At 40.7% G+C, this 144,179-nt stretch overlaps 1 protein-coding gene across 1 annotated transcript; it reads left to right on the plus strand.

Moving 5' to 3' along the window:
• The first annotated feature begins 9,217 nt into the window (after positions 1 to 9,217).
• On the plus strand, positions 9,218 to 83,608 carry STK31 (serine/threonine kinase 31). Its single transcript, XM_032235833.1, has 23 exons — positions 9,218 to 9,276; positions 9,356 to 9,408; positions 9,676 to 9,774; positions 12,755 to 12,829; positions 13,973 to 14,131; positions 16,013 to 16,338; positions 19,930 to 20,098; positions 20,949 to 21,064; positions 23,391 to 23,550; positions 34,043 to 34,165; positions 42,022 to 42,198; positions 43,266 to 43,382; positions 45,052 to 45,171; positions 45,465 to 45,596; positions 48,213 to 48,314; positions 49,678 to 49,758; positions 50,123 to 50,245; positions 67,515 to 67,640; positions 67,897 to 67,983; positions 75,204 to 75,353; positions 80,633 to 80,758; positions 81,237 to 81,305; positions 83,066 to 83,608. Exons 1-23 carry the CDS (start codon positions 9,249 to 9,251, stop codon positions 83,324 to 83,326), a joined length of 2,979 nt encoding a protein of 992 aa, XP_032091724.1. The 5' UTR covers positions 9,218 to 9,248; the 3' UTR covers positions 83,327 to 83,608.
• Positions 83,609 to 144,179: the final 60,571 nt, after the last annotated feature.

Here is a 144,179-nt window from a genome sequence, read left to right on the forward strand (position 1 = left end):
AATATAACAAACAATACCTTGAGCTGAATGAAAATCAGGATATAAATCTAATAAATCAATCTTTTTATAACATTGTCAATTGTAACACTGGCAACAATTCACTAACTCACAATTTTAATGTTAAATTTTAACTATTGCATCTTGTTTCCAATTTATGTATATTTTTGTTTTAATATTTTATTTGTAGAGTACACAGAGTCCAGTTGCATATTTGTATATTACCCAATGAGGATATAGGTGGTTTCTAAATTTGATAAATTAAATATTGTGGAAATTAAATAAATAGGCATGATCTTGGACAATGAGACTGAAGCAGGTTTGATGGGGATCTGCATTTCCCAGGCTCAAAAAATTATGTCAACAGATTCCAGCTGATTTTCATAGTGTTACAAAGCTTGCAACTGGGGCTGTCCCTATTTTCAGACAGTCGTAAAAGGGTGTTCTTGGGATTAGAAATTGTTTCAATGTGCCTATCATTACTACTAATTAAATATATGCAATATAAATTTAGGAAGCTTGCCTTTTAATCACAGCATTAGCTTATTTAACCTGTTAATATTAAGATTGGTGGACTTCAACTCCCAAGTGCTCCAGGGAAATGCTGCCTGAGGAATTCTGGGAGACGAAGTCCTCTCATTTTTGTTACCATGATTGAGAAAGATTGCTCTATGTTTTAGGAGTTGATAGACTCTCCAGGATTCATTGGGCTGAAGTTTTCCCCCAGATTCATGCCTCTACCTTAGATCATTTTCTTCAGTGTTTGTAGCTGAATCTGGGGCAGAATAACCAATTTCGTTGTATTTAAGTACAGTGACAATAAAGATTATATTTAGAATAGTTTAGGTTCCTTTAATTAAACTTTGGTTTGATTGAACTATACACACTTTATTTTTTAAGAATGAGAAGAATGAACTTCCCATGTACATAAAATCTCTGTAGCCTGTGCTCTACAACACGTAGGGGTTTTTCTCCTTGCAGATACTCTTTGTTAGATGTATGTCCCATTTTTTTCCCTAGAAGCTCAAGACCCTTTATAGAACTCTGATAGAATCTGCCTGTTCAATCTGATTTGGGCTCCTTAATATTTATTGGGATCCTGGGAATGCACTTTGTAGCTACACATGCTCTTGAAACAAGATTTGCATTGAGATCCAGATAGTCCTCATTTTGCTGTTTAAAGAAACTGGGAAGGCCTGGATTCTTCAGCTAGGCCTTTGCTAAAAGAGAACAAGGCTTGCTTATTTTTGATTTGATTCCATGTTCTTAATATTTATAATTTCCCCCTTTGTTTTCATTGATTTTATTGTAATGTTTTTGTTATAATTGTTATAAGCTGCCCAATCATTGGGAATCACAAGGCATACAAGTTAAATAAACAAATAATTAAAGTTTGATGGATAAATAAATTCCTCTTCTCATAAGTTGTGAGATAAAGTTGGCTTAAAATTATTGAATAAATATTTATGGCTGTATCTGAACAAAAAATTAGGTCTTTCTGCTTCTAAGCCAACATTTTAAGCAGAGATCCATTTGTACAGCATGCCAAGCATTTTACTTTAACCTTGCTTTGACTTTTGTGGAGTGGAACAAACCCAGCCTGCTTGCTTAGTTTATGACTCAGTGCTTTGCAGCTCAGAAAATCAGTTTATTCAGTATTCAGAATAAATTTATTATAGGAACATGGTCACCAAATCATAAAACTGCTAACTATTTTTTAGCTAAATGTGTTGTGTGTTCTGAAAGGGTGTTGGGCAATTACTATGGCTTAATGTCTTTGTCCTGGTTTGGATCTTGAGCAAGGGCTATTCTCCTGTGTGCTGCTCTGGGAATCCAATCATGGGTTAACTTAGCCCTCTAGCCTTGAGACTGAGTATGCAAATTTCAAAGTCACGCCTCCTCTGACTGGACTTCCGTTTCCCTTCAGTTCTCTTACTCAGTCCAAGCCTACGAGACCTATTTTCAATTCTCTCTTGACTAATTGATAATTTCTCAGGATTAATACTGGATTTCCTTGTTTTTTTCACTGTGGATTTCTTGCTGGTTGGAGGTAAAGCGGCAGTTTTCTGCCAGCCGATTCCTCCCTCACTACTTCCCTTGTAGGGATATCGGATTGCTGCAGCTGGAGCGTGGGGCGATCTTGCCGTTTGCAAACGGCTTCTCCGCCTGTCCTCCCTTTAAGTTCGGCGCGCAGGGAAGCTGAGTCTCTCAGCGCCGCCTTCCCACACCGGATAGCACCCGCCTGCGGGCGCGGTCAGGTCCGAAGCTGTGGCTTGTCGGAGCTGTTCCTCTCCTCCTCCCTGCCTCCCTCCCTTGTGCCCTCGCTGGAGCGGCTGCTGGAGGATTACATGGATCAGCTGTTTGGGATTTCTCCCTGCCGTTTCTTTTAAATTTCGCGCCTTTGATGCCGGTTGCCTTATTTGGAAGCAATTTCACGCATGCGTGATAATGTCTGGGGATGAGAAGGCAGATTTTGTTCGCGCGCTTGAGTCTGCGCACTGCTTCCGCCTCTCCCTTTTCCCTCACTCGAGGTTGCTGACTCAGGAAGGAGGTCGCTTCTCTCTTTGTCTCTGCTTCCACGTGGCGTTCTTGGCGAGTGCTTTACAATTGCATTCCTTTGTTTCGCTGATTGAGCTCTTTCAAATTCATACCATGGCTGATCAATAGGTAGTGCAAGGTACTGTCGGGCCAGTTTCTGAGCCTCGTTCCCCTGGCGAGGGGGGGGGGGCTAGCCCTGGGCCTAGCAGGGCTGCGACTAGGGCTTCCAGTAGCAGGCCTCGAGCCTCATCTACTGTTCGGGATAAGTCGCACAAGTGCAAAGACAAGGCCAAGGTTCCCCCCAAGGCATCTGGGGCTCCCATTTGTTCCCCTCTGGTTCTGATTCAGCAACCTGTTTCTCCGGTGCGGGTCGTTGAGCAGGGTTGGTCCCCTGATATTCAGCTTCCCCAGGCCCCTCTTCCTGAGGTAGGGGTTTTCGGGCCTCGATCCCCCCCCCAATTATTTCTGAGGCTAGTGGGGCTTCTCTTCGTTCGCCTCCACGCGCTGGGCCTTCTGCCACATTCACCCCCACAGCTGCAGGCCTCAGGCCTCTGGAGGGCCAGGATTTGGGCCTTCCTGCTGATTTTTACAGCATGATCTCAGAGGCTATTTCCAGAGGGGTGGATGCGGAATTAATGCGTAGATCCCAGGCCTACTCTGGCCTACTCAGGCCTGGCTCCTCAGGCAGTGCAAGGGGATTCTTCCATCCTGCAAATGGATCCTCCTTCCCCTTTACCCTCTGTGTTTAGTGCACAATCTCCTTTAGTGGAGGAAGGTGAAATCCCGGATAGGGATTTTTCTGGTGATGAGGGCCTACCTATGGATCAGCCTACTGCCCCTGGGCTCTTCAGGCACACTCTTTTCAAGTCTCTGCTGTATAAGGCCAAGACTACCGCCCACATGGGGGAGGCGGTTTCTGAAGAAAGTGCTGCTGTGGGCCTGGATGCCACCGAGCGGCTCTTTGCTGAGCAGGTGGCTTTGCAGGATTTTATCCCATCTCCCAAGCTTTTTCTTGATTTAATCCAGAGGCAGTGGGATGAGCCGACCGCAGTTAAGCCTCCTGGGTCTGGAGATAGGAAGCTATACACATCTTCCCCAGAGTTGGAGGCACTCCTCCAGTTTCCCACGGTGGATGCTCCCATTGCTGCTCTTGCTTCACCGGCGTTAATTCCTTCTGAAATTTCAGAAGGATTGAAGGCCGAGGACCGCAAGGCCGAATCGGTCATTCGTAAAACTCATCAGGCAGCAGCGTGGGCCTTGCGTTCCGCTACTGCAGCTTCCTTCTTTAATAGGACTTCCTTAGTTTGGCTGAGACAACTACAGGAAAGGCTGGACCCGGAGGAACTGCGCCTCCATCAGGATGTCACCAAGCTGATAGCGGCCCTAGAGTATTCTGCAGATGCCACCCTTAGCGCGGCAAAATTTGCATCCCGAGCCGTGGTTTCCAATGTGGCCTCTCGCCGCTTGCTCTGGCTCCGCCACTGGCAAGCTGATGTCAAATCTAAGTGGCGCCTAGCATCCACGCCCTTTAAGGGCGGGGCCTTGTTTGGTTCAGTGCTGGATCCCATTCTCATTGAGACTCGGGACAAACGCAAGGTGCTTCCCTCCACCAGCGCCCGTGTGATTAGAAGGCCACAGCCTTATAATAGGCGGCAGCCCTTTCGGTCTGGGGACTCGGGGTTTACTTCCGCCCCCTATGTCCCCAACTACACCAGGGGGTTCTCCCGGGCACAGGACTGTGGCCAGGACCAAGCTGGGGCCAGAGACAGGGGGCGCCAGCAGGGTCAGGCGCAGAGTAGACGGTCCTTCCGAGGAGCAGGCAACCGATCCTTTCGTAGATACCGCTGACTCGCAGGAGGTAGGGCCCATAGGAGGACGTCTCTTGGCCTTCGCCCACCAATGGGCGGAGCTCACATCAGACGCCTGGGCCCTTCAAGTGGTGAGCTTGGGTCTCACTCTAGAATTTCTATCCATCCCCCCGAGAAGGTTCATCAGGTGCCCTGTGCCCAGGTGCCCGTTGAAGCGGCGCCTTATGGACGCCGAGATATTCCATCTTCTCACCATCAGGGCCATAGAACAAGTACCCAAGGGGCAGGAAGGCCTAGGGTTTTATTCCATCTTGTTCCTGGTACCAAAGAACTCCAGGGGATGGAGGGCAATCCTAGATTTGAAACGGCTCAATCAGCATATCAAATACCCAAAATTCAAAATGCAGTCTCTAAAGAGCATATTGGCTTCCATCCGCCAAGACGACATGATGACTTCTATAGACATCAAAGAAGCGTACCTCCATGTGCCCATTCATCCGGCACATCGGAAGTTCCTGCGGTTTCACTTCAATGGCCGCCATTACCAATACCGGGCCTTGCCATTCGGCCTCTCCTCGGCCCCGCGCACGTTCACCAAACTTCTGGCAGTTTTGGCAGCCTCCCTTCGCTCAATTCCAATACGCATCAATTGTTATTTAGACGACGTGTTGGTGTTGTCGCCCTCTCGAGATCAGGCTCTCCGAGACCTACAGGTCACGATGGACTCATTGCGAAACCATGGGTTTGTCCTCAACCTGCCCAAGAGCCATCTGCGTCCAACCACGTCCCTCCTTCATCTGGGAACCACCATCAACTCGATGTCGTGCGAGGTTTTCCTGTCCCCGGAAAGGAGGCAGAGCATATACCTCCTGGCGCATCATGTGCTATCTCAACGGCGAGTACCACTGCTGTCGCTGTCCAAACTGCTAGGAAAGATGATCTCCTGCATCGGCGTGGTGCCCTGGGCCAGGTTCCATGCGCGCCCTCTCCAGTGGTTTCTGCTGCCCTTCCAGAGAGCGCATACCAGTCATTCCCACATCAAGGTGCAGCTTCCGGGCAAGGCCAGGCGGTCCCTGCGTTGGTGGATGTCGTCCAGGCTCCTCCGGGGATGTCTGTTCAAGGAGCCGGACCGCGTTCAAGTTACAACGGTTGCCAGTTTATTTGGATGGGGGGCCCATGCCCTGGACAGAGTGGCCCAAGGTCGCTGGTCAGATCAGGAGCTGACGAACAGCATAAACTGGCTGGAGTTGCGGGCCATCCGTCTAGCTCTCCTGGAGTTTCAGGACATTGTATCTCATTGCCATGTGTTAATTTTGACCGACAATGTGGCCTCCAAGGCCCACATCAACCGCCAAGGGGGAACACAGTCCAGAGCTCTGATGCTGGAAGCGAAAGGTTGTTCCATTGGGCGGAGCCCAGACTCTCATCGATTCGGGCGGAGCACATCTCGGGCGAAGCCAACACTCAGGCGGACTGGCTGAGCAGAGCGACTGTGGATCAGGGGGAGTGGCAGCTCCACCCCATTCTCTTCCAGGAACTCTCTCGCCGCTTCGGCCTACCCGAGGTGGATCTGTTTGCTCACCCGCACAACGCGCAACTTCCCCGGTTTTACTCCCGATACCAGACTCCGGGGGCGGAGGGAGTAGACGCTCTACGCAGTCGATGGCCGCCCGGCCTTCTTTATGCCTTTCCTCCTCTCCCAATCCTTCCGTCGGTCATTCAGAAGATCTTGGCGGAACAGGTGGAAGTACTGCTGGTCGCTCCGATGTGGCCCAGACGTCCCTGGTACGCGGACCTCGTCCATCTGTCCGTTTCGCGTCCTTGGAGGATTCCGGACGACCGGATTCAGCTCAACCAAGGGGCTCTCCTGCACCCGAGCCCCCAGCTGTTGCAGTTAGCCGTGTGGCACGTGAGCGGGCGATGCTAGCGGCCCTTCACTATTCAGATGAAGTCATTTCTACCATTCAAGCAGCCCGTCGCCCGTCGACTACCCGTATTTACGAGGCTACCTGGCAGGCCTTCTGTCGGTGGTGCCGGCGCACCGGGGTCGATCCCATCAAGGCCTCAGTGCCCCAAGTTCTGGATTTCTTGCAGTCCGGCCTCAACAAAGGGTTGGCGCCAAACACGCTTCGCCGTCAGGTCACAGCCTTGTCGACGGTGGTCGGGGGTGGCCAAGGCCGCTCCTTATCTCAGCACTCGCGGGTTCGAACCTTCCTTAAGGGTGCTTCCAACTTACGACCGCCGACGGTACACCGTTATCCCACGTGGGATTTGACCTTGGTTCTTAGGGCCCTAACAGCTGCTCCCTTTGAACCTCTCCATTCCATCAGCCTCCGATTATTGATGCTCAAGACAGCTTTTCTGGTGGCCATAACATCGGCCAGGAGGGTGTCAGAGCTAGCAGCCCTTTCTGTTCGTGCGGATCTTTGCATCTTCCACCCGAACAAGGTGGTGCTTCGTTTGGATCCGACCTTTCTTCCGAAGATAAACTCGTTGTTTCACAGGACTCAGGAACTTGTCCTGCCGGACTTTTGTCCTCACCCGTCTCATCCGCAGGAACGCCAGTGGCACCATCTGGATGTTCGCAGGGCTCTTCGTCGCTATGTGAAACGCACTGCGTCGTTCCGAAGATCAGAGGCTCTGTTCGTCTCCTTCCAGCCGTCTTCAATGGGTCAGAAGGTGTCCTCCCACACCATCGGCCGATGGTTGAAAGCTTGCATTGCATTGGCGTATGACACCCACTCCAGACCGGTTCCAAGGCGGATCACTCCTCATTCCACCAGGAGTGCAGCCACCACAGTGGCCTGGGCGACGCAAGCGTCTGTAGAAGAGATTTGCAGGGCGGCCACCTGGGCGTCGCCCTCACCTTTTATTCGCCACTACAAGATTGATGTCTTTGCCTCGGCTGAGGCGTCCTTTGGGCGGAGAGTGTTGCAAAGGGTCCTTCCGTCTGCGGAGGAGCCTGACCAGCCTAGCTCCCGCCCTGGGACTTAATTGCTTTGGCATATCCCATGATTGGATTCCCGGAGCAGCACACAGGAGAATGACCGTTGTCTTACCTGAACGGTCCTTCTATGGGTGCTGCGAAGGGAATCCAAACCCGCCCGCAGTTTCGGCTGGTCAGGGCTCCATTTTGATCGTGACTCTGTGACTTTCTTATCTCTGACTGGACTCGACTAGGTAGTACCGGATGGCCTGCGGCTTGATTGACAATTGACATAATGCTCCTTCGGTGGACTTCGTACGAGAACTGAAGGGAAACGGAAGTCCAGTCAGAGGAGGCGTGACTTTGAAATTTGCATACTCAGTCTCAAGGCTAGAGGGCTAAGTTAACCCATGATTGGATTCCCTTCGCAGCACCCATAGAAGGACCGTTCAGGTAAGACAACGGTCAATCCTATCATGTCCTGAGGGCCATGTCTTAATCCCATCACCCTGGAGCTGAAATGGGGGGCAGGGAGTGTAGGCCGCTGAGGGTGTTACTTGGAACCCTGACAAGGAGCTGCAGGGAGATGCTTTGTCTTTTAAAACATGTTTCTCCTTTTCTCATCCAGGGAAATAATACTCTGCCTTTTTAATATTTCCTAGAATATTTCATTCTAAGAGGGGTGGGTGCTAACTTTCTTTACTTCAGTATTAGATTTGATTAGGAGGAAAAGAAGTGAAATAACTTTGACAAGGTTATAGTGCTCTTGTATAAAATCTAAGGTGTGGCTGCATTTGAAATAATACTATTCTAAGTTTAGATTCTAGGTCAGAGGGTTCCAACCTTTTCTATACCCTGCACCTTTAGAATGCTTCTGATATATTCTCGAACCCTTTAAAATAAATAAATAATTATATACATATACACTATACTTTTGAAACTTCTGAACCCAAGTTTTCGCACCTCCTCCAATATTGTCTCTCTTACCTGGTTGGGAACCCCCTGTTCTAGGTGAATCTGGAAGGAGTCCTGTTGAGGAAACTTGTTCAGGAGAAACTAATAAGAGGCAGGGACATCTGCTGACAAAACAGTGGTGCTCTAATTACAAAAATAAACATTTTTAGTAAGGCAAAGCACTTTCAAAATTTAAAAAGCAAGTGATAGTTGCATCCATGTTGTCATAAGAGAAACCCTTTTGGTATTACTGCTGCATGCTAGAGAAATGGCTTATTACGCATCATATTAATTATGAATTATTTATTCAGGACTTTTTGAACAAGACAGAACAGGCTGAATTTGCCATTGCACAAATTCCTAAGCCATTATTTATAAAACCAAATAAATTGTTTCATACGACTTACTAAGCCTTAATTAAACTAACCTCATGATGTACAGCTAGTCCTTGACTTACAACTATTTTTTTACTGACTGTTTAAAGTTACAATAGCATTGAAAAAAGTAACTTGCAATTGGTCATCATATTTAGGACCATCATAACATCCCCACAATCACATGATCAAAATTCAGGCACTTGGCAACTGGCATGTATTTTCAATAGTTGCAAGTCCCAAGATCATGTGATTTTCATTTGACTTTCCCAGCTGGTTTTCAATAAGGAAAGAAAATGTGAAAAGCCAGATTTGCTTAACAACTGCATAATTGACTTAACAATCTTACAAAAAAGGACATAAATAAGGTGAGACTCATGTAACCTTTTTGCAGTGTGGTCCCAATTGTAATCATTAGTCGAGGACTACCCATATTACTATGATGTCTGAACCTTACCTACAGATTTGAGAAGGGACAACACATTTTGTCCTAAGAAAGTGGCAAGTAAATTATCCCCTAGTTTCCTTTTTTTTAAAAAAAAATTTCACTGAACAGGTATTTGTAATGATGAAACTGCTTAAGTTACTAATAATAAATAATAGGCTATTATTCTAACCAACAATTGTTTTCATATTTTAGGTTCTGTCAACATGGAGGAGAATTCAACATATAATAAAGGTACATATATTAAGTGGGTATAGGGTTGTTTAAACTACTCTTTTAATATAAAACTGATTCAAGTTTTTTCTTCTCACAGTTGAAATTGCAATCGGCTGTCATGTAGAAGATGCTGCAACTTTTTGGGCACAGGTAAGGTCAAAATTGTGGGGTGTTAAGAACAGCACTGTTGATTAAAGTGAGATTAAAATAATTCATGCCTGAGGGAGTTATTATTTATCTAAAATAGAAATTCTTGATGCTTAAATTTGATAAAATCAAGGGTTTTTAAAGATAAACTCTTAAAATTCTACATATAGAATGCTTTATGTTTGAATCACTTTAGGATTTGTCATTGATTATGTGGTGTAAAAATCTTGAATATGAATATTGATTTGGATTTCAATGTGTGTTGTTTAGAACATTAGTAAATCTCAGGAAATTTTGAAGATTAGTTCTGGTCTGGCTGAAATCTGTCCTCATGCTATCCCAGTTTTTGGCAATCCTGATTTTAATAAGGTAGGTTATACACATATGTTCTTATCAAAACATTTTGCAGGGATCACTTGAATTTGTATGCTTTAACATGCACTCCAAGGACTTCTATTTGAAGTAAATTGATGACCTTTTAAATAATATATTCTTGTCTTCCACCTCTGCTTTTAGTACATGCACAATAAATATTGAGTAGGTTTGCATTTCATTGTAAATGATGACATAGTATTACTTACGACCCAGCCCAGTTTGTTAAATGTGACTTGTTCTGCAAAACTTGGTGTAATACATTATGTGATCTAGCTTTTTATTTGCCTCAAAATATTGTATTCAGATGCCATTTTCATTTATATTTGTCTTGTACTTTGAGCAATTTATGATAGAAAAGTTGAATAAATATTTTGTTGAATCATTGTTGAATATGAAATCTTAATGATTGGCAAGCTTTAATCATTTTAATGCTTGTGGACAAAGAAAAGCGGCTTGCAAACAGTTGACAAATTATGAATGCATCACTATCAAAAAGAAAAATGTACTTCTGGGCTGCAGAAATATTACAACAATGTGTACAAGTAGACCTTATTACCGACTGCATCATATAGAAATTGTTTTAGGGCTGACTAAAATAATAAATAATTATGGTCGGTCATTGCATTTATGATCATCACATAATCATTGTTTGCCTGTTTTGCAAATGCCTTACAACAAGCAGTTAATAGAGAAGGCAGAAATTATCATGTGATTTTTTTTTGCTTAGCAACTATGATACTTCTCGTAACCATAAGACTGTTATGATCATCTGATATTTCTGCTTAGCGATTTAGCAACCAAATTGCTAATTCAGTTATATTCCTAAGTGAGGACTACCTATGCTAAAGATTGGTGACTTAGTTTAATAGTATCTTGAGTTTGGGCAATTTGCTTGACTACAAGTAGTCTTTGAGTTAAGAATGTAATGCAGCCTTCCCATTCCATCCATAAGTTGAGAATTTGTGGGGAGAATCTTGTACCTTGAATGAGATCATTCCCTGCTTTTCCCCACGCATTCGCTAATTTATTGCGTGAGCAAATTTGCAGCTTTTTAAGTGCAACATGAAATATCTTGGGATAGGAAAGTCTATGGGGTGGCCTAGTGATGGAATAGACCACCTACTTCAGACCAACCAAGACCTCCCCCGAACCACAAATACCTCATTCTTCCTCCCTTGGGTTCCTCACAATTGCTTCCCCTCCATCCTGCCACAATGGGTGACTTACCTTATGAAGATCTGTCTCTCCATCCTATTTCTTTGCCTGCTCCATTCTTTCTCATTGGCAAAGGGCTTGACGAGGCATTTTGCAGTGAGGAAGCAATGTCAGAAGGCTGCGCACGACCTTCTGGACCTCCTTATTTGCTGAAAATCAGCTTAACAAGGCTTCCGGCAGTGAGAAAACAGGCTAAGAAGCCTTCCAGACCTCCTTGCTTGCCATACTAGGCCTCTGGTGGCAACAAAGGGAGTCTGGAAGGCAGCCTGCTTTCTCGCTGCCTGAAGCATCATCAAGCTGATCTCTGGTGAGAATGGAGGTCTGGAAGGCTGTGTGCAGCCATTCTGGGCTGCTTTATTGTTATCAAAGCACTTGAGGATTGCGTCCCTGTAGACTTTGGCAGCCCTTTGCAAAATGCCTTTGCCAGTAGGAAAAGGGCTTCCGAAGGATGTGCCCCACTACCAAAGCCTACAGGATCGCAATCTCCCTGCAGGCTTTGGCAAGGAAACAGCAAATGGAGGGAAGGCCTGAAGGACCAAAACCTTTCCTCCATTTGCAAAGATCTAGGTCTCAGTTCGCAGAGAATAGAGGTCTACAGTGTGAGATTACATGAGATCGGTATCCCGAGATCTCATGCTACTGATCTTGCGGTGCGTTAGGCCTATGTTCTCTGCGAATGCAGGCAAAGAAACTGTGACAGAGAAGAGTCTTTGCAAGATGAGTCTCCACAGGTGAAGACCTGCCAGGGGGAATAGGAGGGGTTAATGTTGCAGAGCCTCTGCAGTCATTTGTAATAGTGAACAACTGCTGTGGTGCTGCAATATAATTTGGGGACTTGTTCATAAATGCTACAGGCCACTTATCACATAATGTCTATCGCTTGTAACCCGGGGATTATCTGTATTCTAAAATCATAAATAGAAGGATGGTATGGAAGCAACATCTCTTCGCTTGCTTATAGTGTGTTTGCTCTTAACTGTTTTATGGTTAAGCATGCTGTTAATAGATCCTGGATATTGGCTTAACAAAAGAATTAGTATTTTCTGTTGCTATGGATTATTGTGCATAAAACTCTTCACATAGAATTCTTTGTATGAAATTGAAAACAAATGTTTTTTAACTTTTCCAAAAGGAGAATTTTTACAGTGTTACCTTTAACTTCTATATTTTCCCCCTTATATTTATTTTTTTTCTCCAGAGTTATAATGGAGAAACATATATTTTCAACCCAGATTTTTCCCCTTGGAAATTCAGATTACTATAACTTTTATGAATATTTTGTGAAGGGGTATTAAGGTGAAATTTCATGAACCCAATAATCTGTGGGCATATTAAACTACTTATGAGAATATCAGAATAAGTTATTCTTAAAAAGTGATATAAAACTATGGAATATATCTTTGTTAAATTGCTGATATCTTTATTTCTGTGCTGTTTATCTTTATTGGGATGTCATGATGACTTTCTACACACACTCCATCTGTATTTTGCAATATGACTAAATAATTTCTCTAAGAACAAGAATTTGTTCTGTTTTGTAGTATTATACAAATACATCTTTTTCAGAATAAAAGGCTGCTTTAAAAAAATCTGAATTGGTAGCTATAAAAATAGAAAAAAGTAGGTTCATTGCATTTTTACAGGATTGTATTAAATGAATTATAATATTCTGGTCAAAATTATTCATACTGTAATGAAGTTAGAATCTAAAAATTATATGTAAAGTTACAAATTGATCTGCATTTGTTTTATTCCTCAGATATATGGAGCTTGCTTTTCTGAAGATAAATGCTGGTACAGATGTAAACTACTCAAAGTTATCAATGATGAAAAAGTAAAAATAATATTTTAATCGCTGCTCAGCTTGATTTTCTGAATGTAATTTTGGAAATACAGAAATGGGTTGACAAGAAAAATGATGTTTTGTAAGGTGCAGCAGGTTTATGTTTGTAGCCTAGTTAATAATCCTATGTACAGTCTTCAAATTGGTTTTGTCTTGTTCTGCTGCTGGATTTTAAAAACTGTCAAGTTAAATTTAATTATGGGGAATTCAATTGTTCTCCACTTCATTGTATAATTGGGAAGAATATTGACTTCTGATTTTAATATCTAAGTCTAAACAAAGAGACTTTCTACAGCTAAACTTGGATCAACTTTTTCTCCTATTTTGTTATATTTGCATACTTACAAATAAGTCCCACCAAGCTCTATGGACTTTACTTTTTACTAGTGTACATAACTGTATTGATGCCTTGAAAGTCTTAAGAGCTATAGAAACAGTTACTGAGACTTTCTATTCTGTTTCTTTCCCCAGAGCAAGGAGTAGATGTAGGAGATTTTCAAATAAAAGGCAGTTATGGTTAGTGGTCCAACAGTTCAAATAGTGTTCACAGCTCTGGTTCAGGGAAAGCCTCAGCCATTAACTTTCAGTAAGAGAAAGTTTATAGAAGTGTCCCTAGAGAACAAGATGTAATTACTTAGATTATGCTTTCTATTGTCTTTATACATTTTGTTCTCTTGGTTGTTTTTATCTGTAAACACATATTCGGTAATTAGATTTTATTTCTACTATCTCCTTTAGGTGCGTGTCTATTTTTATTATAAATTAAAGTGATACTTCTTTATCCAGATTTTTTGCTCTTTGAAAACTGATGTTGTTTATAATGCTAAGCTTCCCAATTTTTTACATAATGTCCCTATGAGGAAAATCGGGAAGGAAGAAGGCTTTCCTGCTTTGTTCAAAATAAGGAGCAAAATATAAGTGATCCTCAAATAAAATAAGGGTTAGAACATTTCAGTGACATGATATAAATAGAGTTTACTTTGTGTTCTTCAAGAATCCCAATCTGGAAAACCATTATAGCAAGCCCAGCAAGGAGGGAATGGGGTGGAGTGTCAAGTAGAAAAAATAGGCTTCACTACCTTACAGCTTCAAAAGTCAAATTAAAAAAAAATCTTTGTCATTTTGCTGTTACAGTGTCAAGTATTATATATTGACTATGGGAACTCTGAGGTCCTTAGAAGATCAGAGATAGTTGAGATCCCTGAAAACTTGCAGTTTCCTGGTGTGGCAAAAAAGTATACATTGTGGGGATTACAGCTATCAGCTAATATAGATTTAACTCAATTTGATCAGGTAAGCCAGATGTTTCATGTGATTATGTTTGTGCATGTAAATTTCAAATGTAAACTCCATGGTTGGTAGTCGTGGCAAGAGCGTGGATAAAAAATGCATATATTTAAAATTGCAAAGAAAAGTAACAGCATTAGTTGTTCTTCTCTTGATACCGTGTTTCCCCGAAAATACAACCTGTCCCAAAACTAATGCTTTGCCACAATTTTCACCTGGGTAAAAATATAAGCCCACCCCTGAAAATAAACCTCCTGGACAACCCCCCCTCCGGCCAGGCAGAGCACCGCTCACCAACCTAGCGATATCCCGAAAGCGCCAAGCCGTGGGAGCCGAGAGGGAGGGGAAGTCGCTCATGTTGCTTGCTGCTTTCGGGATACTGCTAAGTTGGGGAGTGGCGTTCTGCCTGGCCGGAGGGGGGAGTTGCCGTGCGGCTGCTCCCTTGCAAGCGCTCTGAAGAGATGGGAACAGCCTCAGGGGGAAGCAGCCATGAGGTCACTATGTTCACAAGCAGCTGCCTGGCAAATCCCCTCTCCAGTCCGATAGAGCGCCATTCACTGACCTAGGGGGTATCACTAAGGCGGCAAGCCACGCGATGCTCTACCCGCCCCCCAGCTCCCGCGGCTTGGCACATTTGGAATACCCCCTAGATCAGTGCATGGATCTCTGCCCGGCTGGAGGAGGGGGTTGTGCGAGCGCCTGTTCCGCCCCTAGCCTCACTAAGCTCTTGGGCAGCTCCCAGGGCACTGCCACTGGCTCCCGCTGCCCCCATGCTCCGAGCATAACTTCCAAACTCCAAAACTCGGGGCCGAATCTTTCAGCATCGGCCGCTCTAGGAGTGCACTCTATGGTTGGCCTTCCAGCAGCCGGCCCATCATAGAGAGCACTCCTAGAGCGGCCGATGCAGGAAGAGCCAGTTCGCAAACGAGCAGCTGCCCGGCAATCCCAAAACAATAAGCCGTCCTTGATAATAAGCCCAAGGCCATATTTCGTGGGGCAAAAGAAAATAAGAAGACCCTGTCGTATTTTTGGGGAAACACAGTAGCGTTTGTGTCATTTTAATTATATTGTGAGCTATTTATTCTTCATTTTTTTTTTACTGATTATGAAAAAAAAACTAGTTTTAGTATGGCATAAACATGCCTTCTATAACATCTTATTGACTTCATGAAGAGACACCTGAACAAGGAATTGAGCTTTTATTCTGTCCTCCCCCCCAAACTTTCCCATTTAATTTCATTTATAAGAAGGCAAAATGGTGAAAAGCAGTCTGTGTCATTCTCCCCCCCCCCCCCAAGGGTTGTATAAAAGTGGGTTTCGCTTTTAAATAGTTTCTGAATTGCTGGCCAGGGCATCATAAATGGAGTATGTCCTTGATTGTAAAGTAGTAGTCAATATCCTTGAAGATCCTCACATTATAAGAAACTGAGATTAAATGCTCAATTGAAAGGGATAGGAAAAAAAGGAGCAATCAGTTCTGATCAGAAGTCATGATTACTCCATTTTATATAACTTTCTAACTTATAGAATTATCAAGTATGTTCAAGGTGTCAAAGATGAACAGGCAAAGAGATACTATGAATATTTAGATTAACCAGCCAGCTAAAGGCATTCAATTTCCGTTTTAACAAGAACTGTCTAAAGCAATACTGGAATATATTTTCTAGTTTTTTTGTTAAATCAGATTGAGTGTGGCTCTGAATGATAGATATCAAGGTGATCAAAATACTGGAAGCAATTTGTGTATTTGTTTAATTGGTTTTTGACATAAAATGTAGCTTTTGATGAGAGAGAATGCAGCAGTGCACTTCATTAGTTCTGAAATTCTTTAATTATAGGATCATATTTCAACTTCTTGTATAATAACTTCTAATTTTTATTTTTCAGGGGCGGATATTTCTGAATAGTTTGATACTTGAAAAAGAAATTAAGATAACACATAAAACTCTGCATCGGGACGGTACCATTGTTGCCCATGCAGAATGTGGTTTACTGGATGTTGGTGAAGAAATGGCTAAGAAAGGCTTTGTTGAACTTCGCAGATCTCGCATAAAAAATAAATTCTTGGATGCAAAAACGGATTTCTTTTCGTATAAGAATGCCAAAACATCAACTCCAAGATGTGCAACTACTAGAATGACAGGAAGTTTTGGTGATACATTTCTGTGTGAAAGAAATGAGAATAATTCTATAGATCATATTTCGCTGATCCAGTAAGTTATAGTGGGAGATGGTTTTCTGTGATACAATTTGATTACTGTGAAAGGCAATGGTACATAATGATTTCTTAGGTTAAAGGTATGCTACCAGTGCCCATATATACAATATACTGCATCCAGTTTTCAATTTTTAATTTGCTACAATGGAAAAACTTATTCCTTACATATTTAATTAACATGAATGGGTAATTTATCTGAATTTTAAGTTTGATCCTCATTTCACTAAAGGTTGACTTATTTCTTGGTCCCTCCTACATTTTAGAGCATACTCTCCAGCAAAACACTGAAACATCAAGGGTGGCCCAGCCTTGGTTAATGTAGCCTGAATTTCTCTAGAAGGAAATAAGACTCATATGCAAAGCTAAACCTTAATTAGTTTCTGTCTATTGCTTGTTCACCTCTAGTCATCCTTTTCATTAATCTAGACTTAGCCAATGCTTGTAATTGTTCTTGCTTTTAGCCTCTTCTGTGCACTCTTTCTAGAGTGTCAATATCTTTTTTTATGTTGTTGCAGCCAAAACTAGATGGAATATTCCAAGTGGTCTTGTCAAGGCATTATAAAGTGATATTAAACACTTTACATAGTCTTGATTCTATCCCTCTGTTAATGCAGCCTAAAATTGCATTAGCCTTTTTTGACAGCTGCAGCACACTGCTGATTCATATTTAAGTGATTGTCTAATAGGACTCTTTCTCATAATTACTATTATTAGGCCCAAGTACCACCTATTTTATATCTGTGCATTTCTTACCATCAAAATTTCATTTTGTTAGATAGGGTCCAGTTTTCAAGTCTTAAAATCCTCATATCTTGAGCCTATCTTCTTGTGTATTGGCTAGTCCTGCAAATTTGATTAGTTCCCTTATATTTTCTAGTTTATAGAATCTTATTTATAGCAACATACTGGGCCTAAGACAGAGCCTTAGAATACTCCACTGTATATTTTTCTCCATGTAGATGCAGTTCCATTGATGATTACATGCTAAGTGTGGTGGGTGAGCCAGTTATGAATCCATCTGGTAGTGATGCTGTCTAACCCGCATTTTTCTATCTTATTTGGTAGTTGTGGTGTACTTTATCAAATCCTTACTGAAGTCCAAATGATTATATCCACGGAATTTTGCTACTCCACTAAGAAGATCTTATTGTCAAAGAATGCAATAAGATTTGTTTGGCATGATCTGTTTTTTAACAAACCCATGTTGGTTTCTGATTATGATTTTATTTGCTTCTAGGTATTTGTAGATTCATTGCTTGATTATCTTTTCCAAAATCTTCCCAGATATTCATGTTAAGCTAACAGATCTGTAGTTTCCTGGTTTTGTCAGGAATCATTTTGATCTTCCATAGGTGCACAATTTATCTCACAGTTGATGTCAGAATAGTTAAAGTTCTCTATTGCTATTATGTGCTTCCTATATATCTTAGTTAACTGATTAAGAAAAAGTTACATTTTCTCTTTGGTTGGGTAACCTGCAACATATACCTATAGCAATGTCATTCTTTTTATCTTTTATATTGATCCAAATGCATTCAAATGGTTTTCATCATTGTTCTGTATTTCTGTAGAAATAGTTATTTCTTGTATATAGCACAATTACACCTCCTCTTTTATTAGGTCTGTTCCTTTTAGATTTAAATCCCTCTACCTGTATACTCCATTCATAGGTTTCAGCCACCAATGTAATGGTAACAATATCATATCTACCCTCATGTACTTGGTTTTCTATCTCAAAGGTGCTTTTTCGAGAGGCAACGGGACTGTTGTTCTTGAGGAAAAATATGAAATTCCGCTTCAAAGGTATCTTGGATGAGCAAAATATCTTCTTTTTCCTCAAAGAAAACAGTACTGTTGCCTTAAAAAAAAACATCTATGAGACAACTATGACCTTGATGACTAAGAATATCCATACACTCTTGGATTTCTAGTTCACCCTGTTTATTCATACTTTGTGCATTGGTATACAAACATTCAAGTCCTTTTTGACTTTGATTTCTACAAAATCTGTTTTGTGTCTAAGCCCTCCTACATAGAGTTGTGGTGGCACAGTGGTTAGAATGCAAAACTAACATACTGCTCACTCCAGGAGTTAGATTCTGAGTGGCTAAAGATTGACTCAGCCTTCCACCCTTCCGAAGTTGATAAAATGAGGTCCCAGATTGTTGGGGGCAATATGCTGACTCTGTAAACCACTTAGAGATGGTGTTCTCATGTTTTATATTAATAACTTTAGTTGGCTGAAGTTTGTGCCTCTTATACAATAAAGAACTTGAAATTGTGCTCAGAAATTCATTATTTGATCATAAGTGGCAGTAGGTACCAGTGAAGGTTTTTGTTACTTAAAATTTGCCAGTGTGAAACCTGTGCTAGAAAAGTTGAGGTAATCTTTTCAGAGATCCCATTTTTCATTTTTACAACAGTAAACCAGAAATGTTGTCTAATATATAAAAAAGAGAAAGTTAGCCAATATAAAGCTGTAAACCTTTGCTTATAAAGCATAATGGCCAAAATCATGCATTGTTTAAAAACTACACCAAAACAGCATAATAGCTCAGCATGGAAAAAAGTGACTACTTTAAAATATTGCAGATGCTGCATTTGTTCCCCTGCTAACGCCAAAGTGTCTTTCAGCCCAAAGAACTTATTATTTTAGAATTGGAAGCACATGTTTGGATTCACAAGTATTTGTGCTATACAGTCACAATAAATACATATTCAAGAAGATTTGATTTGATTTGATTTGATTGCACTTCTATGCCGCCCTATTCCCAGAGGGACTCAGGGCGGCTCACAAACCAAAGTAAGGGGGGGGAATACAAATAGGAGGAAAGACAACGGACAAACAGATGGACGTCTTTAAGCATTGCACTGCTGCAACACAAGCTCCGTGTCTTTGTATGTATGTGCGATTTCATGAAAAATATACAAAAGAGCCAGAGCTTACAGCACTAGATGCTTTTTCGGGGCCCTGTAGACCCTTTGATTCTGACCCCATGTAAAGCAGCTAATATTGACTATGGGTTTGAACAAATAGTTTAAGCAAAAAGGAAGACAGTTATGTGTTTGTCTTGATTACAACTGGTCATAGTATCTAGGTGATCTTGAAAAAGTTAAGCAGAATCAGGTAATGGTAGTATTTGGCTGGTCAACTAACAGGTGATCCTAAGGTGGTAGGTCTTTTTACTTGAAAGGTTAAAAAAATCAAAATAACAAACCTTCCCATTGTCAATAAAACAATAAGGATGTGGCACATATTCTAGGAATTGAATTTGAAGCTTAATTACCATTCAAGTATTAATGTGTGATGTGAATTTTGGAACCCATTTGGAATAAGGCATATAATCTTTCTAGTTTAGCAGTGGAGTGGAAAATACTGGAAAAACATCATTACTTTCTTAGGAAGCAGAGCCATAAATGTTACTGTTTTACTCAGGTTTGTTACATCAATGATAAATTAATTAGCAGCTAGTAAAGATGTCCTTGGTAGGCTTTGGACACAGTCCTTTAAAACATACCACAAATTCTTTTGATGAATCTTCCTTGTATGTTCCAATAATAATAAAATGGTAATTTGTGATTTTAGAAGGATGTCGGATGTTACCCTGGAAAAACCAAGAGAAGATCAGAAGTTGATTGAGGAGATTGAGAAACTAAAAGAAGAAAATTGGACTTTCCAAAAAGAAAACACTATTCTTTTCCATCAGTGTGACAAACTGGAATCAACAGTAGAGCAATTGGCATCTGATCTGGAGGTAGGATAAATAGAATATTGCTACAACCGTAATTATGTAATTGTCAATCTTACAATAATGAAATGATATAGAAAATTCTTCCTTTGTTGAAAAAGTGAGGGTGGATGCTTAATTCTAGGTCAGCGTTTCTTAGACTTTGTCAATTTAAGAAATAGGGTCTTCAAGAAGTCCCATCCAATAAGAAACACTGATCTAGATGTTTTTTCTTTAACATGTTTAACTTTTGTCAGTAGATTCTGTGGGCCTGACCAAATGTAATGGATATAAAGGAAGGTGCCTGAGACAATAGTGGTCCAGCTAATATAAGCAATTCTTTACAGTCTTAATTTGTTAACCTGGTATCTTTTAGCTCAATAATAGTCTACAATCACTTGTAACCAAGCCCTTTTGGCTGTGATTGCTGAAAATTAGAGGCATTGTTCACTATTTGAGGCAGAAACCCACTAAAATATAAGCTATAATACAAGCTTATCATGGACTTAAAATCAAACTTTGAAATTCATCTTCTACGTTGAGAAAATGTTGGCTTGCCCAAATGCGTAACACGGCTTCATTCAATTTGCTTTAACATGCTTTGCCTTCCTTAGTAATAATAAATGTGATCCTTGACTGCTGAATCACATTTATTACTACTAAGGAAGGCAAAGCTCTGGTTATATTGGCTTTTCATCACCAGTTCCATTTAAAATATTTATTCTAGTACTGTTTTTCTTTGTGATTTTAAACTGCCTGAAACAAAAAATCTGTATACCTGTATGAAAGATATACTTAGTCCTGTTCAATTCTTCAGTGATAGCTTATAAGAAGCAGTATTGATGGGCTAATGCTTTCATTGGTATATGCAATGCAGAAAGAGAAGAAAGCTTCCAAGGAAAGCCATGATTGTATGGAAAATAAGCTGCTCACTTATGTAGGAACTACAATGAAAAAATTGGCTATCAGCTTTGAGAAATTGAAAAAAATGAGGTATGCATTTTTCTAGACTATCTGTAAAGGATAATTTTTAGTTGATGTAAGTAATAATAATCCTGGATATTTTTTCAAACATTGATTTACTCTTAGGATAACCTATGATTTATTTAACTATAGTTTATATGAAACAGACATAGCAACATAAGGTGGGGGTTATTGAGAGAAATAATTTGAGATATTGCAGTCAACAAAAAATAATTAAAAGTGAAAATTGCCAACATTTCATAAGTTTCAGAACTTCTACACTGCAAAAACGTATAGTCTACACAACTCAACCAGGGTAGAGCAATAGACCCAATTTACATAGACTTCTGTAAATCCTTTCATTCAGTGGTACATGACAAACTACTTCTAAAGCTATAATCTTATGGCATTTCCGGATCCCCTGAGATTGTCTACTGTTGACCTCACCTCATTCCTAAGAGGTCTATAACTGCCGTGCATAAGCGCACCAATGTGTCTACCGTCCCTGTCCTACTGTCCCCACTTATATCCATTTCCTGTATTAATAATCATGTTTATACTTATATCTGTTATCTTATATATGCTTGACAAAATAAATAAATACATAAAAATAAAGTTTTCTGCTATTTCAATTTCATGATTTTACTTTTTCCCAGCTGAAATCTCAAGCGATCTCATGGAAAATATTGACATCTTACGAGATTTAGTTGTTTTGCTTTTTTTTTTTTGTCCATTTGTTTCTAAAGCAGATTTATTTAATTTTGGAAAGCCAAGGGTGGCATCAGGAATCTTGTACTTGTTTCCAGAAGCATACAGGTGCATGCAGACACCCGTGAATCCATTTTTACTGCCACAGTTGTTGAATTCATATATAAGTAAAAGATTGCACTGTGTTTCAAGTTACATCGATCAGGGTGATACTAAAAATAGCTTACAGAAAATCCTTGACCTTTTAATTGAAATCCCAAAATGATGGCCGCTCATCCCTCTCCTGGTTATGTGATCATTGTCAACTCGTGAACAATCATGTTTTGGGCGCTTAGCCACTGGTCCACATTTATAGCCATTTGCACCATCCCGCAGTTATGTGACTGATTTACATTTTTTGTTAGGCAAACGGGTTTAATTCTAGTTTCTTGCAAAAAATATTCATTGTGGACAATGAGCTTGATTAACAACTTCGGCTTTTGCTTACTACAGCTGCATTCCCTTAATAACTGCAAAAAGGTTGTAAAATTGGGTTGGTTAAATGGATACCTTCAATTATGACCATAATGACATATGACAGAAATTTCAGGCTTCCATTACAGGACAACCTGTAGTGGCCCATTTAATTGAGTAGAATGCCAGCTTACTTTTCAGCAATGGTTTGAGACCTCAGTAGGAATTTGCAAAATTTGATAATTCAAGAACAGATTATCTCAAAGACCAGTGGACAGTTTAAACCTTGTTTTTTTTCAAAAAATAAATCCTCTGAATGGGAAGTTGTTTAAAGTGTCTTGGACACACAGCAGTTCCACAAAAGACTTTTCTGATTTTTCTTCAGAAAAACATGTTTTTTTTCTCACAGTCAAATAGCAGGGTTTACCTAACATACATAAAAATGTAATTGTATATAATATTTAAATCAATGTGTTAGATTATGTAAAGATTGATCATAGTACCATCCTCTATTACTTGCAACAAATGTAGAAAGTCAGTGTGCTACCATTTTGATTTCATTGTCTCCCCTCCCCTGATCCCCCTGGTTATTTGAAATTGAACAGCTGTGTAGAGAAAAGATAGTGTGTCAGGAGGCAGAGAAAGTGGAACAGGTTAGAAAGAGCAACAAAGTGAGAAAAACGAGTGGGAATAGAAGAGGCAAGTAGGGAGGAAATACAAAAAGGTATAAAAAGAATAAAGGTTAGCAGCTTCGCAGTTGGTGAGGAAAGAGGAAGGAGGCTGGGGTGAAGGAAAGAAATGAAGGGGAATATAGCAGCAGGCAACCTGATCGGGAGGTACAGGAAGGAAGAAATGAGGAACGAGAAAGGAACAAGAGTGTTCAAAGACTAAGCGTAGTCTGGGGCTAAACTTTATATTTTCCTGATAAATACTACTGATTTATCTTTTAAAGAATACAATTACCTAAGCCTATCGTTTTGTTATGTCTCTGATGATAGTATTCCTACATGAAAGGTTTCATCTGTTGTTCTTACGTATTCTTTTATTGTACATCAGATAGAATCAATTATACTTGGAATATTGGGATATATTTTATTGGGTAAAAATAGCTGTAAGAGACGCATAGAAATGGATCTTAATTATATAATGGATCTTAATTATATAGTATTATAAATGTTCATTTTTAAATATTCAGACAAAATCATGAGAGAGCTCATTTGGGAGAAGATCTTTTAGAAGCTGCAAATAAAGTTACCAACGAGCAACTTGTTGTTCCTTTGTCCATGGAAACGCTTGAAAAGATATGGGCAGATTATAATATTTCCCAGCAAGAAATACGCCTTTGCAAAGATGTGGTAGGTGACAAATCATACCATTTAAGCTCCTATGATATCTCTTAAATTTTGTTGAAGTAGCTGCTTAAGCTTGTTAGCAAATATCACCAAGGATTTAAAATGTGACTATATTTTGCTAATATATGATTTATCCATATTAATTAATGAATGAATTTGATTTTTATCATGCTTTATTACTTTATAAGTAACTCAAGATTTAACATCCTTAATATTCCTATTTTTCCACAATAACCCTGTGAGTTGAGTTGGGCTGAGAGAGTGTAATTGGCTCAAAGTCATCTAGCTGGCTTTCATGCCTAGGGCAGGACTACAATTCATAAGTCTCCTGGTTTCTGGTCCTTAACCATTAAACCAAATTGGCTCCATGTTAGAGCTGTCACAGATTATGGATTTTGTGAAGAGGAGAAAGGAACTTACAGGTCATTAGTAGCACATTTTTACAGCTTTTCTCTTCCCTCTACTGATCAGCAACAGGATAGTTAAATGGAGTACAATTTGAGAATTTGTTGGACTGTAATAACTCTGTGTGTGTGTGTGTGTGTGTGTGTGTGTGTGTCTGTGTGTGTGTCTGTGAGAGAAAGAGAGAGAGAATGAGAATGAATGTCTTAAAATTTTTACAGGTGTTAGTCCGGGGTCAGCAACCTTAAATACTGAAAGAATCCTTTGGACCCATTTTCCACAGAAAACAAAACACCAGGAGCCACAAAACCTAGGTGGGCGTGTCCAATTCAACATCACACATTCCCATCTAGTCACATGATCCCCCTTCACATTCTTATTCCTTCCATCCCCCCTCTGATTTTTCCTCCCTCCCTCCCTCCCTCCCTCTCACCCTCTCTCCCTGATTTCACCTCCTTCCTTTAATTCTGTATATTATTGTTTGTTATTGTTAGTATTTATTAAAGAATGCTGTGCAGCTTAGAAACTCTCAGCAAAAATAATAGCAGCTGTTGTTTGTGGCTAAAGCTATCCTAGGCTGTTATTTACACACACATTTTTATTCCACATTCTCTGAGTCCTTGGGAAAGGAATGACATCTTTTTCCCATCCCTGTCTTTAATAATCAGGACTTTGCAATGGCGCAAGATTTAAGCACACATTTTGCAGAGTGTCTCCTCCCCAACCTAGAAAAAAATATGATGTCAGGGTTCTGACAGATGCCCTAAATAAATCATGAGCCTTGAGCCAAGCTTCAAAGAAAATCCAGTTATTTATTAGGAGCTTCTTGTCAGCACTTCCCAAGTGAAGCCAACTCTGACTCTATTTCCCACCTCCTCCAAGGTATGTCATTAGTTACATTCTCCAAGGAAGCAATTTTCCGGGTTGTAGAAATCACTCTCCTCCAGCCACTGTAGGTAGCCCTGGAAGACAGCCTTGACAGAGCTATGGCTGTAATATACTTCTGATTTTGACTGATGTGCTGCCTCGCTGCAGCTGTAAGTTCGTGATCCTATCCCCCTTGCCTTTGGCAACTTGAAATCAGGTCAGGGATGCTTTGCAAGTTGACACGTGAACCAGGAAACCTAGGGTGGAGTCCCTTCTGGACTTGGGGGAGCGGAGAGAGAGAGAGAGAGAGAGAGAGTACCGGGGAGTACCAGTCTGAGAACTTGGTGCGGTATAGGCTGCTGCATTTTATGCCTGATGCCTCCAACCAAGGCCCTTCGCTTCCCCATGGAAAACGGTCTGAAGTGGGTGGGGAGACAAAGAGCCAGTCAATACAAAGGAGGGGGTTCTCTCTCTGCTCCCCCTCGTAGTCTTTTAGCTACTATTGTCCCACTATGTTTCCCCCTCTCCTTAAAAATTGAAGCTAGGGAAGAAAGCCAGAGGGGGAAATCTAAGGGGAAGAGGAGAAGAGACCCAGGCTGATACCTCTCTGAATAGCTTCCTACCCAGATTTCAACTGATTTCCTTTCCGATCCTCTGACAAACAGACCCCACGCCCATTTCTGGACTCTGGACTGCTGAGAAATTTCTCCCAATTATTGAGGGAAATTGGATTTTTATTCGGTCTTCCCCCAACCTACATCAAAAGGAAAGCCAGCCGGGCTTTTCCTCCTAGAAGCCCCCTATCTTTTCACCTACTGCCTCCCCCCCCCCCACTCAATCCTACTTCAGGACAGAGGAGCATGTGCTGGAAATGCGTGTTGATGCGATGTCGGCGTGCATCTTCTGATCCCCTAGCACACAACTCTTTGTGCTCATCCAGGCCCGACTTGCTAAGGGGAGAAACAACTCTGATGCCTCTGCTTCCCCCCGTCCCCCCAGCCCCAACCATCGTTGCCTGGGTTCCTCAAAGGCGCAGTGCATTTCAAAGGCAGCATCTTGCATCTTGAGGTGCCAAACAGTGTCTCGCTGCAAGAGCTGGACCAGGCATCTCCACCATCCAACTCACCAATGGGTGTGCTTCAGCTGGGCCAGCCACCCACCTCCTGCTGAACTTTTATATTTGGCACTTGGCCGGGTGAGGGGAGCGCTTCCTACGTCATTCCCTTCTTTCTCTTGGCTCTGTTGAAGAAGGACAGCTCTTTCATCTCTGCCGTGATAGGGAGTTGCAGCATAGGGATGAAAGAACCATATGCGGCTCCAGAGCCACAGATTGCCGACATCCGCACTAGAATAATCTTTCTAGATGTAGGTATTATAACTTTAAACTTCTAGATGTAGCTACTGGTAGTAGAAATTTAAATTCCTAAATGTAGCCACTAGGAATTTAAACTCAGTTTCTAGTAATTACATACAGGAAGATTGTTATATTGGGTAGACCCAATGGCAGGAAATTTTTCATTTGAATGAAAATTGAATTCAAGATTTCTGTGTCATTTTTATCATTCATATTATTGGTTTTGTTAATTTTATATGATTGTTATGCTTATTACATGTCCACTACTTACAAATTATTCTGTTAATTATTAAACTTGTCAAGAGCGAGTAAATTCATCTTCCCTGCAACTAAATGTGTGAGAGTGGATGTTCTATCTCTCTCTGTCTCTCCCTCCCCCGTACTCTCACAAGCTCAGCATCTGGATTGAAAAGCTACGTAAATTCCTACCATATAGAAACTACCATATATATAAACAAGGTAGATATAAACAAAGGTATATAAACAAATTAATGTGAATATTTTCTTCATTGGTTATATATTAGCAGATAAACAAAGAAGACATACTGCTCAAGAACTGTTTTTTGTGTTTGCTCTTCTGTGCGCTGCTTGAAGAGTCCAAGCATGGGTTAACACAGCCTATCTGCTCTAGGACTGAGTAGATTTTTCTTTGGTTATTCCTCCTTTGCCTCCTTGAGGTTAGTTTAAAAACTCAGTCCGCCCGTTAGGACTAGTTTTGGGGAGCCCTTAAGTCCTTTGACAGATAGATTGGACTCTCCAGGTAAATCATTTCAGAATTCGGATTTTTCTTTTAATTTTTCCTTAGTGTAGAGATAAGTAAACTGTTATGAGGATTCTTTCCTTTTTCGGATTGCTGAGGTGATTGTCAGGTTCTGACCTGCTGCTGGCCGCATGCAGTGGTCAGGGTCGCAGAGACCGCTTGTCAGGCGGGTGCTGGCGGGTGTGGGGACGGCAGAGCTGTTTCTGCATGTCTCCGGCCACTTGTCAGGGTTGGGAGCCTCAGAAGAACCTGGTTTCCACCGCGGTGTTTCTGAGAACTCGGCAACCACGATGGCCATTTTTGAAGTGACGCTTTTGCGTGCTTTCTAATGGCCACTAATTGAGGCGACAGCAGACATCGGAGGACTCTTTATAGGTAGTGCGAAGCCGCAGCAGCCATTTTTGGCATCCAAATTGAACTTTTGTCGCCAGAGCCATCGAGAATATTGACACCTCGCGCATCACCACCTCAGCACAGATCGCCACTGGGGAGTGCCTGGTTCTGTCCGGGGCACCGGCAGGGCCTCCCTCCCCCTCCAGAAGAATTTCTGTTTCAGGAAGGTGGCATTGGAGTGCGCTGGCAATCTAACCAGCCTTCAGCTATTAAGTGGATCTGCAGGCTTTTTGGAGCTGGCTGGCCAGCGTCTAATGCCCTTCATTGCTGCAGCTTCGCCCTCCAAGCTGACAATCAGCCACCCTAGTTTGATCTCCATCGACAGAATGGCAGATGAAGGTTTGGAGCCACGAGAGGAGCTGGCAGGGCCCTCTGCGAAGCGCAGCAGGCCAAATCCCCCATACCAAGGGAGGAAGGGGAAGAAGGGCACTGGAGGGAAATCATCCCATAGTTCCTCTGGGAGCAAGGGTTCCAGGAACCAGGGAGACAAGAGGCAGGAGGCCCCCAAAGGAGAGATCTGGTAGACTCCAGGCCCCAACTCTCTCTCACGTTTGTGAGGCTGCTTCGGCCTCTCCTCCACCAAGAACAGAGAGAGGGATTCTCCCTCTAATCAAGGGGACCACTCAACATCCCTAAGTGGTAAGAATTCTCAGTTTGGGTTCCCTGCAGCCTCCTTGGGATACCTGGATTCCCCCAGCTCTTCAATAAGGGAGGAGTTGGAGCCTTTTCAAGGTTGCTTTCATGAGGACTCCTCAGTTCCAGCTATAAGGGAACGAGGCCTGACTTCCTCCAGGTCCAGACCCGCAGAGGACAAAGGCCCTGCTCTCTCAGTGGAGATGAGGGAGGTCATATCCCAGACTATTTCCCAGGGTGTGGTTGAAGCAATGCACCAAAAGGAGGCCAGGGGTGGCAGGGGTCTTAAGACCGGCCACCACCAAGTTGAGAGCACCACCAACTCTCTGGGTACCTCAGTCACATCAGAGGTTTCGGTCTGGGAGGAGGAGGAGGAGGAGGAGGCTGCGGACGGGTTTGAATTATCGGAGGATGAGGATATACCTCCCAATAAACCTGGCTTCACAGGCTTGTTCAAACTGTCCTTGTTTAAGGCCATCTTACATAACGCCAGGGTTTCCACGAAGTTAAATCTAAGGATAAGGCTGTCCTATCTACTTCCCAGTACCCTAAGGAGGGACTATTTAAAAAGAATGCACCAGACCCGGAGCTCATTCCAGTCCCTGATCGGTTCATGGATGTCGTGCAGCACCAGTGGGCGCAGCCGATCCCAGTGGGGGAGACAAAACTTTGTATCCCTTAGAGTCTAAAATGGAGGATATATTGAAATTGCCAGTGGTGGATGCCCCGGTGGTCTCCTTGACCTCCAACTCGGCTGTTCCAGCAGACCTTTTAGAGGGTCTTAAGGCAGAGGACAAAAGGTCTGAAAAGGCCTGTCATAAGACGCACTAGGTGGCTGCCTGGGCTATTAAGGCATCTACATCCACCTCTTTCCTCACAAAGGCGTCCCTGCTCTGGTTGCGACATTTGAGATCAAACCCCCCTCGGAGGCATCTTGCTGGCATGATCTCAATAAGATCATTACAGCTGTGGAATATTCTGCAGATGCTTTCTTGAATGCAGTGAAATTCGCCTCTAGAGCGTTGGCTTCCAAAGTGACATCCCGCTGCCTGCTATGCCTACGACACTGGCAGGTGGACATGAAGGCCAAGTGGAAGCTGGCCTCAGCCCCATTAAAAGGGGAGCACCTCTTTGGGGATCCCTTAGAAAAGTTTTTGATAGAGATGAAGGATAAACGAAAAATCCTCCCCTCTACTTTTAAAAAGAGTGATAAGAAGGGCTCTGGTTCCTTCAGGAAGCAGACCTTTTGGGGCCAGGATAACGCCCAGGCGTCTACCTCCTTTTTCTATCAGAGGTCATACAATCATCTTAGTGATAGAGGCCAGGACAGGAACAACTTTGGCTCCCAGGAAAGGCAACAGAACCAGAGATCCTTTCGGAAGCCATTTTATGGTGGCTCCAACAATCAGTTCAGGCGCGGCAAGTGACCGCCAGAGTAACCCTCCCATCGGGGGTCACCTGCAACTTTATGCAGACCAATGGGAGGAGATTACCACGGACACGTGAATCCTGAACACCACCAGGAGGGGGCTGATGCTGGAGTTTCTAAAGTTCCCTCCCATGAATGTTTGTTGGTTGCCCCCTGTCCAAAAACCCCCTCAAAAGGTCCCTCATGCAAGTAGACATTGACCATCTTCTGCAAATAAACGCCATAGAGCCAGTTCCACCAGACCAGGAGAGGAAGGGATTTTATTCCATTCTCTTCCTGGTCCCCAAGAGCTCAGGCGGGTGGAGAGCTATCTTAGACTTGAAGCACTTGAACCAGCATCTGGCCTACAAACGCTTCAAGATGCAGTCTCACCAATCCATCCTGGACTGAAGGGACCTGCTCACGTCCATCGATCTGAAAAAAGCTTATCTGCATATGCCCATCCACGCATCGCACAGAAAGTTCCTGCCATTTCACTACGACGGGAGGCACTATCACTACAGGGCACTGCCTTTCGGCCTTTTATCCGCCCCCAAGACTTTTACCAAGCTTCTTGCAGCAGCGGTGGCTCACTTTCGCGCCCGTCCCATACTCCTGGAATGTTACCTAGGCGACATCATCATTCATTCAATGATTCGTCGCAAGGCTCTAAGAGAGGTGCAAATCACCATACGCACCCTACAGACCCATGGGTTTTTGTTGAATCAGAAGAAAAGCCACCTTGACCCGGTGACTCGCATTCAGCACTTTGACACCATAATAGACTCTCTTTCATGCCAGATGTTTCTGTCACCAGACTGGCTATGCAATCTCAGGAACAGACTCTGTCAGTGCCGCTGGGTCAGATTCTTGCCAATTGTTCAACTCTCGCAGCTTCTGGGCATCATGATATTTTGCCTAAATGTAGTTCCCTAGACTCGGCTGCATGCAAGGGAACTACAGTAGTTCTTATTGCCGATGCAGAGATCGAAGGCCACCAACACGCTCAGAAAGATTCGGTTCCCATTGAAGGTGATTTGCTCCCTGAGATGGTGGCAGTCAACAACAGTAGAGTTTTCTATTCAAGGAACCCGACAGCGTCGTGGTCACCTCGGATGCCAGTCTCTACGGCTGGGGGGGGGGCACATTGCCAAGGTCAACTGGCACAAGGCAGATGGTTGCAGACAGAGGCAGCTCGAAGCATCAATTGGCTGGAGCTGAGAGCAGCCAGGTTCGCCCTAAGATGTTTTTCAACCCAACTGATGGGTCGCCATGTTCTGTTACAGACAACATTGCAACGAATGCCCATGTAAATCAGCAGGGTGGCACCCACTCCAGGAGGCTCATGCCAGAGGTGGACGCCCTGGGCTGTTTGGCGGAACAACACCTAGCATCAATAAGAGCGGATCACATATCTGGCACCAGCAATGTCATGACAGACTGGCTGAGCCGACAGACGATCGACAATTTCAAATGGCGTCTAAATCCAACTCTGTTCTAGCAGATAGTGCAGCAGTTCAGACAGCCACAAGTCGATCTGTTTGCAACTGGAATCCACACTTAGCTCCTGAGATTCTTCTCATGCTACCACTCGCCCCAGGCAGAGGGGACGGATGCGCTGAGGTCCAGGTGGCCCCCAGGTCTCCTGTATGCCTTCCCAGCCCTGCCGCTCATCCCGCAAGTAATCACCAAACTGGCAGAGGAGGCAGAATGCTTACTGGTAGCTCTGCATTGGCCCAGGAGGTCTTGGTATATGGATCTGGTCGATCCATCCGCACAGAAGCCGTGAAGAATTCTTCAGGAGCAGATCTCCCTCAGCCAGGTGGCCATCAGTCATCCACAGCCCTAGTGGTTCCAACTAGCCATATGGCACTTGAGGGGGAGCTTCTAAGGAAACAAAACCTTACTGACAAGGTCATCCAGACCATTCAAGCATCTAGAAGTCCATCTACAACATGTGTCAACACCCTCAGGACAGAAGCTTCTTGAAGGGTACGACCAATATTCGACCTCAGGTGATACACAGGTAACTGTTCTGGAACTTAGCATATGTTCTGCGAGCCCTGACCACCGCACCATTTGAACCGATGAAAACTGCCAGTCTTCAGCACTTGACTCTTAAAACTGCCTTCTTTGTAGCAATTACTTCTGCCAGGAGAGTATCAGAGATTGTGGCGTTTTCTGCCAGGGAGGAACTGTGTATCGTCCATCATGATTGGGTCATCCTGCGTCTCGATCCCTCCTTCATACCAAAAGTGAATTCTCACTTTCACAGATCTCAGGAGGAGATCCTCCCGAACTTTTGCCCCAGGTCTAAGCATCCCAAGGAACGCTCCTGGCACAAGCAGGACCTTCGACGAGCGGTCCACATCTATATGAAAAGAACTAGGGACTTCAGGCATTCAGAGTTATTCTTTGTGTCGTTTCAATCTGGGTCGTAAGGTCTCATCCTCAACCATTGGGTGTTGGCTGCGGGCCTCAATCAAAATGGTTTATGAACATCAGGGGAGGACCGTGCCAGGTCATGTGATGGCACACTCCACAAGGAGTGCTGCCACTACAGCAGCCTGGGCGACTCAGATGTCCATCGTTGACATTTGCAGAGCTGCTACGTGGACGTCCCCCACAGCTTTCATCAGAAATTATAAAATTGACACCTTTGCCTCAGCTGAAGTCTCGTTTGGAATACGTGTTTTGCAGCAAGTTGTCTCAGCTCCGGACAATCTGGACATGACTTCGGCCCTCCCTGGGACAAAATAGCTTGGGTATGTCCCATGCTTGGCCTCTCCAAGCAGCGCACAGCAGAATGACCGTTGGCTTACCTGAACGGTCATTCTCTGGGTGCTGAAGGAGAGTCCAAACCACCCAGGGTTTTTTGCAGGGTCCAAAGTTTGGCATTACGATTAGGATACCTGAAGGGCGTCCTACAGCGGACAAGACTTCGTTTTTAAACTGACCTCAAGGAGGCAATAGCAATAGCAGTTAGACTTATATACCGCTTCATAGGGCTTTCAGCCCTCTTTAAGCGGTTTACAGAGTCAGCATATCGCCCCCACAGTCTGGGTCCTCATTTCACCCACCTCGGAAGGATGGAAGGCTGAGTCAACCTTGAGCCGGTGAGATTAGAACCGCTGAACTGCAGATAACAGTCAGCTGAAGTGGCCTGCAGTACTGCACCCTAACCACTGAGCCACCTCGGCTCTTCTAGTTTCAGGCAAAGGAGGCGTGACCAAAGAAAAATCTATTCAGTCCTAGAGCAGATAGGCTGTGTTAACCCATGCTTGGACTTTTTCGCAGTGCCCAGAGAACGACCATTCAGATAAGCCAACACTCAATTTCTCTAATTGCAAATATTGATAATTTGGCTGCTTTTGCTTTCATCTATACTGGCTTGTAAGCAGGTACATGATACAATGTTTGTTATTGCACAAGTATCTGAAAACTGATGTCTTGAATCAATGTCAGTGCTGTATTAGGTTGTTCAAAAACCTGGAGGTAGATGCACTGTAGAGGATTGTTGACACTTCTTGTACTTAAATTCATTTTCACATAGTATGATTGACTGCCTAAATTTGGGGTTGTCCTATAGCAATGATGGCTAACGTTTTTCGTCACTGAGTGCCAACCTGCATGCCAGAAATGGCATGCAAAACCATCCTGTGAGGAATGCACAGCCTCGCTGGCGTTTGTGTGTGCAAGAATGCCGAAATCTGGAAGAGCAGTGTTCCGTTGTGCATGTGTGACCCTGAGAAACAGCTGGCATGTGCAACGGAAACCTGGAAGTTTGGGTGCCGGTGCGCGTATGCGCAACGAAATGCTGCTCTTCTGGATTTGGAGCTTCTGCACGTGCAAAGGCCAGTTGACCGGCACATGTGTGTGCACATGAATGTGGAAGAGGAGCCAACGAGGCCGCAACTACCGCGACAAGAGCCGAGGTGGTGCAGTGGTTAAATGCAGCACTGCAGGCTACTTCAGCTGACTGCAGTTCTGCAGTTCGGCTGTTCAAATCTCACCAGCTCAGGGTTGACTCAGCCTTCCATCCTTCCGAGGTGGGTAAAATGAGGACCCGATTGTTGTTGGGGGCAATATGCTGACTCTGTAAACCGCTTAGAGAGGGCTGAAAGCCGTATGAAGCGGTACATAAGTCTAACTGCTATTGCTATTGCAATCTGTGTGCCATTTTCGGCATGTGTGACCTAGGTTCGCCACCATGATAGTATAGGGTGGTTCTTCACAGGAGGTCCTTGATTTAGAACCATTTGTGATTTAGTGATTGTTCAAAGTTATAACAGCACTGAATATAGTGATACTCCTCACACTTAAAACTGTCACAGCATTCCCTAAGTTACATAATCAAAATTTGGATTTTTGTTAAATGGCATTTATTTATGATGGTTGCATTGTCTCTGGATCATGAGATTGCAATTTGTGATCTTCTCAGATGAATTCTAATAAGCAAAGTCAGTAGGAAAAGCCACATTTGGTTAGCGATTGCATGATTCACAACTACAGTGGTTTATTTAACAATTGGGGTAGAAAAGGTCATAAGCTTGGGCACAACTCAGTTAACAACTCCTTTACTTAGCAGCAGAAATTTTGGTTCAGTTGTGGTTGTAAATTGAGGAATACCGGTATCTCTGCTGAAGATGACCTCAATTGTGCATTCTTTTCTGCACAGGATGAAATACAAAACTTGATTCTCCAGAGGAATGAATTGCAACATAAATTGTACAAAGCTGTAGAAGAATTCATTGTGGAAGTGGATGATCTGCCTTGTTCTGAACGCTTAGAAACATTGAAGGTTGGGTCCAAATTGGCATTATACTTATTTTATGTTAATGAGATGCTCTCTAGATCAGATTACAATTTTGTATTATCATAAACAATAACTTAAAACAGTCATGGGATCATTCTGATATTTCTTTTTGCAAACATTAATATTTAAATTAACTTCTGAAGTAACCTTAGAGCCTCCTGATGCTATCAACAAAATGTCCATTGTGTGCTACGTTTTAATGTGCTATGCAATCTGAGCAGATCATGCTATTCAAAATAGTAATTAGGAATGACATCGGTATAGGCATATGTATGTAGATAGAAAACATGCTGTTCCTGTTTGGGGTCTGCTATGTAATGCAAAAACAAGTAATAATAGACAAAGTAAATTAAAGGTGAGAAAAAGAGAAAGAAAAGTGTCTCTAAATGTACTGCTAGATAACATGTTCTAGTTTCATAAAAAACTAATATATCACGCTAATTAGTCATTTAAATTTACTTATCTGCTACAAAAAGCTTCTTATACTGAGATCCACAAAGATATTTTCAATTATAGACTAGCTTTATATTTATTCCATATTCTCAATATGGCTGTAATGTGTTCTTTTTAAGCTATACCCAATTTATTGTACACTGCCCTTAGTCTCTCTTTGAGGAAGATTGGCAGTGCAAAAAGGAGAAAAATATATAGATAAATAACAATTTGACTAACTCAAATTCCAAAGCATCAAAAGCATTGGACCCTACAAAGTTGAAGTTTTATATCTCACTGTAAGAGTTGGTTTTATTTTGGAAAAAGAATATCCAGATTAAAAAAGTAAAACATATAAACATGCATGTGTGAGTTGTTTCTATGTGAATTGTCTTATACCACCATTTGTTTCTATTACTATTTGTAGTATATAATGTTCTTGACACATTTCTGTGTACAATATTCTACTACTATTATTCTGTTATATAATACTTGTACTAATATTACTATTGCTACTATACTATTACTATTATTAGTATGATGGTGATATTATTCATTCAATCATATTTGACAGTGTATTCTGTATTTTGTCTATGCATCTTGGTCTGTCTTTAATCCTCCCCTGCCCCAGATTTCTTTTACTGTTATTTTTTTTCCTTTATTAATAGGCAGCAGGTAAAGCAGTAGTACTTTCCCCAATATTGTCCTAGCTTTGCTGTGCCTCTTCTTTTTCTTCCTTCTGCTTCTGTGAAGAAAATAGCATTTTTTATTTGGCTTTTTTCTGGCAACAGTGGCTGCTGTTTCAGAAGCATTCATATTTCCTTTGTTCTCCTTCCTCCTCCACCACCACCACCACCTCCACCTCCTCCTCCTCCTCCTCCACCTGTTTCAGAGTGAAGCATTTTATGAGCAATTCTGCATAAAGAACCCAGAGAGAGGGCTCAAAAAGGGGGAGAGAAAAGCAACGCTGAGATGCATATAATTTTCTCTATTCTTTTACAATGACATATCTAAAAATGATTTTTACAATCTTCAATAAAACATTTGCTTTATTGTACTATAAATGTTCAAACCATCCAAGTTTCAAGTCATGTCCTTTTAGCTCTAATTTTTTTCTACCAACATCCACTTTTTCATCCAACTAAATAGCAAGCTGCAAAATACAATTTCAAATAGGGTAATCCCAGGTCTCTTCTTTCTTTTACATCTTGTAAAACCTTCGATTCAATTATTAAATATCATATTAATACCCATATATCTACTTTAAATTTTATTCATCAATTGTTCAATCTTATAATCTCATTACTGTTAAGGTCTTCGTTAATCTTGAAACATAATAAACCATTTTTTTACTTTTCCTATTAATAATTTCCTTTAACGCAGGTGTGTCAAACTCTTTATAGATATATAATTTGTTTTATTTTTAATTTCAAAACAAACACAACACAAAGAATCCCCCTTCTTTACATACTGTAGAAAGTGTATCAGTTGGTTACAAAAGACTTTCGTGCATTTCTTCCACAATCATCAACCAATTCATATTAACTCAAGTATTTTAACTCAGATATATTTATACATATTACCATCATCATACCTCCATTTTCATTTGACTATAATTGTTTAAACGTCCTTTATCATAAAATATACCAAGATTTAAAACATAACCACATACTGGCATTTAATTTGCTATTTCTAATATCCTCCAATAACATTGAATCTTTATGTCCTATTCTGGTTAAACAGCCATAATATTTAGTAACAAAAATTTCTAATCCTTTCCAAATCACTGTTTACAATTTACATCCAATTTCCTTGTTATACACACACACACACACACACACACGTTATCATTATCCCTCCTTTATTTGACTATCCTTTATCATAACTCCCCCCCAATAAATCAAAACTTAACTAAATTTAACTTAGTTCTTTTTATTAACCTTTATCTTTAACCAAAAAATTCTAATCTTCCTTTCATAGGTACCATTCAATATTCATATCCAATTATTACTTATCATAGCAATACATATATATATATACATTATTATCATTATCAATTATTTATTTAACTAAATCTATTGTCACTAAATTTCACTAAGTTTAACTAGTTTTAAATTATACACTCTCATCTATCAACCTGTATCTTTCCAGTAGCAAAACAAAACAAAAAGTCTTCTGCCATTTGTGGTATCAGTCCTCTAATCATCTCCTTAATCAAATTTGTATGGACTCCTCTTTGCAACTCATTGCTTATTAAGTCTCATGTAATTTCGATGCCCTTCTTCTGTTTCCTTGATCAGCTTATCTTTAATTGTCAGTGGTGTTATCAATGATGTTGCTAATAAAACTTCTCTTTAAATCCATAAATTCTTTTGTTTTTTCTTCTTCTGTATCTTGTCATCTGGGATAGTGTTCCCCTCCATTTAATTACTCTTTCCATTTCCAGACACAAACCAATCTCCATAGATATCAGCGGATTTGATTTCTTTATGGTCATTTTTCTCTTTGGTTTTTAGGACTCTAACCTCCACTTTTTCCACTTGATAAACATCTCCAACTTCTTCATCATGTTTTACTGTTAGATGCTCTAGATTTTCCAACTTCTTCTCCGTCCTCTCAAATGTGTTTGATAATTTCTGAATTTCTAACAATATCTTTTGCAGATTTAAAGTTTCTTTCTGCTGTTGAAATTGTACCATTATCTCCAGCTGACAAACACCGCTGCTCTGGCTTGGAAGGTTTTTACAAGATTAAGCATAAATTCACAATAAGGTCTTATTTTCACTTTTCTCTGGTTAGAAATATACTTCAAAGGAATATCTGTATGCTTTTCTTCTTATCACTCTCTATAAACAAACAGTGAGACCTTGAAGTGCCAAGCTAGAATAAGCGGTGAGGAAAGTAAAAGTGTTTTGTTTCCAATACACAAATCTCCAGCCTCTGAGTAGCAGTGTTGTCTTTCCCTCAGTTGTTACAATTTTCTTTGTTTCCTTTTGTATCTTTTTTATATTCCGTTTTTAAAAAAGTCAAATTCTTGAATAAAATAGAGAAGAAAAAGGGAAAAACATGCAGTAATGAAGGAGAATTTTAATCCATAGGTTGCAAATAATAATAATAAAAAAGATAGAAGAAGAAAACTTAATCCATTCATTTTAAAAGGCTTGCATAAATTCCATCCATGAAAATAGCTTTTAAAAGGTAAGATAACACACTGTCTAAAACCATTCAAAGCTTAATTTCGCCGCTTATTTCTTCTATTCTCAAATTTAAATTAATTTTAAATTTTTGTAGCCAGACTCTTTTTAAAACACTAAAAATTTCTCACCAGCTGAAAACACTTTCTCTTTCTGTATCCTTCTTCGAGATCTAAATCATATTCTGTTCTTGAGAAGGCTCCATATCTTTCAGAAAAGTAGGTATACTCTCTTTTCATTTTTCTGTTTCCACACATCCACTAAGTTTACATTTGTCCATCAAAATAGATTTTGTTAATCTATTTTGAGTAAGAAATTTTCTAATGATCTAGCTAGATGTTAAGAAAAAAACCACTCCATTCCAATACCCAATTCTAACACCTATTTTAATTTCTCCCTGAGTTTATAAAAATTCACTTTGCCCCCATTTGGGACATGAATTATTAACACCATAGGTTAGCCCCATGTAAGTAAACCTTTGTCTCAATAAATCTACCATGTTCAGTAGTGAATAGGTGTTCTAGTTTTAGTTGAGGGTTGATATATAAGCTCCATTTGTTTTTTCTTATTCCTGCTGAGAGAAATTTTTCATCCAAATGTTTATAAATCAAATATTTAATATTTTTTATGAATCTGTTCGAGGCAAATATATTGTTTTAATTTTTTTAAGTCTTGAAAAAAATCAATAATCTGCTTCATTTATATTTTATGATATACATTTGTAATCATAATTAAAGTTTAGAAAAGTCAATATCTGTAGAACCTAATTCAGAATTATCTCTTTCAGATTCCTTCTATTTTAATCTTTTTTTGAGGATCTCAAAAACTCCACCTGATCATAATTTTGCAGTCTTTTCTTTCCCACAATTTATAATTATTTTATATATTTGTTCTGCATTTTGAGTTTTGCTTATTTTCTCAGTATGACATACTTCCCTCCTCCCCTTTTTGAACTGTGAGCCGCCCTGAGTCCCCCCAGGGAAAAGGGCGGCATACAAATAAAGGGAAAACTAAAAACTTCTTTCTATTTTATTCCACAAATCTTCTAAAAATGTATTTTGTAACAATTTAAATTCCCTAACAGGTTTAAGGCTTTTTAAACTCTTTTGTTTCAAATTCAGTACTGCATATGTTAGTACTTGTCTCCACAAGATGGCAGTCTCCAAACTTTTTCAAATGTGCCATGAGCAGAGGAGTAGACATACTGCCAAACGTTTTTACTAGACATTTACAAATCTCTGAAATATTTCATTAAAAATAAAAATAAAGGATTCTTTTGATCAGAGTCAAATTACTGTTTGGCATTAATTTTTGAAATAGGTCTCTAATATTATATCAAGACTTAAAGTATTTAATGCTTGCAGTTCACCATTCAAAATCACAGTTGTCTGTTTTTATTCTTTCTTGGAATGGCCTTGCATGTGTTTAAAATAATTTCATATTCAATTATTTTTTATGCCAATGCTTTAGAACAGGGATGTCAAACTCTATTTAATTGCAGGCTGCATCAGGAGTTTGTTTGCTCTTGGGGACCAGGGTCGGCATGGCCTGGTCATCACAGCTGACTGGGTAGGTATGGCTGGTGCCGGGACGGCAAGTCTCCGGAACTGCCCTGCAGGCCAACTCCACAACCTATTGCGGCCCACATATTTGACATGTCTACTTTAAAAAATCTGATTTTCTTGCTTTAAATATTTTTGAATAGTAACATATGTTTTCTATTTCTTTTCTGCTATATTTTTTTAAAAAATGATAAGCTTGAATATTTTTTCAGAATTGCAAAAGAGGGATAAGATTATGATATACTGCTTACTGGAATGGCTAAATTCTACTGCAATCCAACAGAGTTAGCTTTTCATACTCCTGTGAAAAATGAATGTGAGAATTAATGCTTCAGTGTAAATAATAATGAAGTTCCAGCATGCAGCAGTCATTTTAATATATGCATATTGATTTTTCTGGGATCTGTAACTAAGTAAAAATCAAAATGTTTGTACAAGACTACTACATTCAGAAGGAATAACCTTTATACATCTCATACAGACATGTTTCTATTTGATGTTTAGTAATTGGCAAGGATTCACCCTGGGGAAAAACTTCTTTAGGAGTCTTCAAGGAATGTTGAAGTTCATTCTCTATAATGAGTCTTAATAGTTCTAGTTCTATAATAGGGATATTTAAAAATAATGAATTGCTTTAATTTTGTGGAATTCTCTCGTGAGTCCTCCAATTAAGGATTTCTGGCAACTTCTTAGTTCAGCCTTTTGTGATATGGAATATTCTTTTTGAGATTAGTGCAAATCTACTTAAGTGTTTATTAAACTTGTCTGCCACCTGACTCAATGGATCTGGATGACAATTACAACAAACATAAACGCAATAATATAATAAAATTTATAAAACATAAAGCAAGCATGTTGAAGTGAGTAATCTCATTCTCCCTTACCAAACACCTAGGTGAAAAGCCAGGTTTTCACACTTTTTTTAAACAACAGCAAAGTGGGGGGCATCTGGATCTTGGGGGGAACTTTATTCCAGAAAGTAGGTACATCTTGCAGAAGGTACAGTTCCAGGGATTGAGAAATAACATTGTTTAATTGAAGGAATACAGAGTATGTCAAAATAAAATTAGATGGGTAGATATTGTAGAAAGCATATTAGCTGCACCCTTCTTTTCATGCACTTCAGAGACACTCCTGATTTTTTTTTTATTTCCCACTACTTCATTCTTCCTGCAGATGATTATCATACCTAATTCTGGTTTCAATCTTTTTCAAATAGTATATTGTAGCCATTCACATCCATGATAGTTTGGTATATGTTGTAACTTTAAATGTACTTGAAAGCATGAAATTAGCTTTAGGATCTATATTCTTTTTGCATTTTCCATCTACAAGCATGAAAGGAACTGGATGAGTTGTTTCAATCCAAGGAGTTCTCAACTTACAACCATTGGTTCAGCAACCATTCAAGGTTGCAAAAGAATGAAGTCATTTTATGACCAATGCTCAAAGTTATGGATGTTGGAGCACCTTTATGGTTACATGATCAAAATTGGAGAGTTGGTGACCCACCTGCACTTAGGATTGCAGGAGCACTGCAACTCACCCCACCTGCCTTTCCCTCCATATTTGCCATTTTGGCTCCCCGCTGATTTTTGCTGCTTTCTTGTTCCCACTGTTAGCAAGGTCGGCCTGGCCTGGCTACTGGGCCACATATGACTGGCTTTGCACGCTGAGGAGGAAAAGGCTTAAAGGAACTCAAGCATGTCAAAACACCCCTTTGCTGGGGAAAAGAAGAAGAAAAACTTAAAGGAACCCTTTCTGCAATGAGCTGGACAGAACTAGGACTGCTCTTGGTTTTTTGTTTTTTTTCTTTTTCACAAAGCAAAACCATTCAATCCAGAAAGATGGTGAAAAGGAGCATTTTGGTGGATTATCTCATTAAGCTGCTTTGTGCTCTCCCCCCTCTTCTGTGCCCCCCCCATGTGAAGTCATACCTTGTGAACAGCAGGAACAAGAAGAGATAGTTGAAGGTCAGCTGTGGTGGAGGGCAGGGTTGCAGGACTATAAGAATGCAGGTTTGTGAGGGTGACTGGGACTGAGTTAGGGCAGCTGCAGCTTCCCATGGTATGGCAAGCTGTGTTGAAGTCATGTGGTTCTATGACTGCTTGCTGCCCCACAAAAGATGTCTGGAGGGTGGAATAGCTGGTTGTGGAGAGTTGGAAGTAGCCCCTTACCTTACTGAGTCTTGAGACTGAGAGGGATGAAGCCCAGAATGGCTTGGATTGGGATGGGTTTTTGGTAATTAGCAAAATTTGCTTAACAGCAAGAGGATTGCTAGGATTGTAGTCGCTAAGTGATATGGTTATGTGGTCTTTTGCTTTATGGCCGAATTGCTTAGCAACCTAAATATCTATTCCAGTTGTGATTGTAAGTTGAGGACTACCTATATTTTATGTATACTTGGAATTCTCTTTCTTCTGCTTTATAGATCAGCAATAGTTACTCTTCTTCCTGATATATAAGTCAGAAATAAAAAATATCTAGCCCATAAGCCAAACATTTCTTACAGATCACTGCTTCAGGTTTTGTTCCATATAGTTACTAGAGGAATCAGCATAAAGCCAAAGGAGCTTGCTTTATTTTATAATGTGTTATTATGATTCTTTGTTGCTTTTATCTTACTTTCTTTGTTATCTGTTTTGATATTCAGAAGTTGCAAGGATCTTTGGAGGTTGCATATGGGCAGTTTAATGAAGCAGAGAATTCAGAAGTGTTTGAAGAGTTCTTTGAATGGAAGAATGCTAGGCTGGAGAAATTCAGTCGGGTTAGGAATGCTACAGATACTTCCTTACAAAATCTTGTATTAAGTTTCAGCAAGATAATTCAGGTAAAAAAGATATGTCTTATATATTAAAAAAACTTTGTGTTCAAATTTGCAGTTAATCTACATTTATATTAAAAGTCTGTTTAGAGGTTGTGGTCTAATTCTTTTTAGATTTTTTTGGATCAGACAAATTTGCAACTTTTCAGCACTGCAGCTAATAGTCATCTGGAGAGAGAAAAATCTCATTAAAAGGCAATAAAATGTAGAAAAGTAACTTGCTTCTTTTTTGCTATGTGTACTGCAGCTGAATCCAAACAAGGAGATAATTGTTGCTTTTGCAAAAAATAATACTACATTGGAAGATCCAAAATGAAATACTTCATTATATAAAATAGCCATTAATATTTGAACGGAGAATTGTTGGTTGAAAATAAAAAAAAAACTGCCACAGTGGTCTTCAGGAGAAAATTAGTATCATGACTTAATTTAAAATGACAGCTGGGCTGCATTCATATTTTATTGGGGAATAATATTCAGCTGTGATTGACAATATGAAATGGAATCACATTAAATTGGTGCAATGAATGAACAGCATTTGATGGGATTTGGTCTAAAAGAAATTGAGGTGTTTCAGATCCTGTTCCATTGTCTTGAAACCATGATGCACACACACTGCATGCCCAATTACACCAAGGAGAAAGCAAGATCCATTTCTCAGAGGCAGATCACGTTTCCTTTAGTGTCTTGCCAGTTGAGCTTTAGCTTATTCTTTCTAGTATCAGATAGCAAAACAACTAAATACTTGTTCCAATCTTGTCATCAAGAGCGAATGGTTGTTAAAAAAAGCAGAGATTAATCAACTGAATACCCTCAATTTGAGTGTTGACAAGCTGCATTGGAGTGTGATGGCTTTATTTGCAAGTCAATGTTGACAGTAATTTTGGGAGGACTTGGCTATTTATTTTTTTGCTTTCTTGCTTAAAAAGATAAAGATTGCTTAAGGCAGAATGGAACCAATCTAACATTGCAATTTTCTAATTCACTATTTTGAGTAATCTGTCTGGAATTACTTTGCAGATTAATACTACTATAGATAACCACTTTTTGTTTGTGTCTCTTTTCCTGTCAAGTTTTTTGACCTAGGGTCAGCAATATTAATGAAATCTGAGGATGTAGATTTCAATGTAGATGAAGTTCTTAAGAATGCCGAGCATGATATTTCACAAGAATTTGACATGTTTCTAACAGTAAGATATGTTTATTATATTTTTTCTTTCACATAAAACTCTCAAAAGTGTTTTTTTTCCCAAAAGGCGCAACTAGACTGTTTTTCCTTGAAGAAAAACAAAATGTTTAGTTTCTCAACCAAGAAACTTCATCAGTTATGATGGGAGAGAGAAGAGTGGGATGGAAGATAGGTACTGACAATTGAGAATGGATAAAAGAGGGAATGAAAGGATAGGTTCTGACTGGATTGTGATGGGGTGGATATGAAGACACTAATAAAGGAGAATATTTGTAGCTCAGGGTTGACATGAGAAATCCTTGATGCTCTCTGAGCTTTCTTGCTTTCTTGCAGATGTTACATTAGCCATTAGAGTGCTAGCTCTGATGATGTTACCTAGTTTGAGTAATGAAATGTCTGCAAGAAAACAAGCAAGCTCAGAGCACCAAGGATGGAAGGATGATGTGTGTCTGTTTGGGGGGGGGGGGGGCGGGGCAGCAACAAATATAATCCTTCTCCCACCCACCTCACCCAGTCATAAACTATCCTTCCATCCCAACTATTGTTTGATAATTGTGGATGCTCCTTATTTCCCAAAGTTATTCTCATAGTGTATTGTCATAGCAGTCTGACATATCATTTATTGCTTCACAATCATGGTATGAATATTGTATATCATGAGGCACCATACAGGGGTTTTGCAGTGATTCAGTTTTAAATAGTACATAGCAATTGTTGGTAATTCTTTAAAAGAAGCTGTATTTCCTCCTGGATTCATATGGATTATACTACAGCATAATCTCAGAAAAAAATACATCAAATTTTAGAAATACTGACAACTATAAATTCTAAATCACCCTTTCATCCTCAAATCCAGATCTCCGGAGAGCTGGAATAGGAGATGCTGAATATTGATAGTACCTTTTAATGTAACAAGATGTTTAGAATACTCTCATTACCTTTATATGGATTAAAAACTTGGTTAAACCCCAGGTCTTTTTATGCAAAGCAAATTGCTGTTAGTTTTTTGAAAAAGATTCAAACCTGCTTCTCCATTTTTCTTCAAATTTGCAGAAAGGGGCTAGGGATTTCTCATCTGTATTTAAAAATACGTGAATTTCAGCTTTTAGTGAAACTTGCCTTTCAAGACATCTACTACTAAACATTAAATCATGAATTAATTCAGTAGTAAGAATACGGGTTTATTACAGTGTTTGTAATAAAATATTAAAATCATAAAGCTAACTATAGCTGTAAAAAAATAGCATAGCATATGGGTTGTCCTTGGGTAATGACTATTTCTTTAGTGACTGCAGTACCAACTGAATTTACAACTGTTCCTCAAAATTAGAGTCATTGCAGCTTCCTTGCAAACGTGATCAAAATTTATCTTTTAGTCTGATTCTGTTATAAAGATGTGAATGCTTGGCATTCATTTATTGAGCTCATTTTGCCATACTCAGCCTTGTAACCTGCTTGATCAAGAAGTATGGATGAAAGTTTTGTAGAATATTATGTTTCTGTTGTTATTTATATGTGTGAGAGTTCTTTTTATGAATGGTGTACTTTCTACTTCATCAAAAAAATTAATCTCATATTTTTTCATTTAGAATGCACTTCATATTTTAAAAATCAACACATTTTGTAATTTTGTTATTATAAATATTTATTGTTGCTCTAATTTCTTTTAGGAGTTAGATGAGAAAGATAAAAAAATCATCTTAAATATGTATAGTTTGGTTATGTGGAAGATCCTTCAAGAACAAGATCTCATAAATACATTGAATCAAAAATATCTTGAAAGTTGTGAGGTCAGTTGTCTAGCTGCTGCTTTATCATATCCTACAATATAGAAAGTTATTAACAGCTTTTTAAAAGATACTTATGCATCTTTTTCAAAAACTTCAGTAGGGAAAAACATTTAATGAGTCATATAAGTCTAATAGTACACCCAGCCTTTTTGTTTGACTTAAAATGTGATCTGAAAATGTTAACACTTACATTGTAATGCAATTTGTGTATAAGGAGTAATATTCCTCAAAGTATAGGAGCTTTTACCATTTGAAGAAATCGATTCTCATTAATAGTGTGTTTTCTTTTTCAGTTCAAAAACCAGATTGTGGAGTGGCTAGATATAACTCCTAATACTGATGATTTGTTACTGATAAAGAAGAGAATGAAAAACATGAAGGCTAAGCTGAGGTTGAAATTAGGAGAAAGAAATAACTTGGAAGAAGTATGGAAATGCTATTTTGATGTTTTAAGATTATTATTATTTCTTATTTTCAATAAGAAATAGTGCATGATGACATAGAAAATGTTGCTTTCTAGCTTTGGAGAAATGTTGTTATGGACATAATTTATACAAACAAATCCAGCCTAAATGAAAGCTTAAAGGGATTTATATTAGAACAAAGTTGGAAAGAAACAAAAATGGCAGATTTCTGAACAAATTAATTTGCACATAGTGTTTCACATTGCTAATGCTCCTCGTTCTTGATTATTGCAATTTGAGAAAGTACACAATTTCTTCATGTATTATTGATTACTCAGTTGAAAACAACAGATATTCCATTTGTCTTGCAGCAGATTATCATGACTCCTGAATGGATATATTAAACAGTATGAGATTGGAAAGCTGTACAATGTTGATTGTACAGTTAATGTCGAATTGGGATAAGAGTTAAAAGGAGCATACAGGCATTAAGAAACATGAAGGGAGAAGTTGAATAAGAAAAAAAGTACTATATAAGTATCCAGGGAGAAATTTAGTTAGAGGGAAGTATCACCTTCTAGGATTAATCCAAATGTCTGTTTCATTCAGCATCCAATTTTTATAATGACTAAGGAGACACATCTGAGAAATAAATCAGTGTCAAGTGACAGTAGTTCTCCCCACCACCACACATTAATACCTCTTGTCTTGAAAATTTAAGGTGGCCATATCTTCAGTTAATATAAGCATTCCCAGTATTTTGGCTTTCAGATCCTTATTTGTATATGGTATCTTTGTGGCCGGAAGTATTTTGCAAATTGTATTTAACAACAGCTGATGTTGTTGGGGGTATAAAAGCTATCATAAAACTAATTGAGAAAGTTCCAGATTGTAAATTCAGCAGAATAAGTAAATTCCACAGAAATGGAAACTACATGCTTAGAATTATCTAATATTTACAACATTCTGACCTCTAGAGAGATCACTTTAAAGGAAAAAGCCTAATTTTAATTATGGAAACATAAGCATTTTGTGTGTCATAGACATAGAATCATAGGACTGAAAGTGACCTTGGAAGTCTTCTCCACACCCTGCCCAGAGCAGGAAACCTTATACTATCTGGATCAAATAGATGTCGTCTTTTCTTGAAAAACTCCAGTGATAGAGCATCCACAGTTTGGGGAAGCAAGCTGTTCTATTGATTAATTGTTGTTGTCATGAACTTTCTCTGGATTGGATTTCTCTTTAACAAGCTTCCACCCATTGTCCTGCTCTCAGGTGTTTGGCAAATAAGTCAACTCTTCTCTTGATTGCCCCTCAAATACTGGAAGTTAACAATCATGTCATCCCTAATTGTTCTCCTTGTTAGGCTAGATGTATCTACTTCTCTTAACCATTCATTATACAGTTCAATTTCCAAGCTTCTTGTAATTTTTGTTGCTCTTCTGTACACACTGACTAGAATATTAGCATCTTTTTAATGCAGTATTCCAAGTGTGGCCTCACTAGTGTAGTATAGAGTGATGGCATTGTGTCTTGTGATCATGATGATGCAGCTTTGTTGATTTTTGTAGCTGACTAAAGCTCTTTCATTGGATAGTGGCTGGTAGTCACATGAATGGAAGGTATTATGGAGGCCATCTAGTTCACTCCTTTCTGAGGGAAAGAAATCATCATTCCATCTAGATAAATGACTGCCAAACCTTTGTTGAAAAACCTGGTGATGGAGTATCTATAATCCCAAGATAAGATTTTGCCACTGCTTAATAGCTGTTATTTGTAAACCAGTCAGAAAGTGTTGAAAGCACTGTACATCAGTATCTAACTCTTAAGTGATATTGTTAATGTTATAGTTAGGAAATTTTTCCTGATTTGAGTTTGGATCCTCTCTAGTGGGTTCTCTGGAGCCGAGGAGAATAAATCTGTAAACTTCTAGAGCTCCAAGTCTTCCCAAACTTGTGCCTTGGGTGCTGCAGGATATTTTAAATTTGGACCTAACTATTTAATAAAGGGGACTTCTAAATATATATTGTGGCCTAATGGCACTGTGATTATTAGTATCCTTAGAGACTCAAAAATTAAGTCTTTAAGGAAACAGTAAACCAAAAAAATTTGGGAATCTCTGTTTAAGTCCTTTTCTAGGTTCACATTGCTCTTCTCTGTACTCTTTCCAGTTCCATGCTGTCTTCCTTAAATTGTGGTGAACCAAACTGGACAAAATACCTTTAGGCCGAGTCTAACTAGTGCAGCATATAATAAGACTGTTTTGTTTAGATGAATAAAAATGTTTTTAATCCTTTTCAATATGTGGTTTATGAGGCAGATACCTTATTAATTGTTATTTGGCCATGAAATTGAATCTATGTTGTTTCTGAGAATCACCTTTTGTCTCAAGAGTATCTTCAATATGTAAATAAGAAAGAAAACCTGAAAGAAATTGGTATTAACTTGATCAGGTGAAAAAGGAGAAAGCATATTTGATATGGTGACTGGAAATTAATGTAATTTTAGATACAAAAAGAAGGAATGGGAAAGTGAAGAGAAAGAAAATAAGTAGTATACCAAATTTATAGTGGGTATATTACCTGGTGAAAATAAGACTATTTTTTTAAAGTAGTAATTTTAAAATTTCTGTAGACTGATAATTACAGCAAGTCTGAAATGGTGGAAATAAAAAAAGAAATCAGTGTACTACAGGATAATATATTTCAAGACATATATAAGGAACAAGAAGAATATGTAAGTATTCAGTTATATTAGCATCTTTGAAATGAGTCATTTTCTGGTCCTGGAATTCATTTTAAGTAATATATGGTGTAATGCCTATGAAATTAAGACAGATGTCAGAGTTCCCTCATTTCAAGCAAAATTATGGCCATCTGTGTGTTATAAACTAAAGACTAGTAGAGCCAAATTATACATTGTTTTCATATTTATAAATGGATATGGATAAAGCTGAAAAATTGTATTTTTGTTCATGTTCCTGCTAAATATATTTCCAGTAAGGAAAAATTGAATATTTCATTCAATATTTTTGATTGACATTTAATTTATTTACATAAAGAATTTATGAGACTACCCACTTCATCCTAGGGCAGCTAAGAATACAGGGGGAAAAAAGAAATAAGAAGAAAATAAGTAATTTTCTCAATTTTAATTAATATTTGATGCAAATAATACTTTAATGTTTTGAAGTAATAATTTTAAATTTATGCACTCAGTCTGATGATTACAGTGATTTTGAAATGGCATAAACAAATACAATGCTACCAAGGCGGCAAAAAAGTTTCAGATAAAATTTACCCCAAAACATACATATTGGGCTCAGCTAATATCCTTGCCCTAATGCCCTTGAAAAGAATAAAGTCTTCAGGCTTTCCAAGAAGCTACCAGGTCAGGAACATCTGAATCTCAGAGGGAGCCTGTTCCATACTACAGATTAGAAAATTGCTCTCTGGTTTCACCAACAATCTTGCATTTTTAAAATGTCCTATTATATGGAACTATAAAATGGCAGTAGATGGAAAGTAGATATATTTTAGAGATTGGCCGAGGATCAGTGCTCATGCCCCCTTTTTTCTGAAAAACTGCCTTATTTGGAGAACAAAATTAGTGGTGGATACTACCACACAAGGATTTTTTTCCTCTTTTTCTTTTTTTTAGAATCAGAATTTGTTGATAGATTTGGTATCGGTTACAATCAAGAAGAATCTGATCATTTCCCCTCTGGTTGTAAACACTACAACCAGAGGGTTTCTACTTTGTCTTCGTTTCTAAGATTTTACAGTCAAGGATGATTGATTGTGCAATAATCCATGCTTTGAATTGTCATCACATGCTTAGTTAAAATAGCTGTAAACAACTAGAGATGCTGCTGTACCGAAGAATGAAGACACAAGTGGAGCTCTTTGGGACAAAGAGTTTCTACTGACACCAAATAGTTAAATCTTCTGCACTGAAAGTGGAGGATAAAGAGAGACTTAATTATCCATTAATATTTACCTGCTCATTGCAGATTCACCATTGTGATACTACCTAATGAACATGCTTCCAACATACTGCTGGATATTGTTTTTATATAAATACTTTTTTTCTAATTTAGGAAAAGCTAATTCATCTAGTTCAAAACATTTTCCCTGAGCTGCCATTCCTTCATCCTGAAATAGGAATTTTGAAGTATATGGTAAGGTCAAAGTTTTCTTTACAAATATAGATATATCTTTGACAAAAGCAATTTACAGTACTAGATGTCTTATAGCAACCCCAAAACAAAAGTAATGGGCTTAAAAGTTCAATCAAACAATCTGTAAAGCAGAGGAAAAGAGCTGGCTTTACTTTTTACAAGAATTCTGTGCTGCTGTTTGTTCCAGAGCAGGAATATTTTTAAATGTACCTCTTTGTCTTATAATCAGCCTGTTATGCTATGCCTTCTGAGTAAATAGAATGACACAAAGCTTTTTACCACCATAAATGGAATGCACAGAAATATCATGTACAGATCTATGAACCAAAATTGAGAATTATCTGCTTTAATTCATATTCCCCAGAACTCAGGAGGTCTGATTGTCAGTTTAGAATTTGATCTCTTAAATGCTGAGCCAATGAAGGAACTGAGCATAAAACGTCCAGTGATGTGCTCCACAGTTCAAGGACAAAAGATTCTCCTGAAGGTATGCTTTCTGAATGATTAGCTTGTTTTTCTCCTCCATACTTACTGCTAATAAAAGACTAGCTTTTAGGTAGAATTAGGAAATATTAAAATAGCTGAGTTTATTTTGGAGCTGGTAACTATATTTATATAGTGATATAAAAAGTCTATACACTGAGATGTAAAAAAATCAGACCAAGATAAATACTTTCATAATAGACTTGGGTAACTGATATATTGTTAACATTACTGTCTAGATACCTAACTCATTGGTTAACCAATTAATTAATTAAGTATAAACTATTCAAAAAGTTTATAGATTAATGTAATAGAACCGTATAAATACTCTAACAGCAGCTAGAAGGTACTGGAACTACAGATCAAAGGGGGAGAGCTGAATTAAGTTAAATGGCAACAAGAATAGTAACCTTAACTAAAGGAAGCAAAAAACAAACTTCTCTATCCACTCCGGTGAGGGAAAATTTGAATTTACTTTATTTGTATGCCACCCTTTTCCCTGAAAAGTCGCCTGAGGGCAGGCAGACGGGAGATAAGACAGCCTCAACTTCACAAGGCCAGGAGGTAACAATGGACTCTCTACAGGAAGCAATATTGAAGATGAATGAAAACATCACCAAAGGCCTGGAGGGAGTAAAGAACGAAATGAGTGAAGTTAAAAATAATATGGGGAGGATTGAGGAGCGTGTAGGGGCTATCCAAACAGCTTTGTCAAGGAATGAACAGGAAATCAAAAATGTTAAGGGGAGAACGGAAGTAGCAGAAAAAAGAATAGATAAGACAGAGGATAGACAGGAATCCATAAACACAAATCTGGAGGAGGCCATCATCCACCTAGAATTAGAGAGATCAGCGTTTTATTTGAGACTACAAAATGTAGAAGAAGCGAGAGATGAAAATCTTCGGGAGCTGATTGCAGAAATTCTGGGACTATTCTGGGAAATTCTAGTTCTCGACAGGCCGAAAAATGAGGTCATTAACGAATTGGATGAAGTTTATAGAATTAACACAAGCTTTGCGAGACGTCATCGACTTCCGAGGGAGATCCATGTGAGGGTTCTAAGAAAACAATTGAGAGAGGATATTCTAAGCACAATAAGAGGGGACTCATTAACATATAAAGGTAAAGAAATTCTTATCTTAAAGCAGATCCCCCGGAGAGTTAGAGAGAAGAGAAGGAAATATAACTTCCTCTCCTCACAATTAAATAGACATAGAATCCAGTTTCGATGGCTCCTTCCGGAAGGAATGCTAGTAACATGGAGGGAAAAGAAGTACCGGATAGACACCTTGGAGAAAGCTCAAGAATTCCAGGAACTTTTATTTGCAGATGAAGAGAGGTTTAATAAAGAAGGAACCTTAAGTAGAAGACAGGAAGATATAACTGAATCCCAACTGGAGGGGCGAGAGATGAGAGAGGTCAGAGAGCGAGAGAGATATGGCAGAGAAGAATCAAGAGCAAGGTCACCAATTGAGACAAAACCTAAAGGTGCCCTCAAAGCAAACAACATGTAAAGGAGTTGAGGAATGGGAAACGAATATACTATCAGCAAATATAAATGGTCTTAACATAACATCAAAAAGAAAACGTGTACTGTTGGATTTATTGAAACAAAAGTTAGATGTAATCTGTCTTCAGGAAACCCACATTAAAGAGAAATATAATAACCTGTTGAAATGCCAAAATTAGGTAAAGCATTTTGTTCGTCAGCACAAACTAGAAAAAGGGGAATTGTGATGTATATAAAAGAATGGTTGAACTCCAAATTAATATATGCAGATAAAGAGGGTAGAATATTAATGGTGGAGATAACGAATGGTGGGAAAAAATTTTTACTAGTTGGAATTTATGCCCCAAACCAAAAACAAGAAAGATTCTATGTAAATTTACACAAGAGGATAAATGAAATAAAGTGGCAAAATATATGTATTCTAGGGGACTTCAACGCAGTAGTAGACGGTAAAATGGATTACAAGGGTATACACAAGAAAAGTACTAGAAGGAAACTACCGACCGCCTATGCAAATATGGTGAAGGAACTAGACCTCTATGATGTCTGGTGAACAATGAATGACAAGATACAACAGTACACATTCTACTCTCAACCACATAATTCTTGGTCCCGTATCGATATGGTCTGGTCAAACCCGGAACTACTTATGGATACTGTAAATATTGAAATAACAACAAACAAGTGGGCCGACCATCATCCAGTCTTATGGCAATGGAAAGGAAAGACAAGGATAAAAGCTAGGTGGACATTAAACCAGAACATATTACAAGAGAAACAATTTGTACAATCAATAGAAAAGGAATTGGGATATTTTTTCAAAGAAAACGGTAAAGAGCAGACATCAATACAAAACGTCTGGGATACGATGAAGGCAGTCGTGAGGGGAACATCAATAGCCTATATAGCAAGAAGAAATAAAATGCATAGGGAAAAACTTAATACATTGAACAAAGAATTAAGAGAGATAGAACTGCTGATTCAGAAAGAGCCAGACAATATTAAATACAGGGAAAAAGGAGAGTTAATTAAACACCAAATAAATCTGATTTCTCAAGAGGAAGTAGCACAAAACATTAAGAGAATGAAGCAGAACTATTTTGAACATGCAAATAAAACTGGGCGATGGCTGGCTCACAAAATAAGAAAAGATGAGGCAAAAAGAACTATTAAACAACTGAGCGACGAGGAGGGGAACTTGAAACAGGAAATAGGGGAAAAGAAAAAGATTGTACCGAACTACTATAAGAAACTATATGAACCGGACGAAATTAGTGAACAAGACATCAGAAAATACCTAATAGAACAGAAACTTCCAGTCTTGTCGGAGGAGATGAGAGAGATGCTTGATAAGGAAATTACACAAGAGGAATTGAAAAAGGCCATTCAAAAACAAAAAAACAATAAAACACCTGGTCCAGATGGGCTTCCATCGGAAATCTATAAAAAACTCCAAAATACCGTAGAAGACAAATTGTTAGAATTATTTAATGAGGCACTACAAAACGGTAAGGTTCCAAAATCATGGGGGGAAGCTTTCATTACCCTAATACCAAAGGAAGAGGCGGATAGTAGTAAAATTCAAAACTATAGACCTATATCCTTGTTAAACGCGGATTACAAAATTTTTTATATCAATTTTGGCGGAAAGATTAAAAATAATATTAAATCAAAATATCCATTCGGACCAAAACGGCTTTCTCCCTAAAAGACACATTCGGAACAATACAAGAATAATAATTAACACCTTGGAATTCTACGAAACAAGATCTGAGAAACAATTAGCATTAATTTTTGTCGACACGCAGAAAGCATTCGATAACTTAGATTGGAATTTTTTAATCACACAACTAAAAATGATGAAATTCGGCGACAAATTTATTAAGATTATAGAAACTATATATTCACAGCAATCAGCAAACATTATAATTAATGGAGAATTAACAGAGAGGGTACGAATCGGAAAGGGTGTTAGACAAGGGTGTCCGCTCTCCCCATTACTATTTATTATGTCATTAGAGGTTCTCCTAAATCAGATAAGATTAAATCAGGAAATTAGGGGTTTGACCATAAAAAAAGAACAATATAATACACAGGCCTTCGCGGACGACATGGTCTTTATTGTGGAAGACCCTCTAATCTCGGGACCGAAATTAATGAAGGACATTGAGGACTTTGGGCGTGTGGCCGGATTAAAAATAAATAAGGAAAAAACAAAAATGATTATAAAGAACTTTCCCAAAAAACAGATAGAAGAACTAGAGAAAGCAATGGAATTAAAGGTAACTAAAAAGGTCAAATACTTAGGGATTTGGCTATCTGCGAAATGCTCTTCTATAAAAGAAGATAACTATGATAAACTATTACGAAACATCCAAAAAGATTTAAAAAATTGGTCGAAGCTACAAATATCATTGATGGGAAGAATCGCAGTAATCAAGATGAATGTCTTGCCAAAAATTCTCTATTTATTTCAAACGGCACCCGTCAAATTAGGAAAAATTTTTTATAACGATTTGGATAAAATGGTACGAAATTTTGTGTGGAATGGCAAAAAGCCTAGAATAAAATATAAGCATCTTCAAGATAAAAGAGCGCAAGGTGGAATGGGCCTACCGGAATGGAAAGCATATCATCAAGCAGCAACAACAATGTGGATAAAAGAGTGGGTAATGTTAACCAACAAAAGAATCCTAACGATAGAGGGCCACGACTTGCAATGCGGGTGGCACAATTACTTATGGTGTGAGGGAAATAAAGTCCACAATTATTTTAGAAGACACCATTTAAGAGGGGTACTGATTAAGGATTGGCTGGAAATTAGAAGGAAATTTTATATCCAACTACCCAAATGGATATCCCCGACGGAAGCCCTGATATACCCAAATTTGATAAATTTTGACAAAAATGTTATTTACAAACAGCTGTTAGATGATCAAAATAGACTAAATTCCAGGGAAAATTTGGCTGAAATGGGAATAAATATTGATTGGTGGCCATACTTTCAAATACAAAATAAATACAAATCAGATCTAGCACAATTGGCTTTCAGGACAAGGACCAGGAACTGGATAAAATCTTAATAGGACCAGAAATTAATCTTGAAAATATATAACTGCTTGCTGATCCGAAAAATGGAAGCAGAAAGAGTGAAAGAAGTCATGGTAACCTGGGCGGATTAACGATAAAGAAGACACAGACTTTTATAAAGTCTGGGAGAAATTGTACAAATGGCTTGATGAGACAGTGAGGATTCAGATATAAAAGGAGATAGCTGACTAACAAAACGATCTAAGCAACAACTCAAATAAACAATACACAAAGACAGAGGGACAAATGAGAGTAGAAATGTATTAGAGGTGAGAATTCACCGTTGAGTAACACCATTAGACCACAACGTTGGAATAACTTGAAAAGCTGATAGGTAATCCGTTATAACTACCTGCATGGAATTAGCAACCTAGTTTCATACTAGGTAAGGCGAGATGAGCAATGGGAGATGAAAATATGTAAAGAGCTTTATCTATTTTTGTATCTTGTATTTTGTAAATCTTGACTTTTTTATATAACTTTCAAATAAGGGAAAAAAAGAAAAGAAAAAGAGAACCGGGTCATCCTCTGAAGAGGAGAATATGTAAAGACAAGAACGGTTAGAGTGGATGGAGGGAGGAGTAGAAGGAAAGATAGGAAGGAGAGGAGAAAGGAGAGGAATAGGAGAAAGGGAAAGGCAGAGGAAGAATGGGAGGGAATGTAAGAGTAGGAAAGAGGGGAGGAATGGGAAGAAGAGGGGAAGGGTAAAGGGGAGGAAGGGGAAGGAGAGAAGGGAAAGGAGAGGCGGAAGGAGAGAAGAAAGAGAAGAAAGGGGGGTAGGAAGGAGGGAGGGAAGCAAGGAGGGAAGGAAGGAGAGAAGGAAGGAGGGAATGTAGGAGAGAAGAAAGGAGGGAAGGAAGGAGGAAATGTAGGAGAGAAGGAAGGGGGGAAGGAAGGGAAAGGAAGGAGAGAAGGAGAAAAGAAAGGAAGGAAGGAGAGAAGGAGAGAGGGAAGGAAGGGGAGTAGGACAGAAGAAACGAGGGAAGGAAAGAGGGAGGGAGGGAAGAAGAAGTAGGACCGTTGTAAGATAAGATGGATCTATGGGATGATAAAAAAGCAATCTTCAAGTATATTGTCAACAGTAGGGAAAAATTGTTATAAATACATATTATTAATAACAGATGAGATCATATAATTGAAAAAAAAAGTCTATACTGAGATGTAAAAAAATCAGACCAAGATAAATACTTTCATAATTTTTCCATCTATAATAATAAACATATAAACTGTACAATTGAATTTGGAAATAAATATTTTAGTCTTTTGGGGGGGAGGAAGGGGAGGTGTAGGATGGCATGGCATATCTGGCCCTGGGAATCTTTGCCAATTTTTCCTTGTAAAAGTGCTCCAAATCTATCAGATTTCAAGGGCTTCTCCTGTGCATAGCCTTCTCCAACTCACCCCAGAGATTTTAAATTGGATTTCGGTATGAACTCTGGCTGGGCCATTCCAAAATTCTCTTGTTGATTTGTGTCGTTGTTGTATTGAAATGTAAAATTCCTCTTCATCTTTAGCATTTTAACAGCAGCCTGAAAATATTGTGCCAAAATTGACTTATATGTGGAACTGTTCTTAATTCCCTTTGCCTGGACTAAAGCCCCAGTTCCAGCTAAAGAAAAGCTGTCCCAAAGCATAGTGCTGCCACCAATATGCTTCACTGTGGATATGGTGTATTTCTGGTGATGTGCAGTGGGTTTTTTTTTTGAATTAAACATATTTTTTGGAATTATAATGAAAACGTTCAGCTTTGGTCTCATTAGACCATAATATATTTTCCAACATGTTTTTGTCAGACTTGTGTAGGTTTTTGCAAAATATATCTGAGCTTGAATGTTTTTGGTTGTGAGGAAAGGCTTCTGTCTTTCCATCCTGTCCCTATCCAAGAACTCTGACCATATGAAGAATATGGGAGATTGTTATCACATGTAATACAAAATTAGTACTTGCCAGAAATTCCTGCAGCTTCTTTAATATTGCCGTATGCCTCATGGCAGTTTTTTGGACCAGTATTCTTGTTTTTCCATCAATTTTAGAGAGAGATCAATTTCTTGGTAATGGATGGTGCCATTTTTTTCAATTTGTTGGTGACTTCGCTGTGTTCCATGATATATACCAGTGTTTCCCAAAGTGTGGTACACGTACCCCCAGGGGTACGGGAAGAGTTTGGTGGGGGTACGCGTTGCACCGGAGTTTGGTGGGAATCACGTGGGAATATCCACTGCACCGTGCTTAGCTGCGCCCACAGAACAAGGAAAGAAATAGGCGCGTATCGCAGTTTTTATATGGGAACTGGGGCCATCGTACATCGTATCGCAACTCATTATGGCGGGAACTTCTGCGCATGCTTCGCGCAGCTCGGGTTAAAATTAACCCACATCTCAGATTAAAATTAACAACCAGGGAACCAAATTATGATGATTTGTCATCTCAACATAAACAATTTCATCCTTATTGAATCAAATAAATGTTCTTTATAATATAACTTTTGTTTATTTTGCATATGTATCAAAAAAATAAAAAATAAATGTATTTTGATTTTTATTAAAGCATATGATTTTTATGAGGGGTACTCAGCGTTACGAAAATTATAGAAGGGGTACACATATGTCAAAAGTTTGGGAAACACTGATAAATACAAAGCCTTGAAAAATTTCTTGTACATTTCTCCTTCCAACAGTGGGATTTCTTTGATGCTTTTTGATGCTCTTTACAGACAATGAATGGTTTTTGCTGAAAGAGGCAACTGAGTAAATGTCAGAAAAATCCCACTAGAACAGCTGAACTTTTTGCAGGCTTGATCAGAGTCACTTGACTACTTTTTAACTTCAGTTTGAATGTGATTGGTTAAAATAGCCACATCCCTAAGATATGTGCACTTATGCAGTCAAATTATTCTAATTTTTCATTGTTATTTTTTCCCTAAAAAAATCAGTTTGTTTTTCATTTGAATTCTACAGCTTATATGTTACAAGTACTCCTTGACTTACAGCAAAGATGATTAGGGAACTGGAGACTAACACATATGAACAACGGTTGCAGGATCTGGGCATGTGTAGTTTAATGAAAAGAAGGAATAGGGGAGACATGATAGCAGTGTTCCAATATCTCAGGGGTTGCCACAGAGAAGAGGGAGTCAAACTATTCTCCAAGGCACCTGAGGGTAGAACAAGAAGCAATGGGTGGAAACTAATCAAGGAGAGAAGCAATTTAGAACTGAGGAGAAATTTCCTGACAGTTAGAACAATTAATCAGTGGAACAGCTTGCCTTCAGAAGTTGTGAATGCCCCAACACTGGAAGTCTTTAAGAAGATATTGGATAGCCATTTGTCTGAAAGGGTATAGGGTTTCCTGCCTAGGCAGGGGGTTGGACTAGAAGACCTCCAAGGTCCCTTCCAACTCTGTTGTATTGTACTTAGTGATCTTTTGAAGTTACAGCACTGAAAAAAGTGACTTACAACCATTTTTCATACTTATGATTGTTATAGCATCTCCATCATGTGATAAAAATTCAGATGCTTGGCAACTGACTCATTTATGACAGTTCCAGTGTCCTCGGGATCACATGATCACCTTTTGCAACCTTCTGAGAAGCAAATCAAGGGGGGAGCCAGATTCATTTATCAACTGTGTTACTAATTTAACCACTGCAGTGATTCGGTTCCACCACAAAACCGCGGAGTACAAAATCGCGCTCGACGGAAGCGCGCATTTGACGTCATCACAGCGCGACGAAAACATCGCGTTGTGATTGAAAAATGTAAAAATAAAGCAAAAACCTTACCCTAACCCCCCCAAGCCTAACCCTTAACCTAACCCTAAATCTAACCCTAAACCTAACCGTTAACGTAACGCTAAACCTAACCCTAACCCTTAACCTAACGCTAAACGTAACGCTAATGCTCTAACCCTAACCCTAACCCTTAACCTAACCCTAACCCTAACTCTTATCTTTATGTGAATCGGCTTGCTTTAATTTTTTTTTTTTTTTTTTTTAGAATTTGACCCTTTTTATAGAACTTTTTTATTTTTCTTTAAAAAAAAACACAAATATGTCATCATTTGTCAATCATTAAGACATTGAAGTACAATTTTTTGTTGTTGTTGTGTGTACCCCTCCCTCCCTCCACCCCCCCCCCCTCCTCCTTCCCCCCCCCCCGACTTCCCAGAACCCGTACACGGTATGGATTTTTAACTAACACAGTCTAAAATCTATTGAGAAAAAAAGAAATAAAGAAATTAATGACATTCTAGATTGACCTTAGCTTCTTCTTACTGAACTGACTTTTAACAGTTTAAATCATTTCTGATCTTAAGCATAGGCTAACTGGAATTTCTTAGTCCCGTATTTATTTTGTATATAGTCAATCCATTTTTTCCAGTCTCGTTTATATATCTCATTTGAATGATCTTTGAGATATGCCGATATTTTAGCCATTTCAGCTAAGTTTGTTACTTTCAATGTCCATTCTTGGATTGTAGGCAAGTCTTCCTTCTTCCAATATTGCGCCACCAACAGTCTTGCTGCAGTTATCAGGTGCAGAATCAAATTGGTCTCTACCACTGTAAAGTCAGTACATATACCTAGTAAAAATAACTGAGGACTAAACTTTATCCTTCTTTTAAAAACATTTTGCATGACCCACCATATTTTTATCCAAAATGCCTTAACCTTTTGGCAGGTCCACCATATATGATAATATGTAGCATCGAGAGAACCACACCTCCAACATTTAGGCTGTACATTCGGATACATAGAAGCCAGCTTTGCCATCTATAGAACATCTTGTAAAAATTTTCTCTCAGATTTTGAGCTTGTGTAAATTTCACATTTCTTACCCAGATTCTTTCCCATGTATCCAACATTATTGGTTCCTCAATATTTTGAGCCCATTTTATCATACAATCTTTAACTAATTCTGTTTCCGAATCCATCTGTATTAATACATTATATATCCTCTTTATATGCATTAAGCTTTGATCTCTTATTTGTTTAAACAGATTATCCTCAACTTGAATAAAACCAATTTTTTGATCTATTTTCCACCTAGCCTGTAATTGCCCATACTGGAACCATGTTTGAACTACCTTCTCCTCTTTTAATACCTCTAAAGATTTTAATTGTAATACCCCCCTTTCCGAGGTAAGAAGCTGTCTGTAAGTAATTCTGTCCTGTTTTTGTGCTGTATTCATATTTTCAATTGCGTGTCTAGGAATTGCCCACATGGGTATCTTGTCATTTAATTTATATTGGTATTTCTTCCAAACCCGCAATAAAGCATTTCTTAAAATATGACTTTTAAAATTCTTATCCAATTTTTTGTTGAATAACAGATAAGCATGCCAACCAAATACCAGATCGTGTCCCTCAATATTCAATATTCTATCATTGGTTAAATGAGTCCAATCACTAATTACAGATAATGCCACTGCATCATAATATAGTTTTAAATTAGGTAGTTTCAATCCTCCTCTCTCACGTACATCTTGCATTATTTTCATCTTTACCCTCGGCTTCTTTCCTGCCCACACAAATTTGTTGATACCCTTCTGCCATTCTAAAAGGTTCGCATATTTTTTAAGTATAGGTAACATTTGGAAAAGAAATAAAATTTTTGGTAAAATGTTCATTTTCACTGCCGCTATCCTACCCAGCAAAGATAAGTGCAATTTCTCCCATTTTTTCATCTCTGTCTGTATGCTATGCCAAAGTGGTTCATAATTATGCTTATATAATTTCCCATTTGAAGTTAAAATGTTAACTCCAAGATATTTGACTTTTTTAACTACCTCACATCCTAGCATCACTCCTAATTCTTCCTTTTGTTTAATATTCATATTTATAGCTAATATTTTGGTTTTTCCTAAGTTTATTTTAAAGCCCGACACTTGACCATATTGATTAATCGTATTCATTAAAACCATACTGGATTCCTGCGGTTGTTCCAATATTATGACCAAATCATCCGCAAAAGCGCGGACTCTATATTCTTGCTGCCTAATCTTGATCCCTTTTAAACCATCCAAGCCCCGTATTTTATTCAACAATACTTCCAAAGTTATAATAAACAATAATGGGGACAAAGGACAGCCCTGTCTTGTACCTTTTCCAATTTGAAAAGAGTCTGTTAAACTTCCATTGACTATGATTTGTGCTGTTTGCTGTTGGTATATTGCTTTAATTGACTGTAAAAAATTATCTCCTATCTGCATTTTTTGCAGTATCTTCAACAGAAATTGCCAGTTAACTCGATCAAAGGCCTTTTCAGCATCCAAAAATATAAACGCAGCAGGGATCTGGTTGTTCTTTCCCAAATATTCTAATGCATTAATAATTAATCTAACATTACTTTTCATCTGTCTCCCTTGTATAAAACCTGGTCCGTATGTATCAATTGTTGAGTGACCAACATTAACCTATTTGCTAATATTTTAGTAAAAATTTTATAATCTACATTCAGTAATGAAATAGGTCTATAATTTTTGGGTTGAGTAGTATCTTGATCTTCTTTGGGTATCAAAGATATAAACGCTGTCTTCCAAGATGGAGGGACTTTACCTTCCGTTTGAATCATATTAAATAATTCTCTAAGAGGTTCTACCATTTCTAACTGTAAGTTTTTATAGTAAACCGCTGTCAAGCCATCTGTACCTGGTGCTTTCCCTGACTTTAATTGCTTAATTACCTGCAGGATTTCCCCCGAGGTTATTGGTTGATTCAATTTTTGCCTGTGTTCTTCTCTAACTGAAGGTATTTTCTCTTTGTCTAAATATTTGTCTATGTCTAAACCATTAATTTTATCCCCTTTATACAGTTCTGTAAAAAATTCCCAGAAAGCCTTTTGAATCTCTTCCTGTTGAAACACCTCCTTCCCTCTGTAAATCAGTTTAGATATATTTCGAGTTTTCCTTTTTTTCCTAATCTGATAAGCTAACCATCTGCCAGGTTTGTTTGCATTACAAAAAGTATTGTGTTTTGCATATAATAAATTAGTAGCTACCTGGTCAGAGATCAACATGTCAAATTGAGATTTTAATATGTTAATAGCTTCCTTAACCTTTGTATCGTCTGGGTTCATTGTTAACTCCAGCTCTTTTCTCTTAATTTCCTCTTCCAGTTCTGTTCGTTTTAACCCTTGCTTATTTCTATGTGTTTTATTTATATTCATCAAAACTCCTCTCATATACGCTTTGCTTGCGTCCCATACAAATTCCATAGATGTACCCTTATTCATATTCAAAACAAAATATTCAGATAGTAATTTTTTACAATCATTAATATACTTTTCATATCTAAATAAGTTTTCATTCAATCTCCAAGACCTTCTTGCCTGCACTACCCTTCCCAACTCCATCCAAACTGGGTTATGGTCCGAAAGGACCCTAGCCGCAATCTTTGTTTTCTTGACCCTAGAAAGCAAATCATTAGTGGTTAGAATAAAATCAATCCTTGAGAGGGATTGATGCCTGTCCGAGAAGAAAGTGAAGTCATATTCCTCTGCATTTCTTTCTCGCCAAATATCTCTCAATTCAAAATCATCCATAATGTCAAAGAAAGATTTGGGTAACTTTGCTCGCATCTTGGTATTTAGGCGGGAAATCTTCTTATCTCTCTTAGTGTCTATCACTCCATTCCAGTCACCCAATAGTATACAGGAACTATAGTCCCACTGTACTAATTTAGCATGAAGATTTCTATAGAATCTATCTTGCTGTTGATTGGGAGCATAAATTCCCAAAAGTAATGTCTTTTTCCCTTCTAAGATTAAGTCTAAAGCAATATATCTTCCGAAGGGATCTGCTTCTATTAATTCAGCTTTCATATCTTTTCTTAAGTATACAACTATACCATTCTTCTTTTCCATAGCAGAAGCTGCAAAATGTTGACCAAGTTTTGAGTTGATCAAATATTTTTGATCAGTTGACTTGATATGAGTTTCTTGCAAACAAATTACATCGTTCTTAAACTGTTTGAGATAATGAAATATTTTCTTCCTCTTCTGTGGAGAGTTCAGTCTGTTGACATTCCATGTTAAAATCTTAGTTGTCATCTTTGGTTGGTTGAAGCATTTTTAGAGCTTCCTGCACGGCCTGTTTAACCTTAGGTCTAGCTCCTCCCACTGCTTCCAGATTTGTTATTGTAGTTCCTTGATCGATAGCCGATGATTGTTGATGCTGTTGCTTTTTAGCTTGTTTCTCCATACGTCTAGTAGTCATGCGGCTAGGTCTTGGTTCCATAGCACCTTGCACTTCTAGAGAAGAGAGATGCTCCATCTTGTCTGGTGGTTGTGTAGTTTGCTGTCTATCCTGTCCTTCTTGTGGTCTTTCTCTAGGTCCAGATGGTGCAGGGTGTCCGGCCTTCAATATATTATAATAAAAATCTCGAGCTTTCCATACAGAGTTGAGGCGGTACCTTTGCTTATCAAATGTAAATATGATGCCGAATGGTGCATCCCATCTATACTGTATCTGACGATTTCTGAGTTCTTCGACCAAAAAAGCGTAGTCTCTCCTGGCTCTTAACATTTGAGGTGGTATCTCTTTCAAAACAGCCAGGTCTTGACCGCCAATTTGAAGCTTAGTGTTATAAGACGCTTGCAGTACCATATTTCTAAGCTCTCTTGTAGTAAAATATATAACGATGTCTCGAGGAAGCTGCTTCTGCTTTGCCAGCCAGGAGTTAACGCGGTAAGCTTTGTCAATTTGCCAGTCTTGGTTGGTCCCTGGTCTTCCCATCAGGCGGTCAAAAGCTTCCGATAGGATCTGTTTCAGGTTCTCCTGTTTCTCCTCACGCAGCTCCCTTACTCTTAATGCGAACTCCATTTGTCGGTACTGTATCATAATAATTTCTTTTTCAGCATTTTCCACTTTTTGTTCCACCACCTCTGTTTTCAATGTCAAGTTAGCATTGGCATCATTAAGAACCTCTAGAGTATCTTCCACTCCAGAAATATGTTCTGTTAATACAGTTACAAGACTCAGCATATCGTCTCTAATTTTATCAACCTTAGCCTCAAATTTCTCATACAGCTCCTGTTTAAGTCCTTTTATTTCACTTTTAATTTCTTCTTTCATTTCTTTTATTTCCTCTTTTCTCTCCTCTCTATTATCTCTAAATTTATCTTCCATTTTAATTGTCTGTGCATTAAGAGCCTCGCTTAGATTACTCAGGAAAAATTCTTTCGTTAACACATCCCCAGCAGGGGGCGTAGGAAGCGGAGGCTGCAGCTTTGTGCCAGGCACTGAGAATGTGCCCCTGGAAGTAGAGGGTGACGACTTCAAGTTAATATTTGGTTTTGAGGCCATTTCAAAATTTATCTGCCTGCAGTTAATAAAACTCTATTGCCTGAATATACAGCTTTAAGTAAAGAGGCTTTTATTTTGAAGTTTAAGGCTTGGCAAAACTTTCAGTGAGTAAACATTGTAACAAGACCGTTCAGCAGATTCATCACCATTTAACTTCCAGATAAGCAAGGTTAATGAAGGAGTAAAATTCTTCTATTGTGAAACCAAAACATATGATAATCAATCTCTTTTGTTTTGAATTCTTGTGAGGATTAGCAAAAAGTGTTCGTTATTACCGGAGAAACCAGCCTGCTCGGCGCCATTTTAAAAGCCTCTGAGTAAATAATTTTTCGGAGGAGAAAAAGAAAAGAAGCTAAAATGTTGATAAGCAATTATTGTCCACGCAGTAAACGGATTCAGCTCGTGATAAGATTAAATCAAACAAAACTTTGAGCAGAGTGGGGGAGACCTACTTTGTCCTGCACAAGGCAGTTTGAAGTTCCCAGCACGGACAGCCGTTCTGCCTTGGGCTAGCCCCCCTTTCCTTGCAAGCACAAAAGCTGCAAAAATCGAAGAGCATTTGCCAGCAAAACAGTTTCTTCTTTCCTTCTTGCCTGAAGGATAAGAAAACCTGATAAGACGTCAGATGGAAGATCCTCTAAACAGGTACGTAGCCAGGAATTCGGAGGCAGCTGATTTTTTGCTGCCACCACCAGTAGGCTCCTCCCAGGAAGGCTTGCTTTAATGTTAATTTTATTTCAATTTTTAATTTTTTTCGTCGCGCTGTGATGACATCACATGCGCGCTTTCGGCGATTGCGATTTTGTCCTCTGCGGTTTTGACGGGTCACGCAGTGATTCACTTAACAACTGTGGCAAGAAAGTTTGTTAAGTGGGGCAAAATTCATTTAACAAATGTCTAACTTTGCAACAGAAATTATGGGCTCAACTGTGGTTGTAAATCAAGCACTAGATTTATTTAGATTTAGATTTTATTTTAGATTTTATTTATTATTTATAGGCCGCCCTTTTCCCTGAGGGGACTCAGGGCGGCTTACAATTCATGGGAGGGGGTGTGCAAGACAAAACATAAGACAGTACGTGAATAAAAACAAACAAACAATAAAACACAACTTTCATTCAACATTCGGGTGGGGCGGATTAGAATCTTTATCCCCAGGCCTGACGGGATAGCCAGATCTTAAGGGCTGTGCGGAAAGTCTGGACGGTGGTGAGGGTGCGAATCTCCACGGGGAGATCGTTCCAAAGGGTCGGAGCTACTACTGAAAAGGCTCTCCGCGTAGTCGCCAGTCGGCACTGACTGGCGGATGGAACTCGGAGGAGGCCTAATCTGTGCGATCTAATAGGTCGAAGGGAGGTAATTGGCAGGAGGCGGTCTCTCAAGTACTCAGATCCACTACCATGGAGGGCTTTATGGATGGTAAGTAGCACCTTGAAGCGCACCCGGAGATCAACAGGTAGCCAGCGCAGCTCGCGGAGGATAGGTGTTATGTGGGCGAACCGCAGTGCGCCCACAATCACTCGCACGGTCGCATTCTGGACTAGCTGAAGTCGCCGGACCACATTGCAGTATTCCAGCCTAGAGGTCACAAGGGCTCGAGTGACTGTTGTGAGGGCCTCCCGATTCAGGTAGGGTCGCAACTGGCGCACCAGGCGAACCTGGGCAAATGCCCCCCTGGTCACAGCCGACAGGTGATGGTCAAAGGTCAGCTGTGGGTCCAGGAGGACTTCCAAGTTGCGAACCCTATCTGAGGGGTATAAAATTTGACCCCCCAGCCTGAGCGATGGAACACTGGCCAAATTATTGGGAGGGAAACACAACAGCCACTCGGTCTTGTCCGGGTTGAGTACCAGTTTGTTAGCTCTCATCCAGTTCTTAACGGCCTCAAGACCCCGGTTCATCACGTCCACCGCTTCATTGAGTTGGCACGGGGCGGACAGATACAACTGAGTGTCGTCCGCGTATTGGTGGTATTTTATCCCGTGCCTCCGAATGATCTCACCCAGCGGTTTCATGTAGATGTTAAATAGTAGGGGGGATAAGACCGAACCCTGCGGCACCCCATATGTTAGGGGCCTAGGGGACGATCTCTGCCCCCCAACCAACACCGACTGCGACCTGTCCGACAGGTAGGAGGAGAACCACTGCAAAACAGTGCCTCCCACCCCCACCTCCCGCAGTCGTCGCAGAAGGATACCATGGTCGATGGTATCGAAAGCCACCGAGAGGTCAAGGAGAACCAGGATGGAGGCATGGCCTCCATCCCTGGCTCTCCAAAGATCATTGGTCAATGCGACCAAAGCGGTTTCTGTGCTGTAACCAGGTCTGAAGCCGGACTGGAAGGGGTCAACTTGTATGGAAGGGGTCAACTGGAAGGGGTCTACTTGTATATTTAAGGTGAAAAAATTCTGAAGTGATTTATGTTGGTCTGAGTTTTACATCTCAAAATCCTGGCATTTAAACGGGTGTGTAGATGTTTTTTTTAATACACTGTAGTTTCAAGTTATTTGGTAGTTAATGGAATTATCTGGTTTTGCCCTTTGAATATGGAGAAATCAGCAATTTGAATCCATTTTTCAGAGACCAGGCTGGCTGAGATTTCTGACATTTAAACAAGCTAATTATTATAGCAACTTGAAATGGCGATAAGGCTTATTCCTATTCTCGCTGTGCCAGTATTAGCAGTCATCATTCCTGTTTATTGACTTGACAGGAATTCAGAAACATGTGAAAGCATCCTAATCTTGGTGAAATTAGATAGAGCTTAGGATAGAGAAGATGATATATGTCTTTTGATAACTACCTAGAAATCAGAGGTGGGTTCCTACTGGTTCGGCCAAACCAGTAGTGGTATGGTGGCATGGGTTCCTGGAACCGGCAGTACCCAAGTCTGCCATGCCCCCAAACTGGTTCTCTGATCGGCGCCATTGGCACTGCCATCTTGTTTTAAGTTCTACGCATGCACAGAACAAGTTTAATTTTATTGTGCATGTGTGCATCTAGCACGCAAAGCGCACACTGTGCACAAAGCACACAGACAAGCAAACCAGCAGTAAAGCTGGGCGGAACCCACCCCAGCTAGAAATTACACATTTATGTAGATTATACACTACAGTTGTTGCCAAATATAACTCCTTTCCTATTCTAATTGTCATTGTTCTGAAAGTGAGAAACACAGCGTTATTAGGATGCAATTATTTTCATTTGGGCTAGAATATGTGCTTTTATTATTCACAAGAGTAAATATTCCATTGATTAATTCAGAAAATAAAAATATTCGGCAGAAATAGTTACCTTTTTCATATTCTGGGAAATTAGTTTAATAATCTCATGAAACAGCTTTTTACCCACCTGAATTTACCTTTTCAGGGATATATTATGGATATGAATATTGAAACCAAAACAATGGAAAGAGCAGCAAAATATCATAAAGTTTGGAAAGAATTAAGGGAGAAATCTTGTTTAATGCAACCAATGTTCCTGTTTTTATGCAAGGTAAATTGTACATCGAAGTGTATTTTTTCTTAGTTATTTCTGTGTAAAAATTTCAAAGATGTCATCATAGAAGGTACTTTCCCTGCTTTAAGATAGGACTCCTTAAACTTATATAGAGGATATAAGGACTAGATGACCTACAAGGTCCCTTCCAACTCTGTTAATCTGTTACAAAGAAAGTAACAGGAAAGTATTTCAGTGGCATGATATTTGATGTTTTCTGTTCCTGCACATAATGCTTTTGTTTTTATTTAAGCTTCATCCTATAGTATATCTAATGATTCCATATTATGCGGGAGCAAACCTGGGGGCACTGCAGATGACAGCACCTTTAAGTGTACAAGTAAGTAATCTGGTAGTGTGAAAGGAAACCGCCCTCTTGAATTTCTGAGCTAACCTTTTACCCTTGCATTCTTTAATTTTGTTAGATCTGCTAGCTGGGAATTCTGGGAATTGCCATCTTAAAGCATCTAGACATTATTACATTTAGGAAAAGAAGTTCTAATCAGTGAATTTAGTTTTTTTGCAGATCATATTATCTATATCTTCCATAGCTGCATAATGAAAGTAGCTTATAATTAACATTAAAACTGGGTATTCATAGCTGGAAAGCCTCAGAAGCATTCGAAATAGTTTTTATGAGTTTTCCATGGCTACCTCATATGTATTTTGCTTGCATCATTTTTGTTTAAAAATACTTCCTTTAGCAAATTAAATTTAATATGGAACATCTTAAATCTCTTTGCATGAATGGACACATTGTTAACTTTAGAAATATAGTTAAGAGGTTTCTATACTATATTGATTAATTGATTATTAATACTATACTGATTAATTGGCTGTTGAATATGGAATATTCAGAGAGAATTCTCCATTATTTCTCTTGGTCTGTGAATGTATATATGCAAGAGCTGTGTGTGTATTCAGTGTCTCACTTCATTTTCAGTGTTATTTACAAGATAGCTTTGTTTTTTATCCGTGACTAATATTCCAAATAGCATTAATCCTGTGAACTATCAAGCTTCCTTTTTCCTGTGCACTGCTTGAGAGTCCAAGCATGGTTAAATTGCGCAAAGACTGAGTTCAGACTCTTCGGCTACGCCTTCTGCTCCTTGTTAAGACCAGATTTTTAACTCAGTCTGCCCATCAGGATTAATTTAACTGAGCTCTAGCTGTTTTTTTAATTAATTCAGCTTGGACTCTCCAATTTAGAAGATTTATTTTATTTTATTTTTTCTTTTATTTTGCCCCCATTTGTTGTGTATTTTTTTTAAATTATTCTTTCCCTTTTCTCTCTTTGTGTGATGATCGTCAAGAGGTAAGAGAGGGAGAGGAGTGAGCTAGCAAGGGGAGTGCTTGCCTCTGTGCCTTAAGCGCAGAGGCTTCACTGGCTGGGAAGAACTGTGGGGGTCTCACACCGCAAACAGCTTTCCCGGCTTGAAAGTTTCTAAAAGGACTGGCTTGGAGGTTTTTTGTTTTCCTCTTGCAGTTGACATGGCTGTGTCCGCCATCTTGGAACGCCTCCCTCAGCACGTGGCGACCAATCAGGAGCCTCTGCTTCACACGCTTTCTTGGTGCCGCTGGTCAGCGCTGCTAGGCTCCTGGGGAGGACCACTCCCAGGTGGTGCGTGGGTGCCAGCGGCGCCGCCGCCATCCACACTTTTAAAAAGCAGTTTCCTGGCAGCAGCATTGCTTTGGCCACCCACGTGGCCATTCCTCTGGTCCTCCCACCTCTCTGACGGCTTGCCACACAGCCTCCACTCAGCAGCAGCGCCAGTGAGTTGATGAGCGACCACAAGGCTTCGGAGGCTGCCAGGACCACGTGGCTGGGCTTTTCCTCTCTCCAGCGTGCTTGGGCTGTGAGTCCCGGCAAGGATGCATTCCTCCCTTGGTTTCTAACTCTGCCACACCACCAGCTGTTGGATCTGCCTGCAGGATGCCTACCACCGCTTCAGAGCAGACTGCGACTTCAGGTCACGGTAGCTCTGGCCCTCCTGAGGCCAATACCAGGGGCAAGGCCAAAGGGAGGAGCAGAATGGTAGGGAAGGGCAAGGCCTCTGTAGAAGCAGTCCCTTTGCCTCCACGCCAAGGCAAGACAGCCAAGCTCTGGGAGGAGGGAGATCCCCCACTTGTTCCCATTGGGCCTTTTCAGAGGGTAGAGGGGGGAGGCGAGGAGCTAGATTTATCCTCAGACAATTCAGTAGTGGGCCCCAGCTCTCCTGGCCCTTCTCTTTGGTCAGAGCCTGGCTCCCCTCCCGAGTCCCCTCCTAGGCTTTCAGGCCCAGAACCTTCTCCCCTCCGCTTCTCGAGCCAGGCATCGCTCCATGGAGGACAGGGGTCTAGTGATTTCCTCTGAAGTGCAGGAGGTGCTTGCACATGCCATTTCACAGGGCATAGCTGATGGGTTTCAGCTCCAGAATGCTCCATCAGTGGGTGGGTGCAGGAAGGAACCTGTGGCTTTCACTAGCAGGGTGAGGCATCCATCCCTGGAATCCTCTGTCATCAGTGAGGTTTCTGTTGGCGATGAGCAGGATCAGGATGACCAGGAATTGTCTGAAGACGAAAATCTTCCCGCTGACACCCCTGCATTCTCAAGTTTATTTAGTCCCACTACATTCAAGTCCATTTTGCATAAGGCTAAAGTCATCACACAACTTGGCGTGCCCCTCAGGCTGGTCAGGGAACTCCCAGAGCGGATGCTCCTAATCCCAGGAACAATATGTTCAAGAAGCAGGCTCCAGCCCAGGATTTGGTTTCTGTGCCTGAACTGTTTTTAGACGTGGTACAACATCAATGGGTCCAACTGGACTCCTTAGCTGCTCCCAATGGAGGGGACAAAAACTACTCGGTAGAGGATTCTTTGGAGAATATTCTCAAAACTGTCCCCTGTAAATTCCCCTGTGGCCTCCTTGACATTTAATTCAGTTCTTCCAGCTGACCTCATTGAGGGCCTCAAGTCAGAGGATAGGAAGGCGGAAAAAGCCTGGAACAAAATTCTCAAGCGGCTGCTTGGGCCATTAAGGCTTCTTCCTCTGCCTCCTTCTTCCATCCTGTGACTGAAGGATCTTCTGGCTAAATTGCCTGCAGAAGACACACCTTTACGCCAAGACTTGAATAAAATCATTGCAGTGTCCCAGTACTCGGCTGATGCTTCATTGAATGCAGCCAAATTTGCCTGTAGGGCGCTGGCATCTAAGATAACATTTAGACGCCTTCTCTGGCCCTGTCACTGGCAGGTGGATATGGTCGAAATGGAAGCTCGCAGCTGCCTCCTTTAAAGGGGACAAGCTGTTTGTGGAGACTTTGGATTCGATCTTGGTTGAATCCAAGGACAAGAAGGTTCTTCCCACCAGTGCAAAGAAGCAGGATAGGAAGTGCCGCCCCTATTTTAGGAAGCAGTCCTTTTGGGCATCTTTCTCCTTGTTCAATCCCTCAGTTCAATAGGTCGTATTCCCAATCCTCTGACAGGGCCCAGGACAAGCAATTCTTTCAGGACAGGGGCAGGCAACAGTACCCCTACCGCAGGTCTAACTGTGGGGGAGGGGCTCACAGAGACCATTCAGGAAGTACAAGTGACCAGTTGGGGTCATCGGGGGGCGACTCCAGCAGTTTGCCACCCAGTGGGACCTCACCACATCGGACTTTGAGTCCTGCAGCTGGTGAGGCAGAGTCTCACCTTCGAGTTCACTTCTCTTCCCTGAGAAACTTTGTCCCACCAAGAGGGCACTCATGCAAGAGGGAATTCAGCATCTCCTGAACATCAATGCCATGAAACCGGTGCCAGAGGACCAGGAGGCAAGAGGATTCTACTCCATCCTCTTCCTGGTTCCAAAAAACCTAGGGGGGGTGGCACGCAATATTGGACCTCAAGAAATTATCACATAAAGTACAGGAGGTTCAAGATGCAGTCTCTGTAAACCATCCTGGCGGGGATAAGGCATGGGGATCTTCTCACTTCAGTAGACCTAAAGGAGGCATATCTACACATTCCAGTTTGGCCACATCATCGAAGGTTCCTGAGGTTCTCCTATACTAGCCGACATTACTAGTACAGGGTCATGCCCTTCGGCCTATCGTCAGCACTCAGGACCTTCACCAAAATTCTCTCAGTTGTAGTAGCAGCCCTGCGAAGAAGGCCAATTTGACTGGTCTGCTACCTGGATGACATCCTGTTACAGTTGTCATCCAGGGAGCAGGCGGTTCATGACCTCCGCACCACCATGAGGAGTCTCCAAGCACACGGATTCTCCATGAACCTGGAGAAGAGCCATTTGGAGCTGACCACCAGGTTCTTAACCTAGGAGCAGTGATAGATACCCTAGCTTGCAAGGTTTACCTATCACAGGACAGGTTATCCAGCCTGAGGGCCCTGATCCTCAAGGTGCAGGGAGCATGAAGGGTGCCGGTGGTTCGTCTGTCCCAATTATTGGGAAAGGTGATATCCTGCATATCCGTGGTTCCCTGGGCAGCGCTCCATGCAAGGACTCTCCAGTGGCTCCTGCTACCTCACCAGAGGGCCAACAGGAGCAGTTCCACAGCACTAGTTCAGCTTTCCTCGAAAGCAAGGCGCTCCCTGGGGTGGTGGCTCTCTCTGGCTGTTGAAAGAGGTCTCAAGTTCAAGGAACCGGAGCAACTGATGGTGACGACGGACGCAAGCTCATCTCGACAACCAGGTGACGCAAGACAGGTGGTCTCCAGAAGAATCAGCCCGCAACATCAACTGGCTCAAGTTGAGAGCTGTGAGACTTGCCCTTCGCCACTTCAAACGGCACATTCAGCATCACCACATCCTGTTGATGACAGACAATGTGGCCACCAAGGCCCACATCAACTAAAAGGGGGGATGCTCTCCCGCTTCCTCACGGTGGAAGCGGAGTCCTTGGGCAGATGGGCTGAATTACATCTTCAGTCTCTGCGGGCAGACTACATTTCAGGACTGGACAACACCCAAGTGGACTAGCTGACCAGGACCACCATAGACAATTCGGAATGGCACCTGCATTCGGACTTGTTCTTCGAACTTACCCAGAGATTTGGGAGTCCGATGGTCGACCTGTTTGACAATCAGGAGAATGCACATCTTCCCCACTTCTTCGCCCACTTCCACTCTCGCCGAGCAGAGGGGAAGGATACCCTCTGCTGCAAGTGGCCACCGGTCTGCTGTACGCCTTCCTACTTCTGCTGCTTCTCCCAGAAGTGGTTCGCAAGATCATTGCAGAACGAGCAGAGGTTCTTCTGTTGGCTCCCCATTGGCCCAGAAGGTCCCGGTAAGTCTGTTGATAGTGTCTCCTTGGTGCATCCCTCAGGAACAGGTCTCCCTCAGCCAGGGGGCCATCATCCATCCGGACAACCGGGGGCTGCAGTTAGCCTCCTGGCACTTAAGGGAGACTTCTTGAGGAGGGATGGCTTTTCCCTGCATGATCCAGACCATCCAGGCGGCCAGGAGACCCGCTACTGTCAGAATCTATGATTCAACTTGGTCTATCTTTGCCACATGATCTCAATTTGGTTACCACTGCAGTACCACACGTCTTGGACTTCATGCAGGAAGGTTTGGACAAGGACTCCAAACACTCCGGAGACAGGTGGCGGCTCTGGCCACTGTCTGGGCTGGGCATCTATTCAAGACCCTCAGCAAATTGCCGTGGGTGCACATCTTCTCAAGGTCGCCTCGAATCTACGCCCTCCAGTTATTGATCGCTATCCCACGTGGCAGCTCTTTGTAGTTGTTAAGGCCCTGACTTCGCCCCCTTTCGAACTGCTTCATTCTGTTAGTCTCCGACATCTGACTCTTAAGACCGTTTTCCTCATTGCCATTACCTCAGCGTGGAGGATATCGGAGTTGGCAGTCCTGTCAGTTCGGGATGATTTATGCATCATTCATCCAGACAGGGTCATCCTCTGCCTGGACCCGTCATTTATTCCCCAAATTAACACTTGGCTTCACAGATCTCAGGAGGTGATCTTACCAGATTTTTGCCACAACCGAGGCATACCAGAGAACGTACCTGGTATAAACTGGATGTGCGACGGACCCTATGCAGATACCTGAAGAGGACAGTGGAATTTCGCAGGTCTGAGGCGTTGTTCATCTTTTTTCAACTGGTGTTGATGGGGCAGAAGGTACATCATCCACCATCGGATGGTGGCTGAGGCCTTGCATTGCCTTGGCATATGAACATCAGTCCAGGACAGTTCCACGCAATATCACTGCCCACTCCACGAGGACTGCTTCCACGACGGTTGCCTGGGCAACCCAGGTGTCAATAGAGGACATTTGTAGGGCGGCAACCTGGTCATCCCCCTCTTTGTTTATCCGGAACTATAACTTAGACATGTTTGCCTTGGCTGAAGCTTCGTTTGGCAGATGGGTGCTACAACAAGTTCACTCTGCGGCTGAACCCTTGGCCTCCTCTTCTATCCTCCCTGGAGACAACTAACTTGGGTATGTCCCATGCTTGGACTCTCCAAGCAGTGCACAGGAAAATGACTATTGGCTTACCTGAAGGATCCTTTTCTGTGCAATGCGGGAGAGTCCATCACCACCCTGCTCTGTGTGGGCCCAGGGTTCGGGACCACCTGATTTTCTCCATGCCATCTCATCACATCTTCTGTACAGGCATTATTAAAAAATCTGGCCTTAATGAGGAGCAGGAGGTGTGGCTAAAGATTCTGAACTCAGTCCTTGGACAATCAGACTAATGTAACCATGCTTGGACTCTCTTGCAGTGCACAGAAAAGGACCCTCAGGTAAGCCAATGGTCATTTTCTGATACGTATTGTGTGTGTATGTCTGTGTATCCTCCTTCAGCCATAGATAACTGACCTTCCCGGAGTAAATGCCAGTCCCCATCAGATCCACTTGGTATTTTTCCCTAAGGTTGATTTCTGCCTATGTAGGATGTCCTTGCCCTATTGAAACAGTCTGGCCAAGAAAAAGGAAGAAGTTGGAGTCACCCCCTTTTGACCAATAGCTGAACAATGTAATTTTTTAAAATGTACACCTGTTAGTTATCTGTAGGAGATAGAAGCAATATTAATTCCACGTTCTCATATTGTAGGGCCTATATTTAATTTATGTATTTGCTATAAAATTGACCCTAGTTAGCATTTTTCTGTCATCCTCATTGTTTCCTACTATTGCTTTCCGGGGAATAAAAAAAAATGTCAGAAATGCTATACTTAGAACTTTCATCTTATGTCTTATTTAATCATTAGCTGGGTGGGTGATCTCCTTCCCCAGAAGAATGATGCAGTAATAAAAAGGATTCTGTTCTATGGCTGCTAACATATTTTAAAGTTTAAACAGTTATTAGTTTTTAAAATAACAGTTGGCAAAATATTTTCACCTTTGAAATCTGAATTGATTAATTGTCATAGGCTACTGAAAGAAGCCTGGGAAAATTAATCTTGTTTAGGAAATATAAATTTGGTTTTATAAAAGTTTTGAAAGTAGTTTTGCCTCTTGTTTTTTTATTGGATATATAATAAGCATTTTTGAAATCCTTCTGGGAATATTTTGGCGCTGATCTCATTGACCTTTCTTGCAATCATTTTAACTAGGAAACATTAAAGGTAATGAAAGGAGTGGCATGTGGTCTGAGTGTACTACACAAAGCTGATATAATTCATGGATTGTTGCATAAAAACAATGTCTTTGCATTGAACCGAGAAGAGGGAATTGTTGGAGATTTTGATTTCACCAAATCTGAGGTAAAAAAATATTTTCCTTATAAATAAATAGGTATTTTACACATCCTAAGATTAATAGCTTAAATATTAAAATTTTAGGATGTGTAAAATCCAAGGAATTTGAGGAATTACTCAGTTTAGTATTTTGATACTGGCATGTTGTTTTTGTTAGCAAACTATAACAGAATAATAAATCCATCAGTAATAATATGATAGGGCCTTCCAAAAACATAACAAGGTGGGGATCAGTCTTAATCTTTAGAGTAATTATATTCCATAAGGAGGGAGCCATCACCAAGAATGCCCTATTTTTTGCATTTCTGTAATGGATGGAATCAGTAATATATGTTGTCTTCTTGCCCTGGAAGCTAAGCAGATGTAAATGTGGAGGAGGTAGTCTTTCAAATAAACTGTCCCCAGCTATGTAAAGCTTTCAAGGTGATAACCAGCATTTTAAATTGCACCTGGAAGCAAATTGACAATCAGTGCAGTTCTCCCAAAAGAGGTGACACATGCAAATCTATTGTGCATCATTTTGCAAGCCGTTGCAGTTTGAGTCAACTTCTGGATATTCTTCAAGAGTAGGTCCATGTAGACTTCATTACAAAAGCCCAAATAAGAGTTGACCAAGATGGGTGACTGTGATAAGGACACATTGGTTCAGTAATAGGCATTACTAGCATATAACGCACAGTTGTGCAAAGACTCATGTCATCTTATTTATCACCTGATCCTCAAGTTGGAGTTGCAAGTCCATGACAATCCCAGGTGCAACTTCACCCATAACCTGCAGCAATGCAACTTCATCCATAGCCAAATACGATAATTTCACCAAGAAATAAGGCAGGGGTTTGTAACCTTAAACACTCAAAGAGCCATTTGGACCTGTTTCCCACAGAAAAGAAAACACCGCCACAAAAGCTGGGTGGATATGGCCAACTCAACATCACTCACTCACACCCAGTCATGTAACTATGCTTACCCAGCAGGTCATTAGGGCAAAGAACTACCGGGAATCACAAAACTCTTGACATCTCCTCCTCCTCTCTATCTCTGTCTCTCTTTCCCCATCTGTATCTGTTAACCCTCCCCCCTGTTTCTCTCTCTCTCCCTCTCTCTCCCTCTTTCCCCCTCTATCTCTCCCTCTCTATCTTTCCACCTCTCTCCCTCTCTCTCTCTCTATATATATATATGTCTCTCGTCTTTCCCCTTCCCCCCTCTCTCTGTATCTCTATGTCTCTCCCTCTCTTTCGTCTCTCTGTCTTTCTCTGTATATCTCTCTCTCCCTCTCCTTCTCTTTCTTCCTCTTTCTCCCCCATCTGTATCTCTCTCTCTGTCTTTCTCTTTCTCCTTCAATTTCTGTGTCTCTATCTCTCTCTTTCCCCCTCTCCCTTTCTATCTCTCCCTCTCTCTGTATCTATGTGTGTCTGTCTGTTTCTCTCTCTGTGTGTGTCTGTCTCTCTGTGTGTATGTGTCTGTCTCTCTCTGTCTCTTCTCTCTTTCTCAGAAAGCGGAAGCTGGACCAACCCAGTGAACTCTTCTTGTGGCTCTTCACTATTCCTTTTCTTTCTTCTTGGCAACTTTTTGGAAATCCAGGCTGCCTGAGGAATGAGCGCAAGCCATGGCGGAAGCTTCCCTTCGGCCAACCCTGCTCTCATGGCATCCTGACTGGCTGTGGTGGGGAGGTTACCCATGAGTGGGGAGACACTCCTCAAGTGAGCGGCCAGGCTCAGCCAAAGCACAGCAAAAGCACAGGGGATCGTGAGAGAGGGAGGAGGAGGCGGGTCGTAGACAGGTCGTCTACCTGTCATTACGCCCCTATCTCCTTTGACGTCTGACCCTGCTGGCTGGCTTCATAGAGGGTTCTGTGGTTTGTCATGGGGCGACATAAGACCTGGCAGTTGGCCTTGTGGCCATTGACCTGGCCCCTTAGGATACCTTCTAGGCCTTTCCTATACTGCGGCCTTTCCCTTCTTCTTTGGTTCGCGGTTTGCTCCAACTCAGACGGGGCTCTTTTAACTGGCTTTCTACTCATGCCTGTTCGACACTGGATACTGGACATTGAACTTAAGGCATTCTATCATAGCCCTCCTGGAACTTTTGGGACCTCTCTTTGCAATATCACTTATATCATCTCCTGCGCAAGGAAGAAAATTACTTCCCCTTTATATTTTCGCGAAACCCTCCTGACTGGACTCTTGGCGAACCCACCCACAAACTCTATTTGAATTTGCACTGTTTTTAACAACTGCGCAATTTTCCCTTTGTTATGGCGAGTGCATGTGGTATGTGTGTGTTTGATTGAATGATCCCACAGTTTTAATTTAATGAATTTTTGCTTAGCCATTTTATTGTATTGCTGTATTTTAATTAGTGGGGTACGCATGCGCAGAGTGCTTGGCCGGTATGGATAGGGGGACTGAGAGTGCGGCCCGGAGCCCCCACCACTGAGTGCACAAGCAGAAGTGGATGGGGGCCCGGATTTGCCTCTCGTCCCAGAATGTGTGGTATGACTGGCCTGCCTGGGAGAATGGAGGCATGGGAGGGGAAGTGGGGCCTATGGGTACGGGGTTGGGCCGGTGCATCCCGGTCATAGTTGGGAGAGGCAGGTTTGACGGGAGTTATAGAGCTAGCCATTACCGGGGAAGGAGGGTTCACTACATCACAGCGATCCCCCCTTCTGGCCCTGTTAGCTCCACTCCAGGACCAGATGGCGAGAGTTGTCGGGTCCTGGTCTCAGGCTGCTGTTGCTAAATGCCAGGTCTGTGGTTCACAAAGCTCCCCTCATCCGGGACCTAATATTAGACAAGGGGGCAGACTTGGCATGTATTACTGAAACCTGGCTAGGCCAAGAGGAAGGAGTCCCCCTCACTGAAATGTGCCCAGAAGGGTTTCAGGTGCTCCACCAGCCGCTCCACCAGAGAAGGGGTGGGGGAGTGGCTGTCATCATCCGAGAGTCACTAGTGCCTCGTAGGATCCCTGCTCCGGAGACTGTCGGGTGTGAGTCCTTTCTGGTGAAGTTGGACCTTGGGGGTCAAGTGGGTTTGTTTCTAACGTACCTACCTCCCAACTGCGTTACAACAGCCCTGCCTGTGCTCATCGAGTAAGTAGCCGAACTGGCGATTGAGTTCCTGGACTCCACTTGCACGGTACCAGCCGAGATGCTGGGGGAAGGTCTTGATCGGATCTTATGGAGCGAGTTTCAACCTGTGGACAAGGAAGTGGAGGAAGTGGACAAGGTCATGGGAGCGGTGAGTGCCTCCACCTGTTTACTGGACCCGTGTCCCTCCTGGCTGATCTCGACCAGCAGAGAGGTGACACGTGGCTGGCTCCAGAGGATTGTTAACACTTCTCTTTGTGAGGGATCCTTCCCGCACCCCCTAAAGGATGCTGTGGTGAGACCCCTCCTTAAGAAACCTTCCCTGGATCCAGCCATCTTGGACAACTATCGCCCAGTTTCCAACCTCCCATTCGTCGGGAAGGTTGTTGAGAAGGTGGTGGCCTTTCAACTCCAGCGGACCTTGGATGAAACAGATTATCTGGATCCCTTTCAGTTGGGTTTCAGGCCTGGTTATGGCACCGAAACTGCTTTGGTCGCGCTGATCAATGATCTCTGGCGGGCCAGAGATAGAGGACATTCCTCTATCCTTGTGCTTCTTGACCTCTCAGCAGCCTTCGATACCATCGACCACGGTATCCTTCTGCGACGGTTACGGGAGGTGGGAGTGGGAGGCACCGTCTTATGGTGGTTCTCCTACCTCTTGGACAGGTCGCAGTTGGTGTTGGTTAGGGGACAGAGATCGACCCCTAGGCCCCTCAAATATGGGGTGCCGCAGTATTCGATCCTGTTCCCCCTCCTATTTAATATCTACATGAAGCCGCTGGGTGAGATCATATGCCGGCACGGGATCAAATATCATCAATATGCGGACGATACTCAGTTGTATCTGTCCGCCCCGTGCCAACTCAGCGAAGCAGTGGAAGTGATGTGCCAGTGCCTGGAGGCTGTCAGGGTCTGGACGGAAGCGAACAAGCTTGCACTCAATCCTGACAAGACCAAGTGGCTATTGATGCTGCCTCCCAAGGATAGTCCAGACATTCCACCTCTTAGCCTGGGGTGTGAAATTATACACCCCTCAGAGAGGGCCCGCAATTTGGGTGTCCTCCTGGACCCACAGCTGACGTTAGAACATCACTTGTCAGCTGTGACCAGGGGGGCTTTTGGCCAGGTTCGCCTGGTGCAGCAATTGCGGCCCTACCTGGACCGGGAGGCACTTAGAATGGTCACTCACGCCCTCGTCACCTCAAGACTGGATTACTGTAACGCGCTCTACATGGGGCTGCCCCTGAAGAGTGTTCGAAGACTACAGTTGGTCCAGAATGCAGCCATGCGAGCGATATTGGGTGTAACTAGATACACCCATGTTACACCTATCCTCCGCGAGCTGCACTGGCTCCCCATTGGTCTCCGGACGCGCTTCAAGGTACTAGTCATTACTTTTAAAGCTCTACATGGTTTAGGACCTGGCTACCTGAGAGACCGCCTCCTGCCATTTACCTCCCAACGACCAATAAGATCGCACAGGTTGGGTCTCCTTCTGGTACCGTCGACCGGACAATGCTGGCTGGCGGCCCCTCGGGGGAGACCCTTCTCTAGCTGCGCCGGCCCTGTCGAACGAACTACCCGTAGAAATCCGGACCCTCACCACTCCCGGCCTTCCATAAAGCCACCAACACCTGGCTGTTCTGGCAGGCCTGTGGCTGTTGATTAATATCCAGCCCCTCTTGGTCAGAATAGATGTTGTGTTAATTTTAATATTGTATTTCTTATTTTAAAATTTCAAAAAATGCTTTTATCTTGCCTGTGAGCCGCCCAGAGTCCCTATGGGAGTAGGCGGCATACAAATTTCATTAAACTAAACTAAACTAAATCTCAACTGTTCTTTAGAGCCCATTGTAAGAAAAAGTCTCCTACAAAAGAGACTTGTGAGACTCTGCAACCAGAGTGTTTTGGATAACAACAACCATACCAGCTTCTCTTTTTGCAGGCTGACCTGGCATTTAAAAGCAACAGCTTAAGACCTGCTTCGCTGTTGATCTGCTGACCAGATAAAAAGGCTGAGTTTAAGGAGCTGGAACATGCAACCAGTACAAGAAGTCTCCTGCAATTATATCTCCCCATATCTGACACCACTGAAATAGAATACCTGAATGGCATTAATAATAATAAGAGTTCAATATGATGAATGGGGTTAAGAGTCAAAGCCTGTGTATTAACCTCTGGACTGTTTTACTTTCAGAGTGAGCGCGCTTTGTCAGATTCTATGACACTGAATGGCTTGAGCTTAATTTCCCCTGAGCTAAGAAAGGGTCAGCCACCTTCTCCAGCTTCAGATATGTATGCTTTTGGTTGTCTGCTTTACTGGGTATGTAAATCTTCGGTAACAGGCATTGCTGTATCACAGTATAAATCATCTCACTCCTGTTTTGATAGCTTTGTGTTTGCCTAAAGAAATATAATGCTTCTTGGAGAAAAAAAATGGTAACCAATATAATAAAATGAATATTTGAAGATTAAAGAATTATAGTTTCCATAATTATCAAATCAAATTTTGTTTACTGCACTTTTTGTTGATATTGATTGATAATCTTGCCAGTTGTGTCAGGAATGTTCATTTTGGGCCAGTCTGGTCTCCAAGTGGATTAGTACTTGCCTAAGAAGCCTAGCACAGGAAATTGGGAGGTGGAGGGGGGAGAAGGAGGGAAAGTGGATAGAAGAGCAGAACCGGATGAAGATTATGCAGGAAATTCAGTGCTGAGGGAGTGGTTAGGGGAGTAGTTTGGGTAGTGCAATGTTTTGTTTATTGCTATTAGGAATAATTTTGTTATCTTTTAAATATGTAGCTACTTATTGGAAAGGAAGAAATCAAAACAAACATAGATGGAACTCCTCAAGTTGATGCCCTTGCTATGGTATGGTTTTTTCCAACCGAAATGTTTCAAATTTAACTGACTTTTTAAAGGAATGTTAAATAAAAATAATTAAGACAAGTAAGGTTATAAGTGATATAAATTGACAACTATTCATACAGAATCTTTTAAAACATTTTCATATTGCTGATGAAAAGATTTGATATAAAATATGAAGAACAGAAGGCTACATATTGTTCAAGAATTGCTAACTAATTAGAATATTTTACATAATTGCAAGGACTGGTTCTGGAAAAATGAAATATAACCACATAAATAAATAAACTGGAGCAATCCAATGGAAAAAGATTACACTATTGCCAATCAAACAATATAATAAGGAATATAATATTCAGTTACCTATGCTAATTTATAGAACTACCCAATTCATCAGGAAACAAATACTGGGTAGCCTGGTTAAAAATAAAATAAAATAAAGTAAGACATAGTTCCCATAAGATTATAAAATAGAAACCATCTTGCTAAGATCTGAGTCACATGCAAAATCAGATTTCCTAACCTCCTCCCCCTTGCTAGTCAGAGGATTGAAGTTTCTTTGGATAACAAGAAGCTGCTGCTAGATAGAGGTAGAGTGTAACACCTCCCCATAGATTCAGATAAAAGAGAAAAACAGTCAAAGCGTATCTCCAATAGTTTTTCTTACTAATTTTTAATATTCTAATTTTTTCTTTGGAGGTACACTTTACTGTTACAGGTTGCAATGACTTAAGCAAAACAGCTTCATTTAACAACCCCACATCTTGCAACTCTGAGTAAGGGGAGATACCACTGAAGGCCTTGCAGGACTACGCTTGCTCCAGGGCCCAACAATGTCCAATTCACTTATTTGTGTTTGACAGCTTCTGAGAGGCATCCAGCCCAATACAGGATCAGTTTCTGACAAACTCATTCTCTTGCCAATTTCATACTATTTTGTAAGAGGTTCTATTCTCACAGTTCTGTAAAGGTTTCTTTTAAAGGAGGCACAATTTTTAAAGAGTTTCCATTTGTTTGTGGAGTTTATGGATCCTTAAAGATGCCAACAGGTTGTGAAAATAACACCTGCATTATTTGTATTTGATTCTTGTGTCATTTATTTTATTTTAACAATAATTTAGATTTTTTTTCAGTGGTGTATAGGATATCCAGCCATGTTGAGGTTTGCACTCTCTGGATTCAATCCTAGCTGTTTCATGTGCATATAAAAGTCACTATTCGTGCTATATTTTTCATTGTTCTGAGTTTCTACTTTATAATATTTTTTTTCACTGAATTTGCAGTTTACAACAATAATAATATATTAAAGTTGTATCTCATCTGATTATAACTCTGGGCAGCTAATAACAACTAAACAAAGAAATTATAGTAAAATCAATACAACATAAAAGATAAAGATAAAATATGGGAAGCATTACGGACCAGAAGGAATGAAGCGGAGCCTCTCACTCTCTCCTTCACCTGTGTGAGGGGTCTTTGTTTTTCTAAAAATAGTGTATACATTAGGGGAATCTGCATGATAAGCTCAAAATTTGCAAGATGGTGGATGTGACATGTTCAGAGATTTACAATATATGAACATGAGATCATGGCCACCATCTTGCTGGTTTTGCCTTTCATCTGCAGTAGACCAAGCACTTTATGTTTTCTATTTCAGAGATACATATTAAAATGTTAATTACTATTTTTGAAAAATAAATATTCTAATTTATTGATTTTGAATAATTGTACTTTGAGTAATATTCATGCTGGCTTTTTCTTTCAAGGATGATAAAATTAAAGCTTTACTTTCACAACTCCTTTGCTATGAAAATCGGATGACTGCAGAACAGGTGTCGAATGCTGACTTCTTCTTGTCACCTGACCTGATTTCAGTTCCACTGGAAAGTGAGGGCACTGAATATGTCAATGGAGAACAGAGTTCAGAAAATGAGGTGTCTGATGAAAGGCTGAATAACAAGAGTGAACCTTCACCAGAGAAAGATTCTGATGGGTATATGAGTGATCAGAATGCAAATTATAAGTAAATAAGATCAGGGCAACCTATTAATCTCAAGCCTTAATCATAGTTAAAACAGCAGAAGATAACAATGTATAGTACTTTGAAAGGTTATATACATATGTTTTATGCTTTTGTATTCATTTTTTTCAACAAATGTGATACGTATCTAGTGCTTGACTTCAGTTATATTTTCAGATATTATATTTTTGAATGTTAAAATTCTCTTTATCTACTGTCCTTTCCACTTGTCTTATAGAAGTGAAAAACCACAAAATACAGAAGCTTTTCATATTATCTTAGAGAATTCCAAAATTACATTCTTTAAACTAACCAGAGCTAATTTATTTAGTTAGTTAAGATTAGAGTACCCATAAATTAACATCTGGTATTGTTTTGGACATTAATGTTGCTGAATTGTTTGTAATTGTATTTTTTTTCCTGTTCAGTTACATGTTTGTTTTTGGAATAACAATATTAAACTATCAAAGTTTTGAAGCAAATGTGATATTTGGATAAATCGTGTTTTATAAATTAGAGAAGTTGATCTTAAATTTATATGTATCCATTTAGAAGAAGTGAATCTTTTGCAGTATTGGGCTGCAACTCCCCACTAGATGGAGACCTTGCCTTTTAAGCAGCAGAGCTGAATTGGCATATTTAAGAGAGCAGATGGTGAAATTCTGCTTTTGACTCTTTCAAGTTAACTGGTTGCATATATTGCTATTTAAGGAATTTACAAAACCATTAATTCTGTGAAAAGTGAGAGGCTGCCTCTAAATATGTAAATAGGTAATTCTTGTGTTCAGTTGGAGAATGTAGGATTGTATCTTCTTCAATTTCTTCTGAATTCTCAATTCTTTTTAAAGAGAATTCTATATAACTATATATATAGTCTAGGATCAGAGAGAGAGAATAAGACACTATACAAAAGTAAATAGCAAGATACTTATAATTGTTTTCTATGAACTAGTACCTACTTAATAACATTAGAGTTTGCAGATTACAATTAAATCTTATAGAATGAGTTGGATGTCAGGTAAACTGGCATAGTATAATGCCTACTCAAATATTGGGTCTCCTTGGTATCATAACCTGCATAAGGTGGCATGTCTTCATGCTTTGTAAGTATGAAGCTGAATCTTTCAACTTCCAAATGGACTAATCCATTTGGATTTCATTTTTGAGGAAAGGCAGGAGGCTTTCCTTGTCCCTTCTTAGCACTTCAGAGACAATAACAATCCTTAAAATATCTCAGTGTAAGAAAAACTATGCAGCGTCTGAAGTAGTGAAATAAGCAACAAGTACACTAATATGGCAAAACTGAGTTAATGATTAAATATTTCCTCCAGAAATAGAAAAAAAATTGTCGTTATTTTTTTCCTGTCGCTGCAAAACTTTTTGAGAAGTACTGAATACAGATTAGCACTGAAACACTCAATACTTTTTCGGCATATAAGTTTCTTCCAAGTCTCTGAATAACTTATTTCTATCTATAGACAGTTCATTAGAAGTACAGAAATCATATGCTGCATCATATGCTGTTAGGAAAAATGCATTTCCATCAAAGTAATTTAGGCATAAAAATTTATTACTCTGCTCAGATAGTTACCAGTGGCATTAATTTCCTTGTTTCTTTAAGATGTACCTGTCAAGGATGGCTCTAATCTTTCTTAAGTGTTTGCTTTGATGTTGGAACCTTAGACATGTTTAATACAATAATCTGGTGATATTTTCAGACATTCAAGTAGCAGGAGCTGAATGCAAATTGTTACGGCAGATAATATCTGGGTCTTTCTAATGTTTATCAAAGATCTTCATTCAGGTTTGCAGCGATAATAAAGCAATGCAGTACATACCAGTGTTCTGGATGTATTGTAAATAAAACTAATCTGGTATTTGATGAATTGGTAATAGGATTATGTTTAGAACTTTTTTGTTTTTATTTAGACTATTAGATCCACAATGATGATTCCCGTTATTTGATTTTCTAGTGGATAAGAAATAACAACACTTCAGATTGTATAGTACAGATTAATAATTATGGCCTCAAGATCAATGAACTGGGAATTAAGACAAATTTAGATATTCTCAACACACTGACAAATTCTATGAAATGGTCACATGCCAATATCCATTTAAAAAAGGTGTTGAATTTAAATAATTGGAGGTATTTTTAAAAGTTCTTTAATGTATTGAAACAATGATACATACTGTATTTTTTGGAGTATAAGACACATCTTTTCCCCCTAAAAGAAGGTGAAAATTTGGGTGCGTCCTATACACCGAATGTAGCCTGCCCCCCCCCCCCCCTTGACCTCTGCCTCCCAGCAATTTACCACCTTGCAGCAAAAAATGGGGCTTGCAGAGGCAGCAATAGGCTACGGCAATCCCTGCAGGCTGAAACAGTTGATCATCATGAGGCCCGTATTGAAATTGAAATGGGCTGTTTGCTGCAAGGAGGCAAATTGCTGGGAGGCAGATTTTTTTCGCCTTCTAATCAGGATAAACTTAAACAGGCTGTTTGCTGCAACGAGATAAGTCAATAACTATAAATACCTGTAGAATGTTCAAATTATTAGAATTATTTTTTAAAGACTGCTTTATTGTTCTAGACAACTTGACAAAATGAAGAAACTTTTTAAAATAAATGCTTGATCTAAAGAGGCCCAGTGCTATTATATCTTCTTTTAAATAGCAGAAAATAATGTATACTTCCAGAAAGCCACATCAATTTTAACAGCATCTGTGCAAGTATAGTCTGAAATGTAACAGTGTCCTATGGTAGTATTTAGATAAGGCAGCTGAGTTAGACCCTGACTTAGTCAGGTTTGGAGTATGTATTAAAATAATTGGGAGGAGTTAGTGTGACTATATTTAAGAAAACTTTCTGGCATTAATATACTGCCATAATGTACATTTCTCAAATTCTTTGCTATTTCTATGAGTCAGGCACACATGCACAGAAATGCACCACAAACAGTGTATATTGTCTGTGGTGTTTGCTGCAAGGAGGAAAATTGCTGGGAGGCAGAGGCAAATCCCCCCCCCCTTGTTTTCCTCTCCAAAAGCTAGGTGCGTCTTATATTTCGGAGCGTCTTGTAGTCCGAAAAATACGGTAATATTATTATGGGCCCAGTTGGAAGTACTCCATATCAATGTTCTCAACCTTAGTAAGTTTAAGATCTAGCCAGCTTCTAAGCATAATAGGAATTCTCAGCAATCATTAACATTGAAGGCATTTAGATGCATATGTCATTAGGTAAGTAATTAAAATCTCTCTCTGGAAATCAATTCTCTGGTATGTCTTCTATAAAGACGGAGGAAAAAACCTTTTTTTGGAAAATGAGCAGAAATATATAATTCTTCATCGGTTCATTATTAATGTGGTCCACCAAAACCAACTGAATTACAATTTTAATTAAAGCATTTGTTAATATTTTTTGTTTAGCCCAGATACCTTGACTGCTTCCAAATCCCCTCTGACGGAATCCATTAAACACAAAAGCTAGGCTTATTAAATACTGCCAAAAATAAATGAATAAACCTGGATGCAAGAAATGTGGAACAGAATTGGAGTTTGTAAGACAAAACTTACTGCTTGAATCTTAGCAGTATAAATGTTTCATATAAAATAATATTAATTTAACAAGAAAAACCTTTAAAATCATTGGATGTTTTTTAAAATATGGTTAATATCTTTATTTTGGATATCCCAGATAAGGTTGCAGCAACTCCACCTGATAAAGTTGATCAATGACCCTTTTGGCCACAGGTTCCATTGCTGGTTTAGTAGGAGTCACAAATCCAAGAAGTCTGCCAAGTCATGGACCTGCTCCTTCAGTAATAAGTCAACCCCATCCACTGGCTACTGGGACAAGTAATTATAAATCCTCTCTTCAGATTTTGGCAAAAGTCATATACTAGAGCAGTGATGGCTAACCTTTTTGCCATAGTGTACCAAAAACGGGAAGCACGGGGGTCAAATGCGAGCATGCCCACACCCATAATACTATGTGTGTGACCCCCCCATGAGCATGTGACCCCCACCCCCCACTTTTGGTACGCAATGGACCCATTCGCCAAGTTGGTGGAAACAGTAGCCATGCATGGGGTTAACTCTCAGTATCCAATAGGACTGAGTCTACCAAACATGATGTCATAGCCTATGAGGTGTTTCCTCCCGCTTTTAGACTCAGTCGATCTTGGATTGGCTGTGCTATTTGCTGTCTCTTCAAGTTTGACTACTTTAAATTCAATCAATTGGCTATCTATACAAAAAAAATCCTTTTAAAAGATTCCTTACCTTCAAATTGGCTGCAAAAGGCAGGGATTGTCAGAGCAGCGGTGATAGCTCCCCTGCAGGGATGCAGGGTTCCAGCTACCTTCTGATGGTTCTGAGGGGAAGCAAGCCCATGAGGTGACTCCATGACCTCTAGCCTTCCCGGTTCTCCACAGCGGCCTTAGTAAGCCTTGAGGATTTTCCTGTATGCTGCTTCGAGAGTCCAAGCATGGTTAAATTCTGTCCGACTGCCCTGGACTGAATTGAAGATTTTTAATCACGCCTCATGGCTATTACTCCGCAGCTGTGGGTGGTGGACATCTTAGAATTCTTGCAACTTGGACTCAACAAACAATTCTCTCCTAACACACTCTGGCGGCAGGTTGCACCTCTTTCCTCAGTCCTCACACCGCATCAGTTCGAACCACTCTCCTTGCACCCCACATGTGGAGATTTCTTAGGGGCGCCGCCAACCTAAGTCCTCCAGTCTCCCACAGATTCCCTAAGTGGGATCTGGCCAAGGCCTCGACTTCCTCACTGAACCACCATTTGAACCTTTGAGGTCTTCCTCACTGCAGCATCTAACGCTGAAGGTGGTCTTAGTCACCATCGCCTCAGTGAGGAGGGTCTCAGAATTGGCGGCGGTCCTTCCGATCTGACTGTGCATGTTCCCCCGGATAGAGTCATCCTTCGGCTCGACCCCACCTTCGTCCCTAAAGTAAATTCGGCCTTCCGCAGATCTCAAGACCTTGTTCTTCCCAAATTATAGGCTCGAACGAAAGTGCCACACACTGGTGTGTGCCATGCCCTCAAGGTCTATATCAACAGGACAGCTGACTTCAGGCGAACTGAGGCTTTTTTTTGTTTCCTTTATTCCCACCCACAAGGGACTAAAGGCTTCATCTTCCAATATTGGGTGCTGGATCAAGTCTTCCATCTCAGAGTTATCAAGCTCATATTTGATTCCACCATCTAATGTCACAGCTCACTCAACTTGTAGTGCGGCAACCTGGGTTACTCAGGCCTCAATTGGGGAAATCTGCAGGGGCGGTCACCTAGACTATGCAAACACCGTTATTCGATACTATAAAATAGACAAGTACGCATCGGTGGATGCGGCTTTCAGAAGGTGGGTTGTACAACATGTTCTTCCTTCACAGGTCACCTAGGCCATGCACAATCTCACCCGTGGACAGGCCAAACTTTGGTACGTCCCATGCATGGTTGCTGTCTCCGCCAACTTGGAGAATGGCGTTGGTTTTTAATCTGATACGCCTGTTCTCTGGGCAGGTAAAAACAGCAGCCATCCCCTCCCTTTCTCCGTGCGAGCCTAGATCGTCAAGAGACTAGAGAAGGTCCATTAACAGAGGAGCAGTTGAGAGCATTCATATAGAACCAACAGTCTACTTATCTCCGTCAAAAGCGGGGAGGACACACCTCAGGCTATGATGTCATGTTTGGTAGATTCAGTCCTATTGGATACTGACAGAGTCAACCCCATGCATGGCTGCTGTCTCCACCTGCGCAGAAAATGGGCATATCAGGTAGAAACCAACGCCACTTCCAGAGGCTTTCTAGGAGCCTGGGAAGGGCAAAAACCAGATCCCCCATTGTCTCAAAAGACATTTGAGAGAGTAACCTATCAATTCCCTCAGATTTATAGACAAAAGTCCCAAGTAACAGCAAATCACCACACAACATCCTATCAAAATGAAATCCAGGCTAATACAAGCAATTTACCAATATGCTAATTGGTTAAGTTCTACTAAACTCTAATCCAGCTTTACTAAGTAGAGTCACTACTACCCAGAAGGGAATTAGCCAATCCATATTGCTCCCAAGTTCCTCATATCCCATTCCATTTTTGCTGCTTTTCCGAAGCTCCACCCATGCTAAGAGTGATGGATGTTTTTCCTACTAGCTGGTGAATTTTAGAGGGAAAAAATAATGTGATTTTCCACATCTTCTGCGGTAAATCTATAAAGATAATGTTCTAACTTTGGTCTTCTAACTGACCTTATAACTGGGTCAAAAAAGGACTTGCAATAAAGGCAGTTCCAAGTGCTCCAGCATGTTTTCCTATATCCTCAGGATTAATGGAAAATACTAACTGGGAACAAAAGTCCTTATAGTAGCTTAACTCAAATAACACTGTTTTGTAAATAATATATACCAAATTCTGCTGTCATTGTGCACCATTATCCCTAAACTATAATAGCAAATGAATGCAATTTAAGAGAGGTTTAGGAATATATTTAGGAAAACCTTGGAATGGAATAACTTTCCCTGGCCAACTCGGGGACAGCTGGCCACAGGACAATTCAATAAATAAAGAACAAAAGTTAATTTCAATGGAACCATGGCTGATAATAAAGTCAATCCAGAAATACAAGAGTTACAATAATTTTGATACAAAACATCACCAATAATAAAAGTACAATGAAATTATTAATAAAGTGTTGAATTATTCTACAGCAAGTTGTGCAATGGCAACTTGGCTGTGGTGAGTTGTCCCCATGATGAATTGGGCATGACAAATTGTCCTTAGATTTGTAAAACTTTCATGTGTAGTTTAAAAACATTTCATAATTAGGGATTGCCATGATTATCAGCTCTTCTTCCTCTTTAAAATGTATAAATCCTTTAAATTTAATGATCAGAGCTAAACAGGCAACTGAATATATTTTATTGAGCCAGTTTTATTAGAATTTTGTTTGAACATTTTCACAATTTGAAATATGGCTGTAGAAAGAGGGCACTACATTTTAACTTTTTTTCTCTTAAACCTAGTTTTATGCCTATTTCATTTATGTTTTGTCAATGTCAATGCTGGGGAATTCTGAGAGTTGAAGTCTATATCTTAAAAGTTGCTTAGTTTGAAAAATTAACTTATATGAAATACTTTCTAAGAATGACTTAAAATGACTTAAAGACTTAAAAAACAATTTAGTACAAAATAGGCTATATAAATACATAATTATATCACATATATGTAGAATCTATGTGTAGTATAGAAATTGGCTGACCCATAAATTTAACCACCTTATGTAAAAGGTGGTACCACATTTTTATTTCATTGTTGCTAACCATATTTGTATGTCAGCAAATGGAGAGGTAAGAACAGCAAGTAAATCATTGGTGGGAACAAACTTATATTTTAAATATTCCAATGTATAAATAGCAGAGGGGCATATAATTTTCATGTCAATCTGCATAATAGTATGTCCAAGAGAATAATGGGATTCAGAATTTCTAAAGTTTCATACTTAAAATTGTTTTAAACTGCAAATGCTGGTATAGTATGAAAAATTACTGTTGGTACTAACTGAAATTTAAATAAAATTATTCATTTTTTGCTTCCTTTCTAATTTTTAATTCTTCTCAAACTTTGTCAGCTGTGTTTTATTTTTGTAAATAAATGAAATAAGGTCAGATGCAAACAATAAAGTTTAGATTATGTTATTGGATTCCTTAACCATAATATATAAATGAACTACTCTTTGTTTCAAATGCTTTAAGAAATTTGGCCTTGAATCAGCTCTGGACAAACAGTAAAGCAACAGGAGTTTTGATGCTCTGAATTTAATCTTCCAGCTGGAACAGTGGCTCTGTCTGGTCTAAAAACCAATTCAACTTTGAATGTAACAATATAGAAATTTCTGGAATATTTATTGAAATTAAAATATTTCACTCTCAGTTAAGCCTCAACACTTTATGCTAATAAAAATCTGTTACATAAGATGAATTTTTCAAGAGGATTATATATAGACACAGGCAGAATTTTAATAACCAGTAGGAACAGCCTAATCACAAAAGGCAAGTGATTTTTGCATCACTAGAGCTTCCAATAGATATGTAGCCTTGCTGCAATTATTCACTATAGTTGTCTTGAATTAGAGTTTTAGAGTTTAGAGTTTTATTAGAATTTGTAGGCCGCCCTTTTCCCTGAGGGGACTCAGGGCGGCTCACATAAACTGGGAAGGGGGAACACAAACATCAAGATAGAAGACATGTAATAAAATGGTAGGCAACATACATTCATCATTCGGGAGGGGTAACTATCCTTATCCCCAGGCCTGACGGGCGAGCCAGTTCTTCAAGGCTATGCGGAAGGCTTGGACGGTGGAGAGGGTACGAATTCTGATGATATTGAACCCAAGATGGGAGCTGTGCATTTAATTACATTCTATTGATGGAGGAAGCATGGTATGAAAAATAAGATCAAATTTTAAGAGTCTCAGAGATTACATATATAATATAGTCTGTATATTATATATAATAATTTATATTTACTATATACATAATTTATTATAAATTACATATTTATTATTTTACTATAAATATATAATTATATATTTATTATCTATATAACAATGTAAATACGTTTTTGTTTACTGACTGCCAAGTGAGTAACTATATTAGAAAAATAGTACATACAATCATAAGAAAAGTATTTTATTTTATATTTTATAACTTATCAGAGACACTGACTATTTCAGTATGATTCACCAAAGTACCCAGTAAAAAACCCTGATAAACTTTTTATTATAAATAAAACAATAATGTTTTAATGATAATTAATTAAACTTATGTGCCTCCTGACTCTTTGGACAGCTCACAACAATCTGATAAACACTGCAATAATATTAGTAAAATATAAGTAATATTAATGCCACAAAGGTAAAAGAAGGCAAGAATGATGAAGCATGGGATATCACTATGCTTTGCTGCAGTCCTGTGTGAAGAGTCAAGCCTTTGGGTTCTCAGAATGTGACAATAAGCTTGTAAGATGGGGGAAGACAGAGAATATTGCCTAGGGCAATGATGGCTAACCTTTTTGTTGTCCCATGCCGAAAGGACGCAGTGCCTGCACGACAGTGTTTGCGTGTGCCCACACCAATATACAGTGCTCACACAACCCCACTCCTGTGCATGAATGCACAACCCCTGCACATGCACACAACCCTCCGTGCTTTCTCCCTGTGCATGTGCTCCACCACCCCACACTCATTTTTTGCTTCCAGGTTAGCACAGGAGGCCTTCCAGGCCAAAACAGGGTAGGGGTGCTGCGTGAGGTTTCAAAATGCAATGTTAGTATTCACATGTGCCCCCCCCCCCGTATGCGTGGCCCAGACCCAAAGTCCAGCTGGCCGGTAGGAGACACACATGTACCGTGGATCTGGGATGGGTGATCCTGGCATGCCCGCAAAGAGGTATACATACCACAGGTTCACTATCATGGGCCTAGGGAATGATCATAGAGCTGTGGTGGTGCAATGGCTAGAATGCAGTATTGCAGGCTAATTCTGCCAATTGATGATTGCTGGCAATTTGAGACTTGACTCAAGGTTGATTCTTGTGTTATGCCGTGGAAGTGGCGGGTGAGCATGTAAAACTTCATTTGCAGATGCGCTTTATCTAGATGGGTGCGTGAAACCAACCCTTCTTCCACTCTGCCACTCCTGGTTCATGGAGACAGAAAGATTGGGGACCGCTGCTTATCAGTTTTACATACCAAAGCCATAGCACTTCTCAAGTTTTTATTTTAACTATAATTAAGTTAAATTATGAACAGCTGTTCCTTGATCTGTGGTATGTAAGTGATGAGAAAGTCATTCCTACTTGAAATTTTAAGAGGTTAAAGAACAGATCCTATGACATTATTATGATTCATCTTTATTGCTTTGTACATTCTGGTTAATAACAACTTCATTCTTTTTCATTTTCAAGGATAACAAACTATTGTCAGAATTTCTTAATTCCTACTAAATTAGTTATTCATAAGAACTAAGTACAGTAATGTGGCATCAATGCATAGTTTCAAAAATATTCCTGCCATTAAATATGGTAATATCCACCAAGATAGATGTCAGCTTTCAAAGGCATCTCATCTTCCCACCCTTCCATGTTAATTCTTGTTCTTTTATTCTTGTTTTGTATTGGTTGTTAATGGACAATGGGGTGCAGTAGTTAAGGTATTAGGCTCGCAACAGGAAGCTGTGAGTTCTAATCCCACCTACACAGAAAACTAGACATATGACCCTGGGCCAGTCATTTTCTCTCAAGTCTAGCAAGGAGGCAATAGCAAACCTGAAAATCATTGCCAGGAAAATTGCAAGACTGTCTAGGAAGTCTTTTAAAAATTGGACACAATTGAATTGAAGAAAAAAAATGAGCTGCCTAGGATCATTATGTGAGATAGGCAGTATAAGTTCTTTAAATAAATAAAATAAACACACAATGTGCCATTCTGGATTCCTCTGTTGTCCTAGAAATATGTTAAATGAGCTTTATATGGCTTTGTAAGATGCCAGTAAGAATAATCTTGTCCATGTGTCTCAGCCCACCCAATGATTAGAAAAAGATGTAGTGTACTAGTGGCACAACCGGATAAATTACAATCTCAAAAGTAGTACAATCTGAAAGAAAAATGAATCCATAACCCTAAATTAAAGAAAAAATAATGCCACAATTCTCCTTGAAATTTTATAACGAGCCGCAAGAGCTGGATAGAATTCTACAGGGAACCGAAGAAAAATTGATTAAAAAAATCATTGTCTATTAAATTTAAAATGGAAGAAGAAACCATGAAAGAAACGATGATAACATGGGTGATAAATTTTGGGTATAGTATAGAATTGGTGGAATGGGAAAAATTTTGGGAAATAAATTACAAACTAACGATGGCAATGGCATATAGAGAAAATATACAAGATGTTCTACAGATGGCATCTTCCACCAGCAAGAATTGCGAAAATGTTCCCGGAGTGCTCACCTATTTGTTGGAATGCAACCAACAACATGGAACATACTACCATATGTGGGGAACGTGCACATCTGCAAAAAAAGATTGGAAAAAAAAAGATTGGCTAGAGGAGATTACTACACACCAAACTGCGCTAAAACCGGAATTATTTTTGTTAGGAATTAAAGGAGATTATGAAAAAAATTAGATACTTAATTGTACACAATTACGGCAGTGAGAATTACATTCGCACAAAATTGGAAAAATAATTATACACCAAAAGAAGAAATGCAATAAAAAAATATTGGAATGTGCAAAGATGGATAGGCACATGAAAGAATTAAAGAGAAAGAGAATCTGAATATTACTCCGTATAGGATTTATTGTATAATTGGCTAGAGAAAAAAGGGGTGGAGGAGCAGGAAAACAAAAAGAAAGGAAAAAAGATCAACAAATCAATAGACAACTACAAACTGGAAAATGATTAAAAGATAGAAATATGAGATAGATTGTAGCAATAAATATTAAAAAATGACTTAAATGTAGTAAAGACTTATATAGGATATATAGAATATTATATTTAGAATGAAAAATATATATGAAATAATATAAATACACAAATATATAAAGTTATAGTTATAAAAGATTATTTCTATAGATAAAAGAATCACAATGTAAAGTGTTGCAAAGATGTGAGGTTTGTACAAACAAAAATAAAATAATTTAAAAAAATGGATAGGCTAACATTAGGCTAACAGAATATTTTTTAACATGGGATTTGTTTTACAAATGGTTAGACAACAAAGGTAGAACCGAGAAGTTGGAAGAATACTACTATATATGAGTAAACATTGTTATTAGTACTGATATATGCATAGGTAAATTGACTCAGATTGTATATTAAGCACTCATATGTGATAAAAAAAATGGACAAATAAAACTGATATAACCCCCTCCCCACAAAAAAGAAAAATTAAAAACATTTATTAGGCCACACTTTCAGGCAACTATCAAGTAGCCTGTTTCATTCTACTTGGGAAAACTAAAACAATAGGTAGTTTATACTATAGCTGTTTTCATCTTTCATTTTCTCCTCATACTCCTAAAGTTAATACTTTTAGTTCTACTAAGCAAAAATAATCACACTATATGTCAGATTTACATATAATTTACATATAATTATCCATGTGGTCCATTCTTAAGAAAGGTGCAATAGAGGCAAACTATTAGGTTCAACTTTCATTTTTACTTTCATCAATAACTAAATAAACCCAAAGCATGCTTCTCAGATTACATTACTCACCTACCTTGCCCCAGCAATTTATCCTTACCAACTCGCCTGGGAAAATTATTCTGGTGATCGCTACATGACAGAAAACTCATATTTTATGCCATTCATGTTGCTGCAGCTCTAAATTAGGGAAAGTTCTCATCAATGTTCAGCAACAAAATATTTATTTAAACAAAAACTAAATTTATCCACAATTTCTACAAACATTGATTTTTTACCTTATTTTTTTTCTTATCCATTTTTTCCAAGCAAAATCTAATATCTTGAAACCTGACTTTTTAAACATTTTTTTGTCCCTTTTCACAAAATTATTCAAAACATTAATAAGTCTGAATTGAGGGGGTGTGGGTCTTGATGTTGCAACAACATGACATGCATCTTGGGGCTCCAGGATTGCTGTCGATATCTCTGTTGCTGGACGTTCCTTTTGGATCTAAATCGTTCTGAAGGAACAGTGATAGTTAAGGGCGTATCCTGCTGATCTCAGGGCATCGTAAAGCCCCTGATTGATCCAGGGAAAAGCTCTTTTTGGCGACTACAAGAAGCAGCCAATATGGCTACAGAAGTTGGGACAAGCCCCTGAAACAGAAGCAGCACAGGAGAGACAGTGTGTCGAAATGATGAGAAAAATCTTTATTATTAGAGAAGAGAAAACCCAAAAGACGCGTTAAAATAAAATTGAAGACAGAAGGAAACAAACGCAAATTTACTCTTGTTTAAAACTATTGTGTTATCTTTTTCACTTTAATTTTGTTTGTTTTTTATGGACAGACTTTTTACAACTGCCTTTTTTAAACTGGACTGGTATTTCCCCATCCTTCTTCCTCTATACTTTTCCCATTTTTTGTGTTTGTGGATTAAAAGCCTATTTCCTCCAAGGCTCACCCAGATCGTAATCATTAAACATTTTTTTTCTCTTTCCAGACAAAAACCCTTTCCAGAGTTTGGAGTTTAGAAAAGAGAGCCAAAAACAGGGGATATGTAACACTGCCATCTAGGGGCTAGAGGCTTGGCAACACCTGATATTACAAAGCTATCGGCTTGGTTTACTGAAAGGGTCAGTGGAAAAAACTTCAGTGAATTTGTTTGAAACCTAGCAAAGCCTTGGATGTTTAATGGCAGTATCTATAACTTGGAAAATGGCATTATATGAAGAAGAAAGGAACCAACATTGCAAAAAAATATGTTAAAATTCAAAACTCTTTTTTTATATATATTTTATTTTTGAATAAACACAAACAAGACACTACAAACACCATAAAAACATATTCCATTACAAATTATAAAACATGTCAATTGGTTACAAAAACTTTCATGCATCCCTTCCACAGTCATCACCTAAAATCCACATCAAATTATATTTTTTATAACATTACTATCATACTCCCTTCATATGACTATAGCTGTTTTAATATCCTTTATAACAAATATTCCAAAATTCAAACAAAACCACATAACGGCATTCCATTATCTATTTTCAATATCATCCAACAACATTCTATGTTTGTGAAATGTTCTAAATAAAAATTAAGTTTGATAACAAAGTTTCTAAATCTCCTTTCTTAATCACTGTTTATAATTTATATCCAATTTCAATAGGCTTTCATACATAACAAAATTTCTAAACTTCCTTTCATGGTCACCATTTAAAAATTTATACCAAATTTTCTCTTGTCAAACCAATACATATGTATACATTTTATCATTATCAATTACCTATCTAGCTATATCCATTATCACTTCATTTTTAACATAATGCTTTAATTTTAACTATTTAGCTAGTATTTTTGTTAATAGTTTTCATATCTCAACCTGTGTCTTTCCAGAAGTAGTACAGTCTTATTTCTTTTGCCTTATGTGGGATTAATCTTCTGGTTATTTCCTTAATCAACTTTGTGTGAACTTCTCTTGGTACCTTGTTGCTTGTTGCATGTCTTATAAATTCTCGAAACCCTCCATCAGCTTCTTTAATCAGCTTATCTTTGGTTATCAGTAGTGCTTTGTCAAAGTTCCTCTCCTTAAACCCATCAATTCTCTTTTTTCTCCTTCTATACCTTGAAATCTGGGGTAAGGCTCCTTTCCATTTCTCTTCCGTACCATGTTCCATTCTTTCCATTTCCAACCAGCTCAGATCACTGTCAATATTCACAGTTATCTTGCCTCTTTGTTCATTTTTCCCTTGGGTTTTTGAGACTCTAACCTCCACTTTTTCCATTAGCTGGCTGTCTTCAATTTCATCAAATTTTGCTATATATTACCATCTATATTTTCCAATTTCTTCTCAATTCTCTGAAATGGCATATGTCATAATTTACTTCAAATTAATATGCCTCATGTAAAAAGGATATAATAATAACTATGCTTAATGGAAGTTTAATAATTATAATAATTGTATAAATGTATATTAGATTGATGATACTAATAATGGAAAAACATGGAATTGAAAATTATTAGAGAATGTTATTAATGCTAAAATAATAGAATGATTTAGGATACAAAAAAATTCTTTATTATTGGATATATTGAAGATGATATAATGAATCATCATAATATAAATGGATACATATTTAGAATACCTTGTTTAAATGGTGAAACAATAGTGATAATTAAACAAATGAAGTACAATAATATTGTATACAAAGATATTTGATTGACAATAAGTGATTTTTGATAAAGCTCAAGTGATGACACTGAAAGGACGGAGAAAATTTTTATAACCAACTGACACACTGTGTATAGTTGAAGAGGTTTTCTATGTTATATGTTTTGCGTGTTTATGTTTGTTTGAAAATAAAAAAAATATTTAAAAAAATTAACAAGTCTATTATAAATCCAATATTGGAAAGTTATCCAGGTCATTGTTTTGGCTTCTATTTATATTTCTATTATTAAGACATCAGCTGGTTTTATTTGCATGCCCAGTATAGCATCTTTTTCTATATCATTCTTCTAGCCTGCCATTTTTAAGCCTACTTTCTGATCAGTCTCAATCTTGTTTGGTAAAACCTGTTCCTCTTCCATAACATTTTTTAAAGTTCTGTTTTAATTACAGACTAAAATTAACTTCTGGGTCCATTTTTCACAAATATACCTCAAAATATCCAATGTGAAAATATTTTGCTCCATTTTGAGTTAAGTCAAATCTAAGTGTTCTTCCTATATTGTAATTTTTAATTTTTTCAGGTTTGCTCCAGTCCAGTCTTCAAAGTTCAAAAGAAAATTTAACTTTCTAGTAACAATAGCAATCATTTTGCTGTTTATTCAAAAGTGAATGTTTTTAAGTTCTTAATCATGTACTGATTTTTTCGGAGTATAAGACGCACCTTTCTCCCTCAAAAAAGAGGCTGAAAATATGGGTGCGTCTTATACCCTGAATACAGCATTTTTTGCCTCTTAAAACCCTATCCCTTCACCGAAATGACTGTGCATAGCTTGTAGGAGGTTTTCAGGGAGCTCCTGGGGGCTGGGGAGGGCAGAAATCACCCCCCAGCCCCTAGGAGCACTCTATAAGCTTCCTAATGCCCTTTTTTAAAAGAAAAAACTTTTTCACAAAAATGGGCCATTTTTCCCTAGTTTTTGGCCCCCTACTCCCCCAGGAACACTCTACAAGCCTCCTAAGAGCTATTCATGCCTTTTTTTAAAAACCATTTTTGGGAGGTTTGCAGAGTGCAAAAACTTTTTTTATTTGCCTCTTCAAAACCTTGGTGAGTCTTATACTCCGAAAAACAGTACTTGCATTTTTTGTGAAAAATTGAAGGTGACTCATGGTACTATAAAACATGTCATTTCTAATAACTGAAAAATAGTTAAAAACATTTTTGGAAGTGATTAGAAAAGGAACTACCATATTTTTCGGAGTATAAGACACACCTTTCCCCCTCCAAAAAGAGGGCGAAAATCTGGGTGTATCTTATACACTGAATACAGCATTTTTGGCCTCCTGAAACCTTGCCCAGCACCTCCCGTTTTATAGCAAAAATGGACATGCAGAGGATTTGGGAGGACTGTAAAGTGCTTCCAGGGTGGGGGGCAAAAACGAGTGAAAATGGGCCCATTTTTCACAAAAACTGTGTTTTTGCCCTCCCAAGCCCCCAGGAATACTCTGTAGGCCTTACAAACTGTGCACGCCCCATTGTCTTTTGAGAAAAATGCCTATTTTTGTGAAAAATGGGTTGTTTTTTTTTGCTCATTTTTGTCCTCCCCAGCCCCAAGGAGCACTCTGCAAGCCTCCCAAACCCTGTGCATGTCCTGTTTTTCACAAAAAAAAAAAAAAAAAAACGAGGCATGCAACGGTTTGGGAGACCGGTAGAGTGTTCCTGGGGGCCGGGAGGGCAAAACCCTTTAAAAAATTATCTCTTCAAAATCTTAGTGCGTCTTATACTCCAATGCGTCTTATAATCCGAAAAATACAGTATATAAACTCATATCGTTTTAAAACATTGACTGGTTTCAGCAAGATCTTTCCCAAAGCTCTAAGCTTGCCAGAGACCCTATTCTGCTGTCTCATGAGGTGCAGCTGGTGGGAGCACATTTGGGCAATCTCAAGTCCTCTTCTTGTTCCTTCACTTGCCTGCTCTTCTTTCCACTACTGTTGTCGTCTGTTAAGGGAGTAAACTTTAGTTCATGATTTCATTCTGTTTCTATATTTTTCCTATCCATATAATATACATTTTAATAGTACTGGAATTTTTTCCATAGTATTCTAAGTACGTTGCAGTATATAGATCTATTCTATTACCAGTTATTTTCCCATATCCATTCGTAATGATTTCTAGCTGACACATGTAAAGTTAGATTTTCATTAAATTTACATTATACTCAGTCCTTTAATCAATCTTTGCTTATCTGGGCCCTATTAATTATATGTATGAAGGTCCGATTTTGACTCCAGTATATCATTCAGCATTTGTACCCAGGCCTGAGGAGAGGGGGGTAGAGACACGGTACATTGTTCCAGGGCCTATGGAGGTCAAAGGGAGCTCATGAAGGGGATTTTTTTCAAAAAAGTTTACAAAACCAAATTTTTAAAAAGAAAAACAATATTGGATATATACTTCATACTCTATACTTTGTGTGTATAGCAAACCACCTTGCAGCCTTTTTTGATATAACCTTTATTAATCTGAAACTCAGTGAACAGTTATTTATGTAGTTTATTGAATTTTAATTTCATTACTTATTAATTTAAGTTTGCAAATTTAGTTTCATTTTGTTTATGAATATATTTTATATTTTAATTTATGAATGGTTATGAAATGTCATCTCAAAAATCTGAAGCTCAAAATGCAGGGCAAAACAGAAACGTGTCCATGTATGGGGGCCCATATTAGCTTTGTTCCAGCAATTTATAATCATCTTGGTGGCCCTGATTGTACCTCCAGTGCTACTATAAGTGTAGCCCTAAGCCAAACACTGGTCACTTGGGAAAGAAAATGTTCAAAGTTGTCAAAGTTCTTATCAATGTTACAATTGTTTAACTTTTAATTTCTATATAAATCTCATAGATTTTATAGACTTTTATCATTGTGGCTGCAAAAAGATTGGCATCAGTACATTCAATATGTCATATGAGCAGAGTCTTCTGAATTTAATATTGCAATTTGGGTCTTGCTATGCTCGGTTAATCCAATTTGTAATTTTGTTATGTAGTGTACTTTAATGTTCCTGAATATCAAAATTAGACTTTTCAAATAAAATCCACAGGTTTGGATTAAGCTTTGCCAAAGACCTATGGGTCTACCCCTAACTATGATTATGCCTGGATCCAATCCACACTATAGGCTCTTCAATCATCTGAAATGCCAGCTATTATGCAAGTATATGCTTGTTACTGAAATAGTAAATGAAATAGACTGAATCTAGACTATAATTATTTGGATGTTAATGCTGTGTTCTGTGTAACCAGTTTTATTTAGGGTCTAATCGTATACCTGCAATATAAATGAAATAAAACAGTGGAAATGTGTCTCATTTGACTTATCTCAAAAATTAAGAGTACGTTCCTTGGAGTAGTAACTATGCACCAAGGAGTAATTTTGTCAGCAAACCCACATTGATATGCTCCTTTGTCTTCACACTTGAAACTGAAAGATAATTTCTCAGAAGAAAAAGTTGGTAGCTATTCCTGTTGCAAAAACTAATTTGGTCATGTATATTATTATTCAGATACTATGCTCTGAACGTTTTTGAATATTCCCTGTTTGCACATAGTTCTAGTACATTTTAAAATACTATTTATTTTTTCAATATTTAAAAGCCAAGTTCTTCAAGAATTTGTAGATCTTGTGTATATACAAGATATACACAATCCTATCTTCTAAAGAATCAGAATAGAGCTGGAAGGAACTTTGGAGGTCTTCTAGTCCAGACCCCCGCTCAAGCAGGAGATCCTACACCATTTTAGACAAGTGACTATCAGGTCTCTTCTTAAAAATCTCCAGTGATGAAGCATGCACAACATCTGAAGGCAAGCTGTTCCACTGGTTAATTGTTTTGTTAGCAAGTTTATCCTTAATTTCAGGTTGCTTCCTCCTTGGTTTCCTTCATTGTTTCTTGTCCTGCCATCTGGTGCTTTGGAAAATAAATTGACACCCTCCTATTTGTGAAACCTTTCAAATACTGGAATACTGCTATCATGTCCTCACTAGCCCTTCTTTTCTCTAGATTAGCCAAACCTAAATCCTGCAACCGTTCTTCATATGTTTTAGTCTACAGGTCTTTAATCAGTGGTGGGTTTCAATTTTTTTTATTCTGTAGATGTGGCCTGTTTTGTGGGAGTGGCTTGGCGGTCATGTGACCAGGTGGGCATGGCCAACTGGGAAAATGTGGTGAAACTCACTTAACGACGCTCTTGCTTAGCAACCAAAATTTTGGGTTCAATTGAGGTCATAAATTCTCTTTCTTTTTCTTTTTCTTTCATTTCTCCCACTTTCTCTTTCTTTCTTTCTTCCTTTCTTTCTCTCTTTTGCTCTTTCTGTCTCTCTGACTCACTCTCTCTCTGACTCCCTCTCTCTCTGTCTCTCTCTCTGTCTGTGTGTCTGTCTGTCTGTCTCTCTGTGTGGCTCTTTGTCTCCCTCCCTCCCTCTCTGTCTCTGTCATTCTCTCTGTGTGTCTGTCTGTCTGTCTCTCTCTCTGTATTTCTTTGTCTCCTCCCTCCCCCCATCTGTCACTCTGTGTGTGTGTGTGTCTGACTGTCCGTCTGAAACATGAGGGGGACCCCTCCCCTGTGGATGGGCTCTGGACCCCACAAATCTTTCACAGCCGCCTCGTTTCCAATTAGGGGATCCATGCGGAGGATTTCTCCTCCCCAAATTAAAAATGAGGTGGCTGTCAAAGACAAGGAAGCCTGCCCTGCAGAAGAAGGAACAGGAGGGAGTTCGTGCCAGCTGCCGGACAAGTGAGCACCTGGCTAGTCTCGCTGCCCTGGCCAAGTGGCGCCCGCCACCACTTACCTTGAAGGTGACGTTGTGGAACTGCTGAAGGAGGGCCAGCTGAGCAGCGCCCTTCCTTGGCTGCTCCTTCCTGGGCTGTGCCCGCACCCATGCCTGGCCTGCTTGATGAAGCATTGCTGGACATTGGACAGGGTGGAGGAGGGCATGGCATTTCCGCCCTTGCCCTTGGGGCTGTTCTTGCGGGACATGCTGGCTGGCACTGCTTCAGGGAACCCTGGCCACTGGCTCCTCCACACGCAGCCTGGCTCCCAGTGCCGCCAACATCTCATGTCCCTGTGCTTGGCAGCATGGTTGGTCTTTTTTTTGGGGGGGGGATCCCAAGAACCAGGTTGCCCAGCATCCTGAAGAGGTCTGCGTGTTGCTGTAGTGGTTGATAAGCACGGCATGAGGGGCAATGCATCTCCAGCAGCCCTCGCTAGGGTTTCCCCCTTCCTTCGCCCAGCCCTCCTTTGCTTAGGCTTCTTCGTCAAGAAGCAGCTTTGCGGGCTAATGTGCTTGGATTTCTGGATATCTATTGCAGTCGAGAGAAGCCGAGGAGAGCACCAAGGTTCTCGGTGTTCTGGGAAGCTGTGAAAGTGGCTGGGAGGCGTGCGGCTTGGTTTAGCCTCCCTGGATGTCGCAGCAACCCCAACCGCGCTGATCTCGGCGTTTTTCTCATTGGGGTGTGCTGTAACAGGGAGTGAGTGAAGACCTTTTCTGGCTGGGTCAAAGGACTTCCTTGGATTTGCCTTGCTGAGCATGAGGCGACGGGCCCGCACCTCCACCACTGGCAATCCGGAAAAGGTCTTTGCTCACTTCCTGTTGCAGTGTGAGATTGGCGCACTGAGATTGGCGCACTTGGGGCTGCTGCTGCAGAGTCCAGGGAGGCTAAACCAAGGTGCACGCCTCTCCCAGCTGAAGAACCTTTACGCTCTTCTCTGCTCTCTCCTTGGCTCCTCGCAACTGCAAAAGATGTCCAGAAGTGGCGGGGGCTGTCAGGCTGGAAACCTAACCCCCATTAGCTCCAAAAGCCGCTGCTCCAGCAAAGAGATTACTTACCCCTCGACAGACAGCATAGAGAGCTCTCTGTAGGGCTCTTAGAGCCATGGTCCATATGGGCGGGGGGAGTGATCGGATGAGCGGTGACCAGATGGGTGGGGCCTGGAGGTAAGCGAGTGAGGGGGCGTTCCACCACTGAAACCGGTTCTAAATGACATGCTAGATTTGTGGAACTTCTTCTAGCAAACTGGTTAGAACCCACCCCTGCCTTTAATCATTTTAGTTGTTCTTCTTTGTACTTTTTCCAAAGTCTCAGCATCTTTTTTGTAATGTGGTGACCAAAAATGGATGTACTATTCCAGAATGGTCTTACTAAGGTTTTAAAAGTGGTACTAATATTTCATGTGATTTTGATTCTATGCCTCTGTATATACAATCAGGATTGTATTAGCTTTTTAGCTGTTGCCGCACACTGTTGCCTCATGTTTAAGTCATCATCTACTAGGATTCCAAAGTCCCTCTCAGTTATGTTTTTAGCCAGGTTTCACCTAATCTGTACTTTGGTTTCTCCTGCCCTGGTGTTGTTGCAGCAGATTGAGGTTTGTAATCTACTTACGAAAGATCAGGACTTGAGACCACGAAGGAAGAGAAACAGGTTTATTGGATGCATCGAGTTCAGCGTGTTCACACACCAACATCTGAACTGCCATGGCTACGCCCAGGGCAGTGATTTTATACCTTTAATCAAACTTTGTCAATCAGAGGGCGTTTAAAGAGGCGTATTCATACAAACGTAAAAACCCTTGTTCAGAACAGGGAAGTACATCTTGGAAAAATACAAAAGCAGATATTCATACCAACAGTTTTCTGCAACTTCTCTGTTCTATCTCTCCCCCCACGTCTGGCTTCCTGTGCCCCTCCTTTACAGAGTCTTGCCACACTGTTCAGCCCTATTTGTAATATGAGGAAGTTAAAAGTCAACTTTGGGACTCCAGGGCACTGGAGTAAAAGGCTAAACTAAAATGAATCTATAAGGTCCATTCTATTAAGACCACCTAATCTGGCCAGCCCTGGTGGGTTTACCTGTGCAACCCATGCTGTATCATTTCCCCCTATTGAAACTTCACCCAATCCTAAGATTACTGTGTAGTTTCATAAATGGCAGGTTCCTGTCCATGAAGCATGAGCCCAACATATTTGCTCGAGCGTCCTTCTTCTGAGCGTCCCACCAGGGCCAGGACCTTTGCAGTGGCCCATTTCTCCATCAAGAGGGGTGAAACCCTGGCACTTTCGGGAACCAGGAGTTAGAAGTGGAGGTTAAATCAAAACCTTTCCATTCCTACCCTGGGAAATGAGTGAGTTGCCTCATTTCTGTGGTGAGCTGCTTAATGACACGTCCAGTCTCACCAATGTGAAGGCAGCAATTAAACAAGTTGAACTTCCCACAGACCCTCCTTCCCTGCGTGGAGGTAATCAAGAGCCAATCGATTTTGGTACACTGCAGTACAGAGTTTGCCAGTGGCACTGGAGAGGATATTCAAAGATTTATCAATCCTCTCCCCAGCCAAGTCCAATACTGCCTGCAAATGCATGATCCAGTTGATCATGTAGATTGGGGTGCGGTAACCCCAAGACCCATCCTCAGCCCTAGTGGCCCTCCCATAGGTGCATACGATTCTCTCTGAGCTCCACATGTCAGATTTCTCGTATTCAGCCAGTTCCTTACAAGGAAAGTTAGAGAAGGCTGTGTCCACCTTCCTCTTCTGACGGATGGGGCCTACTGAGTCATACACCAGGACCCCTAGCACCTGTCGTGATTGGATGGGCAACAGAAAGAACCCAAAGTTTTATCCATCCAAGAACACAGGAGGACTTCGTAGGCCAATGTGCCACGAATCCAATACATGTTCTCCGGGGCTTCCCAAGTGCTAGATGGGTTTTGTGGCTTTTTTCCCATTTTGTCCTTCTGTGGATCCTGCAGGCATTGAGTGCATTCCAAGGGAGAGTGGGTAATGGCCTCCCTTGTGGCCCTGTTCCCTTGGGGCTCCCTTCTCCTTCCCTTGTGGGCCGCCCCTCCCACCCTTCTGAGGGGTCCATGTGGGATGGGGGTTCCTACCTTGTTGTAGGAGTGGCTCCAGAACCACCGTTCCCTTTCCCTGTGTATTTAGGGTGGCTATAGCTGTTCTGCTGAGGTTCTTGTCAAGTGTCCCCGCATGGCATTGATATGTTCCAAGTAGTTGGATTGGGTTATCCAGACCTCCAGGCAACTGGCTTTAGCACTAGTGTTGCACGTTACACCTAGGCGCCAGTACTTACTCAGGTCTTGTGCATCCATGCTTGACAGATTTTCATCCTCTGACCACCATTGTAGAAACCACTGATTCGCTATATCCCCATAAGCTGACAAGTTTATCTCCACTATTATGGGAATCTGGTCATAAGTTATGTCATATTCCATTTTCAGACTGAAATCAAGGGGGGCCCGCTTCACCTGAGCCCTTGTCCTTTCTGGAAAGGGGTCTGGGAAGGGTCTCTGAATGGGCTTTTTTCGATGGCACCTAATCGTTGAATTGATCATTTGTTCGGTGCCCAAGTTATGACATTGGGGTTCATGCAACACTGCCAATAGTTCCCTGCTCCTCTGAACAGGGGATAGCCCCTCCTCCGGATGGCAATTTAATAACCAGCGTTCATTATACACAAAATGCAGTCCCTGTTCACCCTGATAAAAGCAGTCTTTGCAAAGGGGAAAGGCCCTGAACCCATTTCTTCTAGCATTGGCTCAGAAGTTACCTGCGGAGGGGAGTCATTTGTAGAAGTGAGGGGCCTAGCTTCTGTTTGTTGGGGAGTACCCTCATTATCCTCATTTCCCCCTATAGGAAAGGATGGAGCAGGAGAGGGGGTTGGGTCCTCATAATCAGTCGGAACCTCCCACCCCCCAATGGCGCCTCACCCTTTGCTCTGGCCCAGATTGCCTGATAGAGATAAAGAGAGTCAATGAGAATAGAAATGAATAGGAGAAAAACCACGATCAGAACTGGCGGCATCAGGCCTCTCCTAATGCACGCAGCTCGCGTAGGCGCTAGTCAGTCTTCATGGTTGTGCCTGGGCATTGGATGGGGCGGAGTGTCCATGGTAGACGCGATACGTTGCCTGTGCGATGGGTGTCGACGGCACCTGGAGCGACACCTGCAGAGGGCGCTGGTTCTTCACCACCTGTTTGTAGAGCGACAGCTTCCCGTGTGTCCGCAGAAGAGGTGGCGTTCCTCCTGGTGTTTCCAAACGTGAGGTATAGAGGCTTGGCAGGGTCACTGGAGGCCTTCCAGTAAGCTTTCGCAGCCAATTTAAAACGGGTCCAGTGAATCCAAGGCCTAATTTCAGTTACCTTAACCCAAGGGGAAAAACAACAACAGTATACGGCCCACACCATTTGGGGCCCAATAGTTCCTTCTACCAGTCCTTCACCCAGACTTCTTGTCCTGGGTGGAAGTTGTGGACTGGAGTTACAATTTCATGAGAACGACAAGACAAAACATATTTTTGCAATTTGTGGATTATGGCATTCAGGGCTTGCAACTGTTTGAGCTTCACCATGTCTGTAACTTGGGGTTGGGCAACACCTGTGGGCCACGCAAATTAGGAACCCTTCCATACAACAATTCAAATGGCGAGACACCCAACTCCTCGGTGAGAGTGCACCTCTTTGCCAGCAACGCCATGCTGTGGGCATCATCCGGCCATTTGAGATGAGTTTCCTGACAAATTTTGGCCAACTTATCCTCTATGGTGTGATCTGCCCTCTTGACCCTCCCACCTAAACTGGGCCTTGACGGAGGGTTATTAGCAGCACATACCTGACATTGAGAGCAAACAGCAGCTGCCAGGCTAGACAAATTGTTGATATAGACCTCCCTGAGCCAAGGCTTTATTTCAAAGCCGTTTTTCCTAAGTGCAAATGCTTATGCAGGGAGGAGACAGCATCCCATGCCAACTGCTGGGAAACAAACACCTTTTTGTCCGGCAGAACCCACCACCCATCTAGTAGTTCCACCCCTATTGCTTCAGCTTGCTGGGTTCCTGAGTGACTATACAATGGGGGTTGTTCTTCCTGGGCCGGGGTCCACAGAGTAAGGCATGTGGCCTGTTAAAGAGGGGATCCAAGGCCACTGCTCCGGCAACTCGATCAGCTTTGTTGTTTCCTCTTTCAGCTGTTGAAACCCCTTCCTGATGACCCATACACGCATAATGGCAACTTGTTTGGGGGCCCACACCTGTCCAACAAATGCATAATTTTGGGTCATATCTGATGTCCTTTCCTCCAGCTGTGATGAGGCCTTTTTCCTGTGACGAGCTTTTTCCTAAAGCTCCATGGACTTGGACGGTTAGGAAGGCCTATTTGGACTCTGTGTAAATGTTGACTCGTAGATCTCATGCCAATTCCAAAGCCTTGTGAGGGCATGTAGTTCTGCCAAGTGGGCACTGGTTCTGGTGGTAGGGGCATGGCTTCCCCACATCATCAAGGGTGACTACAGCATAAGCTGCTTTTCGCACGCCCTCATGTAGAAAGCTGGTTCCATCTGTACAAAGAGTTGCATCTTTGTGCGATGGGGGTATATCCTCAAATCTGGGTGACTGGCATAGGTTTCTTCAATGGTTTGCAAACAATCATGAGTAATTTCAGAGTCTGGTTCAGGCCACAGGGTTGCTGGATTCAAAGCATAGATTGGACAAACTTGATGAGGGGGTTATGTGTAATAAGCCCCTGATACTTCAACATTCGTGGATTGGTAAGCCACAATGACCTTTCTGGTCTAGGACAGCTCGAAGAGCATGGGGGGTGTAGATATTTAATGGCTGTCCAAAGGTGAGCTTATTGGCTTCCTGGGTAAGTAGGGCAGTTCCTGTCACAGCCTTGAGACAGGCTGGCCACCTTTGGCCACCTGATCCAGCTGTTTGGACAAATATGCAACCGGACGATACCATGTTCCCAATTTTTGGGTCAGTATCCCAATGGCCATATTCTGCTTAATGTCCACAAACAACTGAAAAGGCTGTCAAGTCAGAAAACTAGGAGCCTGAGTCACAGCATGCTTCAATTCCAAAAAGCTGTTCTGTTCCTCTTCCTCCCAACTCAAGGGTTCCTTTTCCATTCCCCTTGGTAGCTTCATAGAGTGGCTTTGCTAACATGCGAAATTGAGAATCCAAATGCGACAAAATTCTGCTGCCCCCAAAAAGCTCCTTAATTCCTTCCTATTTCGTGGGGCCGGCAATTGGCAAATGGCTTCCTTCCTCTCATGGCCCAGAGTCCTTTGTCCCTGCTGGATGTTGTAGCCCAAATACCTAACTTCCAATTGGACTAATTGGGCTTTGGTCCGAGAGGCCTCGTAGCAGGAGCAGTAGGGCTGCTGCAGTGGCATGACAAGCTTCCTCCGTCTGGCCTGTGACCAACAAGTCAGCTACATCTTGCAAAACCACATCAGGTGGGGCAATGTCTAAAAGTTTCAAATCCATGGCTAATGCAGCTCCAAATAAGGTGGGGGAGTTTTTTCAAAGCCTTGATGCAAACGTGTCCAAGCATATTGCTGCTTTCTGCCTGTGACTGGGCATTTGAAGGCAAACAAGAAAACATCTTTTGAATCAATGACTGAAAACCATTTTCCTCTGCATGCCATTGAAGGGCCTCCTGTGAGATTCACGTCTCCTGGGGCAGCTTGGTAGGGGGATCCCTTGGCATCCTAGGGCGATCATCTTCCCTTTCCTCAGGGGTGGAGCCCAGTCCCGGTTGAGGCACTCCCCTCCCCAGTGGCCATGTTCGTAACAGATGGCACATCGGTTCCGTCCCAAGGGTGGGGGCCTGTTCCCCTCCCTAATTGCTGCCGCGAGCACTTCTGCTTTTTCTGCATCTTTTGATTTTTTCTTCTTCTCCTCCAACAAGTCTCTATTGACGAAAGTTTTTCTAGCTACTTCCATAAGCTCATTGAGGGGCTTCCCCAGTGCCCCTTCCAGCTTCTACAGCTTGTGTCGGATGACTGAGAAATAAAGGCCATAGCTAGCATCCGAGCAGTTTCAGGAAGGTTAGTGGTTACCATAAATAAAAACCTCAGGGCTTTCGGCAGAGTTCAGACATTTTAGTGGCTGGCTTTCCTCCCAGCCAGACAGCCCTTACAATTAACTGTTGATGATTACGTAGCAGAATCAACTGGTGGGGGTCATAGGGGCTCCATCTCGGGTCCCTTGAAGGGAAGTGTTGCTCAATAAAGTCAGCTAGATTGGTGTGAGCAGGAACGTTAGAATGTTAGACACTGCAATTCTAATCTTCTCCCTCTCTTCAGACTGCTCTATCTCCTCTTCCTTCTTCTCCCAAAATTCTCAGAGGGTCCCCATCCTCTGTCCCTCTGACAGGACTTTCTTCTGACATCATAGAGGTCACAACGTCCAGCCCTCACTCTATCCACTCCACATGCTCGGCTTGTTGATGCCCTCAAGTCTCTTGAGCTACTAGGTGTAGCCCCCCTTTGGCATGGTCGTGGTGAGGGTCGTGGTGATCCTCTTCCTGTTCTGGCAAGTCTTCTGGGGCACTAGCTAGGATTGGTGGTCTCTGCTTGGGACATTTGGGGTTTGCAACCCGAACAGCCATAAGAATACACTGTTGGTCTTTTGCATTTGTTTTTTAGCCAAGCTGTCTCCTCAACAAATTGTACTACCACGTCAATATATGGATCCTGTTTGATCAGGATCCAAACACTAACCTATGGACTTCAAAGCTATGTTGGGATCAAAAATTGCCTTTGTTAGGCCTCCCAAAACCAAAAGTGGGCCATTCAGATTCACAAAACTTTTTAAGCTCATGCCTGCTTCACTCAATGCCATAGTCCTGAGTCACATATCCTTCTTTAAAATGATTTTACACACAATGTAAGGGGTCAAGGGAACACTGCTGCCCCCCCACAAACTCTTCCCAGGGTACCAGACAACAAGGATTTAGCAATCACCCCACACAGGCTTCGACCCAGGATACCGGATGGACACGGCTATCGTAGAGAAATGCAGTAGCCCCCCCCTCAATCACACACACACATACACTAGACAATCCTCCCAAAACCTTTCACATAGTGAGGGAGATCAGGCCTCACCTCCGGCTCAACAAGGAGTCCGGGTCTAAATAGGGTTCCCACAGTACTTGCCTCATGTACTGGCTTCCCTCCTGCGATGCTGGCCAGCCTTTTAGATGCCTTTAGATGCCTGGTCTCTCTGGTCCTTCTCTGGTGGTTCTTGGAATCGCCAAACGCTGCTGCCAGAGCCCTCTGTCGCTGGGAAGTCCCTCGGATCAAACGGGTCCGTTGGAGCCAGGGAGGTTCCCCCTGACAAGATGAGCTCTGACATCGGGGTGGACGTTCCAGAGGGTCCCAAGGACCCCTCAACTCCTGGCTGGCTCGCCAAAAATGTTGCAGCAGATGAGGTTTGTAATCTACTTACGAAAGATCAGGACTTGAGACCACGAAGGAAGAGAAACAGGTTTATTGGATGCATCGAGTTCAGCGGTTCACACACCAACATCTGAACTGCCATGGCTACGCCCAGGGCAGTGATTTTATACCTTTAATCAAACTTTGTCAATCAGAGGGCGTTTAAAGAGGCGTATTCATACAAAACGTAAAAACCCCTGTTCAGAACAGGGAAGTACATCTTGGAAAAATACAAAAGCAGATATTCATACCAACAGTTTTCTGCAACTTCTCTGTTCTATCTCTCCCCCCACGTCTGGCTTCCTGTGCCCCTCCTTTACAGAGTCTTGCCACACTGTTCAGCCCTATTTGTAATATGAGGAAGTTAAAGTCAACTTTGGGACTCCAGGGCACTGGAGTAAAAGGCTAAACTAAAATGAATCTATAAGGTCCATTCTATTAAGACCACCTATCTGGCCAGCCACTGGTGGTTTACCTGTGCAACCATGCTGTATCAGTGTAAAACCTTGCTTTTCCTCCACATTAAGTTCATTTTGTTGGATAGGTCCATTAAAAGAAAAACAAGCTTCCATAAACATTTTATAGCATTTTGTAAGCTGAAATTTATAAATCTCTAGGAGAGTTAAAAGATGCTTTCCTACAGTGCATAGTATTTTAAGATGGGTACTAAATTGAGCGGATAGGGTGATCTAACAGACAATCTCACATTCATACAGTGTTTTTCCGAAAATATGACATATCCTGAAACTAAGGCTATGCCACATTTTTCGGGTGGGCAAAAATATAAGCCCCGCCGAAAATAAGCCCCCTGGACAATCCCCCTTCTGGCCAGGCAGACAACCACTTGCTGACCTAGCGGTATCCCAAAGGTGCCAATCCATGGAAACAAGGTGGGGGGCAAAGGTGCTTGTGTTGCTTGGCGCCTTCGGGATACCACTAGGGTTTAGGGTTTTATTACACTTATAGGCCGCCCTTTTCCCTGAGGGGACTCAGGGCGGCTTACATAAAATCAAGGGAAGGGATATACAAACAATAACACATACAAACATAGAATAAAATAATGAGCAACATTCATTCATCATTCGGGTGGGGGCAATTATCTTTGTCCCCAGGCCTGACGGGCTAGCCAGGTCTTAAGGGCTGTGCGGAAGGCCTGGACGGTGGTGAGGGTATGAATCTCCACGGGGAGATCGTTCCAAAGGGTCGGAGCTACTACTGAGAAGGCTAGGTCGGTCAGTGGTGCTGTGCCCAGATGGAGAGGGGGGTTGCCAGGTGGCTGCTTCTTGCAAGTGGGCTCCCGAAGAGCTGGGCACAGCTTCAGGGTCGAACGGCTGTGTTGTGCTGTCGCAGCAGCAACACAGCAGCTATGAGGTGCCCGGCAACCTCCTTTCCATTCACTGACTGACTTAGGGGTATTGCCAAGCTGCAGGAGCACCTGTTCACCATCCTCCGGCTCCTGCGGCTCAGCACCTTCAGAATGCCCCTAGGTCAGTGAATGGGACTCTGCATGGCTGGAGGGGGGGGGGTTGCATGAGCGGCTTTTCCGCTCCCAGCTCGCGCGACTCCCAGGTTCACGATGCCCTTGCCTAACTCTCCCTGCAGAGCCAGGGGCATCTCTGACTGTCACCGCCGCATGGGCTTTTTCTGCAGCTTCCAAAGCACGGAGATAAGATGCTGAGTCTTCCGGCAGTTGCGCGTTTCTGGGAGTACACTCTATGATTGTACGTTCTGGGAATATGCTCTGCTGGCAGCAAGCCCACAACCATAGAGGGTACTCCCAGGCTCATGGGAGCCGGAGGGTGATGAACAGGCGCTCCTGCGGCTTGGCGATACTCCTAAATCAGTGAATGGCGCTGTGTCTGGCCTGGAAAGGGGGGTTGCTGGGTGGTTGCCTCTTGAGCATGGTCACTTCATGACTGCTGTATTGCTGCAGCAGCGCAACACAGTTATTTAACCCTGAGACCCTGGCTCTTCGGGATCCCGCTCGCGAATTGCAGCCTTCCAGCAACCCAAAACATAAGCCCTCCCCTGATAATAAGGCCCAAGCTATATTTTGTGGTCAAAAAAAAAATTAAGACCTGTCTCTGTGGCTGCTCCGGCCCTCTGGAACAATCTCCCCATGGAGATCCGGACCCTCACCACCCTTCCGGCTTTCCGCAAAGCCACTAAGACCTGGCTGTTCCGGCAGGCCTGGGGCTGATGAGTTCCCGGCCCCACTTAAACTGTTGCGACTGTTGCTCTGTTTTAACTTGCTGTTTTTGTTTTGTTGTATTCCCCCTTCCCCCTGCTTGTTAGCCGCCCTGAGTCTCTCGGGAATAGGGCGGCATACAAATGGAATAAACATTTCAAACATTTCAAACATTATTTTCGGGGAAACACGGTACTTAAATATTGAAATAGACTTGGGAGCTTCCTTAAACTTTATAACTTCCAGATGTGATGGGGAATGCAACTCCAAAAGTCATCAGCTGTAGTTAAATGTAAACTTTTTAGCAGGCTTCATTTCATCTCCCATTAAAACTGTTTTGCTGAATAGACACAGTAATGTAGGTGGATGGGATCAAATCTGTATCCAGGCAGATCATTCAATCAACTTCAAGCAAAGGAGTACTGTAGAAAATAACATAAAATAAGCCAAGGCAAGCTTTTTAAGAAAGTAAGATTAGAAAATACAACCTCTTTAATAATAAACATAATGATCTGTTGATATGATCCTAATATACCACTGGCCTTCCTTGGTGTAGCAGAATGTCCCAATCACCAGAAGCAAAGCATGGTCAAACAATCCATTATTGTATAGTTCTTTAGAGCAGATTGAAAAATACTGATTTCCTTCATCATCAACTAGGGCTTTCCCACCTTCATTTTCACATGAATAATAGTCCTCATCTTATAACCATTTGTTTAGCAGACAGGTGGCTTCAGGACAGGATAGGGAAACCTCCAGGCCCCAGAAGGCCCCAGATTATCAATCTGGTAGAGCCCAAAGGCAGATTGTTGCTGTAGCTCAAGTCATTGAGCTGATCCACCTGAGTCCCCAGGGAGCCAGGGGCCTGATCCATCTTAACCCCCTCTGTCTTCCTGCAGGGGAGATCTTCAAGGCTTGTCCCCAGACAGATCCTTTGGGGACCTCCAGGCCCCATTGTCCTTGCCTTGGGGAAGGAGCAGATCTTTTTGGCTATGATGTACGGAGGGCAGGGATTCCCCTTCTCCTTCTCTTCCAGTGCTCCATAGGACCCCATCTTCTTCTGCTGTCACCAGGGCAGGGATCCACCTGGTGGAAGACCAGGGCCCATCCTTGTCAGCAGAGATGCGGGAGGTAATTGCCATGGCAATCTCCCAAGGCATCGCCCAGGGAATGAAGAACAATAGGTCAGCCAAGGGGCATAGAAGCAAGTCCAGAGCATGTGGCCGTGCTTCACCTCCTCCCTCAGTGGCTAGCTCTGGCTCGATCTTTGGAGGAGGAGGACCTGGCGGAACCTGACCTGTATGAAGACGAAGGATTGGTTCCAGACAAACCTGCCTTTGCCGGGTTGTTTAAACCCGCATTGTTCCAATCTATATGCATCAGGCTAAGGTGATCACTTTCCCCACTAGCTGACCAGGGGATCACCGATCCCTGATCCCAGTGCAGGGCTGTTTGATGAAAACATTCAGACCCAGGATTTGGTCCCAGACCCCTAAATTTTCAAGGATGTAGTGCAGCACCAGTAGGTGCAGCCAGATACCTGGGCTACCCCAGGGGGCAATGGCAAGTGGCTTTATGCCATTGAACCCAGCCTGGAGGATCTTCTCAAGCTACCTGTGATAGATGTCCCTGTGGCTGTTCATACCTCCACGTCTGTTCTCCCACCTGAGCTGTTGGAGGGTCTTAAGGTGGAGGATAAGCGAGCAGAGACTGCCTGCCACAAGACCCACCAGACTGTGGCATGGGCTATCAGGGCTTCCACTTTGGCTTCCTTTTTAGCAGTGCCTCCATTGCCTGGCTTCACCAGCTTCTCACTCTTTTTGCCTCCAGGGGACGCCAGGCTGCATCAAGATGTTAACAAAATAATGGCCGCAGCCAAGTATACCACAGATGCGTCCCTCAATGCGGCGAATTCACGTCCAGGGCCTAATGTTATCTCTTGCCAACTCTTGTGGTTTCGCCATTGGAATGCGGACATGAGGTTCAAATGAAAGCTGGCCTCCACTCCTTTTAAGGGGATAAAGCTATTAGGAAAATTCTTAGACCCAATTTTAATTGAGAATAAGGATTTAAAAAAGATGATGCCTTTGGTCTCCCGCAAACCTGATCATAGGTCCCCTTTCACAAACAATCCTTTCGAGCATCAGATTCACAAGCCACTTCCTCCTCCTTCCAGTGTCCCTACTTATAGGGTTCAGACCAGGCACAGGATAGACAACCATTTTGAGACATGGGTCGTTACCAACCCTTCCACAGGTGGCCATTTCAAGGCGGTTTGGCTAACAGGCTCTACTGCTGCAACAAATGACCACCAGACAGACCCTCCCATAGGAGGTTGGCTACAACTGTTTGCCGACAGTTGGGAGGTGATAACATTGGATGTGTGGGTGTTGCAAACAGTGAGGCTGGACCTCACCCTAGAGTTCCTTTCCTCTCCTCCCCGTGACTTTGTTTCCCTACCCCTAGGTGTGCCACCAAACGAGGCCTCATGGAGGCAGAAATTCAACATCTGTGGGAATAAGGGCCATAGAACTGATTTCTCCAGGTCAGGAGAGAAGGGATTTTATTCCATCCCCTTTCTAGTTCCAAAGAGTTTAGGAGGCTGAAGGGGCATTTTGGATTAAAAAACCTCAACTACCATCTGGCCTACAAAAGTTCAAATGCAATCCCTCCAGTCAATCCTGGGCTGCATTCGACCAGGAGACTTTCTGACTTCCATCAATTTGAAGGAGGTTTACCTCTACATCCCAATCAGGCTGGCCCATGGGCAATTTCTGCAGTTTTACTGGATTCTATTACCAGTACCATGCCTTATCCTTTGGCCTGTCATCAGCCCCCAGGATCTTCACAAAGATCCTGGCCGCAGTGGCGACACACCTCTGGAGTGCCCCATTCACCTCCAGTGTTATCTTGACAACATCTTGATACAATCGTCATTACCAGTGCAGGCCAACCTTCAAGTGAACATGACACCTTGTGACATAATGGGTTTTCCAGCAATCTCAAAAAAAGCCATCTGTCACCTTCCATGAACATCCTTCATCTGGGGTGGTGATTGACATGTCGTCTTGCCTCATATCCCTGTCCCCAGAATGAATCTGCAGCCTTCAAGTTCTTGTACAGCGGGTTCGGTGGTCACAGTCTGTCCAGTGCTCCTGTTGTTGTAATTACTGGACAAAATGATTTGTGCCTAGCAATCATCCCGTGGGCAAGGCTGCATGCAAGAAAGTTGCAGTGGTTCCTCCTCCGTTGCAGAGGGCCAATGCCAGCAACTCCAAGGTTAAGGTATGTCCGTCGCTGAAGGTCCTTCATTCCTTCAGAGGGTGGCAGACCATGACATTGACACAGGGGTCCCTGTTTTGAGATCCTGACCATGTGATCATCACGTCAGATGCCAGCCTCTTCGGATGCGGGACCCACCTTTGCAGCAAGCAGGGCAGGTGGTTCACCCGTGAGTTACCCAACAACATCAACTGTTGGAGCTGAGGGCACTTCACCTTGCACTACGCTGGTTTCAATCAGAGGTGCAGGGTTGCTACATCCTAGTCGTGATGGATGTGGCAATAAAGGCGCATATCAACCCCCAGGGGGGCACCAGATCCAGCTCATTCATGACAAAGGCGGAAGCACTCGAAGGTGGGCAGAGTGCCACGTGGCTTCTATAAAGGCAGAGCACATCTCCAGCGTAGACAATGTCACAGTGGATTGGCTGAGCCGGACCACTCTGGACCAATCAGTGGCACCTGTTTCAACAACTATCACAGAGGTTCAGCCAGGCCCTACTCAACCTGTTTGCCACACCAGAGAATTCTCAACTGCCTCACTTCTTCACCAGATATCACTCTCCTCAAGTGGAGAGGGTGGATGCCTCAACAGCCGCTGGCCTCTGGGCCTTCTCTACACTTTCCCCCTTTGCCTCGGATTCCTCGAGTCATTAGGAAGATACTTGTGGAACGGGTGAAGGTTCTTCTAGTTACACCTCATTGGCCGAGAAGGACCTGGTTCGCCGACCTGACCAGCCTCTCCATCTCTCAACCATGGATAATCTTGCAGGAGTTGGTCTCTCTCATTCTCTATCCGGAGATGCAGTGGCTCCAGCTGACTATCTGGCACTTGAGAGAGACCTCCTGACTCAGGCTAAGTTCTCCAGCCAGGTCATCCGCACCATCCAGGTGAACAGGCGGCCTTCCACTACCAGAATCTACAGCACCATATGGGCCACCTTTGCCCATGGTGCACTCACCGCAACCAGGACCCTGTTACGTTGTGTCTCCCACAGATTTTGGATTTTCTCCCAAGATTGTTTCGATCAAGAGCTCGCTCCAAACACCCTAAGACAGCAGGTCATGGCTTTGTCCACCATCTTGTCGATGGCTCTTACCAACAGCTCAGCTGTCATCTGAGCATACGTAGGGAGCTTCGAACTTACGACCTCAGGTGGTGCATCGTTACCCATCCTGGGAGCTTTCTGTTGGTTCTCAGAGCCCTTCTGAGGCCTCCATTCAAACCTCATAGGACTTGATCCATCTGAAATTTGTCGCTTAAGACTTCCTTCTCTTTGCCATTACATTGGCTAGAAGAATTTTGCAGTTAGTGGCCCTGTCGGTTAAGGAGGACTTGTGTCTGATTCATAGTGACAGGGTGGTCCTTCAAATGGATCCTTCATTTGTGCCAAAAATTAACTCGCTCTTCCACAGAGCCCAGAAGATAGTTCTGCTGGACTTTTGTCTCAGACCTAGTCATCCTTGGGAGCTCCAGTGGCATATCTCGATGTGCGCAGAGCACTGAAGAGATGCATCAAGTGGACAGCTTCCTTCCATCGCTCACAGGTTCTCTTTGTATCATTCCAGCTATGGCCATGGGGCACAAGGTTTCCTCTTCCACCGTAGAGCACTGGCTCAAAGCTTGTATTTTGCTCGACTATGAAACCAGGACAGACTGGCGCCAGCCCAGATTGACCGTGCACTCAACCAGAAGCGCAGCCACGACTGCAGCCTGGGTGACCCAGGCTTTAGTCGAGGATATGTGCAAGGCTGCGACCTAGACATCGCCTTCTTTGTTTGTCAGGCATTATAAATTGGACAAATATGCCTCTGCAGATGCGGCCCTTGGAAGACGGATCTTGCAGACTATTCTTTCTAGTGACAATTGAGTTCAGGGTTCGAAATTGACCCACCCTAGTGACATTTAGCTAGGGTATGTCCCATGCTTGGACACTCCTCGCAGTACACAGAAGAATGACCATTGGCTTACTTGAAGGGTCATTCTCTGTGCACTGCGAGGAGTGTCCAACCCCAACCTGGGGTACTAACTTCCAGGCTAGACTGTTTCCTTATCCATTGGAGGATTTGCATCCATGTGAACCTGAGTTCTGATGGGACTATGCATTCATTGAAAAACTGAAGCTACAGAAAGCCAGGAGGCCTGGCCAAAAATTTCAATCCAGTCCTTGGGCAGTGTGCAGAATTTAACCATGCTTGGACATTTAGCATTTATATTGCTTTCAGTAAAAGGGAAAACTAATCTCCACAATTTTATGTAATATTTATGGTTAGGGAAAGCTCAGAACTGTGGCAACTTATAAACTGTGTGACTGATTTATATTTCTTTCCAATTTGGTAGCCTTTATTATTATTTTTTTTCCATCTTGGCACTATTTTCTGGATTTAGCACTTGGCATTATTTTCTGGATTTAGCACTTGGCACTATTTTCTGGATTTAGCACTCAGTACCTTTTATAATACAGTTTATGATCCAGAGATTCATTTCACTGAAGGTACTTAGATGTGAAATATGACAGCAACCTTGCCACCCATATCTGCAGACCAGAGTGGGAATGATCCATCCATCCATCCATCCATCCATCCATCCATCCATCCATCCATCCATCCATATCTCATTCACTTTCCCTTCCCTCTTTCTTTCCCTCTTCCCTCCCTCCCTCTTTCTCTTTCTTTCTCCTTTCCCACCCTCTTTCTTTCGTCTCCCTTCTCTCTCTCTCTCTCTCTCTCTCTCTCTCTCTCTCACTCTCTCTCTCTCTCTCTCCCCTTTCCCTTTCACTCTCTCTCTCTCTTCCCTTTCCCTTTGAATGAAACCAGCATACTTATCCCCACTCTCTGATTCCTGCTCTTCCCTTCTCATTCTTTATCAGGAAGGCAGAGCAGGTACAGGAGAGCTTCCACCCCACCCCCGCTCCTTCCTTCTCCTAACAAGTGTTTAGTTTCTTAAAGCCATTTGGCTCTAGCCTCTCCCCCAAACCCCACCACTACTATGATCAATCACATCGTGGCTTCTGGCTGCCAGTATTGGCAGCTAGCCAATTGGTTGGTGGATAACTGTCCTCGGAGTGAAGAGCCCAGGATGAACCCTGCTTTGGCGAATGGGCCATGCCAAAGCGTTTCAGACAGAGATGCTGTGGCCCATTGGCCAGGGTGAATTGGGAACATGTCAGCCGAGGAGAAAAGCTAGAGAAGAATCCCCCCCAGGAGAAATCCTGGCGGCAGAGGCGCAGCCATGGGTAGCAGGCAAAAAGTCCTAGACTCCTGCAGACAGGCAACTTGCTCTCTGATTCAACCTTGTTGATTGCCCTTAGCTACATCAGATTCCCAGGATTAATCTATATAGAAAGGCACTGGCATTGCTAACATTAGGAATGTCAGTTTTATTGCTACAGAAACTAGTAACATAACTGCCTGCTGCTTGCTAGCTCCAGGTGTTACTTATGATTGCATGTGAAATATTTTCAGCAAAGAGATGTAGGCCATATCTGGAGCAGCCACAAATGAGGGCTGTTTTTTTTCTCACCTCACAGAGTCAAAGGATTGATAAACTCTTTCAAAATAAAGGATACCATTTCCTTTGAGTGGAATTAAGAAGAGTCTTTAAAAGTGCTTTTTAAAAATTTCCTTAGATGTGCACATTTAATGGATGTTATTAGCCTCCAAATTTGATAAACTCTCATCCTATTAGATTTTAGCTTCAAACATTTGGCCAGCATGGAAGTTGAAACACATTTGAGAAAGATACTCTATCTGTATTTATAGATATAACATTAACATTATATATTTTCCCAGTAGACATGCTTATACAGTGGTGCATCCTCAATTCCCAGTATTGATTCCCACTATCAATCCTCAGTATTATAACCTTTTAAATACACTTGGTAGCAATTGGTCCAAAGCAGTTCAGCAAACTTCCATGATTAGCGTGGACTTCATCTCTCCCCACCTCTCTCCCTCCTCCCTCCCATGCCTGTGTCTGTACATTAAAACTCAGAAGGGAAGTAATATATAAGTTGATTGATTTGCTAAAAAAGTAGTCATCATTATCTTTTAACTTGCAGTTCTCTTCCATAAATACAACTATATTGATTTATTCAACACCAGCTTATCCAGATTGTTGGTGGTTATGGTGCAGTGGTGGGTTACAAAAATGTTTACTACGTATTCTGTGGTTGTGATCTATTTTGTGGAAGTGGCTCAGCGGTCATGTGACCAGGTGGGAGTGGCCAAGTAGATGTCAGTGAATTCTTTGCCCCAATGAATGACCTACAAAAAGAAGATATAAAAAAGTAAATTTATTATTTTGTGCACTTACTATTTAAATAAGAATAAAATAAGTACACAAAACAAAAAGAGCTACTTACAGAAGGAAGATGACTGTCCTTGTCTGTCTTCAACATCACTGACCATCTTGCTCCAATGAATGGCCTGTACAAAGAAGAAACACAGAAAGAAAAACTTAATTGCATGCACTACTACATTAAGGATGAAACCAGCACATAAAACAATAAAACAGCTACTTACAGAGGAAAGATGATTATCCTGCTGGTCTTCAACACCACCACCTCACCCCCTTGCTCCAATGACCTGCACAAATAAGAGACACGGAAAGGAAATCTTTAACTGCATGCACTTACACCTTACATAAGAATAACACAATGAAAGAGATACACTCAAGTACTTACTTGTGTTGTTGGTTTTGTGGTTGAAGATGTTTCCAGATTGTTCTTAGGCTTCCAGATTCCTCAGTTGCACTTTTCTTGCTCCTCCATCGTGGATTATCAGCTGTGTGATGGTGTGCTCTGAACCACTTTTTGACTGTAGGAATTGGGTCCCATCTCTCTTTTTTTATCTACAATTTTTTATTTTTGAATAAACACAAACAGACAAAATACAACAAACACCACAAAAATATCTTCCATTACAAATTGTAAAAGGTGTGTCAATTGGTTACAAAGAGCTTTCGTTCATCCCTTCCACAGTCATCACCTACAATTCATATCAAGTTATATATTTTAAATTATATATATATATATATATATATATATATATATATATATATATATATATATATATATATATATATATATATATATATATATAATGTGTGTGTGTTTTTATTTGTGCTGATAATAAAATCATATATATATATATATTACTATCATCATACCTCAATCCTTACATGACTATAATTGTTTTTACGTCCCTTTATATAAAATATTCCAAAATTTAAAGCAAAACCAAATGATGGCATTCCATTATCTATTTTCAATATCATCCAGCAACATTACATCTTTATAACACTTTCTAAATAAAAATTAATTATGTTTAATAACAAAGTTTCTAAACCTCTTTTCTTAGTCACTGTTTACAATTTATATCCAATTTCCCTTTTATCATGTCAATATAAATATTACATTATTATCATTATCAATCATTTATTTAACAATATCCGTCATCATTTCTTTTTTATCTTAGTTTAACTAAATTTAACTTACTCTTTTTTAAATATTATAAGCTTTCATACATAACAGAGTTTCAGAACTTCCTTTCATGATCACCATTTAGAATTTGTACCAAATTTCCTCTTATCAAACCAATACATATGTGTACATTGTTATCATTATCAATTATTTATCTAACTATATCTATTATCACTTCATTTTTAACATAATGCTCTAATTTTAACTAAATTTGACTAATATTTTGTTATTAGTTTTCATATCTCAACCTGTGTCTTTCCAGTAATAGTTCAGTCTTATGTCCACTAATTCCATTTGTGGAATTAGTCTTCTGGTTATTTCCTTAATCAAATTTGTGTGGATTTCTCTTCGCAACTTGTTGCTTTTACATATCTTGTAAATCTCGAGACCATCAGCTTCTTTAATCAGCTTATCTTTGGTTATCAGTAGTGCTTTTGTCAAACTTTCTCTCCTTAAATCCACCAATTCTTCTCTTTTCTTCTTCTTCTATACCTTGGAATCTAGGGTAGAGATCCTTTCCCTCTATCTTCCCTTTCCATGTTCAACTCTTTCCATCTCCAACCACACACAATTCACCATCAGTATCCACAACTATCTTGCCTCTTTGTTCATTTCTCCCCTGGGTTTTTAGGACTCTAATCTCCACTTTTTCTATTTGCTGGATATCTTCAACTCTTCCATCGAATTTCACTGCATTACAATCCATATTTTCCAATCTCTTCTGAATTCTCTTTATTGTTTCTAATAATTTTTGCATTTCAAACATAATCTGTTGTAATGTTATAGTTTCTTTTTGGTGCTCTGCCATTCTTCCGACTAGTAAACACTGCCACTCTAATTTCAAAACAAGGTTTTGTTTTCACTTCTCTCCAGCTGTCACGGAAGCATCAAAAGAGCACCTGCATAAACAACTCATGCTCTTCTTATCTCTTCTGTAAACAAGCTGAAGCCTTTGAAGTGCAAGGTCAAAATGATCAAAGAGAAAAAAAAGCAATATTTCCAGGACTCAACCCCCAACCTCCAAGTGGCAGTGCAACTTCTTTTCCCTCTGCTATTACTACCCTCTTTATATTCTTTTTATATCTTCTTTTATTCAGGCTTAAATTCTTAAATGGAACAAAATAAAGAGAAAAACCCATCCAAACCAATATTATGAAAATAAAGAAAAAGATTTAATCCAAAGGTAAAAAAAGAAAAAGAAGAAAAAACAATACTTTCACTTTAAAAAATAGGAAATATTTGCAAAACTTCCATCCATAAAAGAAAATGAAAAAAAAAAGATAACATACGGTCCAATATAGCTTAATTCGCTGCTTATTTTCTTTTCTTTGCAAGTTTAATTATTTTTGATTTTTTGGGGGGCAGTCTCTTTTATAACAATAACATTTCCTCACCAGATGGACACACTTTCTCTTTCCGCTTTCCTCCTGTTGCGGAGCTGTCCCAACTTCAGCAGCTTTTGGCTGCGCTTTTGTTCAGAACAAAGAACCCACTGGTTGCTGGCAAGAAGAGATTCTCTTGGATCAATCAGGGACTTTGTGATGTCCCTGAGATCAACAAGACGTACTCTTCCCTGTCACCATCTCTTCGGAATGGTTTAGGTCCAAAAGGACCATCCAGTGGGGAAAAAAATCATCTGTGATCTCAGAACTCCGAGATTGCAAGTAGTACCATTGCGACGTCAGATACTGTTCCGGGTCCCATCTCTTAACAGGCATGCCAACAATGCTTATTGTCATTAGATTTCTAATGTTTGGAACAATTAGGTGGGTTCTTTGTTCTGAACATATGAGGTTCATTTTTGAGAACCCCTGTTTCTGCCTCTGCTGAACTAACAGCAATTGTCCTGAAAATATCTCTAGCTTTTTTGATACTGTAAGGAATTTTGTAGGTCTTTAGATCTTTGAGCACATTTTCCAAAAATTTTCCATAGTCGTTCAAATCAATTTCATAATTAAACATTTCACCAAATTCAATCAATCCTTCCTCTACTTCTGCCCATGGAACGACTACATCTTCAATGTTCCAGTAATCCGGCTCCAACATGTGAGAAATTGTAATTCATTTACGTCTGTCAATAGGCTACCTATTTTTAGATGTTTGCAATCCATCAGTCTTTTCTTCAAATTGGTGATGATGCTTGCCAAAAGTTTTTCATGAGGAAGGGTTACAAACTGTTGGCATTGAACTAATTTCATGTTTTTGAAGGCTTCTGAAGCTATCATTCTGTCAACCTTTTTTTCATATGAGCCCTTTCTCCATCTAAGCATTTCAAATGCTTTAATTGATCGCAATACCAATTTTTAGGCCTTGATGATATCTGTGTTTCTCCCCTGCAGGACATTTGACAGAAGAGAAATCTCATTTGGAATATCAATCATGAGGGCCAAATCATTCAAAAAAATTTAAAATTTCAAAACTGGCAGCCATGCTTGGGAATTTTTCATTCCTAGAAAAAACTGATGTAGCTCTGGATTAGCATACCACACAGCTCTGGTTGACCTTAAACTACAGACAGCCCATCTTGGTTCCAAAACTCTGCCAGTATTTATGATTTCAATGCCAAGTTGTTCAGAGATTTTGAAAACTCCCATCTCTTGCAGGATTTATGGAAAGTGGTGTGTAACTTGTCAAGGAATATCTTGAAATAATTTATTTGTTTGGTTTCTTTTATGGCATCATCCAGCACAAGTTGGAGGTGATGGTTCAAGCAATGCCAGATTACAGTGTTTGGGAAGGCTTTAGCTATTCTGGTGCTGACTTCAGATTTTCTCCCAAGCATAACTCTGGCACCATTGGAGCAGAATGCTATTACATTCTTCTGCAGATATTTGGTGGTAAACCCAACTTTATGTAAGCTTCTCATTGTTGCAGAACATATGGTCTCCGCATCTTGTTTCTCCAATTCCACCAGCTCAACAAAAATGGTTGCTGGGCATTCTGAATCCTCAACTTTAACAAAAACTATCATAACTGCTTTCATTGATAGCATTGAGGCTTCATCGATTATTAAACATACTTTCAGATTCTTTGCAATAATGCTGGCAAACATGGTGGTTTTAATTTCATTTGCAATCCGTGAATGCAAGGCTACTCCCAGATTTACTCCAATCGCAGTTAGCAAATTACCTGTTCTTCAATATCTGAGAATGGTTTGCATCTTTGTGCCAGATTGTAAACAGTAAAAAAATTTTTTTGCTAGTACTGGATAAATGTTTGTCTGTTGACTTATCTATGGATTTGGTTAAAGAATCCCGCTCCCATTGTTTACTGTTCTCACTACAAACAATGTGTCATTTTCAGTCCCTTCATTTTTTCATCAGATGATTGCTGATTCACCTTAGTTGTCCCTGCTGCCTCAACCTGGAAATTTTCCCACTCTCTAGAAACATGAATACCTTTCTCTAATGAGAACCCGTGTTTCGCACAGTACTCACAACCTAACTTTTTGTCGAATACTGCCAGTCCACCATACTTGTTCTTGAAGTTTCTGTATTGCTGCAAACTCCACCATCCAGGAAGTTTTGGAACTTCAGTGGAGGAGATGCACTTGCTGCTTTCTCTGACTTCAAGTGATGGAAGTGATGGTGCTGGTGCTGGCACTTGTGGTGCTGGCACTGGTGGTGCTGGTGCTGGTGCTGGTGATGTCGGTGACTGTTGTGGATCAGCTGATTGCTCCTATCTTGGTTTTTTGGAGAAGAAAGTGATCATACTCTGTTGCCTCTTCTTCATCCTGTTAAATAATACTAACTGCAAAAGAAATAAAACAATATTGGACTCGATTGTGGTTGTAAACTGAGGAAAACAGGTAACAGAAAGGAGCTCTGTTTCACCCAACAATGTAGAGGAAGGATTTCTCCAAACAAACAGGAAAGATATAGTTTTTCATCTAAGAAGTTAGATAAATAAGAAGGAATGTCATAGGTAGATTCACAGAGCAATACAGGTTTCTTTTTCTGAAATTTATTCCTCAGTTAAAAAACCAGGAATATATGAATTGCCATATTTTTGGGAGTATAAGATGCACTGGAGTATAAGACGCACCAAGGTTTTGAAGAGGCAAGTTTTTAAAAAAGTAGGTTGGTAGATAGAGGGAGAGAGAGGGTGAGAGAGAGAGAAATACAGTAGATATGGAGAGAGAGAGAGAGTAGGTAGGTATGTAGATAAAGGAATAGAGAGAGAGAGAAATAAAGATAGAGAGAGTGTGTGTGTAGGTAGGTAGGTAGGGATAGAGAGAGAGAAATGGAAAGAGATAGAGAGAAATACAGTAGATAGGTAGGGGGAGAGAGAGAGAAATAGTTGATAGGTAGAGTAGGGTGACCAGACGTCCCGCATCTGGCGGGACAGGCACAACTTTTCATCATTTTTCCCGCGTCCTGCCCGGTTCTCAAAAAACCCTGCTTTATTTTGGCACTCGCTGGCTCCCCCGCCCATCATCAGCTGCCGCTAGCTCGCTCGTTCTATTCCCCCATCTATTCTATCTACACTAAAAATCTAAGCCAGCCCAGCCTGCCGCTCACTGATTGGCCTGGACTCCAGCCAATCAGTGAGCTGGCTGGAATGGAAAACGCGGTGTGCTTAAAGTTTTCCATCCCAGCCAGCTCACTGATTGGCTGGAGTCCGCTTAGCACGCTGCATGAGTCGCAGGAGTCTCCATTTCATTTCGCCTTCATAGCCGTTTGCTTTGTTTTGCTGCTTCACTGGTGAGTAAACCGGGAATTAGTAATCTGCACGGGGTTGGTGAAACAGCTGCTGCCGCCCTCCTCCCCTTCCCTGTGTGCGAGAAAGGCGCCCGCTCACCAAGAGCCGCTGCGCTGGTTCCTTTGTGCCCCTCCCACCTCTCTGCCTCCTCAGACCTCCACGCAAGAGCGGCGGAGCGAACGAGTGGCCACGGCCGTCGTTTTAAAAGAGGCTCCACTCGCTGCTCATCCCACTCTGAGCTGGGAAAGGGAAGCTTTGGCAGGGCTTCCGCAGCGCCCCCAAGGACCATCACGCGAGATCGTCGTCGTCGTCGTCTGCTGCTGCTGCTGCTGAGGACCTTTAGTAACCTGTGCGGGGTTAGTGAAACAGCCACCGCCGCCCTCCTCCCCTTCCCTTAAGAGCCAAGGTGGCACAGTGGTTAAATGCAGCACTGCAGGCTACTGCTAGATCAGCAGGTCAGGGGTTCAAATCTCACCGGCTCAGGGTTGACTCAGCCTTCCATCCTTCCGAGGTGGGTAAAATGAGGACCCAGATTGTTGGGGGCAATATGCTGACTCGCTTAGAGAGGCCTGAAAGGCCTATGAAGCGGTATATAAGTCTACTGCTATTGCTATTGCTATTGCTATTCCCTGTGTGCGAGAAAAACGCCTGCTTGCCAGCCCGCGCCAGCCCGCTCACCCTTGGGCTCTGGGGGCAGCACCTTCCCAGCTCAGCCGCTGCCGCGCTGCTTCCTTCGCACCCTGCGGAGTTTTCCCTGTGTCTCCCAGGTCGCACCTGTCCTGTGTGCGAGAAACTCTGCAAGGCGTGGAGGAAGGCACTGGAGAGGTGTTGCCCCGGGAGCCCAAGGGTGGGCAGGTGGACTGGCGAGCAGGTGCCTTTCCCTGTGTCTCCCAGGTTGCGCCCATCCTGTGTGCGAGAAAGGCGCCCGCTCGCCCGCCCGTGCCCTCCCGCTCACCCTTGGGCTCCGGGGGGGGGGGCAGCACTTTCCCAGCTCCGCCGCTGCCGTGCTGCTTCCTTCGTGCCCTGTGGAGTTTTCCCTGTGTCTCCCAGGTCGCGCCCGTCCTGTGTGCGAGAAACTCCACAGGGCGCGAAGGAACCAGAGCCCCAGCTCTGATGCGGGCGTAAGGAAAGTCCTCTCTTTCCCCCTCATCAGAGCTCGGGCAAGCAAAAGAACTTTACCCCACTGATTAAAGTAATTTCTTCACCTGCAGACCCCAACAACGCAGTCAAGATTAAGATCTCTTGAATTAGATTCCGCTGATGCGGCAGGCGGCGCGGATTGCAGCAAGGATGGCCGCCGATCGCAGCCCGATTACGCCAGGGGGTTCTGCTGGTTGGAAGAAAGTCCTTCGCGCCAAGCGCTTTTCCCTCCCAACCGCACCCCTCTCGCATTCTTTGGCCCGCTGGACCAATGGGGGCCTGGGGTAGGCGGAGCCTGGCGAGCCTCCCGGGCCGAGAAATTGGAAGGAGCGAAGTTGCAAACGCTTCGAGGAGTGAGTAAAGCACCACGCTCGGGGGAAGTAGTGGCACATGATTGGAGCGGGAAGAGGGGCTGAGTTGGGGCATCCTCGGCATCCCCCGGGTGATCTCCGGGCCCCCGGCTTCCCCATCTCCTCTCCTATGGGGAGACGTGCATCATAATGTTGTAAGCCACCCGGAGTTACCTGTGTGTGAGGTGGGCTGCCCTATGCATTTGCATGTGTGCGCTGGAGAGAGAGTGAAAAAGAGAGGGAGAAATAATTATATTAATTAGATAGATCAGTGTTTCTCCACCTTGGAGACTTGAAAGTGTGTGGACTTCAACTCCCAGAATTCTGGGAGATAGATGATAATGAGATGAGGGAGGGAGAGGGAGAGAGAGAGAGAGAGAGAGAGAGAGAGAGAGAGAGAGAGAGAGAGAGAGACCATAACTAGATAGACAGATAGGCAGGCAGATAGACGGATGGATAGAGAGAAAGAGAGAGAGATAGGTAGGCAGGCAGATAGATGGATGGAGAAAGAGAGGGGGAAAGAGGGAGAGGGATACCATAACTAGATAGACATATAGGCAGATAGGCAGGCAGATAGACAGACAGATGGATGGATAGAGAGAGAGAGGATGTGTAATTAAGGTGACCAGACGTCCCTAGCGAGGCTGCGGGCTGGCAGTAACCGCCGCGGCCAGCTCCCCCCCCCCGGTCAAAGGTGTCCCTCTTTACCAATCTGAAAATCTGGTCACCTTAAGGTGGAGGGACAGAGAGAAATAGAGAGACTGAGAAATACAATAGATAGGTAGGGAGAGAGGGAGTAGTTATTTACGTAGGTAGGTAGGTAGGTAGGTAGGTAGGTAGAAAAGGGGGGAGGGAGAGAGAAATACAGTAGGTAGGCAGGGGGGGAGAGAGTTGGTAGATAGAAGGATAGAGAGAGAAATACAGTACATAGGAAGATAGAGTAGTTAGGTAAGTAGGGAGATAAAGGGAGAGAGAGAGAGAAATATAGTAGGTAGGTAGGGAGAGAAAGGGAGTGTGTAGGTAGGTTGGTAGGTAGAGGGCTAGAGAGAGAGAAATAGAGATAGAAAGAAATACAATAGATAGGTAGGAGTTTCTGCTGGCACAGCACTTGATCAATTCTCATCAATCAGTTAAAGAGCTTTCCAAAAGGAAAAAAAGTTTTTGCACTCTGCAAACCTCCCAAAAACGGCCCATTTTTCACGAAAAACATTTTTCAAAAAAAGGCATGAATAGCCTTGTGGGGGCTTGCAGAGCGTTCATGAGGGGGTTGGGGGCCAAAAATGAGCAAAAAAATGACCCATTTTTTGTCAAAAAAATTGCATGCATAGCCTTATGAAGGCTTATAGAATGCTGCTAGGGGCTGGGGGGTGCAAAAAAGGCCAATTTATTGCTCATTTCTGCCCTCCCCAGCCCCCAGGAGCTCTTTGAAAGCCTCCATAAGGATATGCATGGCCATTTTGGTGAAGGGGCAGGAGACAAAAAATGCTGTATTCAATGTATAAGATGCACCCAGATTTTCAGCCTCTTTTTTGAGGAAAAAAGGTGCATCTTATATTCGTAAAAATACAGTAGGTTTAGTACTTAGGGCAGTCCAAGTAGTTATTTAAGAGTTAGTGGTATAATGGTTAGAAGCAATGGTAAAGCAAGATATGGAAACAAGAAATATTTTGTTGGGTATTTCAAAGGAAATACAATACATATTTAATTTTACACATGTTAACAGCTCCTGAAATTGTGTTTGCACAACAGTCAAAAAACAAAGATATGAAAATGAATAAAGAAAATATTAGAATGTGCAGGAATGAATAAATTGACAATTAAAATCAAGGAGAAGGCTTCAAATAATTTTTCACATGGGATTTGTTTTTCATGTGGGATTTGTCAGCATATAAATCACCAGTTTTTAAGATCATATTTTCTTGTTCTCTTCAGTCACTGTTCCCAACAGAGTGAATATTTTATAGTATATGATACTATATTTTATAGTATATGATACTAGGATTCCAAAACTTTTTTTGAATACATATTCCATAGGAATATCCAATTCACAACTATGCTTGTAAAATATTTTGCTTCAAAACACTGTAATTTGCCAATGTTGACATTGCTACAGCAAAAATCATAAGAATGGAGGGAGTTTACAGAATTAATAAAGTTTACATAAACTAGCCTGTGTCTGGGGAAGCTGCATAACTAATCATGGTCCCTTTGAGAAAACAACATTTTAAAATGAACAATAGGGCTTAACTATGTTTAAACAAATTGTGTAACAATCGGAAATATCACAAACACAGGAAGAATGTCTGTATTCAAATAACAGGCATTTATTTGATATCTGTTGAAAATGTAACTGTAATGAAGGCACTTTCTATCATGTCTGGCAGACTTGTGATAAACACAAATAAATATCTAACATTTTTATTAATTCAGAAGTCTGAAGCAAATATAAAATTAAAAACAGGTTTTTTTTTTAGAGCTAGTAATCAGTTTTTGTTATGGTCACAGAGAAGTAAATTAAAACATTAAAAGCAATAATAATAGTAAAAAATTAAAAGACAGAATGATATACTGTGCTTACTGGTGGATTAACAATAAGCAGTTATAGGTTGTCTAATTTTACAAACAGCATAAGGAATTTGGCCATATTCAGGCAAATACTTTATACTGATCTGATAACAATAGCATATAAAAAAGATATCTATTTCTCAGATATTGGTAAGTTGTTATAAATTGAGTTCTGTGAGTGCTTATAGAAGATGCAGTATAGCAGGATGTGAGCCATAATTTCAGTGGCCCCTTGTTCACAGATGGTGTTTTTTTTAATGAACTTTCCATGAGAAGTACATTATAACACACATCTTTGGATTTTTTGCCCGGTTACTTGACATAAATATGTCATTGCTTTAAAAGGAGGAGTTTAACCGCTCAAATAAACATTCTTGGGAAGAACAGCCCGATGTTGTTGAATTTCCAGATCTTTAATTTGTGCACACTCATACCCTATCTTTAGAAGCAATTCCCTAGAGAAACCAAGATACTGGAATGTTTGTGAGATGGTCTTGAACCATCCTAATTTGAAATTATCTTCTAAAAGTTGAAAACTCAAACCTGTAGGAAAAAGTGTAGTTTTACAAAAATGTAAATGCATGCACCTGTTTTGATTTTGACTAATACTGCCTCCTTCTGATGAAAGAAATGTCCTTCTGGATTCGGCTCCAAGTGGGGAAGAAGACATTGGAGACATGGAGGCTGCTTGGAAAGATGATTTATTGTTGGACAGGGCCACATGGCTTGAGCCCTGAACAGAAAAGGTGATCACATGCTTCAATGTTGGTGGAGAAGAAGAGAAGGGCTGAACGAGGGACCTGCTAGGCTTTTTATAACCTGTTCAGTCCCATCTGTCTGTTTCCTGTTCCTATGTAAGAAATGTATTCTGATTGGTTGTCAGACTCCCATGGGGCCATGCAGGGGCTACTCTCTAGGCTGTGTTTTGAATCCAGGTATGGATGAGTTCTCAGACGCCATGTGGTCAGTTGAGAAAAGTTCCAATATCCGTTCCCCCTGCAGCTGCAGTGGAGAAGTCTTTATTATGTAAAAGTGGACTAGCTTGGCCTTAATGATGGCCCATTAACAGTAGGGATGGGCAGGAAGCTACAGGCAACTATTCTGTCTTTTAAAACATGTTTCTTTGTTTTCACATCCAGGGAAATATTCTGCCTTTTCAATATTTCCTAGGATATTTCATTTTTCTGGGAGAGGGCTGGATGATAACTTCCCACACTTCTATATTTGGAATACAGAGTCTATTTGAAATCTGACTCTTAGGAATTTAAGCTATTAGTTAAAGAATTTAAAAAATATATTGGAACTTTCTTGTTATACATGTTGACTGTGGCAGCAACCTTATATGAATAGAAAAAATTGAAAGATGAGTCAATTCCCACAATGGAAATATGGATGGAAGAATAGAAATAGAAATAGAATTAGAATAGAATAACAGAGTTGGAAGGGACCTTGGAGGTTTTCAAGTCCAACCCCCTGCTTAGGCAGGAAACCCTACACCACTTCAGACAAATGGTTATCTAACACCTTAAAAACTTCCAGTGTTGGAGCATTCACAACTTCTGGAGGTAAATTGTTCCCCTGATTAATTGTTCTAACTGTCAGAAGATTTCTCCTTAGTTTTCTAGGTTGCTTCTCTCCTTAATTAGTTTCTACCCATTGCTTCTTGTCCTGCCTTCAGGTCCTTTGGAGAATAGCTTGACTCTGTCTTCTTTGTGGCAGCCCCTGAGATATTGGAACACTGCTCTCATGTCAACCTTAGTTCTTCTTTTCATAAGACTAGACATATCCATTTCCAGCAGCCGTTTTTTATGTTTTAGCTTCATGGAATTGGTGGAGATGGCAAAATTAACTGCTTTAATTAAAGAACTTGCCCAGCTTTGTTTCCATCTGGAAATAGCTTAATACTTGAAATATTTTTTTAAATTTTTTTTAATGTTGATTATATTAACACTCTTGTTATAGAGGTGGCTGATAGCAAAAAGTTGAGATTACAATTGTATTTTGTAATCTATTTAACTGAAAAAAGTCAGAAGTCACTGCTTTCTTTTTTCTTTTTCTCTGTAGCATGTATCCCTTTCCCTTCTACTTTTTTCTGTTCCTTTATAATCTTGCTTCAATTTGTTACAATAAACTTTTAATTATTTTTTAAAGAATGTATTAGTAGTAGTTGAGCAGAAAAAGTATATTTTGAAGTAATCATGAAAGTTGCATAGAGAAAATTATGGCTTTGGAAGGCTTTTAAGAAAGGTGTTTTTTTGATAAATTTGTTGAAACAATAAAGTTAAACCTGTGAAGCAAACACATGGACTGAGTTCCCATTCATCTGCATATCCCTATAGAGGTCCTCTTTCCAATACGCAGGTTTCTAAAAAATATCTAGAATGAATATTCCCTCCTGTCCAAATTAACAATTCATTTATCATCATCATCATCATCATCATCATCATCATCATCATCTCCACTGATTAGAACAGGAGTGATGGTTTTTCTTTTTTTATATATCTTCCAAATTGTACTAATGCCTGCAAACACTTTCAAGTAAAAACTTTGTGTTGAAATTGTTATCTTTATTTCTGGAGGAAAAACAGTATTATTATATCAATCAATTTGATTGACAACTCATTTAGTTCATGACATTAATTGTGGTTGTTCCCATAAGAAAAAAAAACTTTTTAGTAAGCAGAGAAATTTACAAATATACTTCTGTTGTAAGAAAGATGAAATATAATGCTGAATAATGATGTTAGCTGAATTAAACAAATTGACCCAATCCACCGCAAGCTGTAGTTTTCTTGAACTATAAGTTATTCAATCCAGAAGTTAAAAACAATGAGCCTTCACATACACTCCTATATACTGTGTTTCCCTGAAAATAAGACCCAACCCAAGAAAAATCTCTAGCCTAATTTTTTTGGGTGGGCCTAATATAAGCCCTACCTTAAAAATAAGTCTGTGTATGTGGTGGGGAGCAGAGCTCTTCCCAAGTGTTCTTGCTGCCCTGAAAATACTCAACAATTGCCTCATCTTTCACCGGCCCAGTTGTATGTGTATTTGCTGACAACTTTCAAATTGGCCTCTTCTCTCTCAGGAAGAGTTCCGCTTCTCCCTCAGCCCACACACACGTGTACATTTAGTGAACAGGAATCAAGAAGCTTCCTCTCTCTCTTCTCCCACTTCCTGTGCTATGCACTGATCAGAACAAGCCTTCCACCCTCTCCTTTCTGCAAAGTAGACACAACACATGCTACACATTCAATTGCTTTCTCAAGCCATTATTCTCTCTCCTGAAAGATTCCCTTAAACCAAACATAGTGAGGGCTGTGATGAATTATCCCCGTCTCCCCCTCTCACTTGACACTCCAAATCTTTGTTGCAGCACACCTTTTATTCCCCTCCCTGGCATTCCTGGGGAAGTGTCAAGAATTCCCTTGCCCAGCTCACCAGTGGTGGGGCAGGACATTGCAAATTGGTCAATCCCCCCACCCAGCTTATCAATCTATGGATGACTGTGGATTGCCCTCCTTATTTCCCAGCCACTTTGGTCTCCTTCCTGCCCCCTTCTGCTCCCAATGCCTGTCAAGAGTTTTTTTTGGGGGGGCAGCATAGACGGAGAAGGGGGGCGCAGAAGGTGAATGCATCCTCTTTCTTGATTTGTTCTTTTGCTCCTCTTTCACTTGATCAAACACTTCACCCAGATGAAGAAACGAGGGAGACTCAATGCTTCATGTGTTTGCAAGGGGAATGTTTTGAAATGAAGTGATTAGGTCCATTTCAAAGCATCCCCTTTGCAAGCAGGCAAAGGTTCAGCTCCCTCTGGGCAAAATGTGTGCAGCACAGCCAGGCAGAGACAGAGGCAATCTCAATGCACCGCTCACTCTGTACCACTGTCCCAGCTTGTCTGCGACCATAACCAACAGGCACCCACACAGGGTGTAGGGATCGTCTGCCTCCCTCATGCCTTCTGCCTTCGCCTGCTGCCAATTCCGCTGTGCAAGCACCTACAAACCTGTGAGTCTGACAGCTGCATAGCATGCTCGGCTCACCTGTCTTCTCCCCCTGACTCTGGCTCCATACTTGGATTTAACAGTATTTGTGCTGTGCCAAGGAAGCTGAGGCAAAGAGCTTGGCCTGTTGCAGTGGCAGGCAAGCATATAGTGGGATGGAGAGAGTGGGCCAGCAGTAGCTGCAGTCCCACTCCTGTCAGTCCTCATGCTTGCCATCTCCTGCACTTAAAAGAAGTAAGACCTTCCTGAAAATAATCCCGAGTGCTTATTTTCAAGCCCAAAAGAAAAAAGACTGGGTCTTATTTTGGGGGAAACACTGTATTCCTCTTCACCAATATGGTGTTCTTTAGATAAGTTGGACTTAAAATTCCGTCATTCCTAGCAAGCAGTAATTAATTTGTTAGTAGGAAATCATGTGGATGAGGCTGTTATACATCTGGCTCGGAACAGCCTCATTTGAAAGAATGGAACTTACTTAAATGCATGTAATCATAGAATTAAATAAGGAGTGATCTACAGTGTTGAATATGTAGGCTGATGGAAAATGTAAAGCTGTCCAGCTTCTGAACATTCCCAGGAAGTGAGGGTCAGCTCCTTTGTTAGTAATGAGCTATTTCCTCAACATTCCATCCTATATATCTTAGAAATTGCTGAGATGGCTAAATTGACCAGAAAAAAAAAGATGGTATCTGTTTAACCAGAAATACCTTGGGAACTTTAAAACCAGAAAAAAAATGTGAACTTATGATTATGGTTTTGATAATTAAACAGGATATACTCTAGAAAGAAAAGAATTGTGTTATATCATATAGTAAGAAATGTATTTATAAGTAAATTATAACTGCTGTAAATATTGGAAGTTACTATTTTATATTTGTTTTCTTTTTTCTTTTTTTCTTTTTTCCTTTCTTGAACTTTGATTTGTCTTTGATTTCTTTTCTTAAAGATAGATAAAATCATCTATCTATCAATCATCTGTCTGTCTGTCTATTTGTCTGTCTCATCTGCCCTCTGGGATGAAGTATTATGAGCTTTGATCTTCTGAGTGATATAGAATCTGATGCACTTTACCTGAAGAATATTAGTTATTTTTTTCAAAACCAAATTATGTTTCATTCAGTTGGTCTCTTCTAATAATTTCCATGCCCCTCCCTCACCTATCGTTGTTATTATTATCATTTCCTCATCATTTTTCAACATTCAGATTTCCATCAAACATTTTATGGAACTCATATTGTCTGTTCCGAATTCTGCTTTCCTTTTCTCAATCTTCTCTTGCTGAAACTGCTGAATTATTGTTTGCAATAATGCTTTTTGAATCTCTCTTTTAGAGAACTCCCATTTATCTTGGGCTCTATTCAGAATAAATGTCTCTTGCCATTAAAATCTACTTACCTATTAAGTTTATTAAAATCTTACTTGAATAATAAAACATGCATTTGACTATACTTCAGACCAGAGTACAGAAACCAAAGTAGGAGAGAAAAAAGTAATAAGAAGATCTTAAATCTCTAAATATCTTATTGCCAACTTTCTTCCTCAACTTCCTAGAAAGCTCTACTACTTCAATTTTTCTTTGTCTATTAAGCATTTTTAAATTATATGGTCATTTCCTCCCAAAACACTTACTACTACCAGTTTGTTTTCTATATTTTTCTTTTGGTTATAATCACACTGGTGCAATTCATCTTTTGAACTTTCCTCCACTTTTTGAAGAAGAAAGTTCATTCTTTCTCCACTTGAGATACTTTATAGGTTGCTTTTGATAGGCAATCACAGAAAGCCTGGTTGAAATAATTTATTTACAAAGATATGATCTTAATATAGAGATTCTGCTCTTAGTTACTTTTTGTTACTTGTATCTGTTGGAATAAATATCCTTCTGGGTTCAGTTCCAAGTGGGGAAAAAGACACATGAAACATGGATGCTTCTTGGAAAGATGATTAATGGTGAACAGGATCACATGGCTTGAATTCCTGAACAGGATCACATGGTTTGAACTTCCGAACAGAATCACATGGCTTGAGTTCCTGAGCAGAAAAGGGCAGAGAATCTGAGACTCCCTGGGTTTTATGCCCACTCCAGGGCCCCACCTCTCTGTTCCCTGTTTCTGTGTAAGAAATGTATTCTGATTGGTTGTCAGATTCCCAGGGGCAGGAAGTCTTAGCTAACTTTGTAGGTTGTGTGCTAAGTTTGATTGAAACTTGGTGGGTGATGCAATGTGGAGCAATGAGATGGGGTAGAACTTGGTTATGTAGAATAGTCTGGCTCAGGCCTTAATGTCCCATTGACAAAGGTGGGGGGAGCTATTAAGAATGAGTCTATTCCTGCCTAAAACATGTTTCTCTGGCTCAAGCCTTAATGGCCCATTGACAAAGGTGAGAGGCAGAGTTTCTGCCTCTCTGAGTTTCAACTTCTCTTTTTAGGAGAAATATTCTGCCTTTTTAATATTTCCTTAAATATTTCATTTTCTAGAAGGCTTTTAACTTCCTACATATCTTAGTCCAGCAGATGTCAACATGATGGCTAATATTCTGCTTCTTTATTTGACCTTATTTTTTAAATCTTTTAAAAAGATTTTATATTTTAAAATATAAAAGTTTAAAAATATTTTAGTTAAAATAGAAATTCTGCAAATCAGAACCTATTTTTTAGATTTTTCTTTATTTTTTTAAAATGCCTCTACCTACACAGCCTACATAAATATTATGTAGACATTATGTATTTTTAGACATAATAAGTGTTGGGCAGTTGAAGCCCACAACTTTGAACTTATTCTTACATGCACATGAGTGCCCAATGTATAGTATGTTTTTCCATAATATACATTTTGTGAAAGCAACCATGACATGTTCCAAATTCTATAAGTGACAATTTTCCAAAGTTTGCTACTTCTGTCTCTATCTCATCAAAAGAAATGCAAATTCCCTTGGTTTCTTTCACACACATTTGAATTGCCTCATGGAGGAAGAGGTGGAGAAGATAGTAGTGGTATAAGACAGAAGTGAAGGGTACTGCCTTTGTTGTTTGTTCAGAAGATCTGAAGAAGATCATCTAACAATTAGTTTCCATGGAAACATATCAGTTGTATTTTTCCTAACAAGAATAACAGTTGCCTACTTCACTAGGTCATTAATATGGAACCCAAGCAGCACTACTGCCTCCATTAACTCTCTATTGTGTAAACTTATTCTATCACTTAATAGTATGCATTCCTTAAATGTATATTGTCAAATTCTATTTGGTTGCATGGCAGTCCGTAATTGCAAATCATATTACAGAAGCCACACGTAGTTAGTTATTTTACAGCTAGAATTTGCCCATGACTCAAGAATGGTAGAATTGGCATCTTGCAATAATGATTAAGTCAATTGTATTTTATGAAAAACATTTTCATTCTAGCCTCTGTAACATCAACATTCAGAATGGGTTGAGAAACTGGGGGTATGTAAAAATATCTATTTCATTCTATTAAAAGCAATTAGCCTTAAAGATTCAATATTATTTTCACATTGGGGAGTGCACACTCCTAAATATGAGTTGCAGGGTTCCACCACAAAACCGCGGTAGACTAAAGCGCGTGTGACTAAAGCGCGGTGACAAAACCGCACCGTCAAAACCGCGCGACAACAGCGCGCCGACAACAGCGCGCCGACAGAAGCGCGCTGTAACATAACCCTAAAAATAACCCTAAACCTAACCCTAAACCTAACGCTAAACCTACCCTAAACCTACCCTAAACCTAACCCTAAACCTAACCCTAAACCTAGCCCTAAACCTAACCCTAAACCTTACCTTAAGTTAAATCGCGCTTCTGTCGGCGCGCTGTTGTCGGCGCGCTGTTGTCGGCGCGCTTTTGACATCGCGTTTTTAGCGCCGCGGTGTTGTCGGCGCGCTTTTGACGTTCATGGTTATGTCGTGCCACGAGTTGCAGGGGATCAACAGAGGAGAGATTTAGGCTTCCATCTTTTGCTTTTAAGATTGACAAGGACATCTGGTTGGTGAGAAGCACTACTTCAAGTTGAATTTTGAAATAATTAATTCTTAGTGTCACCTGGAGTTTTGCCAAAATATTTGTAGTCCAGGTAATGTAGCCTAATCCGTCGGAAGCAAACCCAAGTTGCCAGAGATCTGGCGGCATTGCAAGTTAATTCTGCTTTTCAAAGTGTGTAGGGAATTCTGCTTGTTTTCCTCAAGCCCCTTTCCTTCCATTTTTAGAAACTTTGTAAAGTAACAGGTAAAAGCCTGCTGGTTGCCCCACACATTCACACCTGGATAAATGAGATCAATTAAAATGGGCTAGTTGACAGCAAAAGCTGTGATTATTCATCATGAAGCTGAATAATTTTGTAATAAAAGAAAGGGAACAACTGTTTGTAAAAACAGCTCCTGTTTTTCTGCTTTGCTAGTTTTTGCCACATTTTAAAAACCTACTCATTTGTCAATATATAAACATTTTCCTACTGTTCTCTGAGAAAAGTAGAATAATTATACTCATAGGCTATTTATTTTTAAAAAGTTCCTTTTCATTTAGTTAGCATGAAATCATATATGTGGGTCCTACTAAAACAAACAATTAAAAATGTGCCTTCCTCACATTTGTAATTGGGGTGAGTAATTTATTCTCAGTTAATGGATTGTTTAAAGAGCATGTATATAGCTTTGTATCTTAAATATCTCCTAGCACATTTCTGCAGTATTGAATTACTCGTGAAGCAAAGGTTATACTTAATTGGCTAATTTATGGTTAATGCCTTCTAGCTTTGTGGTCGCCATGTATCTAACGATAATTGCCTATTTCTTTTATTTTCTCTTTTTAAAGTCTTAATGAATCAGTTTAAATGACTTCATGTTTTAGGCCTGTCATTCTGTAGACAATGAAGAGAAACCTTGGTGAACTTGTATGATCAGCGGGGTCTTCTTCAGAAGGTTTTAACCTTTTTAGCTAGAGCAGTGTAGACGCCTCTGTTATTACCATATTCAACTACTTAGTTGATTCAATAATATAAGAATAAAGTGTTAGTCCATCTGTATGTTTGAATTTTTGGTCAAAATCACAAAGAAAGAGGACTCGTATTCAGTATTGTGGAAATCAGAATATGAATTAGTCTCTGCTTTCATCAGTAAATATAACAGTAAAATCCCTCCAGCTGCACAAAAGCTTGCTCAATCCAGTATTTTAATTTATTACTGGCTTCAGCAGCCAGTAGCTTCAACATAGATCTTTACACACTGCTTGTATTTACACTGGGGATTTGTACTGGAATTTCTTTCAATTGCATACCTCTTGATTTTGAACTTTTCAGTTAGCAGAATCATCAGAGTGTATTTCTCTAAAGCAAGAGTTTCAAATTTGTCTTGAAGACCACTAAAGTTTGTTTTTGTTGTGGTCCCTGATGGGTTACCTGGAGTTTTTAAAAATGTAAGACTCTGCCAGAACCTGAATTTACAGGGGCTTTTCCAGGTAGCCTTGAAGAATCAGTCGCAATTGAATGGAAGAAAAAAAAACATGCCACAGTTTTTGTGTACAGAGATTATTTACTTAGTTTTTGGGATTACTCTGATAACTTTTGTGTAGTGCAGGGCTTTCAACCTTCTAGCCTGTGGGCAGGATGTGTCACAATTCAGGAGACAATGAGCTCATTAAGATTTCTTAGGCATGAAAGTCAGCTGAATGACTTTGGACCATTCAATCCACTTCACAGGGCTGTTGTGGGAAAATAGGAGGCCAAACAAAAACAACAACAATATTTTTAACTATTGCTTACTAACAGTTATTTTTTAATTAACAATCTGAATTTGGCTTAATCCCTTGGCCCAATAAAAAGGCTTAACTGATGAAAATAAATTTGTTATTCTTTAAAATGACCATGACTTATTTTGTTACAATTAATTTGGACAGTCCTAGAGAAATAGAAGGAAAGATGTGTCAATCTTTGTTAGAACAGAATATGCATATTTCTTGATGTTGGTTGTGAAGTCATGTCTGACCCATCACGACCCCATGGAGAACATTACTCCAGTCCTTCCTATCCTCCACCATCCTCTGGAGTCCATTAAGCTTATGCCTACTGCTTCGGTGACTCCATCCAGCCACTTTATTTTCTGTCGTCCCTTTCTTCTTTTGCCCTCAATATTTCCCAGTATTAGGCTCTTCTCCAGTGAGTCCTTCTTTTCATCTCTGGGGGAGGGGGTAGTTAGACCCAGCAAGTTCTATAAGATCAGTCAAAGTTATTTCTGACATAGATAATCAAAAAAATCTGTGCGCACTGCCTTTAGACATAATATAAACACTCTGAATGCCCTTCATTTAAAATGATCCATACATGCTGCCAAAGAAGTACCAGAAGTCTTAAATATTTTTCCACAAATAACAGATTCTGTGTAAGGATTGTGCACAACCATTGCAAAAATAAAAGTAACAAACCTGTTGGGTGATCCAGGAAAAACTGAACTATAAGCAAGCAGGCTTTAGATCAGGACACTGAACTTATAATCATAGTTCAACATAGATAATCCTCAACTTAAGACCACAATTGAGCCCAAAATTTCTGTTATTGTGAAACATTTATTATGTGAATTTTGTCCCATTTTACAACTTTACTTAAATGAATCATTCCAGTTGGTAAATTATTAACAGGTTGTTAAGTGAAATTGGCTCTGACTTTGCTTGTCAGAGATTGCAAAAGTTGATCACATAACCCTGGACATGTCAATCATCATAAATTTGAATCAGTTGCCAAACACCTGAATTTTGATCACATGACCATGGAGATGTTGCAATGGTCATAAGTGTGAAAAATGATCATGTCACTTTTCAGTGAGTTGGATCTAAAAATTCAATGATTAGATCTATTATGATTATAGAAATATTACAGGTTTCTATTATTATTAGATGTATATACTGTATATTTTATGTTTATGTTCAAACTTAAAGGTTATTTTGTTATATAATACTGTTATTTTGATTGTTCAAGTTATATATATTTTATATGGTGTTTTTGTGTTTAGAGTAAAAAGTTATTATATATTTGTATCCATATTGATGAAAGTTGGGAGTCAACTTTTTTCTTTTTTTTTCTTGTGACTTTTTAACTTTTTGTCAGGTGTAAAGAATCAGGACCATCTGTAAGGTTGTAACAGAAAATTTGTTCAAGCCTTTACCCAAAAATTGTGTCAATTAAAGTTGAACACTAAATTAGTGTTAGATAAGGGTAATTGGAAATCAAGAGGGGTTGGACTTGGAGCACTTACAGCAGGAGTGTCAAACTCAAGGCCAGAAGGGCAGATCTGGCCAGCAGAGTGCTTAGATCTGGCCCACCAGGCCATGCTGGAAACAGAAAATGCTGACCTATGATGCCTCTACCAGTGAAAATGGAGCTTGGGAGAGCCTTATGTGGTCCTCCTGAGCTCTGTTTTTGCTGGCAGATGGTTGCAAGAGGCTGTCACAGCCAAAAACTGAGTTAGGGAGCCCATTTTCTCTGGCACTTGGGCCACCACAGGTCCCCTCAGACAAGCTGGCCACGACCACCCTGGCCACACCACTCCGGCCCCTCAAGGTCAAAGACAACCCTGATGTGGCACTCAATGAAATTGAGTTTGACACCCCTGACCTATAGAACCACAGCTCTAAACTGTGGTGTTTAACCCCGGCCCCAGCTTTGCCTGTCTTCTCCAACACTTTCCCCATTTTTGATTCTCTTGCCCTAATTTTCCTTTTTTATTATTTTGTATTTTATCTCTGTTTGAAACTGAATAAAATTTATTTTCTCAATATTCTATATGCCAAAGAGTGTCCAGCTCTTTCATATGCAACAAACTTTATAGACCTTGAGATTGACTTTAAATGGTGATGGAATAAAGTGGAAGATATTATATTAATATGGGTAAAGATATGAACAACTGAAATCTTTTCATTAACTGACTTGGAACAAGAAGAAGGCAGTGTTGTGAAAAGAAGCCCTTTAAAAGTGTTGCTATGGCCAGGACTTCTGGTTGACGCTGCAGCATTTTCAGACACATGGGGTGGTTCTCCGCACTCCCTGTGCTGAGTTCTTCCTGTTTGTTGACTCTGGAGGGAGCAAAGCCACTCTGATGGGGTGATGAAGCAAGGAAGGGCACTCTGAGAGTATGAGGAGAGATACAACTCTCCTGTCTGGCCCGGGAGCCTGTTTTTACCTCTCAGCCACAGCAAGAAGAAGAGACAGCCTAAAGATGGCTGCCACAAAGCTGAGGCAACTGAAGAACATCTAAGACTGGTGCTGAAGCAAAGCAGGTGAATTGTGCTGGAACAGGGGGTGGGGGACAATTTTCCTTTTGCTTTTAATCTTACCCCAAGAAACAATTTAGAACTATTTGCCCAGAACTATATGTGTAAGTAGCATTTAGTAATTCTGAGGGACTCTAAGAAAATGCTTGACCAGAAATGAAAGACACAGAAGAGTAAAATAATAAATTTTGAAACACACAGAAAACTGGACTCCTAAATTGGGAAAATATGATACTTGGGAGGCTTTTTAAAATCCTGAAATTATTTACTTACAAAACTTATTCTGCTTCTACAACTTTTATAACCAAAATAATGATGAACTAGTAAATTGAAATTCAAGTGGAGAGCGCCAGCTATTGATGAAAGGAAAAATTATAAATCTGGGAATAATATTTTCATGACTTTTATTGACCCAAATATGAAAATGAGGAAGCTATTTAATTAAAGAGAGATTTGAATGTTATACTAGAAGATTGAATCTGTAAATGACTTTGGATAACTTCTGGGACTATTTAAATTGAACTGACTGTTTACTTAAGGGGCATAAAGAACTAGTGCACTCCTTGAAGAATAACTTAAGGACTGAATAAATAGTTCTTGGACTGTTGGACAAAAGTTGAATTTTTAAAATTTGAATAAGATACTTAAAAAAGAAGAAATGAGTGGAACTTCAATGAAGATATAGC

The sequence above is a fragment of the Thamnophis elegans genome, chromosome Z (assembly GCF_009769535.1).
Source record: "Thamnophis elegans isolate rThaEle1 chromosome Z, rThaEle1.pri, whole genome shotgun sequence".
NCBI classification, from domain to species: domain Eukaryota; kingdom Metazoa; phylum Chordata; class Lepidosauria; order Squamata; family Colubridae; genus Thamnophis; species Thamnophis elegans.

Bases quoted from the DNA above. Each gene is read 5' to 3' on its own strand.
- STK31 (XM_032235833.1), top strand. From the start codon at position 9,249: ATGGAGGAGAATTCAACATATAATAAAG. The intron at 9,409-9,675 runs GTAAGGTCAAAA...TGTGTTGTTTAG, and splicing joins CTGCAACTTTTTGGGCACAG to AACATTAGTAAATCTCAGGA. The intron at 67,984-75,203 runs GTAAGTAATCTG...CATTTTAACTAG, and splicing joins CAGCACCTTTAAGTGTACAA to GAAACATTAAAGGTAATGAA.